The sequence below is a fragment of the Cricetulus griseus genome, chromosome 2 (assembly GCF_003668045.3).
Source record: "Cricetulus griseus strain 17A/GY chromosome 2, alternate assembly CriGri-PICRH-1.0, whole genome shotgun sequence".
Lineage (NCBI taxonomy): Eukaryota > Metazoa > Chordata > Mammalia > Rodentia > Cricetidae > Cricetulus > Cricetulus griseus.
The window spans coordinates 152,438,131-152,582,309 of record NC_048595.1 but is presented as its reverse complement, the minus strand read 5'-3'; the positions used below and the strand labels follow the sequence as shown (position 1 = coordinate 152,582,309).

The window sequence follows — 144,179 nt, the reverse complement described above, 5'->3', positions numbered from 1 at the left end:
TCTGCTGCAGCCCACATATCTCTGTTCAGATCCTTGTCCTGGGATAAAACTATTTGGAAATTCAGGTGTGTACCCACTGAACCCCAATATCTGCAAAGCATCTGGTGGGTAAAATCATGGCACCAGGAGAATTACATTTTTTCTTGGGAGTTTTGTTGGTTCTTTTGTTTATTTGCTTGTTTTGAGGGGGAGAAGGGATTCACTATTTTCCATATTCTAGAAGCTTCTCATATTCCTCTGTAGCCCTTTCCCCATGCTCAAGGTCAAAGTGGTGAATGGAGTAGGGGTGCCCCTCCATAGCTATACTGGAGATGGAATTTCCAGAGGGGCTTCCAAGTGCAAAGCTCATTCATTACCCACTTGTTAATCCTCTAACAAAACAGGGGAAAGAAGTGGTTTCTTCAGGTGTAAATATCAAAGGCATAACAAGGATAGACAATGACAAACACAATAAACAGTGGCAAATGGAGAACAAGTTCTGTACTTAGAATAGGAAAAAAGGATGTGACTGGGGGTTCCCAACTGCTATCAGGTCCAAAGGTCAGTGATAAATGAACACTGCCTTGCAAACATGATGAGTGGGAGTCCAGAAGGATGTAAGGAGAGCAGTATTCCTTCCTAGAGAGAAGGGATTTGTCCCTTCGCTACTGGCAGGGCTCAGTACCGAAAAGTGCTTGCTGCTCTTCCAGAGAGCCCGGGATACCACCCATGTCAGCAGCTGTAACTACTGTCCCAGGGACTCAACACATTGGAAAAAATATTTTATTTTTTAATTATGTAGATTTTAAGTTTTATTGTAATTTTAAGTGTATTAGTATCTTTCACATGTAGGCCTGTGCACCATGTGTTTGCCTGGTGCCCACGGAGGCCAGCAGAGGGCATCAAATCCCCTGGTATTGGAGTAACAGTTATGAGCTACCACATGAGTGCTAAGAAACCAACCCAGGTCCTCTGGAAAACCAGCCAGCGCTCTTAACCACTGAGCCATCAATCCACCCTTAATTTTTATATTTTGATTGAACCAACTGATTCAGACACCATACTATAACCTAAACAAATTGGTTAGAATCTCCCATAACTAATTTGGTATCATAATAATTTAGATAAAGTGCTCAAAGAATTCCAAGATTGTAGATTGCTTAACTTGTCAAACAGGCCAAATCAAAATCTCCTGGAGTCAAGACTAGCATACATGTGAGGTTCAGAACTAGTCCCTAGGTTCCTGAAATGTGGCTGCAGGTGCAATGCCATCAAAGTCTGTACTAGGTCTCCTGTAAGCAAAAAGCCCACAAGGCCATGGTGTCTAATAATTCCCTTGTCCAGCAAAGCTAAAGACAGATGACAGGATGGTGGGGGAATAAAGAAAAGACACACAGAAAAGCTGGGGCAGGTGACCTCAGTATCCTACAATTTCTGTTTGTTTATTAGAGTTAAAGAAAAAGGCCACACAACTGAACAAGAAGGTGGGATATGGCATACAGCTGGATCAAAGAGACAGGCATAGCTAACCTAGCAGGAACAGTCTCTGTAGGAAGCAGTCTTCTGGCCATGAATACCTAGAGGGAAGAAAGCTCTAGTCCCTCTCCAAAGTAAGCCAAAATATGATATATTTTGGTATATTCATGAAAAAACTGTATTATTTCTGCTTCTTCTATCTCTGCTTTATTTTTTTTGTTTCAACATAGAGCATCTTTAAGGAGAAAGCAATTTCATGAGCTACAGAGGTGGGAAATAGGAAGGAAGGTAATAGATTCAAAATAATTTTAATTCTTCCATGTAAATATATTATGCTTTCAAATCTAAAGTGTGAGTATGATTTTTGTGCCCTAAGGTGAAGAAGAAATATATCTGGTGATTCATTTACAAAGAGACAATATTTGCTCCTGTGTTTCAAAAGAAATGTATTTTAAGTAAGCTGATATGTATATTACTTGAGTAATGTTGTATTTTCAATTCTGGAAGCATTTGGGGGAAAACATTATAATTCAAAGTCTCATCTTCCCCAAAGGAACAATTTTATAATCAGATGGCTAACTAGAAAATGCTCATGCTAAGATGTACTAAAGCTGAAAAGGGAGTAAAATAGGATGGTAATCTGTCTAGAAATGGGAGGAAAGAGGAAAGAGGGATTCTCATGGCCTACTGAAAATTGGATTTCTCTTCTTATTGGAATGAATATCGAATTCAAGGAGGCACAATTATAAGTTCTTAGAAAAATACTATTATTTCTATGAATAGTGATTAATATACACATTTTAAAAGTAATTGTTAATATTTTTGTCACATCCAAGGCTCTCAGATCAGAAGGCAATCACAGAAGAGCTCCAGACAATGTCACTGCAGTCACTCACTGAATCTGTAAGATGCCAGCAATGTAACCAGGACAAATTACACAAAAAATTTGCATAGTTGTGCTTATGAAAAAGAATGTGCTGTTATTGTCCTGTAGTGGGATAAAGAGATGTACTTAGAACCACTTGAAAAGAAAACAAGTGTCATTTTTTAAATACAGGCATATGGACATACTGATTAATAAATTCTCAATTTCCAAGTCTTGAGACTTAAAATGTTAAAAATAGGCTTTAACATTTAATATGAAGCATAAAAAGAAAACAAAATATTTACTAAAGTCATTTTACTCAAATATTCAAAATCCAAAACTATAAATGCCTAGTCCAAAGGTAGCTATTAGATCAAGGTAGTTTCCTCAAATTAAAAAATTGAGTGATGTAAGTAAATAAATGTCACTCTATATGAACATATCTCCACAAAACAATTGGATCTCATTAATTTATCGCTCACCAATCATTTCAGACAAATACTATATAGTATCATTCAATTTACAAAGAACACTAAAATATTGAAGGGATGATTACACCAGCTATAATTTTCCTATGCAGTGAGGTGAGAGATCACCAAGTGCAGGGAAAATAAGAGTCCATGAATAAGTATCAGAAGAATGACAGAAAACAAAAATAAACTCACACAAACTCCACAGAATGAGGACTCCCACAGTAGACTGTGGAACAGCTCCAATTATTAATCTTGAAGTCAAAAATAAAGCTTCAAATCCTCATTAATAAAATGGGAAGTGCTAAAAAGTAATATTGGTGAGTTGGAGACTCTCCAAATGAAAGGTATGAAGCACAAAAATACAATAATTAAAATTAAAAGCTAAGTGGAAGAGTTTAGACTACAACCAGTCGAAAACCACAAGACAGCTCAGATAAGACTAGCCGAACGAAATGTGGAGAACCAAGAAGAGAGAATAATTTATTTTAATAAAAAGTATAGTCAGGCACATCATGATAAGAACACATGACACAGCAGAACCACAAACCTTATAACTAGCTAGAGGAAGACAGAAAGAGGAGGGGACAGTAGTCCCACAATCATCTCAAAAGCACAAATGCTCTCTCTCTCTCTCTCTCTCTCTCTCTCTCTCTCTCTCTCTCTCACACACACACACACACACACACAACACACACACACACACACACACACACACACACACACACACACACAGGCACACCCTCAGGCATATGTACATGCACACCCGTCCCCACCACCCACTGGAGCTTAAGGAACTCTCCGGTGGCTCCACCTCTTAACATCCCACTGCTTCTGACAGCACTTGTCTTGGAAAGCCTTGACATAATGGAGCAGTGGGAGACATTTACAATCTGTTCCAGAGCCACCGAAGTGGTTCCCACATGCTGCCTAGCACTCAGAGGCAGAGAGGATGATGCCAAGTTTGAGGCCAGCCTGGACTGCATACTTTCATTCAAAACAAACAATAATAGCAACAACATCTAAAACAATATCAGCATGACCTTCACACTACAGCATGTTTGTGAATACTAATTAATACAAACATCAAAATGTAAAAATAAATACACACCTGAAGTTACTGTTGTAAAAAGGCAAGAAATTTAAAAGTATTTGTAAAAGAACCCATGAATAAACTGTTAACTATAAATGACTCATTTGAGTGACATCTGAATAAATAAAAGTGATAAAGATAGTCTTTGTTGGTCTGAAAATGTCTTTATTTTTCTGTATATTTTAGCAGTTCATTGGTTATGGAATTTTGGCACCAATTCCCTAAACACTCCCGTGAGACCACGTAAGAACAGTGTCACTGAAATTTCTACCTGGCCATTCTACCTTCTTTCTTATGTTATTGAACCAATAGATTAAATCTTTTGAAATTTTAAGTCTATTGGCAGCAGTGATCAATTCCTGTGACCAAGGAAAGGCAATTTGTTGCTGTAAGATGGAGATAGAAGACTGTTTAGAATAGAACGCATACTCCAGGATGCCAGCTTCATGTTACTACAAGGAAATACCTGAGACTAGTAACATAAAAAGAAAGACTTGTTTAATTTACCATGTGGGGGATAAACCAAAGATTGACCAGGCTGCAGATGACAATGGCAGGAACACAAGGTAGGATGCCATGTCCCATCATAAGGGAGAAACAGAGACAGAAGACAGGTGGGGTCCCACAGTCCCCTTCAGGGGCACAATCACAAAGAATTAAAATCCCTCCACAAGGTCCCCTCTCTTATAGGTCCAGAGCACCTCTCAACACTGCCAATGGGAAAACCACACCTTTGCTGTAGACCTTTGGAACTTGTCATCTGTACCAACATAATGACTTTGAGTGTTCTGTAAGTAAGGGGATTTTAAATAGTAAGGGTATTTTAAAATGATAACAAGAACAAGAATGGCCTCAAACCATCTGGGAATAAATCAATATTTATTCTCCAAATAAAGAACTGGTGAGGTTCAGACTGAAAGCAAGAGAAAGACATAGTACGCAGTTGGAGAAAGTCATGAGCTTTTAACCACATGATCAGCCAGGGACTTGACTGAGGCTGCAGCAGCCTCAGTACTTCCTATTTGTGTGTGCCTATGCTTGTCTGTAAGCCTAGCCACCTTCTTCCCAAAACACATTATTAGAGGTTAACAACTTTTTACCTTCATGAAAAGACACCATGGAATACATTTAATTGGGGGCTTGCTTACAGCTTCAGAGGATCGTCCCTTACCATCATGGCAGGGAGTGAGGCAGCACACAGTCAATGGTTGAGAGCTATATCCTGGTCCACAGGCAGCAGGGAGGGAGGGAGGGAGAGAGAGAGAGAGAGAGAGAGAGAGAGAGAGAGAGAGAGAGAGAGAGAGAGAGAGAGAGAGAGAGAGAGAGAGAGACTCAGTCTGGATGGAGCTTCTGTAAACTCAAAGCCTTTCACTGACATACTTCCTCCACCAAGATCACACCTACTCCAAGAAGGCCACATTTCTACTCTTCCCCAACAGTTCTACTCCCTAGGAACCAAACATTCAAATATATGAGTCAAAGGGAGTCATTGTCTTTCAAACTACCACAGCCTTTAAGTAGCAAGCATCCAGTGTGTAAGCAGCCAGTAACTGAGCTTGGGGAGGAATAACTATGTTAATGGGTAAAATGATAACTGAGATGGTGTGTTGTTCTTTGGCAGAAAGAATTCGAGGTTTCCTTGAAACATGCATATCATGTTAAACACATGCTGTGCCACTGAGCACATTTAGCAGCTGAATTTTTATGTGGGGGACTTTTTAACCTAATCAAACGGTATGACAAAAAAAAAAAAAAAAAAAAAAAAAAAAAACTGTATCCAGGCCTTCCTCCTCCCTAGCCTATCACTGGCCTTTATTATCCCTTTGCCACTTCAGATATTTATGCAGCTCCTTGGCTACAATCTTACAATATTCAATGGTGAGGTCGAACCCACAATGGAATGAATCTGTCTGTCACCCCCATTTAGGAAATAATTATGCAGTCATGGATGACCAGGGGTTACCGATTGGCAATTTTTGCTCTCAAATGGCAATGCCTTACTTGTCACTTCTTGAACCTAAGCCATTCATATCTACCCTGGGAGTCGAGGGCATTTTAAAAAATAGATTTTCCCTGTGCTTTCTTCCTATGAGATTTGATTGTGTTATTTCTGAGGAAAGTGCCATGGGGAAGAAATATTGGCTGTGTAACTAGAACTCTCAGATGGAACATGATGCTCGCTGGGTGAACATTTAGAGGGTAACACAAGAAAGAGTGGTGATGACTGAAGGAAGGACAGAGGAAAAATGCAAAATGTGGCCAAACAAAACAGTACTAGGTATGCTAGAAGGCTGAAGAGAATGTGGGGGGGGGGTATCACTATCCCAGGAGGAACTACAGCTTCCAACATTGTATCAAAACTGCCTGGTCTACAAAACAAAGGTGGGTGTGTAACAAAAGTTCCAAGACAAGTTAAAAGATAGGGCCTGCCTGACATCTTCTAACAGAAGGAATCTCAGTGAGCATCAAACCAGAAATAAATAAAATGTAAACATAAAGTAGGATGGTGCATAAGTGGGAATCGTGTTGGGAGAAGAAAAAGAACAATCAAATGATCTGCACATGAAAATAAATGACAGAATAGAGACACACAAGCAGTAATACACAATCACCAATGGTACATTCCAGTGAACTGTAAAACAGCCCACTCCTCTCAAGAGCTGCCCCTGGGTAGTCAATTGCAGGCTTAACTGGGAATGCTGGTTAAAGGGCCTTCAGTTTTTGTTACAGCTCACTTCTTTAACAACGAGGTAAGAGATGTAACATTTTGTTTTATAGCTGTTATTCTTGATGGAAAAAAATGGGTGTTTTTAACTTTATCATTTGCACTTTCCATAAATTTTAAATTAATGAAAACTATTATTTAAAATGGTGATAAAATAAGAATACTCTCCAAAAACGAGTTAGCGCAATTTGCAGCATTTTGTTTGAACTGAGGTACTAAGAAGGAACGGTTAACCAGGCTGGTTGGCTGAGATGTACCTGCGTCTCAAGCTGGGTCTGAAGGGATTTCAGAGTGTTGTATAGCCTGGGCTGTGTGTGGGCAGACTAAATGTAAGAGATCCCTCAATGCCACAGCTCAGCAAATGAAGGCAGGCCCATAAGCAAAAGTCCCATAGCCAGGAGGCTATGGGACCTTAACCTACTGGCTGACTCTTCTGAGCTGGGGTTCTCAGCGCCCACACCCCTTCCTCCTGCCACACACAAAGCTCCACCCCTCAAGCAAAAAGCTAAACTACCTTAAGATTCTCACAGTAGGCTCACCATATAGACTGATAAAAAAAAATTGAAACAAAAAGCCATTCTTATCCCTGATATATCGTTATCAGGGTGGCTTCCATCACTCTTGGTGGTGAGAACTTAGCATATGGTCTCGGTAACACTTGGAAAAATAAAGCTGTGGGAGTGTACTCAAACCACCAACTTCAGAAGCATTTTGGACCAACCTGTACATTATTAGAATGTCCTTCCTTTACAGATGAGGAACGGGGCGATTTTTCTGTGTCTCTTGTATGTCCTGTGCTGTCCTCTAACCTCTTCTCAAACTCTAGCCTATGAAGATTCTGGATATGAGTTAGTGGAGAGATGAATGACTTGTGTCTGGGGGGGCGGGGGTTTAGAAAAAAAACCTTTAAATCTATCTTAACTTTTAAAATAAAAGTGAATTTTTGCTTTCCTTTCAGAGTGGGGGAAAAAAGAAATGAGAAAGGCACGAAGCACGGAATAGAGCATTTGTGTATATTCTCTGACAGTAGGATTTCCCCCAGCGTCAGCCAATGGAGAGTTTATATTCCAGCAGCCCGAGATTCTGCCCAGGCTCCAGGATTCCATCCGCCTCACTACAAAAGGGAAGGGAGGCCAGATCTTTTCTTATCATCTAGGATTCCTGGGGGAAGGTTGGGGCATCATTTCTGGCTTTGAGGAAAATGTGTGGCTTTCATTAACATTAATGGGAGACTTCACATAGAAAGAACACACTCCGGGTTTTTAAATGCTTGAATGATGATCTGCACAAAGCTGGAAGAACCTTTCTGATTTCCGCGGCTATGCCCGCGGTGGCCGCACTTGGATTACGAATCACAGTAGGCTGTCCTTTAAGACGCTTCATCCATTTAGTCACTTCAGAATGCTTGGGCAGAGAAAGGTTCTGGAAATGCAGCACCCAGCACGGCTGTCGCTCCAGCGTGGAGGGGGAAAGCTTTCAGGCGGCCTCTTGTTCCAACCTTTCTTGTGAAAAGAAAGACTCTGCTAATTGAAAAAAGCGACTTGAGGCTCTGTCTTTTTTACAGGTAGCTTCAAAGCAAAAGCAAAATAACAGTGCTGCTCTTATGTCTGTAAAGGCTGGAGAAAACCCGCCGCTGAAATATGTGGACACAACGAACTGGTCTGGGCAGACTTTTCTCCTGTATTTAATAACAACAAAAAAGAATTAGTCTCTCTCTCATCTCCCCCCCTCTCTGGTGTGTGTGTGCTTGCATATTTATGTGTGTGCACACATAAAAAGACCAAACCTTGACAGCCCGTGTCATTTGTCAGGTGCTATCCACCTTGGCTTCTGTGGAAGGGTCTCTCATGGGCCAGGGTCTAACAGATTGGGCTAAGATGGCTGAGCATCGAGCCCCATGGATTTGCCTGTCTGTACCTTCCCAGTGCAGTGCTGCCATTACTAGTGTCTTGTTCCAGAGCAGTGGTTCTCAATCTGTGAGTTGAACTACCCTTTCGCAGGGGTCACATATCAGATACCCTGCATATTAGATACTTACATTATGAAGTAGCAATGAAATAATTTTACTGTTGGTGTAAGGAACCTTGAAGTCAGCTCAAGACACCCCAAGACCAAATTCTCTGCACACAGATTTATTTGCCCCAGAGGGACAGAGGGCAGGGATAAGGGACAAAGACAGGAGATATAGGAAGAGGCAGAAGGGGGAAGGAACAAGAGAGGGCCAAAGGATTTTGTCCTAGGTTGGGTGTGGTGTGACTGCCTCTGGATAGAGGAGACTGACGTGGCACGGGGGCAAATGGCAGTTTATAAAGTCAAATGGGAACCCCTGTGTTATGATGAGGTGTTTTTAATTGAGCATGTTAATTAGGTGAGACAAAGGGAACTTTTGGTTGCTAGACTTCAATACTTTGATAGCTGCACCTTGGTAGTCAGCCTCAGGAGGAAGAAATGGCCAAATAAGGGGGCTAGCTTTGGGACTGTAATCCAACAGTTTTTAGCAAGGCAGAAAGAACCAGCAAGGCCTGCCAGAGCCATGTTTGCCAGTCCTGGGCCCTCTACAGTTGCTTCATGGTGGGGGGGGGGGTTCCCCACAACATGAGGAGTTATATTAAAGGGTCGAAGCACATTAGGAAGGTTAAGAACCACTGTTCTGGAGGGTTCTGGGAATCAGATTTAGCTCCTTAATGTTTGCAAGGCAAGCTCCTTACCCACTAGGCCATCTCTCCAGCCCCCGAATATCACCAGATGAAAGTGGAGGCCTGCAGGGCTGTGGGAAGCTAAGGCAGCATAAAGGAGGAAGTGGGTGTGTGACAGCTGATCCATACATCCTCTTAGGGAATGCTTTTAGAAACAAGAAACAAGGTCAGCCACAGGACAACCACTCTTAATCAAGAAGACACTCCCATCCTGACGGTTTTACGTGCTGTGGCCCTGTTGCACTGGCTGAAAAGGAAAGGAGCAGAGGATGTGGTTTTAAGACAGTCTTGAAGGCTATGAAATTGCTGCACATTTTCATATTACAAATATTCTTACCAGAAAAGCATGGGTTATTTATTAGAAGAGATGAGGAGTGGGGCTATCTGGACTCACATGAATGGACAAACATTGTCTTACATTCCCAACTGTAAGCTTGCACTTAGTTGTAACTGGAGTTTGTGTGTAGTAATAAAGTTGGACAGCAAAGGGTATGGAGGGAGAGTCTTCCCTGAGGACTGCCAGGGTGGAAAAGTAGTCCTTACCTTTGCAGAGCTTAAATGCTACCTGAAAAGGTCAAACATGAAGATTACTTTTGAAAATTAGCAAATAACTATCTCACACAAAGGAAGCCAGGGCCTGCACCTTCATCTACTCGTTGTGCAAGCCACTTACCAGGCTCAGGTGCCAGTTCCCCTGCGGTTGTGGGCTGGGCATTCACTCCATGTCCCCACATGGCTGAAAGTCAGGACTGTTCAATACTGGTTTCCTCCATTCTAATCCACCATGAATAAAATGCAGAACCCATCTCCAGATGATAGCCACTGTGTCAATATGGCAGGCCTTGCTGCTGCTATCTGGGGTCCATGGCTGTGTCTTATTAGGCCTCCAATGTCTCCACTGCCTGTTACTACTACTCAAGTGCTTCATTAACTTAAAAACTTCACTAACTTAATAACCTGATCCCTTATCTGTGTCGATAGATTTTTGGATTTAACAGATTAGCATTCAAAGTGCCCAGTCTTCCTTGTTCCCTAGTCTCTCCATCCTCTTCCTGAACATGATTGGATTCAGCTAACAAGGTTTGCTCAACCTCAGGGTCAAGCTGTCCACCTCCCCTGTCATATCTTTTCTCTTGATAGTCTAATACCTGGGTCCTTTCTCCTCATCTTTCACTGTATCTCTTTTCTTTAGCTTTTAAGTTGTAGGCTACTTCCTCCAAATGTCCATTTGCTTTCTTGAACATGAAGTTTGTTCTGTCCACGTGGCTGTAAGAAAACAATCTGGATTATACTGTAGTGTGCTTGGAACAAGGAGTGAGTGGTTTCTTGTGAGTGTGCTTGCACATGAGTGTGTGAGTGAGGAGTCTGCTCCTGTGGGGTCCTGTCTGTGAGGCCTAGACTTGATGCTGGATGTTCTCCTCAATTGCTCACCACCTTATGTTTTGACATAGGTTCTCTCACTGAAACTGAAGCTCACAGATTTGGCTAGACTGGCTTTCCAGCAGGCCCCCAGAGACCCCTCTGTCTCCCCAGCACTGTGATTACAGGAACATGCTCTTGGGTTTTATGTGAGTTCTATGAATCCAAAATCAGGACCTTAAGCGGGCACGTCATGTATTTATTGACTAAGCCATCTCCCTTTCCCCCAAGGACTGAGTTTCTTTAGCATCAACACAGCAATTGAAACATAGTCAGAGATTGATAAACATTTACTGAATAATAAATAGCATTGTATCCATGCCCCGCCCTTTCAAGGAGATGTCAGAACATTAACTGTAACATTTAATATACAGCAATAGAACAGGGTTTGACATTAGTAGCCTTTCTCATATCATGCATATTTACCAACTATATAGCCTGTCTGTCATCCAACAGACCCTACACTGGATGACACAAATCCACACACTAAAACTTAAACCCATGCCAGACTATGCACATGTTAAAGGCAATAGCGATGCATATGATAAGTGTTAGGTAAGACCATCATCAGTTTTTCTAACCCCACCATCATCCAGACCCAGTTTTATCCTGTTATCTGTTTTGATGAGATTGCAAAAGTGTCTCAGTGAACAGGAAGACCTCCCATCATTTACAGAACCCCATGCCTGGGTATCTTAGTGAACAGGAATAGTCCTGTCATTTACTGAGCCCCCCCCCCACCCTGGGCCTGCTATTCAGAAATCTCCACATCTCTAAAAATAGGAGAGTACATTGATCCCCTGCATCATTGTATAATAATACAGTATTGTCCGGAAGGGTGGGACTAATTAGGAATGCCAGGGGAAAGAATTGAAGGGACTATTGTGAGCTAACACTTATATTGTAGATCAGCTCTTACAAACCAACATCCTGTCCAAAGAGGAACCTGTCCTGTGTAAGGAAATGAGACTTTTGATCCCCAAGTGACCATTAAGTCTCCTTGTCATTTGGTTCGGTACTCCATGTGCTGCTGCAAAGAGCCCTACCCATTTCCTCACTCTGCAGCTCAGTCATCAAGTAATTGTTGAGTTTTTCTTCTTTTCAAAAGCAGGGAGAACACTGTCTAAAGTCTGGATAAAACAAAACTTGAACATTCAAAACTATCTCCAATCAGCTGTGTACATTCATATGCATCAAGATGCCATTTGCTTCATCTGCCCACATTCTCCTGCTATAGTATTATAGGAAAAATCTTTGAGAAGGTTTTTAGTGTTGTGTATTTGGTGACTGAAAAGCAACTGAAAAAACCTCCCTCTGTGGGGGTAGGGGGTGTTAAGCACTGTTCTACACACATGAAGGTGAAGCAGGTAGTCTATGGGTTGTACTTGCTTTAGTAGGTCAGTTAACATGAAGGTCTTAGAAATGAGGGCACTGACAAGACAGCACAGGAGGCCTGAATGTGCCTCTCCAATGGAATCAAACACAGCAGGTATTGGCATTTGGTGAGACCTAAAGTCCTGATAACCCAATCACAAAAAGACAAACATGATATGTACTCACTCATATGCAGTTCCCTGACAGTCACAGGCTTTGTCCTCCATTGTCTAAGTGTCTCATAAGAACAAAATCCTTTCTATTTCCTTTTGAGACAATAAAAGCTAGTGATTATGAACATAAAACTGAAAATTAACTGACTAAAAGACAACGGTATGGTGTGAGGAGACATGGGAGGCTACTCCAGTCATATCTATGTAGTAAATATTATTTTTCTCAGCATGTGGGTGATATGTGTTACTCTAGTATTCTATGGAGAATGGAGAGAAATAAGCCATCACAGTGAACATCGTGAAGTCTGCAGGTCACACACACACACACACACACACACACACACACACACACACACGGGGGGGGGGGGGGGCAGGAGGGGGGATCCTGTGAGGCATCAGCACAGTGGAGGAAGAGAGGAAAGAAACCTTGGAGAAATCCACTGGAAAAACTCAGTGAGTTTGAGGCCAGCTTGGTCCAGGATAGCCAGAGTCACGCAGAGAGACTTTGTCTCAAAACCTGAAGTCTGCACTTTGATCAAGTAGAAAAACAGCAGAAGCACAGAACAGCTGTCTTAGAAAGTTGCCTGGAGCTCAGTTAGCATGAAAAGGTCTAACTTCTCTGTGGAGATGAGCAAGGGTGGAACTTGGTGTCACTCACCTGGCCCTAAGAGATGCCTCGCAGATGGGGCACTGACAAGACAGCTCACAAGTTCCAGATGCTGCTTCTCTATTGGAATCAAAAGCAACAAGAGCTGACGTTTGACAAAGCACACAAAGTCACACAAAGTCTGCAGAGCCATACAAAGAAAGACCCGGAGAGAATCATGTGTGCTCCCTTGTCATAGTGGCTAGTGGAACTTCCTTTGTGAGAGAAAACTGAGATCTTTTCCATTATAAAAAGTTTCTTAGAAACTGGAAGCAGCCTAGATGCCCCTCAACTGAAGAATTGATAGAGAAAATGTGGTACATTTACACAATGGAGTACTATTCAGCGGAAAAAAAAACAATGGAATCTTGAAATTTGCAGGAAAATGGATAGAACTCAAAGAAACCATTCTGAGCAAGGTAATCCAATCACAAAAAGACAAACATGATATGTACTCACTCATATGTGGATTTTAGACATAGAGTAAGGGATTACTAGCCTACAATCCACACTGCCAGAGAAACTAGTAAACAAGGAAGACCCTAAAAGAGACAAACTTTGTCCCCTGGAGAAGGGGAAAGGGTCAGGATCCTCTGAGTAAATTGAGAGCATAAGAGGGCGGAGGGAGCTACGAGAATGAGAAGGGAAGAAGAGGAAGGATGCAGAGGTCATGAGGGAGCAGAAAGTTTGAGTCAGGGGAAGAATAGAAGAAAGGATATGTGATAGGTAGGGTTTTAGTTGGAGGGTGGTAGGGAAGGAAGGGAGGGAGAAGGGAACTGGGATTGTCATGTAAGTCAATCTTGTTTGTAATTCAAATAAAAAATGATAACAAAAATAAAAAGTTTCTTATGTGTAAATAATAGGTCTGACTTCATTTATGAGCTTGGCCAACAAAAATGACACATAACTCTCCTCTCTTTCTTTCTCTCTCATTTTAATATGTATTTCACCCCTTTCCTTATTTGTGGAAGTCTAAGAATCTCCAGGGTAGTCAGTCCCTCCACCTGAAGTTGTTCCAACATTCAAAGTTTAGTCCATAAGGAGTCAGGACCGTCACTTCAGTGTCCTTGCTCCCAGGTCATGGAGTGACACACATGTAGAACAGTCATATGAAGGAGGAAGGGTGCCCACGAACCCTGGTGGCATTCTATCCTAAACTGCCACACCAGTGTGACTCCATGACTTCCCAGGCTTTAGATTCACCAGGGCCACCAGTGCACTGGGTCCTGCCTGCATGGTGCATTGCTTTGTTGGTGCCCTTTCCAAATATTGAACCCTCATGGTTCTCCCAGGAGCCAGCAAACTTGATCAAGATTGTCAGCTCCCTCCTTGCAGATCTATGCAGGAGAATCAGGCACAGATAAGTTTCTAAACTGTCTGTGTCAATAGATAATAGTGCACAGAATAGCATAATAAATTCCATTTGCTTCTCACTTCCAGAGTGTGGTTTCACTCATCCTTTAGGAACTATTTCATTCTCTTTTCTTTAAGGTATTCATATCTAGGCACTTACTCTGGGTTCATCATCTAAGGGATATGGCTTCTCTTGGTGCCTAGTATGCATGAAGAAAAAAGTGGTGAAAAGCACTTAGGGACTGCTGCTGCCTTGGGGAAGGTGTTCCTCTCTCCTCCACACTCATGCACCTCCTAACATAGTATACACCACTGAGACAGACCCAATACACTACAACAAGAGGAGATGGGCCCTATGTGCCTGTTCTTCCAGGACTTGATTAGCAACCCAGATTCCTTGGGTCCCCTAACTACAGTGCCCCAATGTCAGCAGGAAGCAGCCAGAGAAAACATTGCCCACTTACCCAACATCCAGTGACCCAATAATAAAACAAAAGGGTGGGAATGAAGGGACACCAGCCCACTCAAGCATGTGGCTCTGGCAGGCCTTGCTCTTCTCCCCAATTCCTTCTGCCTTGCTAAAAACCATTCAGTTACATTCCTGAAACTAGGCACCAAGGCCCATTCTCTTATTTGGCCACTTCCTCCTCCTAAGACTGACTACTGAGGTTCAGCTATCAAAGTATTGAAGTCCAGCAATCAAATGTCCCCTTTGGATCACCTAATTAACATGCCCAATTAAAATTAAACAATTCATCCTAACACAGGGTTCCCCCTTTTACCTTTATAAATGGACATTTTCCTACAGACCAGGTGTGTCTGTTCTCTCCAGAAGAAGCCCTTTGTCCTAGGGACAAATACCTCTGCCCCCTTTCCATGGTTCTCCTCCCCTTTTGCTCTAGTTCTCTGTCTCCTATATTTGCGTCTTATCCTTGCCCTCTGTAACCTCTGGGGCAAATAAATCTTTTTTTTGTGCTGAGAACTTGGTCTTGTGGGTTCTGAACCTATACTTTTCCTTTCAGCATACACTGCTGAGACGCATCCTGGATACTATGGTGTGTGCTTGTTAGAGGAGATGGCCCCTAGAATGATTCCCCTAATGAGAACAGTGAGTGAGAAAGAAGAGAAGCAAGCCTATGGTTGTCAGCAGGACCTGGGTAATTAACCCCTGAAAGCCCAGCGTTGAGGCTACTGACACATGATGATGCTTCCTCTGTAAAGACAGAGGAGGTGTAGCATCCACCAGCAGAAGGGCACAGAATCCCGGAGCTCATTCCTCTGTCCTCCTAACAGAATTAATGCACAAGGAGTGGCAAGGTAAGTACTTGCTGGCCAGTTCTTCAGTCTATGACTATTCAGTGCCCGAGTCTTTCCACTTTGCTAATCATGACCGACTACTGTGAGTAGAAACAAAACACAATTTAGATGGAAAATGAAATCTCAGAAGATGAAAGAAATAAAAGCTTTTGTGGAAGTAGAAACTGGGGTGCCAAAAGGTTGCCACAAAGCTGTGCAGACACCAAGATACCAGAGAGAGTGTAGAGTGGGTGGGCCAATTAATGTCATCCAGGCAGTGCACCACGCTCTGTCTATTCCTCAGGCCTCAGGATTGGGTTATCTTCATTCATCTGTGCAAAATAAAAGTTTATTTATTTGTCTGAATGCATGTATGAGGCCTGGCAGACAAGGGTTGAGAGAGGCAGACACACTCCCAGATTCCAAATCCTTCTATTAGCCCTTTCAGTTTATCTCAAAGTAACAATAAATTGGAAATTGCTTTGTTCCTGAGAATCATACTTCTTACCTCAATTGTGTAAGTTGCCAATAAACATGCTGTTCTGTTTGTGTGTAGTAGTTCCATTGTAACAGCCAGAATGAGCTAACCTCCCACTTATTTGCTTTTGATTCTGTTTTATTTTTTCTTTCTTTCTAGGTTTTCTTGTTGTTGTTGTTGTTACACTATAAAACTAGAACCCCAACCTTATATATGAGCCACTTATTCAGGGCAGCTAGAATTTGTGCCTTCTTCCCAGGTGGTCATCTTCACTATGACTTGAAGAAGGCTTTGTTCTCATGCTCTGTGCACTCCAACTTGCCCTTTAGTGTGTTATTTGTCTCTCCACAGTGATTAGCAGCCTGGAGCTGCTAATCAGATCCAATACACAGTTGTTGAGACCATTGTAAACTACCAAACAGCAACTGCATGTCCAGGGCTCCCTTGATGATTTAGATGTCCCTGTGAATAGTGAAGTAAAACACCAAATACCTATTCAGATAGCCTTTTAACTACTAAATTAAAAAAAAAAAAAACAACTTAGTATTGATGCTTTGAGTTTAGAGATGCATAAACTGAGCCCCAGTGGGATTAAGTACAATGCCCAGAACCAGACCCTGCTAGCTGGAATCAGAGCCAGGTTTGGAATCAACATGTCTGGCTTTAGGGGCTGGGGAGATGGCTCAGTGGGTAAAATGCTTGCCATTCAATATAAGGACCACAGTTCGGATCCTCAGCACCCATGTAAAAGACAGGTGTGATGGTAGACTTCTGTAACCCTGGCAAATGGAAAATCTCAAGAGCTCACTGGCCAGCCAGCCAAACAGAAACAGAAAACTCCAAGTTCAATGAAAATACACTGTGTCAAGAATAACATGGAAAGTGATGAAGGAATACACCAATCTCTGAGTTTCACATCACACACACACACACACACACACACACACACCATGCTCACACCATGCACACTCACACATGCACATACACACACACTCTCTCTCTCCCTCTCACACACACACTCACACACACATACACACCACACATAATCACACCTCTCTCTCTCTCTCTCTCTCTCTCTCTCTCTCTCTCTCTCTCTCTCTCTCTCTCACGCCCACACACAGTCTGGCTCCTCTGTGTTTTGAATTTCTCTTATCTGTTATACTAGTTCTTCATTAATATAACAAAATATGTAAGAGATACAACCTGAGGCGAGACAGATTTGCTTTGGTTCATGGTTTCAGGTATTTTAGTTGATCACAAAGAACCTGGTGAAATGGCATTCACATCATGGCAGCCAGGAGGCATAGAGAGAAAATTCTGTGAAGTGGTTTCTCCTATCCCACTGTTATCCTACCCAAGTGCTGTCACTAAATTCAGCGTAGGCCTTCCCATCATTTGGCCTCTCTGGAAATGCCACTTTGTCTTCCTTCCTTCCTTCCTTCCTTCCTCCCTTCCTTCCTTCCTTCCTTTTCTTCTCTCTCTCTTTCTTTTCTTTTCTTTCTTGCTTGCTTGTCTGCCTGCTTGCTTGCTTGCTTTACTAAACTCTTGGCACTTCCCCACCAATCAAGCTGACAACAGAGGTTAACCACCATACCTGTCTCCATGACAAGGTTGAATACATGGCTATAGTAACTGATGTGAGTCACAGAGAAGTGTTACAAATGCCACCTCGATTCATCAACAGTGTGGACCATCCTCACTCCTTGCTCATCTGGGAATCAGGCTGTGTTGAAACCCTCTGCTACTTTTGCAACATCCTCAGAACATCTACACCAGGCACAAATTCTTATGACAGATTGTCTTCTGCTGAGGGTGCCTTTGGCTCTCCAGTAGGCAGTGCTGAGACAGAATGAATGATAAACTATGTATAGTATCAACTATTATAAAAAGTATTTCAACCAAATGTAGTTAATTATTTTGTTCAAACGAGTATTTGAAAGAATAACTACTAAATGTGAGTAAAGTTCAAGGGTCCAGTTTTGACCCAGACTCCTTCCAGGAGAAAGTAGTATTCCTGATCACCATGAAGAGGCCAACTTTATGATTTAAATAACACACTTTTTTCTATAACTTAGCTTGACACATTTTTTTTTAATTTCTTTGAGCCAAATTTGAATAGAATTTCATAGGAAAGTTTCCATTGAGGTTGGCTGAATTCCAATAGAATTTGAAAGCAATTAAATTTTATCCAAGAAATTGTTCAGTAGTTAGAAATAAGATGGGCCAAAAGAAGTGAGACATTCTTGTTTTTTTTTTGTTGTTGTTGTTTTTTTGTTTTTGTTTTTGTTTTGATTTTGGTTTTTTCGAGACAGAGTTTCTCTGTGTAGCTTTGGAGCCTATCCTGGCACTCGCTCTGGAGACCAGGCTGGCCTTGAACTCACAGAGATCCACCTGCCTCTGCCTCCCGAGTGCTGGGATTAAAGGCGTGTGCCACCAAGGTGTAGATTAGAAGAAAAGCTATGTGATAGGAAGGGTTTTAGTTGTGGGGTGGGGGTGGTAGGGGAAGAAGGGAGGGATAAGGGAACTGGGATTGTCATGTAATTCAAGCTTGTTTGTAATTCAAATAAAAAAGTAAAAAAAAAAAAAAAATTTGCTACACCAGGATACAGGAAATGGGGTTCAAAGCTGATTATGTGAAAGATGTCCTCAAAGGTCACCAACCTTTCTAATGTCTGACTACCTACTTAACAATCCCAGGCACTTGGTGATCTGAGGCAGGGGTATTGAAAGGCCAGCCTGGGCAACTTAGTAGGATAGAGGCTCGGATGTATCTCAGTTGGTGAAGTGCTTGCCTGAGTCCAATCTCTAGCACAGAATGAAAACCAGGCCTACAGGGGGATAAAATTAAAGTGGTTTTGGCTAACTAGCAAATGTGATGCCAGCCTGGAATAGTAAGACCCTGTCTCAAAAAGAGAGGTTGGGAGTGAACAGATGGTTCAGTTGTTAAAAGAACAGGTTGCTTTTCCATAGGACCCATGTTTGGTTCCCATCACCGTTAGGTGACTCACACCTGCCTAGAAGTCTAACACTTCCAGCCTCAAGAGCACATACTCACAAACAGATCAATGCAAAATAAAAATAAATTCACATGTCTTAGATTTTTTAAAAAAAGGAAGTGAGACAAGCATATTAAGTAGATGCAGGACTTTGGGACATCTCTAAGAACTTTCTTGAGTTCTACTGAATCACTGACTGCAATTTCAGTGGGTGGAAAATGTTTCGCCTTTCAGAAGTAGAATTTTCTTCCAACTCTAAAACACCATTTACAAATGGACTTGCCTGAGAGGTAGAGGCCCTAGGATGCTGTATTGAAGTGTCTACAAACAGGACACAAAATAAGATGTCCCACTAAAATCCTTTCTTCTTTTTTGTTTTTAGTCTTTCTAAAAAAAAAAAATGTTTGAAGGGTCGGTCAGCCACAACTCTACCTCACTACCTTGGTGAGTGACATGTGTAGTGCCATCCAAAACACCACAGGACATGATGCTAGACAGAAGGGATGACATAAAATTCAACAATAAAGAGACATGGTACACAGCCTTAGAGTTACATCTCACTCTTGCTAAGCAACACCTCCATAGTTCTCTGTCTTTTGAAACAATATAATATCTATTCAAGTAATGTAGGTTACTCTGTCATTTAAATATTTCCTATATTACTATATTCCAAGAGAAGTGTTTGTAGACAGAAGTTTCTGTCCCTCCCAATCCTGCAGCTGTTCCACCCCAAATAAACTCAGAGAGGCTTATGTTAATTATAAACTGTTTGGCTTATTGCTCAGGCCTATTACTAACAAACTCTTACAACTTAAATTAATTCGTAATTCTTATCTGTATGGCTTGGTACCTTTTTTCAGTATAGCATTCTCGTCTTGTTTCCTCTGCATCTGACTGGTGGCTATGTCTCTGCCTTTCCTCTTCCCAGAATTCTCCTAATCGAGTAGCACCACCTATACTTCTGCCTGGCTACTGGCCAGTCAGAATTTTATTAAACCAATTTGTGTGACAAATCTTTACAGTGAACAGAGCATTTTCCCACATCTAGGGTTTGCACAGAATTCTTAAGAAAATAGATTTTCAGAATGTCAATTTATATAAGTACCTTCCTGAGGTCATTGGTATAGTTAAAACTTAAAAATCACTAATCATTCCTTACCAATTAACCACCTCTAATTAATTACTTAAAATAGAGAAATAAGATTTCACAGTAATTGCTGCAATATGGTAATAGCATATTAAGCTACTCCAATTTTCTTTTCATTTTAATAAACATTCCCTTTTATTTTTATTAGTGATGTTAATTACACAGAATAATGAATTACATTCTGACAACATTGTGCCTGCAGAAAATGGATTTTGATCATGTTCACCCCTCTATTATCCTTTCTTCTCTCATTCTCCTTTTTCCCTTCCACATTCCCAAGAAGTTTCATTGACTCATGTCCTTCCTCTTGCCCCCAGATACCACATGTGAAAGAAATCATGGGACATTTTTCTTTAGAAGGTCAAGCTTATTTTGATTAACATGATGGTCTTCAGTTCTAGTCATTAACATGCAAATGAAAAAATTGTATTCTTTGTGGCTGAGTAAAACTTCAGTGTGCATATATGCCATATTTTTTCATGCATTCATTCATTGATGGCCACCTAGGCTGATCCTGTAGCTTAACACTGTCCATGGTGCCATGACAAACACAAGGATATAGGCATCTCTACAGTGTTCTTACTCAGATTCTTTGGGTATTTACTCAGAAGTGGTCTGGAAGTGGTATATGGTAACTCTATTTTAATTTTTTGAGAAGTCCCAAAGGTATTTCCATGGTGACTGAACTAATTCACATCTATGATGGATATCTGAACACTTGGTGGGGATGTTTAGAGGTTGTGGCCTTGCTGGAGAAAGTAAGTCCCTGGAGGCAGGCTTTGAGAGCTCATAGAATCACCCTACTTCTCTTTCTGCTTCACTCTGCATTTGAAGTGTGAGCATTCAGCCTCCTGGTTTGACTGCCATGCCACCCCACCATGGATGGACTCCTATTCTGCTAGCACTGTAAACCTAAGCAAATGCTTTCTTCTCTAAATTGCCATGGTTATTATGTTTTATCCCAGCAACAGAAAACTAATGTACCTTCCTGCCATCAGCATCTAAAGACTCTTTTCTTCTCAAAATACTTGTTGTGCTTTGTTTTCTTGGTAGCTGCTCTAACTAAAGTGATATGGAATCTAAATGTATTGGATTTGCAGTTTTATTTCTTCTTTTGAGAACTGTCTGTTCAGTTCACTTGTCCATTTAATTAAATTATTTGACCTCTTTGTGGGGCCTTTCTTTTTTCAGCTCTTCCATATTCCAGATATCAATCTCTTGTCAGATAAATAGACAGCAAAGGTTTCTTGCCATTCTTGGGCTGCCTCTTCACTCTTCACCACCATCCTTGAGGTGTCTCTTCACTCTTCACTACCATTGGTGAACTACCAGGGTGTCTTCACTTTGTTCACCACCATTCTTGGGGTGTCTCTTAACTCTGCCCATTGCTTCCTTTCATGTGCTTTGCCATTTCATGAAATCCCATTTTTCAATTCTACTATCTTCTGGAAATTTGGGATAAATTATTCCAAAATCTATTGTCTATATTTGCCCGTGTCTCATTGCAATTCTGATTATTTTGACTAGAGTTAGTGTAAATGGAATTATTTTCCCAACTTTCAGAAAACTTGATAGTAACATATAGAAAAGCTACATACTTTGTGAGTTGATTTTGTGACCCACTACATTATTGTGGGTGTTTGTTAGATCTCAGATTCTTTAGGCTGAGTCTTTCTCAGTCTTCTAAGTATAGAATCATATCACCCACCAACAGTTGCTATCTGACATCTTTCTTCCATGTTTGTGTCACTTTAATTTTTCTCTTTCATCATTACTGTGGCTATGAATACAAACATTACAGTGAATAAGACTGAAGAGACTAAAAAATATTTCCCATTCAACATAATATTATTAACATTCAATATAATGTTGATTATTGGTTTGTCACATATATTTTTTTTCTATTTGGGGTATGTTCCTTCCACTCCTAGTTTCTTCAGGGATATTATAGTGAACCAATATCCTCTTGGCTCAATTTTGATGTGTTGTATGTGACTTCTTTCAGGTTTTCTAATTATTTCAAATAATTTTCAAAACATGACTTAATGGCTATCTAGATTTCAGTGAAATCTGTTGTAATAGTCCTTTCTATTTTGAAATATATTAATTTGAATCATCTTTCCATTGCTTTTGGTCAATGTGGCTAAGAGTTTGTCAATCTTGTTTATCTTTCCCAAAAACAGACTGTATGTTTCTTTGAACTTGACATGGACATTTTATTCCCATTTCACTAGCTTCAGCTTTGTTATTACTCACTTCTACTGATTTCAGGTTTGGCTTATTCTTCTTTTTCTAAGAACTTGGACACATTTAAGTTATTTGAGAGCATTTTGATTTTTTGCTTTGTTTTTTTTTTTTTTTTTTTTTTTTTTTGAGACATGGTTTCTCTGTGGCTTTGGAGGCTGTCCTGAAACTAGCTCTTATAGACCAGGCTAGTCTCGAACTCACAGAGATCTTCCAGCCTCTGCCTCCCCAGTGCTAGGATTAAAGGCGTGTGCCGCCGCCACCACCACCCATTGAGAGCATTTTGATTTTTCTCCATTTTTTATTTAAATTAGAAGCAAGATTGTTTTACATGTCAATCCCAGTTCCCTCTCCCTTCTCTCCCTCCTGTCCCCCACTAACACCCTACCTGTCCCATACCATTTCTGCTCCCCAGGGAGAGTGAGGCCTTCCAAGGGGGGAGTCTTCAGAGTCTGTCATATCCTTTGGGATAGGGCCTAGACCCTATGTGTCTAGGCTGAGGAAGTATCCCACTGAGCATTTTGATTTTTAATGTGGACATTCATTCCTATAAATTTCCTTCTTAGGACTGCTTTTGTTTTATCACACAGATATAAGTTGTATTTTCATTTGACTATAAGAATGTAGCAAGTCTTTCTCTAACCTGCTAGCCAGCTCTCAAATAATGACATGGAGACTTATTATTAACTGTAAAGGCTTGGCCTATATATAGCTTAGGCTTATCCCTAACTAGTTCTTATAACTTAAATTAACCTATTTCTATTAATGTACGTTTTACCATGTGGCGTTTTACCTTTTTTTAAAATTTTGCATCTCCAACTCCCTCCATGTCTCCATGGCAACACCTGGATTATCTCCTCCTACTTCATCGATCAGCTGGAAGTCCCACCTATACCTCCTGCCTAGCTATTGGTCATTTAACTCTTTATTAAACCAATCACAGCAATATATCTTCACACAGTGTACAAATATCCCACAGCACAGGAATATTTAATTTTTGCCCCCTCTTGATTTTTTTCAGAGGTCAACTGACTATTTAAAAGCACCTGATTGCTCAATCTTCACGTAATTCTGTGTGTGGTCTATGGTTCTCTTGCTATGATTTCTGATGGTATCCCATGTGACAAGATAGAAGAAACTTTTTTTTTCCATTTAAGACACCCCCACTCCTTTGAACAGGGTCCTACATAGTTAGGCTTCATTGCTGATTTTGTAAACTTGAAAGAACCTAGAACCACCTTGTAAGAAAGTCTTGATGAGCAATTTTCTAGATTAGTTTGTCCTATGGGCAGGCCTGTTGGGTTTACTGAGTTAAATGAGGTGGGAAGACACACCCTAAACATCCTAAATCTCATGACTGTCCCTAGATTGAATGAAGAGGAGAAAATGCTCTGCCATGCATCCCCTCTTTGCTCTTGACAGTGGATGTCATGTGACTAGCTACTTTAGGTTGTTGCTGCCTTGACTCCCCTTCAATGATGGAGTGTGACCTGGAAGTGTCAGTCAAATAAACCTCTATCTCTTCAGCTGCTTTTGCCAGGCTATTTTATTACAGCAACCAAAAATGAAATTAAGACATCAGGCTAGTTCATACATGCTATACAAGGCTGGCCTTGAAGTCCTAATCATCCTGCTTGTACCTCCTGAGTGCTAGGATGAAAGGCATTCTGGGACCCTGTTAACACAATTTATGGGCAAAACATATCCATTTTAGAGAAAGTTGTATGGGATATTAAGAAGAATGTGTATCCCGTAATTATTAGATACAATATTCTGTAGAAGTCTGTTAAGTCCATTTGATCAATTGTACAGTTTATTCTGAAGTTCCTTTGCTAAGTCTTCATTGGAATAATCCATCAATAAAAGTGGGGTATTACCTGGACCTGTATGTGTAGGGGATGCTGTAGCCACACCTGCTTAGGGAGCTAGCTACAGGTGTGCCTGACCACGCCTGCGAGGGTGGTCAGGGTGACGCAGGGAAAATTTAAGAATGAGGGACGCTTACATGGGCCCTGCTTTCGCTTTCATCTTAGGCTTGCTGTACTTACTGCTGCCTGCCAGCTAGCTAGGTCGCTCTGTAAGTAAGACTTTTCCCTATTAAATTCCCTTGTATTTTTACCTGACTCTGTATTGGTAATTTCCCACATTATGTATGTTCCCTGATGTCTTAACAGTGTTTGTTTTATGAACTTGAATGTACCAACATTTGATATGTCCATATTTATATCACTTTATCTTCCTGATGGATTGTTCTCTAGATTAATTATACCATGACCTTTATCTCTCCTAGTTTGGGCTGTAAATATACTCTTAAGCTTGACTATAACTAATGCAATTTGCTTTCAGATTCTGTTTGTGTGATGTATGGTTTTCTATTCTCTCCTTGTAAATATTTGTATTTGTCAGTGAAGTCTTTGTAAAAACAACTTTGCTGTCATGGTGCTTTCCCTGAATGCATGCATGTGTACCACATGCAAACATAGTGTCTGAGGAGGCCAGAAGAGAGTTTCAGATACAGGGGGTTGTAAGCAGGTTCTGGAAACTGAACCCCAGTTCTCGACAAGAGCAGTCAGTGCTTTTAACCTCTGAGCCATCTCTCTTGCCTTGGAGTATGTTGCTTGGAAACACAGTAGACAAACCTGGTTTATTAATCCAAACACCCTCACTTTGCCTTTTTCAATGAAGAGATAAAACCATTTACATTTAAAGTTATTACATTGTGATATGTGCTGGCTGAGTCTTGTAATTTTTGTTATATTATTATTATTATTATTATTATTATTATTATTATTATTATCTGAAATACTATGTCTTTTTCTTTCCCTCTTATTCATTTTATGAGTTTGTTGGCTTACTAAGTTAAATGTTGGACTTTTACATGATTTCCCGATTCATGTGGGACATTTGTCCTTTCAAAAGCTCTCATCACCATGAATATCTCTCATTCTCATCCATGTGTAGGGTTTCTCTAACTACTCTTAGCAATTCTGCCTTGGTGATTATATGTTGCTCTAGTTTTTGCTTTTTAGGAGGTGTTTATTTCTTCATTGATTTTTAAATGATAACTATTGTGGATAAGATGATCTTGACTGGTAGTCATTTATTCTCAGGAAATACAAATGTCATGTTACACTCTACCACTGACCTCATTCCATTGGGCTTGCCTTCAGAAAGTGCTCATACTGCTCTCATGCAGCTTTGATATTGTTCCTTTGCTCTGGACTCTTGGCATTTTAAATAAAATGTGACACACAAGGAGTCTTTCTAATCACATTCATGTGGGGCTCTAAATCTTTCCTATACTTGCACATCCTATTTGTACCCTGTATTAAGAATAATTTCTGCTAGAATTTCATTAAATGAGTTTTGCTATGCTTTTAGTTTGGATCGTAATTCCTTCTGCCTCTTAGTTTCTAGGGTTTAGTCTCTTTATCACATCTCAAAGTTCTTGAAAGTTGTCACCATGATTGCCAAATTTTCTATCTGGATGTAACAATTCCTTAACCTTTGGCTTAGTTACTATTTTTATTACTGTAAAAGGAAACAACATGAACAAGTCACCTTATAAAAGAAAACATTTAATTTGGAACTTAGGGTTTCAGAGGGTGAGTCCATGAAAATCATGATGGGGAGCATGGCAGGAGACAGGCAGGGATAGCATTGTAGTAAAACCAGTTGAAAGTTTATATCTGATCCACATATAACAGGCATTGAGAGAAAGTTAACTGGTAATGGCAGTATTTTGAAGCCCCAAAGCCTGCCCCCAGTGACACACCTCCTTCAACAAGACCACACTCCTAATCCTTCCTTAATACTTTCACCATCTGCAGACCAAGGACTCAAATATATGAGACTATGGAGCCAGTCTCATTCAAAGCACCAAAACTATCTCTTCAAGTTCAGATATCATTTCTTTTGCTTATTTCATCTACCTGTGAATCTTCCATGAGAACTGTTTGTTTGTTTTAAGTTTTTCATTTCCATTTTTACCAGAATCTCAATCACTGCTGGATTTCTTGTTCACTTTTTAATTCACTCTCTTTCTTCATTAACTATTTATGTAAATTTTCGTTGAGAAACTGATCATTTTAAAAATGACATCTTTGAATTATTTTTCTGTCATTCTAAATCCATATGAATAAGGTGACAATAGAAGCTGGAAGAGGTGTTGGATCCCCTGGAACTGGAGTTATAAATGGTTGTTAGTCACTAAGTGAGTGCTAGAATTGAACCCAGGTCTTCTCCAAGAGCACCCAGTGCTAGTAAGTGCTGATCACCTCTCCATCCCCAAGAATCTCTCTGTACCACATATCTGGGGTTTTGATCCAAATGTGTGAAGATGCAAAAAAGTACCAGGTGCCTGTAATCTACCATTTCCTTCCCAGTAACCAACCTTCCCTTTTAAGTTATTAAAGAGCATAAGCCTACCTTCAATCATAATGATATTTGAAGGTTTTTTAAAAATATGCTTAGTCATATGAAAATTTCAAAGGGGAACTGCTCATCTAATATTTAAAATAATTTACTATATTATATCAGAGAAAACTATCTCCACAATAGCCATGTAAGACTTGTGAACCTAAAACAAAAACAAACAAACAAAAACCCAAACCCCAGAAAGTGTTTATTTTACCAATAAAGACTGGGGAGGCTAAGAGAGATATGCATGGTACCCTGGAGAAGGGGAAGGGAACAGGATCTCCTTAGTGGACTGGGGGCATGGGGGGAAGGGAGGGGGACCTGGGAGAAAAAGAGGAGGAGAGAGGAGGAAATGGGGGAGCAGGAAGGTTGTCAGGGGAAGAATAGAGGAGAACAGGATGAGAGATATCATAATAGAGGGAGCCATTATAGATTTGAAGAGAGATCTGGCACTAGGGAGATTTCCAGAGATCTACAAGGATGACACCAACTGGCAATCTAAGCAATAGTGGAGAGGCTACCTTAAATGCCCTCCCCAGATATTGAGATTGATGACTACCTTATATGCCATCCTAGAGCCTTCATCCAGGGGCTGATGTAAGCAGAGGAAGACACCCACAGCTAACCACTGAACTGAACTCCTGGAACACAGTTGCAAAGAGGGAGGAGTGAAGATCTGGCCTGAACAAGGGGGAGCTCATGGCCCCCAGACTAATGGCTGGGAGGCCAGCATGGGACTGATCCAGCCCCCCTGAATGTGGGAGTCAGTGAGGAGGCCTCGACAATCTATGGGGCCTCTGGTAGTAGATTAGTATTTATCCCTGGACTTTGGGAGCTCAATCCACGTGGAGGGATGCTCTCTCAGCCTGGACACATGGGGGGCGCTGGGTCCTGCCCCGGATATGACAGACTTTGGGGATCCCACATGGAGGGCCTCACCCTCCCTGGGGAGCAGAGGGGGGATGGAATGGAGGTTGGTGGGGAGCAGGGAGGAGGGGAGGGAGAGTGATCAGGGATCGACATGTAAAGCAGGCTTGTTTCTAATTTAAATAATAAAAAAGACATGGGAGGCAGATGCTGGGGTGAAAGCCTGCTAGCTCAGAGAGACAGAGAAAGCACCAGCTGACCTTCCTCCTCAGCCAGTATCTCTGAAGCCTGCCTTCCTCTTATGCATTCTCAAAAAAAAGAAAAATAGAAAAATACTCAAACTTCAGTTGGATATCCCTCCCTCATACTTCCTGTTCATCTCTCTATCCATTCTCCTGACCCCCTCTTATGTGCTCTTCTGTGCACATTTGGAAGCTGCCCAAAGAACACATATGAAATGAAGAAACATTTATTCCAGAATATTTCTATATTTTTCCAGTCTTTTTTGTTTTTTAATTAATTTTTTTTATATTCCAATCACAGTTCTCCCTCCCTCCCTTCTCTCCTCCTGCTCCTCTTACTCCCCCTCATCCCATTGCTCCATGGAGAGGGTAAGGCCTCCCCTAGAAAGTCTACTAAGTCTGTCCCGTCATCCCATTGAGGTATAACCAAGGCACCTCCCCACCCCCACACCTCTGTGTCTAGGCTGAGCAAGGTATCTCTCCATATAGAATGGGCTCCACAAAGTCAGTTTGTCCATTAGTGTTAGGTCTTGGACCCACTGCCAGTGGCCTCATATATTGACCCAGTCACACCATTGTCACCTATATTAAGGGAGTCTAGTTCAGTCTTATGCAGACTCCCCATTTGTCAGACCTGAGTCTGTGATCTCTCACTAGTTTGGGTCAGCTAATTCTGTGGGTTTTGACATCATGGTCTTCACTCCTTTGTTCATATTATCACTCCTCCCTCACTTTGATTGTACTCCAGGAGCTTGGGCCATTGGTTAGTTGTGGATTTCTGCATCTGCTTCCATCTGTTTTGGGAAGAGAGTTCTAGTTTCTCTGTGGTTGTAGACTATAGGCTGGGTATCTTTTGCTTTATGGCTGGTATCCACTTATGAGTGAGTACATACTTTCAGGTTTTGGGTTACCTCACATAGGATGTTTTTTTCTAGTTCTGTCCATTTGCCTGTGAATTTTAGGATGTCATTGTTTCTTACCGCTGAGTAGTACTCCATTGTGTAAATATACTGCATTTTCGTTATCCACTCTTCAGTTGAGGGGCATCTAGGGTGTTTCCAAGATCTGGCTATTACAAATAATGTTGCCATGAACATAGTTGAGCAAATGTCCTTGTGGTGTGAATGTGCTTCCTTTGGGTATATTCCCAACAGTGATATTGCAGGGTCTTGAGGTAGGTTGATCCCTAATTTTCTGAGAAATTGCCATACTGATTTCCACAGCGACTGTACAAGTTTGCATTCCCACCAACAGTGGAGGAGTGTTCCCCTTTCTCCACATCCTCTCCAGCATAAGCTGCCATTGGTGTTTTTGATCTTAGCTATTTGGATTGGTGTCAGATGGAATCTGAGTGGTTTTGATTTGTATTTCTCTGATGACTAAGGATGTTGACCATTTCCTTAAGTGTCTTTCTGCCATTTGAGATTGTTCTATTGGGAATTCTCTACTTAGATCTGTACCCCGTTTTTATTGGATTATTTGGTTGTTTGATTTCTAGTTTCTTGAGTTCTTTGTATATTTTGGAGATCAGCCCTCTATCAGATGTGGGGTTGGTGAAGATCTTTTCCCATTCTGTAGGGAGTCATTATGTCTTGTTGACCATGTTCTTTGCTTTATAGAAGCTTCTCAGTTTCAGGAGGTCCCATGTGCTATTAAGGTTCTATTTAGGAAGTAGTCTCCAGTGGCTGTGTGTTCAAATGTATTTCCCACTTTCTCTTCTATGAGGTTCAGTGTGGATAGATTTATATTGAGGTCTTTGATCCATTTCAACTTGAGTTTTGTGCATGGCAATAGATATGAATCCATTTGCATTCTTCTACATGTTGACAGCCAGTTATACCAACACCATTTGTTGAATATTTTTTTCAATTTTATATTGTTAGCTTCTTTATCAAAAATTAGGTGTTCATACGTGTGTGGGTTGATATCAGGGTCTTTGATTCAATTCATTTGGTCCACCTGTCTGTTTTTATGCCAATACCAAGCTATTTTCATTACTATAGCTGTATAGTAGAGCTTGAAGTTAGGGATAGTGATGCTCCTAGATGATCTTTTATTGTACAGGATGGTTTGTCTATCCTGGGTTTTTTGTTTTTCCATATGAAGTTGAGTATTGCTCTTTCAAGGTCTGTGAAGAATTGTGCTGGAATTTTGATTGGACTGCATTGACTCTGTAGATTACTTTTGGTAGGATTGCCATTTTTACTATGTTGATACTATCTAAGAGCATAAGAGATCTTTCCATTTTCTGATATCTTCCTTAATTTCTTTCTTCAAAGACTTGAAGTTCTTGTCATACCAGTCTTTCACTTGTTTGATTAGAGTTACCCCAAGATATTTTATGTTATTTGTGGGTATTGTGAAGGGTGATGATTCTCTGATTAACTTCTCAGCCCATTTGTCATCAGTATATAGGAAGGATACTGATTTTTTTTTTAGTTAATCTTCTATCCTTCTGGGTGAGTTTGCTTCTTTTTATTCTAGCTCTTTCAGTTATTCTGATAATTCACTAGTGTGTGATTTTTCTAGCGTCTTTATGTAGGCATTTAATGCTATGAACTTTGCTCTCAGCACTGCTTTCATTGTGTTCCATAAGTTTGGGTATATTGTGAGGTCATTTTCATTAAATTTTTAGCAAGTCTTTTATTTCTTTATTTCTTCCTTGACCCAGTGGTGGTTCAGTTGATCATTGTTCAATTTCCATGTGTTTGTGGGCTTTCTGAAATTAATGTTGCTGTTGAATTCTAACTTTAAGCTGTGGTGATCTGATAAGGTGCAGGGGTTTATTCCAATTTTTTGTACCTGTTGAGATTTGCTTTGTTACCAAGTATGTGGTCAATTTTTGAGAAGGTTCCATGAGGTGCTGGAAAGAAAGTATATTCTTTTGTGATTGGATGGAATGCTCTATAGATACCTGTAAGTCCATTTGAGTCATAACCTCTGTTAGTTTCCTTATTTCTCTGTTAAGCTTCTGTCTGGCAGATATGTACAGAGGTGAGAGTGGGGTGTTTAAGTCTCCCACTATTAGTGTGTGGGGCTTGATTTGTGATTTAAGCTTTAGTAATGTTTCTTTTAGAAAAGCAGAAACCCTTGTGTTTGGGCATAGATATTCAGAGTTGAGATTTCCTCTTGATGGATTTTTCCTGTGATGATTATGAAATGCCCTTCTTTATCTTTTACAATTGATTTTAGTTTGAAGTCTATTTTGTTAGATATTAGGATAGCTGCACCAGCTTGTTCCTTAGGTCCATTTGATTGGAAAATTTATTCTCAACCCTTTACTCTGAGGTAATGTCTGTCTGTAAGTCTGAGGTGTGTTTCTTGTATGCAGCAGAAGGATTGATTCTATTTTTATATCCAATCTGTTAGCCTGTGTCTTTTTATAGTTGAATTGAGACTATTTATATTAATGGATATTAATGACCAGTGGTTGCTAGTTCCTGTTATTTTTGTTTTGTTGTTGGAGATTGATGGTGTTCAATTAATGGGATTTGCTGGTGTAAGCTCATCTATTTCCTGTGTTCTTGTGGATGTAGGTGATTTTCTTGGGTTGTCGTTTTCCTTCTAGTAACTTTCCGTAGGGCTGGGTTTAGGGATAGGTTTATGGACAGGTATTGTTTAAATTTGGTTTAATCATGGAATATATTGTTTTCTCTATCTGTGGCTATTGAAAGCTTTGTTGGGTAAAGCAGTCTGGGCTGGCATCCATGGTCCCTTAGTGCCTACATAACCTCTGACCAGGACCTTTTGGTTTTCATTGTTTCTGTTGAGAAGTCAGGTGTAATTCTGATAGGTCTGCCTTTTTGCCTTCCTCCTTTGCAGCTCTTAGTATTCTTTCTTTATTCTATATGTTTACTGTTTGATTATTATGTGGTGAGGGAACTTTTTTTGGTCCAATCTCTTTGGTGTTCTATAAGCCTCTTGTGTTTTCATAGGCATGTCTTTCTTTAGGTTGGGGAAGTTTTCTTCTATGATTTTTTTGAATATATTTTCTGTGCCTTTGAGTTGGACTTCTCCTTCTTCTATCCCTATTATTCTTAGATTTGATCTTTTCATGATGTCCCAGATTTCCTGCATGTTTTGTGTTAAGGATTTGTTGGATTTAAAGTTTTCTTTGACTGATGAATCTATTTTCTCCAAGTTATCCTCAGTGCCTGAAATTCTCTCTTCCATCTCTTGCATTTTGTTCTTTATGCTTGCATTTGTGGTTCCCAATTGTTCACCCAGATTTTCCATTTCCACAATTCCCTCAGTTTGTGTTTTATTTCCTCTATTTCAGATTTCATGGCTTAAATCATTTCCTTTTTCTTGGTTATCTTTAAAGAGTGTGTTGATACATTCTATTTTTGTTTGTGTTTTCCTCCATTTCTTTCAGAATTTGTTTTTTCATTTCCTCTTTAAGGGCCTCATTAATCCATCCTCATAAAGTTATTTTTAGGTTGTTTTCTTCTACTTCATCTGTGTTGGGATGTTCAGGTCTTGCTGTTGTAGCACCACTAGTTTCTAGTGGTGCCAAATTGCTCTTTATATTGCTGAGTGTGTTCTTACCTTGTTGTCTATGCATCTCTTCCTCTGATCGGTATAGGTGGATCTTCTGCATCAGGGGTCTCTCTTTCTCCAATTGGTATAGTTGGGGGCTGTGGCTCTGTTGACTGCTCTTTCAGGCACAAGCAAACAGAGCCTCTGGGAATACTCCTCCTGGTAGAAGTGGGCCCAATGTTCAGGTGGCCACTTTTTAGGTGCAGATGGGGTTATAGCTCTGGTTGACACTCCTCCTGTTGGAGATGCAAATGGCGCTGAGTCGATGTAGTAGCAGGTGTCTCCCACTGAGAAATGGCAGTAGATGCTGGCTGGGACACAGTTGCTCTTTCCCAGAGGAACTTTGTGCAATAGTTTCTGGAAGCTACTGTTGGAAAGTGCTGCTATTGCTTCACCTGGTGATCACTCCTCGCTCCTGGGGCTGAGGCTAGGGCCTCCCTCTGACACTGCTCAGAGTTCTGAAGCTCATGGCTCCCTGGACACTGCTCCAGCCCTGAAGCTCCAGCCTTCCTCCGACGCTGCTTCTGGGCTGAGATTCGGGCATCTCACAGACACTGCTCTATCCTGAAGCTCCAGCCTCCCTCTGATGCTGCTTGGGGCCTGAAGCTCAACTCTACCTCTGACTCTGCTCCTGGGTCTGAGGCTCATGTCTCCCTTGATGCTGCTCTGGGCCTAAGCTCCTGCCTTCCTCTGATACTGCTTCCGGGCAGGGATTAGGGCCTTTCACTGATGCTGCTGGGGGCCTATACATCGAACCTACCTCTGACACTGCTCCAAAGACAAAAACACAAATTTAGACCACAAAACACCATGATAATAGTGCTGAATGGAGGAAACTCAGAAAGCCACAGACAAAAGCAACTTGTCATGCAGAAGTGAGTATAATTAATAACATCCTGCCAGAAACTGTAGATTCTAGAAGACAGGGGACCATCACTTGTTTGAAAAAGACATTAATGAAAAATCTTATAGCATGCAAAACCAAGTTTCACAGATAAAGGTGAAATGGAGAGTTTATGTCTAAACAAAAACCAAGAGGACTTCCTGTAGACTTGCCCCAAAGCAATGTTAAAGTAAGATCTTCAGTCTGAAGCCTGCAGACACTAATCTGAAACACTTCCAAAACAACACAACACCAGGGAATGTAATTAAGTCATTATAAAAGAGTGTGAGGTGGGCACTTCTTACTTATACTATCACTTTAAGTTCTTTAAAAAATAAGTAATACTCTTGCTAATACTATCACTTAAAAGACAACTATATAAAACTGTACTATATCATTAGACCTACAACACACACAAAGGCAGGCATCATTCTTGACAATGATAACATAAAGGCAGATAGCAACACAGCAGAACTAGATCAAGAACTGACACTTCTCAGCAACTTGAATCCCTGGAACCAAATGAACATAAGGAAGAGTGGCAAATAAGATTAAATAAGAAACTCTGAATAATTTCAATCTCCTTTATCTTCTACTACATATCTTTGATATGTAATCATATGGACTAATTATTCTAAAATATGTTCTTGAGGTTGATACATCTATAAATGTAAGAAAATATTTTTGGTTATATGACAAGGAATATATATATATATATATATATATAATGATAAAAGCACAAAAAAGTTAATTCATGGGGCTATTTTGGAATAACTGGTAAATCATAATAATCAAGTTGGTATAAGTCTAAAATCAATTTTCAGAAATTCAAATATATATATAAACATATACACACACATATATATAATCTTGGAACCACTATAAATATAAATTCAAAAAGCAAAAAATTTAAGTTATAAAATATGTATACCCTTAAAAACAGAGTACCAAAATACACAAAGAAAATACTGAAAGAATTTAACAGAGGCAATTTAACAATAGTAATTGGTGACTTCAATATCTACATCAATAATGAGCAGAAGTCGGCAGAAGGCTAACATGGAAATAGAAGACTTAACCAAAACTGTAAGTCAACTAGAATGAATAAGCATGCTGCACAAAAGAAGAAACAGCACCAATGTTCAGCATAACTATACATTTTCCATGAGACAAGAGAAAGCCTATGCAACTTATAAAGGATTCAGATCATACAAGTATGTTGCCTAATCTCTCTCTCTCTCTCTCTCTCTCTCTCTCTCTCTCTCTCTCTCACTCACTCACACACACACACACACACACACACACACACACACACACACACAGAGTGGGGGAATAATAAATGAATAAAAAAACTTAGCAACTCATAAATATGTCCAAATTAAGCAACATACTTCTAAACGACAATTAGGTTCAACATAAAAGTGCAAATTGGACAGAATACATTAATGTAGATGAAAATTTTAAAATATCATTTCACAATCTATAGGCTGCTGCTAAAAGTGCTCAAGGAAGACTTACTAAATGTCTTGATTTAAAACAGAAAAATCTCAAGTTAATAACCTGATCTTACCCCTTAAGATAATGGAAAAAGCAGTGCTTAAAACCACAGTAAGCATCAAGTAATGAAAGAAAGTGCAGATCACAACAGAGAAAAGCACACTAGAGAAAAACAACAAAATCAAGCTTCAGCTCTTTGGAAGGATTAACAATATTGGTAAGCCTATGGACAGACTGAACAACAACAAAAGGGAAAGACTCCTATTGAAAGGGTTCAATGATAGTGCCTGATGACCTCAGTTTGCTTCCATCCTCAGGGTTAACATAGCAGAAAGGGCCAACCCCTTAAAGCTGTTCTCTAACCTCCACATGCACACGGTGACATATGTGTGCCCACACACATACAAACACATGCATTTTTCCCAATTGGAAGACTGACACTATCTTGGCTGACAAACCTTCTGAGATCAATATTCCCTCACACCCCATCAGGTTCATTAACAACCACAAGTCAGATGTGCAAGCTAAATGGAAGGCACTTCAGTCTTTTGCCTTTGCTCTAAACCTCAGGATTGGTGAAATTCACCACACATTCCCAGTTGTTGCCCTCCTTCACTTCTGCTCCAGATGGCTCCTCCAACTTCAGGTCCCATTGCGTAACGTCTGATTTTCTTTCCCACTCACCATCAGAGTAATATAGACTCGAGAACATTTATTTACAGTTTTATTGATGAAGAAATTAGACTTTCAAATCCATTCATACCAACACACTCATGTTTTCAGTCTGAATCAGTGGCAGTGAACCCTTAAAGGGATTCTTCATACGTGAAAATATTGGTTGGGCTTAGTGGTACACACCTTTAAATCCAGCAGAGTCAGGTGGATCTCTGAGATGAAGGCCAGTCTGGTCACCACAGAGATAGATACCCAGGATAGTCAAGGCTAGACAGTGAGAACTTCTCTCAAAATAAGTAAAAAAAAAATAAGGATAGAAAGGAAGAATATAAAGAGTATTAAGCTTCACCATTCACTAATTCACTTCACCATTCACTAATCTTAAATGGTCATAAAAAATGCTCAGTAAATAAATTTGGTTGCTTTATCAAATTCTTATCTTAGACTAGAGGATAAACATGTGACAGCTAGCTATCACTCTGGAAGTCAATTATATTGGTTTTTGTAGTTACATTTTCCACTTCATACATTTTGGGGTCAGATGGGTAAAGGATGAAGGAAGTATGAGACATGAAAATCAAGAGCTCAAGTCCAGGTCCATCCTGTAGGACATGGATGTCTGTGCATGACTGTGTCCCAGGCACTGATCTACCAAAGAAGCACCAGGTGTGCCTGCCATTTGACTGGCTGAGCAGAAAGCTTGTAGTTCTAGTCCATTAATTTTAAACTATGACACGCCTGCAGCAATGGCTGAACACATGTCTCCTAGTGCTAGCCTGGATGATGCAAAGGTTTAGACTGCACAGTTGTTTTGCTTGTTCTTTTGTTTTTGATTTAACCTATACTTTGCCATTTCATTTTTTAGCAAATACTAAAAGCTACAAAAAGCAAGTATCCAGGGCTTCTCTGAGCCATTGGAGGCCCTTCCTGTGGCTGCTCTGTTGTGTTATGGGACTACTGATCCTTCTCATCTCCCACTTTGCTCAGGACCATGGCTCTCGTCTTCCTTCCTGCTCAGTACTCTACAATGAACCATATTTGCTTCTGTTTTCTGGAATGTCTCTTGTAATTTTTTTATTTGTATTGTTACCATTAATGCAGTCTCTACACAACAGATCTAAAATCTTCTAAACAGGTGCCTTTCTACCAACCACCACAAAATCCCTCCAAATTGAGATTGTTACTGAAGCTGTTTGTTTTTCAACAAGTATAACCACCTTTTATTCATTAAGTTCTTGTTTTTTGCCAGCATCTCTACTGCTTTACATCATTCTGTCACATTGAACTGTGACTAAAGATGTGCTTAATGGACAGTCACTCTTAAAATAAGGGTATGGTCAAGCCTGTCTTGCCACAACACAGAAGCTCAATCTATAGAATAAAGTATTTTGAAGTCTTACAAAGTGTACAACACTAAATTAATATAGTATATTATTGAATTCTATTTCTACTATGGAAAACAAAGCTGTCACGATTCCCCCTCTTTCTATTTATTTCTTAGTCTTTTCTTAACTTCGTAGAAGCCATAGTTTCAGATATGCTCTACCTATATTAGATTCAATTAAATTCTTTAAAATATAATATATAAAGCATTTTTCATTAATTCCAAAATCATTTTCTATAACAAACAAGCATTATATTAAATTTGATATGATTGTTAAAAAACACACAAGATAATTTTTATGACTTCTTTATGTTGTATTTTGAAGTTCTATGCTGTTATAGATCAAAACTCGTATTTTATTATCAAGAATTACACTAGGCTTGGATGAGCATAGTTTCTAATATAGACAGGAAATGAACAACTTGGCTCTGGAAGTGTGGAGGGTTTCATTTGTCTCATATTGATGTATGATACAGTCATATTAATAGGTCTGAAAACTACTTTCATTCTTTGTACACATAAGCAATAAGCAGTATGTGCAAAAGTCTGAATACCAGAAGCTGTGGTGTTGCACATACACTGAGTTTCTTTACAGTGAACAGCCACTTCTAATGTTTCATAACAGAATGTATGCAGACAGTGGTCACAGATATCCATCAAAGCTGGAGTAGCTGAAGATAATGCAGGCTCGAGGGTTAAAACGGAGCTGTCACTCAGGAGTGTCCACTCCTTATCCAAGGGCTCCAGGGGACCACTGTCTTCCTCCTTCAGGCAAGATAATGAAACAGTTAGATCATTGGCCCCCTAACACAGTAAGCAGCATTTCTAGAGTCTAACTAAAGACAGTAAAAGTTAAACATAAAAGAACATAGAAATTTAAAAGTATCTTCACAGATTTGCTATCTTTGTCATTTTCTTATAAGATCTACATAATTTTGCTTCTTTGTCAGGAAGAATTAGAGTAACTTGTCAAAGCCACAGGTACTTTCAACCAAGTTAATACTTGAGCTATATTATAAATGAAATACTTACATGTTTGGTCTTGCTCAGTTTCATGTATAATGGTCATATACATGACATTATACATGACATCCTGGTCCTAAAGCATCTTAAAGGCCCTACTAATTGCACATGGCACAGTACTTTGGGAGTATAACAATCCACAGGTTTCCCAATGTGGTGGTTTGAAAAGAATGGCCCTCACAGACTCATATGCTTGAATACCTGGTTCTCAGTTGGAGGAGCTATTTGGGAAGGATTAGGAAGTGGGTGGAGGTTTGTTACTGGGGGCAGGCTTTGAGGTCTTAATAGCCCAGGGCATTCCCCATTAGCTCTCTCTGCCTCATAGTTGGGTCTCAGGATGTAAGATCTTAGCTACTGCTCCAGGGTCACACCTGCCTGACTGCTGCCATGCTCCCCACCATGATGATGTAGGCCCAGAAGGCTGCCTGACACAAAGCAAATGCTCCAAAATAGTGCACATATGCATGTGTGTACACTGCACACACGTTTATGTACACATACAAAAAAGTGCAGCAAAATGACAGCAGCAGGTGTTCCTATTTTACATTTTTATTTCTCTCAAAATTATATTCAGGTCATTTAACCAATTAAATAAGTAAAAATGTTTGTTATGAAGACTACCCGTTTTCTCTCTCACATGCCAGCAACTTTCTAATTGATTCTTTCCGTGGATGATTTTGTGATCATAATGATCATGATCCTAAGCACACCATCCAATTTGCTTAAGTATTAGATGTTGACTGTCCCAATGGCAAGGGGAGATTTGAAGTTCTTGCCCTAGTCGGCCCCTCTTCCCTCCACATACACCACCCAAGACAAGTGCATCAGTACTCACCACCATCTCTGTAATATTTACCCTGTAATTTTGGTGAATCAATAATTTTATAGTATAGTAATGGTAAATAATATTCAAAATGAAACTACAGGTTTCACTTGATTTTTTTTCTTTCCTGCATGTTGCTTTCTCTAAATTGAATTAGCTTCTTAGATTTTTCATAATTAATTCAAGCCAATAATAGCTACCAATTGCCCTACTTGCTTCAAGAAGTTAAGGCATTATCTTGAGGCTGGGCAGAGTGGCATACTTTTCATCCCAGCACTAAGAGGCAGGGCGAGGGAGGTTTCCTTGAGTTCCAGGCCAGTCTGGTTTACACAACAACGAGCCCCTCTCTTTGCATTTGCATCTCTGCAGAAACCTCTTCTAGAAGCTCATCCCCAACTAAGCCAAATCTCTGCACTGACTGATGTCTGGGATCTCACTCCACAGCCTGCCATCCTGGGCATTCCCCCTTGTGAGTCAGCTGGGAAGTAGACTGTCTTTTTGACACTACACCAGTCACTGGATGGGGAGGAAGAAACCAGACACCACGAGTTCTCAAGAAACGGTGCCTCCACCCTATTGAAGTGAGGCAGCCTAAAGTCCCTATTATCAACACTTTTGAGTCCTCTCCACAAGGTAAGTACTTCCAGGCTTCTGTCAGGCCTTAGAAGGGGATTTTAAGGTATAACTGCTTTTTAAATGGTATCCAACCAACACAGCTAATACAAGCTTCTTTGCCTTCCAATGTCCGGAAACATCTGCTGCAAATTCCCAGGGCCCTGAGAGCCCATCATGGAAACATCTGCTACCCCCATCACCATGCTATCATGAGCTTCCCGATGCTAAGGTACTGCCACCTTTGTCTCTCCCCTTGCTTTCCCATCCCTGTGAGTTCGGACACTCAAAGAAGTTCTCTTTTCTATTATTTTAATGTGATTTGTGCTAAAAACAAAATTGTCAATGCTCAATCAGTGATCATTATTTATGACAAACATTCCTTTTGATGCATCTTGTGTATTTTCTAAACTCTTTCTGATAACCATGTCATCTGGTCATCAGAACATGAATTTGTTTGATAAAACAATCTAAAGAAATGACAAATAAACAGAGGTAATCAGGCTTGCATTCTCCTCTTTGGGATGGCTTCCAAATACCCATTTGTCTAAATATAAACAGAAAAGCTTAAATGGAGAGGGAATTTTCTGGTCTGCAATGATTATTATGCACAATAATAACCTTGAAGTATGACCACATTCTAGAGTCTGTTAAATCATCAATTCTTTCAATATAATTATAACAGATGTTATCTTTCATAGGCCTATTTTGAACCTTAATTTGTCTTAAATGAAGAGACCCCAGGGAAAGTGTGCAATTCAGATCCCTTTAGAGAATTTCCTGAAAAGCTATGAATAATACAGTGCACGTGTGCACACATCCTGCCCCTCTGAGGCTGCCAAAGGTCAGAGGCTGATGTCAGAACAAGAAGTCTGACTCAGCTGACTATCTACTAAAGTACCCCTTTTCAAAACAAGAGCATGGCCCACAGAATCAACTAAACAGAGCTCACAGAGGCTAACCCGACAACCAGGGAGCCTATAGGAGTCTGAGCTCTGCATATACATTATAGTTGTATAGCTTGATGCCCTTGTAGAACTAATAGTGGGAGCTGTCTCTGACTCTTTTGTCTGCTTTTGGGACCCTTTTCCTTCTACTGGGTTGTCTCATCCAGCCTTCAGACATGTGTCTAGCCTTATTTTAACTTGTTATGACATGTTTGGTTGCTTTCCCTGGAAGGCCTGCTCTTTGCTGAAGGGAAACAGAGGAGGCATATATCTAGGGAGGAGGGAAAGTGTGAATGTGTGTGAGGGGGAGCTAGCAGGAGAGGAGGGAGGGGAAACTGTGGTCAGGATGCAATATATGAGTGAAGAATAAATACACAAACAATAATGGTGACACAGGGCTAGTTATGACTCAGCAGTTAAAAGCACATTTGTTCTTACAGAAGACCAGGGTTTGGTTCTAGCACTCAGAAAATGGCTCACAATTCCAACTTCAGTTCAGTGAATTCAAACTCCTTTTCTAGCATCAAAAGCACCAGACACACACATAGTACATATATAGACATGCAGGCAAAACACTCATACACATACAATAAATAAATCTTAAAAATTAACTTAAAAAAAAAGAAATGGTGACATGCTAAGAATGAGAACTCTTTTAACTGGCCATTTTCCTGGCACTAGTGGCACATCCTTGGGGTGGGCTGCAAAAGTTCCTCTGGCCAGGCGTTGGTGGTGTACAACTTCAATCCCAGCACTCGGGAGGCAGAGGCAGGTAGATCTCTGTGAGTTCGAGGCCAGCCTGGTGTCCAGAGCAAGTGCCAGGATAGGCTCCAAAGCTACACAGAGGAACCCTGTCTCAAAAAACCAAAAACAACAAAAAGAAGTTCCTCTGACTTGGACTTAGCTATGAACACCTGCCTCAGCCCTAGGCTGAAAGCTATTGCAGGCAGCTCAGAACAGCCACACACAAAAGGAAGAGGTTGAAATTCAGTGTGCTTCTATTATAACCAAGGGGATATGGCTACCTGCTTTTCCCATACAGTCACCAATCATAGAAAGGAAAACAAAGAAACACCAAAGAAGAGAAAGGAAGAGACCAGGAGCTGTGGTTGTTGAATACTCCAATGAAAGATATGGGGAACAAGCCTCTGGGCTTAGAGATCCAAGCATGAGAAATAAGGACAGAAGACACCACAGTTAATTATTTAAAATTGGTAGAAGTACCCATTGATGCAAAGGAGTAAGAATTATTCAAATTAGAAATACATAAAATTGTTACTGTTGACAAATACTACTATAGTTTAGGCAGAAAACTGAAAAATAAGCAACTGAAAGTCATTAGGAACTATATGAAAGGATTATTAAAAAAGCAGGGACCGGCCTAACAAATTATGTTTTCCACAAAATATTAGTTAATATAAAAATAAAATGGGGAAAGATAGTAGTCAATACGGACCATCACAAGCATCATGGTGACAGTGAGTGTTCATGCTTCAGGAATGCTAATCTGCTGCTTAACATGACCTCACAAGGAACTTAAAACACCTGCTGTCTCCACTTCATTTATGAGGAAGCAAAGGCTGATAATTGTCCCAAATGAGGGAGCCAGTGGAGGGTCTACATTCCCCGTCACTGTGCTCACTGTCCAGCCACACCCCAGTTGACTCTGCCCAAATATGCCACCCAGAGAAACTTCAATGAAGGGACAAGGTACATAAAATATAGCCTTTAAATATATGAATGACAAAAGATTATAGCAATTGTACTAAACAAATATCTACCCTTAGCCCCTCAATACTATAAAGAAATATAAACTCCCTTAAGTGATATGCAATACAAATCACATATTCTGGTGGCATTCTTTCCTTCCTTTTTCTCACTGTATTTTGTTACTCTCTTGTGTTACTTCTGTCCTTCTGATAAAATGACTGTCTAGTTTATCTAGAAATCTTACACATGTGAGAACAGCCAGAGTAAATCGGTAAGGGCCTGTCCACACTAAAGTCACAAGCACTGTGCTCAGTGACATCCCTAGACAAAACAAGGGAACAGAACAGGGCGTCAGAAATGAGATCACAGGACTTGCTGTGAGGCAAAAAGCCATCCTTGTGCAAATTGCAATGATTAGAATTCCTGAAGGACTCTGGTAAAAGTAAAGAGGGCCACAGCTGGACACCTTGGGTTGTGAATTGTCACAGCTCTTGAGGACAGTAATTTTTCTTGGAGCTAAAATAAAACTCTGATAATTACATAACTAAGAGATTTTAAAAAAAAATCCATCACTAACTAGGCCACAATATAATTGATTATAGAACATGTTCTGAATTACCCAAGTATAAACAAATTTCAGAACATGTTTAAAAGTAACATACTAGAGATTCAGAGATTGCTTGATGGTAAAGAGCACTTACTGCTCTCCCAAAGGATCTGGGTTCAGTTCCAAGTACCCACCAGGCTGTTCACAAATAGCCCTGACTCCAGTTCCAGGGGAATCCAATGATGAACACCAGGCATGCACCTGGTACACACACATACATGCAGATAAAACACTCACACACTTAAATAAATCTTTAAATTAAAAAAAAATAACCTGTACTTAACAAACACTTAAAAGTATGACATGCAGCTACTCAATGACAACAAAACATAGCATCAAGTCAGCAGACAGACAGCGTGCACAGAATACCCCATATGAATCATTACATGCATATACACACAGATGCACGCATAGATCAAATTCACACAAGTGATATTCCATACATTCCTTACAGGCAGAACAAATGATGTTCAACATGTGGATTTCATTTTCTCTTTGTAGCCTCCCCTCCACCTTTCTTTAAGGGAGGGAAAAGCAGTGTCCATAACCCTATCATGGGCACAGTAATGGACTCATGCTGCCCTCACATACATGCTGCAGGGCCTCCACCCATGCCAGGATACCTGGGGATGGCGATGGCTGTCACTGTCAGCAGAGTTGCAGAGACATGTGCCACTGTTTAATTAAGTGCTGTGTTGTAAATATTTCCCAATTATATTTGGAGTCATGGAAACTAAGAGCAAACAAATGTCAGGTTAACTTGTTACAGCCTAGACTGGAGCAGGAAAGGGGATGAACCGAAGGTGGGAGATGGACTGGACAACAGAACCTCACGCCAAACATTACTCACATGGTGGGCATATCTGACTTAGTGAACCCTCAGAGGAATTAGTAAAGTAGCCCACACAGTGAAGACACACATTCTCCCTGCCTGCTCCGACAATCTCATTCCCAGGGAATTATCTGAAGGGGGTGAGGTAGCAGCCATCCACTAGGTGCCTTTAAATGGCTCACAGCCAGGAGTTAACCCCACCAGATCTGAATGGCTTTACTGGCTGTGACCTCAGCAAGCTACTCAGCACTTCTCTGCCTCAGTTTCTTTATCCCTGAAATAAAAGCAAGATCACAGACCTCTCCACCACTCACAAGCATCTGTACAGAAACGTTTACCCACTCTGTAAGATTAAAAATCTCCACATTATTCTGCACTGGAGTTAGGAAGCACTCAAGTTAGCTTTTAAAATTATTCAGAAGTAAACCTATGTCATATTGTGACACTTTCTCAATCTCAATTAGCACTAAACTAATTAACAAAACCATTTTATACACTACAGTGAGTCACATTTTTCTTCCCTCTTCCTCACTCCCTGGTGTGTTGTAAGGGTGATTGAGTGTCTAATTACTTCTTAATTGAAAGCACATATTCTTCATTTTTCAACAGTTCGGGCTTAATTCTTTCAGCCCAGAAATCAAAGTCAATAAAATTAAGCTGAATTGGGATTTGAGCAGCTATACAGGGAAACTCTGTCTCAAAAAAAGGAGGGGGTTGTTTGTACTGTATGTCATTATAAGTAAAGGTAGGTTTTCACCTTATTTCCTATGTAAATATTTCAGGTATCAAAATGTGCCATAAATTATGAATTTTGATTATTAGCAATGTTGTAATTTAAAAAGTGGCACTAGAAGAAAGACACCATGTGACAGAGCTCATGTGCAAGGGTTTTTTATTAAGGAAAAGAGAATGGGAAAATGGGGAGGGGAGGGGAAGACCAGCCTCTGGGGACAGCAACAGCAGAATAGGAAAGAGAGTCAGGCATCGGGCAGGGGGAGGCAAAGAAGCACCAGAGGGGAGGGAAGAAGGAAGGGAGGGAGGGGGACAGAGAAAGAGAAAGAAAGGAACAGACAGAGAAAGGGAGAGAAAGACAGAGAATGATGGGAGGTAGGCAGGGCCCTTTTAAAAGGGATCATAGTGAATGTGCACAGGTGGTGCTCTTAGTGGCTGCAGCTGAGGATGTATCCTGCCAAAATCCCAAGGGCAGGCCAGTAGAGATGCCTGAATACTAACAAGCAACACTCTTATTCTTATTTCTTTTCCTTAGCTTTACAGCAATTTTGTTGCTATGATCCATTTTTTAAAGACAAAACATGGTGGGCTCTTAGAAAATCAGAATGAACTTTTAGGCCTGCAAAAAAAAAAAAAAAAAAAAAAGTCACTGCTGATTTTCTGCAGCACACAGGTGTAGAATGGGAGGATGATATGATTCTGAGAACACTTAAAATACAACCATTTATGTTGATCAGAAATCTATGTTTACTGAGAATAAAAGTACCCCCATCGAGACAGCATCCCGGCAGTGAGCGGTAGGCACGTATTTCATGAAGGTGATGGGCTGTAGCTGTAAAGGCTAAAAGAGGTATTCCCAGGGAGCAAAGCCTCAACTTTTTTTCTAAGCATAGTGAATAACAACCTGAAATGATTTAGTTGAGGACCTCTCAGGCAAAGACTAAGAGTGTCCTGAGATCCAGCTCAGTGTTGTGCTCCTCAGAAGTCTCTGAAACCTTCCTTTCTTCTGTAAACAAGCACCGATGACCTTACGTTCCTCATCAAACCCATCCCAGAATAAATGATGGGAACTCAGAGAGAGAACAGCAAGGGCACAGACTACTTGCAGGGTTTGTGTTAATAAGCAGGGGAATGAATAAATGTATCTGAAGGTGTCACGGCTTTACAGTTTTAACAATTTATTTTGAGGCGCTGTTATCTTTTGGCATATTTCTTAACTGAGGAAATCTCTATATAATCTTAATAAATATTTCAGAGTCTGTCAAAAGTACTAGGCAGAGAGTATTGTAGCTGTTATGAAAACAATTAACTGGGATATTTAGGTAAAATTAAAATAGCTAGAGAGTTATGCAGATCTAAGTGTATATACCATTTAAAACATTTTTCTAAAACTTATAGTTAAAAGCAATCATTTGTGTCTGGCTATATTCCCATTAAAAATATTTTCAGGTAGATGGCTGCTTAGCCTCGGGAAGCTCATATTAGCATCCAATTTCCTCTTACAAGATTTCTCCTATGCATACTTGAACAGTTTAAATGTTTATGTCTTCCCACTCTGCCCAGTTCTAATAGGGTTGATATTAAGAAGTTGAGCCTTGGAAGGGAGGGTGGACCATGGAGACAGAGCCCATGTGACTGGGACTAGATTAGATCACAGAGGCAGAGTCCTTATGACCAGCATTAGGTTAGTTTATGGAGACAGAGCCCACATGACTGGCATTAGGTTAGTTTATGAAGGCAGGGCCCACATGGCTGTGATGAGTGAGCTCATGAAGGGGACCCCTCAAACCTAGGGAGTATCTTGTGTGTGTAAAAAAAAGGACTGTTCTGTGTTCAGGAAATTAGCCCCTCCAGGCACTTTTCCATCTCCTCATCCTGAGATGGGCTTTGAAGTCTCCAAATCTGAGAAAGCCATTTCTGTTGTTGAGAAGCTAATCCCACCCCTGGGATTTTGTCCCTGAGGATGAAATAGAAGGTACTTAACTAAGCCTTTCCCATTCTCAAGAAAGGAATTCTCTCCCACACAGTAGGATGAGAACAAAACCCTCTGCCCTGCCAGGCTATTGTGCTTTCCTCACTGATAACTATGGCACCTTTTTTACCCTGAGACTAGATGGCTCTGGAAGTTATCAGAAGGATAACATACAGAAACAGGTAACAAATTAGAAATGTGGGGTAAGGTGAGGCAGCCAGGGTGTACACAGCCCACCTTTGAACTTTAGCAAGCAGAGAGCCTGGTTGGTATAAAGGGACTGTGAATACAATTGGTGAGTTCAGGAAGCCTTGGACACTCCCAAACAAAAAGAACACACCCTAGAGCTGCCTTTCCTTTCCTAGAGAGGAAACAAGGGATCTCTGGTCCCCACATCTGCTAGCTCTGTGTATCCTCCCCACTTCAGGTCTTCCAGAACCACAAAAAATGCTTTGAGTTCCCACATAATCCTGTTGCTGCTAACCCTTTCCTACACCAGACTGTCTTGACATAGTAAAGATTCTCGGACATCTTAAAGAGAGAAAACTAGCCTAATGAAGTACTTTATGAACAGACTTAATTCCAGTACATAGGAATTCCTACTTCAGTGGACTAAGTGGAGAATAACACTTACTCCTAACCACATCATTAGAAGACCGAAATTAACCAGAAGCTAAATGAATGAGGATCTAAACTCCAGTAACTACAGAAAGTCTAGTAAGGTCAGTTTACTTGGGAAAGACTTGATGGAGGAAAACTGTAGTCCCTCAAATATAAACTATATTTAAATAGTCAGTAGCCAGTAGAATACTCAGAACTTCCCAGTGATAAATTCCTGGGGTGGGGGTGGGAGTGGGGGGTGAAGGAAGCCTAACAATTCCTATAGCCATCTAACCTTACCCAGGAGCAGGCTAAATTGTAAATAGCCAATCTGACAACCTAGGAAGTTCTCAGAGATTTTCTAATTGAGAAAATTGTTAGACAAATTACTGATCCTACTTTGATTGTGTTGTGAAATATTAACTTAACCATGTAAAGATGTGTTACATTTGTTTATGTTGTGGGATATTTGTGTTGCTGTTTTACCTTGCCTGCCTAAGGCACCTGATTGGTCTAATAAAATGCTGAAATGACAACAGTTAGGCAGGGGAGGTATAGGTGGAGCTAGCAGACAGAGAATAAGTAGGAAGAAGAATCTAGGCTTGGGGCAGACACCAGAGAGATGCCAGAATCCAGAGAGCCAGATAGCCACTGAAGAAGCAGGAAAGCAGGACATACAGAATGAAAGGCAAAAAGCCCTGAGGCAAAATGCAGTTAACTAGAAACAGGCTAGCTTTCCTTATAAGAGGTAGTGGGACAAGTATAACCTGAAGGCTGAGCTTTCATAATTAATAAGAAGCCTCTGTGTCATTATTTGGAAGCTGGCTGGTAAAACAGAGAAAGAGTTGGACTACAGATTATATTTTCCCTTTAAAGCTTTCAATCAAAATAGAACACTAGTGTGGGAGTTGCTTTCTATGTGGTTGTGCTTCTACCGTGTACTCTGTTAAAAGGAGCAGAATACAGACTCCTCCAGTCCCCAAGAGAAAATGTCTTTTTAAGATCCTGATTGAAAAGCATGTTATTTCTGGGGATTTCTGCACTCATTTTAGCATTTTTGGCAATTTCCCCAAATTCTATTTTTAGCTTTTACCTTTCTAGATGGAGACTTACTATAAAACCTTATTCACTTCGACCACTGCTCACTTTCCTGCTGCCTGTCCTCTCATTTGCTTTTGCCATGATAAAGTTAGTCGAGACAGAAACAGGCAAGCCCACCACACAAACCCAGAAGTCCAAGGTACTCAAGAGGTCTGGTGGGATAAGCTTATCCAGCCAGGTTTCCAGCATACACAGGAACCGAGAAAGTTCCATCCCATGGTATCCCAAAAGCCTAGTCTAAGATCTGATCTACATATCTATAGGAAAAGTCTGCCTTACCGCTCCTAGAAGGAATTCTTCCCTTAGCTGATGTAAGTCCTCGTAGCTCCTATTTAAAGCCATTTTTATGTCAACATACATTCCTTGAGCAAAGAGCAACAGACAAACAGAACATATTTAGACCACATATAGTGGTCACAACCATGATGGTTTTCATCTGAAAACATTCTTTGGCATTAAAAAAATCATGAAATTGGCTGTATTTCAGGGATCAAAGCATAAAAGTGATGCCAGGTCCCACAGCCACCTTTCAGCCCCAAATAAACACACAGGCAATATATTAATTATAAAACTTTTGGCCAACGGCTAGGGCTTCTTACTGGCTAGCTCTGTCTTAAATATTAACTCATTTCTATAAATCTATGTATTTCCGTGTGGTCTTGACTTACCAGAGAATGCCCAGACCTGTTATTCCTCTGGCGTCTACATGGCATCTCTTTGCAGCCTCTCTCTGCCTCTCTCCCATGCATCCTCCTCATCTCCTAGTCCCAACTATCTTCCTGCCTCTTTTGGCCAACCAGTATTTTATTCATCAACCAATAAGAGAATGATATATACAGAAGGACATCCCCCATCATAACAGTTAATAATACATTGGTTATTGCTACAAAATCTTTGTTTACTTCTCAAACTGTCTCATAAATTCTCAAGTGAGAAAAAATAAATCACTTAAGAATTTTTTACATAATAAATTATTAACATTTCTAAAACATAAAAAGGAAAAGGGCAGATTTCAAGGCAGAAATTACTTGCATAACGCAGTCACCCTGAAAAGAGCCTATGCGGTTCTGATATTTTTCACTCTCAAGCCAATAATAATTTTATATTACATAATCAAAACTGAAGAGATGGGTTAGGCATCCCTGGTGTTTAGGCATTTTCCTGAAATAATTCTGTAAACTTTGGGCAATCTATTTCATTCTGAGGGAATTCTATAGGATCCAGTAAATAGAAAACAGCCCTATCTGTGGAGCCTTGATACTTTTGCCAATGTTGGACACCATGTTAAGGGATTCAAGCTCAAGTGCTGATGACTGAAAATCTGCCTCTGAGCTTTCCATTTATCCTGGAGAGATAATGGGTAGGCTTCAACAGTAAGACACAACTCACCTTCCTCACACAAAACTTCCTTTCCCATAATCCCTGTGTTTTTCTGGCCTAAAATTCTTTCTAGAAACCTGAAATTAAAGTGATGCTAGCTGTTGCCTCATCAAAGCTAAGAAGACAAAATCATTAACTCCTAAAGCACACATTGGAAAAAGTACAACACAGTCAAGGATAGCCTCAAAGATTCAGAAAGAAAAATGGCAGCAATTCTGTTTATTGTTGTTTTTATTTTTAAGGAAGTGAAAGAAAGTTATTTTAGGAAACATGAATAACTGGTGCTTGCAGAAAGTAAATCATTGATTAATTACAGTTAGTGAAAAGCCGAGCATGGAGTAATGTTGTTTGAGTCTTGGGTGAGCTACTCTGTGGCCAGTCCTAATAGCTTGTAAATTCAGCTAACACTTAGTAAAGTATGCAAATTAATACTTTCCAAAAGATCAGTACCAATATTATGATACCAGGCATCCTGTGTGAACTGGACCCCAAACCTAGTCTTCTTATTTATTGCTGCTACTAAGATCTGGTTTTTGTGAATCCCATTTTTAAAAATTCAAAGATTAATTAAGATTGGAGATATGGTTCATCAATTAACTTTCTGATCTTGCAGAGGACCCGTGTTTGGTTTCCACCACCTATATCAGAATGCTCACACCCTCCTATAACACCAGTTCCTGGGACTCTGACTCCATCTTCTGGCCTTCATGGGCATCTGCACATATGTGGTATGCACTCAGACATACACATAAATAAAAATAAATATTCTTTAAAACTTCAATAAATAATGGATCTTGTAATAGCAATTGTCTCCCTAAAATGTGAGCCATCTCATTCTAGCACCTTGATGAGTTACATGCTAATTCTATAGATAACTACCGAATCCTAATTCACACTTCTTAAATGCTAATATAAAAAGGTCTCAGATTCCTCCTGGGAACAATAATTCTTCTTATCAAAGCCCTCCAGATGTCCAGAAATGTCACATTTTAAAAACCTGTCATTTTAATTCTGAAACTAAAGTTATTTCAAAAAGCACAGCTGAAATAAATCTGAATTATTTTAAATATTCTTAAAGGAACAACTACCATGGAATCTCCCCCTCTTTAGTTCCAAGAGCTTAAATGAAACATTCATGCATTAAATTCAAAGGCTGACTGTCAAATAACTTCACTTTAATAAAAATTTGAATTATGTGCCTTAGGGCATTATTAAATATCAAATAAAAAGAACACATCCATAAATCTGATTTCCCAATATAATTTTATGTAGAACTATGAATACATTTGTATTATACATATCAAGACAAAAGGATAAAAATACATTCATAAAAGAACAAAATAAGAATTAGAAATTTTGAAGGATTTCCCCCTTTGAAAAAAGACAACTCAATTGTAATTAGTTAAAAACGTAGAAAAAGTAAATGTCACTTTTCGTTAAATAATTAAGGACCTGGAATATATATGCTCTCATAAGCAGTATGAGATTTCTATCCCTGTGTGAGGAAAGACAGAGGGACAAAGGACACACAGAGAATTGTGATGGTTGTTTAGATACTCAGGAGCAACTCTGGTCTAGACTAGCTATAAATCAAGCACACAAGGCAATAATATCATGCTATTAAAAGTGTTATTTACAGTTAATTATATTCACAAGAGCGTGCCAACTACGGCCTGGAAAACTGCTCACCATCCCCTCTCTATGACCCTCCTCTGTGGTCCTCCCCTCTCCTCCATGGGGGTCTCTTCCTAGCTTCACTGACTCTTACACCCTTCTGGTTACTACCCTAATCCTCATTTAAAAATGAAAGCAAGGCACAAACAGGTCCAGTCTATAAATCCGGACTTCTTTCTTTCTTCCTCTTGGAATATACAAACACCTTCTCTTAACAAAACCAGTTTCCATGTGTGTTCAGAGCTGCAGTCTTACAAGTTTTAAAGTCTTCAGTACCAAGATCTGTCCCCAAGAGCAAACTGGTCAGCTGCACGCTCTGCTCTCTCCCTGTACACGAAGACAAGTTCTGGTATTTCTTGTGATCGAAATAAAATCTATCCCAGCATTCTGCCTCATCTGACATAGCTGATCATAAGGTACAGATGGGTAAAATGCCACAATGAATACTGTTAATCTGTGTGCTAGATGTGTTGATAACATTTTTAGGAAGACCAATAAAGCCAGACAGTGCTAGTGCATGAAGGAACGGCAGCTTCCCCTTCTGATGGGGCTGGAAGCAAATTGAGAAGCCACTGGGTGGCCATTTCTAAAGTTAAACACCCTTTTGAAAAGTGTCCAGGGTGTGGTACCTGTAGCACTACCCCTCTATTAATTTAGTCATGGCAGCATGCACCTTTCATTGCCAAGCCACTAACAGCACCAGGGTGGAGACCTCAGCCCAGGCACTAGGAGAAAGAAGTCTCCCAGTCAAGCTGTGTACATTAACCTTTCAGCTTCACTGTTCAAGAAAGCAACGACTTTAGGCAACGAATAGTCCGACTTTCCTGTCTTTTGATTAACTATACTGTAAAGGCCCATATAAGATTTCATAAATACTTAGCGAAATAATGCCTCTGATCCATCTGAATGCCATATATATTTTTTCCTCTATGCCAAATACTTCCGTATTTTACACAGACAAATTTTCTGATTCCTAGTTTCGATTTTCAACTTCATGAATTAAGAAATTTCTAGGAGCTTAATAAAGCTTACCACTGGGTGTGCATGGGAAAGTGTTTGCAGATCACGAGACCATGGGGGCTCAGACCTATCCAATGGACTAATCCTTTGATAGATCCATAATATGATGGCATTGATGGAGAAGGTGAGAGATAGGGGCAATGCCTTGTTGGAGGAAGCAGATGACCAGAGAATGTCCTTTGGTCTCTATCCTGTGCTTGCCTCTTTCTGTGTCTTCTTTCTGTGTCCATCCTGTCTCCCATGAAGATACTGTATCATCACAAGGCTCTAGAACACTGTCTCCATAAAGGTCCTCTATCATCACAAGACTGTAGTACCATCATGTTATATCCAGATAGAGAGAAACAACCATGAACTGAACTCTTTGAAATTCTAAGCTAAAATAACTCCTTTCCCCATAAGTTGTTCCCAACAGATACTTGTTCTGAGAAGTGTGAACATTAACCAGTTCAACCTTCCTATCAGCCCACTATTATGTTAGATGACTATCTCTTTATCAACATGCTCCAACTCCTACTCTTTATCTTTCTGATCCCAAAACGACCTCCTCCAGATTTCTTGCTGTTAGTCAGTAGAATCCTACCCATGGTTTCCTAAGACCCAAACATCAGCTTTTAACCTGACAATTCCATCTCCTGCCACCCTTACCCAGTTCATCACTGGATATCATCTACAATTTCTATTTCCAATGCATTACCTACTCTCTACCACCACTGCTTCTAATCTAAGGTCCAGGCTTCCATGTCTATCCAACATATTTCTAAAATCTTTCTACTCTGTCTCTGGTTCACTTTAATTCAATCTATTCAATTTCTTCTTAGAGTGTTCTATTAAAAAGAGACATGAAATAAAGTTAGTCCCCGGAGTCAAAGTCTTTACAGGTTCATGATATGTCCACAATATTGTACAGACATCTTAGTGCAACTGACATCTGCCATTTGCATCTTACCTACTTCACCCTGTATTTCTATGCTCTAAACACACCAGGCTTTCCTTCAGGGACTCAGTGCTCCCATACCTTCTCCACAGCCAGCATGCCTTGAAGCATTTGCAGAAAGTTATTTCTCTTCCTATAAGTTCTTTTGGCACTTCCTTAGTCCTCTTCATTCACATAATGCATTGCCATTTGCAACTGTGGATGTTTGAGTGCTATTCCTCTACTGTCAAGACTTCTTACCCCAGACTCTAGCATCTATTAGTCTTTCCCTGGGTACACCCACAATCAGTGAGAAAATGTTCTCAATAGTTATTTTGGACTTAGTTCATTTTAGCTCTTCAGCTCATCTACTTTGAGGTTGGGCCTAAAGCACCCTTGGACTTTCTCTTTTTAACATCTGAACTACTATATACTTCTTCCCACTCCTAACAATGGTGCATTTGCTGGACCTTCATCATCTCAAGTTAGAGAAAGTTGAATATGAACTACACTGACCAACTGAGAAAGGAGAAGAAATGTGGCTGACTGCTTCATATGTGCAGTTCTGAAAAACTTCAATTGGCCTGACATCAAGCCAGGTATAATACTTGATGTGTTATAGTGTGTTAGTGAAACAAAACAATTTCAACCCTTATAGGTTTGAAATACAATAGAAAAATCAGAAAACATAAATAGCAATAGAAAAGGGGATCATGAAATGAAGTCTACTTTAAGAGAAAAGAAGAGAGTACCTATTGAAACCAGTGTTTGACTGAGCTCAGGGCAGTTAAATAGGAAAAAGGAAGGGTGTACTGTACAGAGTGAGCAAAGCATACTCCAGAAAATAAGACTCTATTGTATAGAGTAATAATAGAGACAAGAAAAGAAGGTTGAAGAACGCATGACAAGACCATCACCTTTTTGAAATCACCATCAACAGTTGCCAGGCCATGAGACTATGAGCTCCTCATGGCCTGAAATATCTACTCAGCTGTGACTTCCTAGTCCCTCGTACAACTCATATATCATGCCACAGTTCATCACCAGTCCCAGCTATGTCCTGCTTCTCCAGGCACTGTGCTAGCAGATGTGTCCCCCTTATGGGAAGCCACTGTCTGCTACAATGTCTCTGATCTATGCACACTTAGGTGGCTTACATGGCAAAGAAAGATTCCAATACATAGTAATCTTTGCATATTTTTATCTTTCCCATGTTTGTGAGCTCCCTAAGGTTAAGTAATAAATATGTTGAATTCAATATGTCAATCAATTAAAAAATGTAGAACATTAAAATAGCTAACATATTTCTTGACTATGCAAATAAAAAGTATTTCTAAGAAACAAACACAAGAGAATAATGGGACAGAAGTGATGTGGCCAAAGTATATCATATGTATGAAAACATCACACACAAACCAATTACTCTGTACAAGTAGCATATGCTAATAGAAAACATTTCTACAGGACACAGGTCTTTCACTCCTGCCAGAAGAGCCCACTATAACCAGTGAGCAAGATGAGCCTACAAAGTGATAAGCAGGAAGGCTCATTCTTTTAAGCTTCTTTCCATTCATGTTCCTTGATCGCAGAAAGATCCTTGATTGCATCTTCAGGAGATGAAAAGGTGAATACTAAAGAAAGAGACCGCTGAAAATCCCTGCCTATGCACACTACATACCTTTCCTTATGAAAGCTACCACTAAAGCAGAAAGTGGGATTAGGGATGTACAAGTGGAAAATAAGTGAGCCATAGATTTTTTTTTAATATAACATGAAACGAAAAGGACCACCTGACTTGCCATTAGTGGGGTGTGAGAATGCATCATAAACATATTAAAATGATGCATATTCCAGCAGTCAGGGTACAGAGTGATTTCTGGATGCTTGGGTTAAGGTCATTCGTTTCCTTGTCTAATCTCACATACCCTGATACAGATGAGCTTGATCACAGTGTCTCTGCCTACTGAAATGCGGCTCGAATGACTCTGTCACTCAGGGGCTGGGTAGGTCGGAAATTGTCTCCCAAAATCCCATCACAGCCTTCTACAAGTTCTGCCCCCTTAACATGTGTCCTCAGCCTTCGAAATTCTTCTATCTGAAAAGAAAAGCAGAATAAAAGGGATTAGTCATTTGCCACACACTAGCAAGTTCAGTTTTCATAAACAACTTAAAATATGCATAGATGACCATGTAAAAGAGAAAATGAAAGGCATACTTCAAAAAGAGAAAAGCAGAGCTGGAGAGAGCTCAGTGGTTAAGAAAGAATCTTCCCCTTGCTGAGGGCTGAGTTCAGCACCCAGGACTCATATCAGGCAGCTCACAGCTGCCTGGAACTCCAGCTCCAGTGATATGTCACCCACTTCTGGCCTCCAGAGGTACTGTACTTGTGAGGAGCCGCACTCACATTCGCCATTACAAGATGGCGCTGACATCCGCTGCCGGATCAAGTAAATAACGTTGGTATACATGTGCCCAGTGTTTTTCCACTGCCTAGCCCCGCCTACTCCATGGCGTCATATAGGGTGACGAGTCATGCACCTATCCCAGCTGTACACGCATCGCTCAGAGTTTGTGAGCCTTTATAAGGGGACGGGATTCTTGGCTGGGGTCTCCGCTCTGGTAAGCTTATGCTCTCCTCTCAAGACGCATTAAAGCTTTACTGCAGAAGGATCCGAATGTCCTGTGTGGTTCTTGCCGGCAAGACTATCGCGCGGGACATGTACTCATAGTGTGTGTGTGCGCGCGCACATACACACACACACACACACACACACACACACACACACACTTTAAAATAATAATAAATCAAAAAAATTAGACTAAGAAAACAGATTGGTTGTTCCAGACCTAAGGATATGAGACAAGGCCTTTAAAGGAAGACAGTAGGAATCCAGGTAACTCCAAATCAGTAGAAAACTACTGGGTTTGTTAATGTGAAAATCCTAACATACAAAATTTTTGTGTCAGCTTAAAACACACAGAGAGAGAAAAGGGTAAGGGAAGGAGTAAATGCTGTTAAAAATTTCCCAGTACATTCCTAGATTTCACTATGGGTCAGCACTAGTTATTTGCTAGAATTGTTACAAGAATTCATGGACTCCTGGAATATCTTTGCCAGATAGTTATCTGACAGAGGATTATAGTGCCTAAAATACATAAAGAACCCCCTAAAATACTAAACATTAAGAAAATAAACAACCTGCCAGATGGTTGTTTATTAATAAACTCAAGAGGCAGAGGCAGGCAGATCTCTGTGAGTTGGAGGCCAGCCTGGTCTACAGAGTTAATTCCAGGATAGCCAGGGCTACACAGAGAAACCCTGTCTCAAAAAAAAAAAAAAAAAAAAAACCAAAAAAGACAAGAGAAAAGAAAAACCTAAGATGAAAACAGCCTATGGGAACTAGAAAGACTGCTCAGCAGTTAAGAGTGCAAACTGCTCTTAGATAGGCTCTAGTTTAGTTCCCAACACCCACAGCAGTAGCCTCAAAACCATCAGTAACTATACCTCTAGAAGAACTGATTCCCTCTTATGTACTCTGAGCGCACCTGCCCTCACATGCACATATCCACACAAAGATACATAAACATAATTTAAAAATAAATTTAAATCATTTTTAAGATGGGCTACGAACTTAACAGAGAATTGGGGTGTGTGTGTGTGTGTGTGTGTGTGTAAGAAACAACTTAAGAAGCAACCCTTAAGACTCAGCATCCTCTGTGGAGAAAGGGGAACACTTCTCCACTGCTGGTGGGAGTGCCAACTTGTACAGCCACTTTGGAAATCAGTATGGCAGACTTCTCAAGAAAATGGGAATCAGTCTACCACAAGATCCAGCCATTCCACTCCTAGGCATATATATACCCAAAAGAAGCACATTCATACAACAAGGACATCTGTTCAACGATGTTCATAGCAGCACTATTTGTAATAGTCAGAACCTGGAAGCAGCCTAGATGCCCCTCAACCGAAGAATGGATAGAGAAAATGTGGTACATTTACACAATGGAGTACTACTCAGCGGGGAGAAAAAAACAATGGAATCTTGAAATTTGCAGGAAAATGGATGGAACTAGAAGAAACCATTCTGAGTGAGGTAACCCAATCACAAAAAGACAAACATGATATGTACTCACTCATATGTGGATTTTAGACATAGAGTAAAGGATTACCAGCCTACAATCCACACTGCCAGAGAAACTAGTAAACAAGGAGGACCCTAAAAGAGACAATCATTGTCCCCTAGAGAAGGGAAAAGGGTCATGATCCCCTGAGCAAATTGAGAGCATGGGAAGAGGAGGGAGGGAGCTAGGAGAATGAGAAGGGAAGAAGAGGAAGGATGCAGAGGTCATGAGGGAGCAGAAAGGTTAAATCAGGTGAAGATTAGAAGAAAGGATATGTGATAGGTAGGGTTTTAGTTGGGGGGGTTGGTAGGGGAGGAAGGGAGGCAGAAGGGAACTGGGATTGTCATGTAATTCAATCTTGTTCCTAATTCAAATAAAAAAAAAAAAAGACTCAACATCCTCAGCCATCACGGAAATGCACGCTAAAGCCACTTTAAGATTCCATTGCTCCCAAGTTGGAATGGTCATACTGCCAGCATCAATAATACAAACAATTAGCAAATATTAATGTGGACATGTGCACTGCCGGTGGGTGACGAGATGTGAGTAGTGATGGAGGGGATCTATATGACTCTATTCCATTATATGCATGTATGAAACATTAGATAAAGAAATAAATTCATGGTTTCCCTCATTAAAAGACTGCCCCTGCCTCTCATCTAGCCCACTGGGACACGAGTGCAAAGGATACCTGTGGCTCTCCAAAAGTCTAAGCCTGCTTCTTCTCTTATTTTACAGCCCATCTCCCATCTCCAGTAATCTCTTGCTTCTGACATGTGTAGAGGTTTCCAGGTTTCTGAGGACCTTGTTCTGACCTGTCAGGTTTGAGCCTCCTAAGCATCTGTAGTCTGCCACAAGTGAATGTGATAAGAACTTAGGTAGCAAGCAGAAAGGATCATGTGCATTCCCCAAGCCCGCTCTACCTGAGAAACCCACAGCATCTGTTCTGCCACTAAAACACTACACATCAATACGAAACCGGCATGCCTCATTCTTTTCATAGAGAAACTGGGGCTAGAAAAGCCAAAAAAAAAAAAAATCTCCAAATAGTTATTGCCCCAAATCTTTTTTTCCTTTATTTAAATTACAAACAAGCTTGTTTTAAATGTCAATCCCAATCCCCTCTCTCTCCCCTCCTCCTCTGGGCCCCACCAACCCTCTCTCCCATCCCCTTTCTGTTCCCCAGGGAGGATGAGGCCTTCCATGGGGATCTTCAAATGTCAAATGTCATATCATTTGGAGCAGGGCCTACGCCCTCCCCTGTGTGTCTATGCTGAGAGAGTATCCCTCTAAGTGGAATGGACTTCAAAAGTCCATTCATATACTAGGGATAAATACTGAACCACTAATAGAGGCCCCATAGATTTCCCAGACCTCCTAACTGACACGCTTGTTCAGGGGGTCTGGGTAAGTCCTATGCTGGTTCCCAGCTATCAGACTGGGGTCCATGAGCAACCCCTTGTTCAGGTAAGATGTTTCTGTGGGTTTCTCCAGCCTGGTCTAAGACCCCTTTACTCATCACTCCTCCCTCTCCACAACTGGATTCCAGGAGTTCAGCTTAGTGTTTAGCGATGGGTGTCTGCTTATGCTTCTGTCAGCTACTGGATGAAGGCACTAGGATGGCATATAAGATAGTCATCAATCTCATTATCAGGGTCAGGCATTTAAGGCAGCCTCTCCACTATTGCTTATATTGTTAGTTGGCATCATCCTTATAGATCTCTGGACATTTCCCTAATGCCAGATTTCTCTTTAAACCTATAATGGCTCCCTCTATTATGGTATTTCTTTTCTTGCTCTCCTCTATTCTTCCCCCAACTCAATCTTCCTGCTCTCTCATGTCCTCCTCTGCTCTGCTCTTCTCCCCTTCTCTTTCTCCTAACTCTTTCTCCCCTCTCCCCATGCTCCCAATTTGCTCAGGAGATCTTGTCCCTTTCCCCTTCTCCAAAGGACCACATATGTCTCTCTAAGGGTCCTCCTTGTTTCCTAGCTTCTCTGGTGGTGTGGACTGTAGGTTGGTATTCCTTTGCTCTATGTATGATATCCATATATGAATGAGTACACACCATGTTTGTCTTTTTGTGACTGGGTTACCTCACTCAGGAGGGTTTCTTCTAGATCCATCCATTTGCCTGCAAATTTCAATATTCCATTGTTTTTTTCTCCCCGCTGAGTAGTACTCCATTGTGTAAATGTGCCACATTTTCTCCATCCATTCTTAGGTTGAGGGGCATCTAGGTTGCTTCCAGGTTCTGGCTGTTACAAATAATGCTGCTATGAACATAGCTGAACAGATGTCCTTGTGTATGAATGTGAATCTTTTGGGTATATGCCTAAGAGTGAAATTGCTGGATCTTGTGGTAGACTGATTCCCATTTTCCTGAGGAACCGCCATACTGATTTCCAAAGTGGCTGTACAAGTTTGCACTCCCACCAACAGTGGAGGAGTGTTCCCCTTTCTCCACATCCTCTCCAGCATAAACTGTCATTGGTGTTTTTTATTTTAGCCACTCTGGCAGGTGTAAGATGGTATCTTAGAGTTGTTTTCAATTGCATTTCTCTGATGGCTAAGGATGTTGAATACTTTAAGTGTCTTTCGGCCATTTTAGATTACTCTATTGAGAATTCTCTAGTTAGTTCTGTACCCCACTTTTAATTGGATTATTTGGTGTTTTGGTGACTAGCTTCTTGAGTTCTTTGTATATATTGGAAACCAGCCCTCTGTCAAATGTGGGGTTGGTGAAGATCTTTTTTCCATTTTGTGGGCTGCAATTTTGTCTTGTTAACTATGTCCTTTGCCTTACGGAAGCTTCTCAGTTTCAGGAGGTCCCACTTATTAATTGTCGATCTCATTGTCTGTGCTACTGGTGTTATGTTCAGGAATCTGTCTCCTGTACCAATTCATTCAAGGGTACCTCCCACTTTCAATATGGCTGGATTTATGTTGAGGTTTTAGATCCATTTGGACTTAAGTTTTGTGCCTGGTGATAGATAAGGATCTATCTGCATCTTCTACATTCCACCATCCAGTTATGCCAGCACCATTTGTTGAGGGTGCTTTCTTTTTTCCATTGTATAATTTTAGCTTCTTTGTAAAAAACAATCAGGTGTTTGTAAGTGTATGAGTCCGTATCAGGGTTTTCAATTGGATTCCATTGGTCTACCTGTCTATTTTTGTACCAATACCAAGCTGTTTTCAGGACTATGCCTCTATAATAGAGCTTGAAGTCAGGGATGGTGATGCCTCCAGAAGCTCCTTTATTGTACAAGGTTGTTTGGCTATACTGGGTCTTTATTATTCTTTCAAGGTCTGTGAAGAATTGTGTTTGGATTTTGATGGGGATTGCATTGAATCTGTAGATTGCTTTAGGCAAGATTGCCATTTTTACTATGTTGATCCTACCTATCCAAGAGCATGGGAGATCTTTCCATTTTCTGGTATCTTCCTTAATTTCTTTCTTTAAAGTCTCAAAGTTCTTACTGTACAGGTCTTTCACTTGTTTGGTTAGCGTTACCCCAAGATATTTTATGTTATTTGTGGCTATTGTAAAGGGTGATATTTCTCTGATTCCTTTACTGTTCCAATGCACCTGATTCTTCCCAGTGCCACAACAACCATATTAGACATTCTGGTCAGATTGATACAACTGTGCCCTGTACGGCCCAGGTACAGAGCACTGTGGTCTGAACAACCACCCAGTCAACATTTATATACCAGAAGCCTGTGGCTACACTATAATTCTGTTTACCATAAAGAGAAGCAGTTCAGGAGATTAACTAACTCGGGGCTTCACACAAAAAGCCCAAACTTACAAAGGGCCAGGAAATCTCTAAATGACAGCAAAGCCTACGAATGTGTTCTCCTAAGTTCCCCAGCATTCCAATTCAGTCTACTCCCATAAGTGTTGGAACACAGAGCTGGGGAGAGTTAAATGACAGGTTAGACTAGCAGCCTGATTACAAAGATGACTTGTAATGTTTTATTTTTTCTGTGTCTCCAAATACTGATTGATTTTTTAAAGTGAGGAAATCTGGCCCAACTGAACTGCCCTGTTGGTTTGCTTTTTCACTATACTTACATACTGTGTTTACATAGCAGTGCCAGTCAGGTAAGCAAGGCACTATTAAATCAACATTGTTTTTTCACTAGACCTTCTTGCGGTCTTACACAGACAGAGCCCTCTGCTTACGGCAACTGAATGCTTTCTAGAACTGAGGCTTCAGAGAATCCGCTGTCAGTGTTTGCTTTTCCCTTAATGTTTGTTCCTACGGACTGAAATGGAAAGACCCTGGGCAGCCCAGAATCCTACACTATTTCAAAGAGAATACAGCGATGAGGGAGCGGGCTTGCATCCAAATGACTGCCATGGTCTCTTGCCTCTGCTACCTGGGACCTAAACAACCAAATGACATCACCTCTTCATGGCCCAGTTTCCCCTGTGCAACAGAGATGTCAATGATGGCAATAATACCAAGGTGACATAACGGTAAAGAAGAACCCATGCACAATCACTCTACATAGTTCCAGCAGTGCCCCACAAATACTAATTACTAACAAGCCCCCCAATGGGCAACTTCTTTATATGTTAAACCTTTAGCACTGGAGATAAACCTTTAGCTGAAGTTGACAGTAAATCAATCCTATAGGAAAGTTTCAAGTCTGCCTCACAGCATTCCCTTTAAACTAGATGAAGAAACTGCGAAGTTCATGACCCATGTGGAAGGCCAGTGAGAAGCAGTGTGGACTAGAAACTTAACTGCCCAAGCACATCATAGGAACGCTGCCATTTTTCACTGACTTTGAAGCTTATTTTAAAACTCCATTAATTTTATAGTTTCTTTTCCTAAGCTTAAGGTGCATCCTTCAAGGCCGGGGCCTCAGACTGGAGCACGTTCTGTGAAAACAACTACTTGAGAGATGTCACCAAATGCCAGCCTCAATCATTGCACTCTGCAGACTACTTCACTTCATGAGAATGATTTCCCCTGATCACAGTGACACTTTGAAGAATTCAAACATCAGTTGAGATGGAAGGGAATTTCGTCTTGCTAAAATGTCATTTTTCTGAAATAACCACCCCTCAAAATCTTTATCGGTTTAAATGGTTTCCAGTGCATGTGGAATCAGCCCATGGCAAAACAAGAGGCTACGATGAATAAGTAATGTTTCAAGATAAAAATCTTCAATAAACCCAGAAAGCAGGCATCAGACAGTTAATACTGCAGGGAAACAAATATGTTGGATAGGTCACCATACGGATGTGTAAGGCTACTCCACTGAAACATGCTATTCATTTTAAAATAACTTGAAGTGGAGAAGAAGATGATGGAGAGGACCAGAGACATGAGTGGACACCCTGCACCCTGGATGAAGTCCCACCTCCTAAGAGTGGGCTTAGCTGAACAGCTGCTATTGTGTGAGCCAGAGAGGCAACCCAACTGCTCTGAGGCACCTATTCAACCTCACAGACTCACAAACCAAACTACTTACTAAAGCTCAACTCTAAAACTGTTTCTTTCTAAGTGAATTCAAGGGGCTAATTTCCATGGTTTGCAGTTTGAGGCAAATTATCTTACAGGAGATCCCAAGTTCCTATGGCCATCCAATCTAACCAACTTATTTTGAATTCTATTTCCTGTGTCACCCTGCTAAAAAGGAAACACAAATCATTGAAATCAGTGTCTCATACTAACTCTTCCACCATGGACATTTTGGTGTTTCTGTGTGTACTGGCTGGTTTTGTGTCAACCAGACACAAGCTAGAGAAGAAGGAACCTCAGTTGAGGACATGCCTCCACGAGATCCAGGCATTTTCTCAACTGATGATCAGTGGGGGGAGGACCCAGCCTATTGTGGGGGGTGCAATCCCTGGGCTGGTGTTCCTGGGTTCTGTAAGAAAGCAGATTGAGCAAGCCATGGGAAACAAGTCAGTAAACAGCTCCCCTCCATGGCCTCTGTATCAGCTCCTGCTTCCAGGTTCCAACCCTGCTTGAGTTCCTGTTCTGACTTCCTCCAATGATGGACTATGATCTGTAAGTGTAAACCAAATAAACCCTTTTCTCCCCAATTTGCTTTATGGTCATGCTCTTTCATTGCAGCAATAGAAACCCTAACTAAGACATCAGGCATGGGCCACACATAACATTTAAGAGTAGGTACCTCTGCAAGGTACTGATTTCAGTTCTTGTGGTTCCATACACAAATAGGGAGAGAATTCAGACACAGGAAGACAAATACTGTTTGATCTCACTTAAAAGTGATGTAAAATAGAGGTCACAGAAGCATTGAGTAGAATAGTAGTTACCAAAAGCTTGTGGCAAGTAGAAATGGGGTCAAGATGGCCAAAGACCCAAAGCCTCAGTTTTATAAAGATAAAGGGGTTCTGGGGATACACTATATATAGCACATCACTTACTGCTAACAACATCATGTTTTGACTTACAAGTATTAATGAACTAGATCTTGAATTATGTGTTCCCACAAAGAATGCATAATACTAATACAGGCCACGAGAGGAAATGTTGGAGGCTTGTCTTAGTTACTTTCCTATCACTTTGAAGACACCATGACCAAGGCAACTTATAGAAGACTTTGTCTGGAGCTGTGGTGGCTTGAATGAGAATGGCCCAAATATATTCACATGTTTGAATACTTGATTCCCAGTTCATGGAACTGTTTGGAAAGGATTAGGAGGTGTGGCCTTGTTGGAGAAGGTGTGTCACTGGGGGCAAGTTCTTTCTCTCTTCCCCTTACTTACGGATAAGGACATATGTAGTATATATTATTATTATTTATGATTTATTAAAGCTTGCCTGAGGGTACAGAAAGCAAAGCTAGCCACAAGCCATACAGTCAGGCAATGGTGATACACACCTTTAATCATGTAGTTCAGTATGGCCTTGAACTAACAGAGATGCATCTGCTTGTCCCTTGAGTCCTAGGGTTAAAGGTGTGTGCCACCACCACCTGGCTCTATGGCTAGCCACAATGGCTGCTGGGATTAAAGGGCCCCAAAAAAGATTTATTTGGTTCAAATCTACCTTTTTGTTTTGTTTTTTACATGTATGTATGTATGTATGTATGTATGTATGTATGTATGTATGGCTGTGTCCGCTAGGCAGGGCCTGGGGCTGCCCATCACCCTCACACTCACTTTCAGAACCTCACTGTTTTGGAATTAGAATACATATCTACTACATGGTTGAGGGATGAGTGCAGGGTGGGGTACATAGTAGTTCTTAAAGTGACTCTGAAAAATAGAAATGAGAACCGCCAGCTCCTACACTACACCTACTCAGTCTGCATCTTAGGTAAAACCCAGAGATGCCCTGTGGTTGTTTATGCACATTCAGTTCTGAGACCTACAAGTAGCTTAGTCTTTTTTTTTGTACTGTGACTACAGATTACCTAAGGCTGGGTTGTAGGGAGACACCCTAGCCCCGCCCAATAGTCCTGGGACAGGTAGCAGGTGGACCCAGGACTCGCCCATAAGGGCGTGGTGAAGGAAAGCCGGGGTGACGTAAGAGAGCTTCTTAAGGGGCTGCACGTGGGGACCCTGGCCCCTTTTGTTCTGGCCGCGCTGGCTGGGTTCTATAACCTAGCTCTGGCCTGTGTTTTACCTTGGTGTCTTCTGGAATAAAGAGACCTTAATCCTACACTGGGTAATTTAAAAGAAATCTTTTTCTCACAGCTCTGGAGATTGGAAATTGTAAGATCAAGGGGCAGGCACATGGCAGGGTCTTCACACAGCAGAAAGTGGAAGACAAAACAAACAAGTGAAGTGAAGAGTGAAGCCTGTTCTGCAGGAGACTCATTAACATGGCCATGGTCTTAGTTACTTTTATATTGCTATAACAAGACACAATGAAGAAAGCATTTAATTTGGGGCTCACAGTTCCAGAGAGTTAGAGCACTTGACCATCGTGACTGACAGCATGGCAGCAATCGGACAGGCTTAGTGATGGAGCAGTAGCTAAGAGCTACTTACATCCCAAGACACAGCCATGAAGCATAGAAAGCTAACTAGAAATGGTTTTGGCATGAGTTTCAATGAGGAAACCTCAGAAATCTACGGGACCTGTAGTTGTTCAGTACTTATCCCTAGCATAGGTGTGGACTTTGGGAGTCCATTCCACATAGCGGGATACTCCCTGAGCCAAGAAACACAGGGGTGGGCCTAGGCCCTATCCCAAAGGATATGATAGACTCTGATGACACCCTATGGAAGGCCTCACCCTCCAGGGGAAGCAGAAAGGATATGTGATAGGTAGGGTTTTAGTTAGGAGGAGTGGTAGGAGATGAGGGGAGGGAGAGGGAACTGGGATTGACATGATAATTAATTCAAATAAAAATAAAAGAAATGGTATTGGCTTTTGAAACCTCAGACCACCTCCAGTGACACACCTCCTCTATCAAGGTCACACCTACTAATCCTTCCCAAACAGTTCTACCAATTGAGGACCAAGTATTTAAACATATTAGCACATGCGCAGGAAGGAAGGGTTATTCTCATTCAAACCAGCACATTCCACTCCCTGACCTCCCTGTTTCTAATTATATATCATAATGCATTTAGTCCAATTTCAGAAGTATCCATAGTCTTTCACAGTCTCAACATAGTTTTAATGTCGAAAGACTCATTTGATACTTAAGGCAATCTCTTAATTGTAACCCAATAGAAAATCAACATCAAAAAGCAAATTACATACTACTGAAAAACAATAGCAGACTATATATTACCATTCCAGAAAGAAGGGAATACTGGACCAAAACCTAGTAGGACAAACTCTAAATTCTGTAACTCCATTTCTGATGTCAAAGGGCTTAGGTGGATCCATCCTTCCAACTTTGCTGACTGAAACACACTTGTTTCTTTTAGGTTGATTCTACACCCTGTATACAGCTCACCCAGGCAGATATCCCACAACTTTGGCATCTCCAACATGCTGGGGTCTGCAATTCAATCCAGGCTTCACTTTCACTGCTTCATACAATGGACTCTCAGGGCCTCCATGTAGGGCCTCCTCTGATAACAGCTGGCTTCAGCAACTTTCCTTAACTGAGGAGGCAGATTCCACAACCACTTTACTCCTCTGTCCTTCATGATCTAAAGCCAGAACCACATGGCAGATGCTGCCAAGCTGGGCTGCTTGCTTCGGGTGAAGCCTGATGCCTTCCTTGAATTAATATTTGCATAAGCTTTGCTTTGTTTTTCTTTTTAGGTGGAGAACATTCTTTGTTGAGGGATTGGCTGTGTGGAGTTGTGCACTAAGGCCATTGTTCCCTTTATTCCACTCTGCATCAGGATCCTCCTTATCTCCTTCAGCATAAGCCATGGCATCAACATAAAATTTCCTAGTGCTCTTTTTCTCCTCAAACTGTAAACTTTGCATTTCTTTTCTCCCTGCTTGCCCTTTTCAGTGATCTGCATAAGAGTTATTAGTAATAACTTCTAACAGAGTCAATATTGTGACAGTAAATATTAACTTGTCTTAAAATCTCCTTTGCCAATAAAACAAGTCCGACGACACTCTCCTTACACCTTTATCCTATAAACAAGGAAGAAACCTTCATGATAGACCCTGCCTTTTAATACTGTCACATTGCCAACACCTAAAGTTTGTAAGTGACCCATTAAAATCATAGCCATGTCATTGTTTTTTGTTTTGTTTTGTTTTCCTTCCATTTAGCCTCATTCAGATTTTTAGGACACAGACAAAGGGCAGCCACATTCTTTGCCAAAATATGACAAGAATTATCTCTAGCCAAGCTGTTAATATTGTTCCAACTGAAACCTCTTGAGCTGGGCCTCCATAGCCCACATTTTTCTCAGCACTATTGCCCTCTAAGTTTGTACTAGGATGATCCATTAAACCTTGCTTACAGATTTCAACCACTTTCCTAGTCCAAAGTCCCAAAGTCCTCTATACTCCTCTAAAGAAATGTAGTCAGGGCTGTCAGAGCAATAGCCCATTCTCTGCAACTAGCTTCTGTGTTAGTTACGTTTCTATTGCTGTAACAAAGTACCATGACCAAAGCAACTTAGAAAGCAATTGATTTCAGGCTCATAGTTTCAGAGGGTTAGAGTCCATGACTGTCATGATGGTGAGCATGGCAGCAAGGAGAAATGGGCTGTCACTGGAGCATCTGCTGAGAGCTCATAGCATGATCGGTAAGTAGAAGGCAAATAGAGCTAACTGGGAATGGTGTTGATTTCGGAAACCTCAAAGTATGTCCCTAGTGATATACCTCCTCTAACAAGGCCACACCTCCTAATCCTTCCCAAACAGTTTCATTAACTGGCCAACTTCTTCATCAACTGGGGGCCAAGTTCTTCATCAACTGGGGGCCAAGTTCTTAAACACATGAACATAACAGGGTCAACTTCATTCAAACCACCACATTTATGGATGTAGATGAAAAGCTACCATTGGCATTCCAAATCATCTGAATTCTTTTCATGTATGGCCATGGTACGGACCAAGTCTCCAGGGCAACAGCCCTCTCATTCCCATGTGGAGCAATAAAACCCTCTAGACAGCCAGCTGTGTTCCTAGTTTATCAGATTTCCTCATCTGTATATAACAGCAGGTGCATCTTAGGGAAGAATATGTACTGAGCCCCTGCAAGGCCCTGAGCTTGATACCAAGTGCCCAACACAGACATGACCTTGATCCTATGGACCATATATACATCACACTCTAACTCAGGCTGTCATCTCAAGGTCTGTCCTTATATAGGATGGAAAAGGGATAGAGAGAAGACAAGACTAAGAAGAAAATGCACAGCCATCCCCCTTTGCTCATACAACTTGGGGTACTGTTTTAGGCTAAAAGGAAAAGGAAGAATGAGATAATTTATATAATAAGAGAATAGAGATAAACTAAGAAATGTATATAGATGGGAGGGAAGAACAGGCAGAAAAGACAGGGTGGGGTAAGAAAAGAGTAGCAATGACCAACCCACTTCTCTTGATATATGTTCATATCTCTTAATGGATGTATGACCATTGTTCCATCAGCATATTCTAGCAATGCTATATGGTTCTTGTTTCCATTTTAATAACCACCACAATAGGAGATATTTTAAAAATTTCTATCATAATTGATGATGTTTGGCATTTTATTCTGTTTTGTAAATCTCATTTCTAAGCAACAATTCAGGTAAAAAAATGTTTTTGTTGTTTCTTGGTTTCAAATAATTACAGCACTTCTTATATTTATGGTTATAGATCATAAAAAGGATAAAATTACTCTCACTTAAATCTGCCAAATAATCTTTTTCACTTGAACAAACAGTACATTGGCCAGAAGTTGTATGAAAAAGTTATCTCCACAGAGGCTTCCAGCCTACCCCTATTTCTCTGTAAAGCTGCTGTGGATTTGGTAGGCATGCAGTGTGATTTAGTGCACTTTTCTCAGTGTTGCTAGTGAAGATGAGGCATTTTGAGACACCAACAGCTTGTGTGAGTCTGGACATCAGCTCAGTTACAAACACTGACCACCTGAGGCAGATGCAGCTGCCTGTCTTCCCAATTGTGCAGCATGAGACTGCCTGCTATTTACCTCTTACTGGTGTTTTATGTGCCAGTATTTCTTTCTGCCTCTCCCTGTCTCCCCCCCCCATCCCTCTCTCCTTTACATCTTGATTTTTCTTGGTTATAACCTCATTCTTTGGACTTCTAATTTTTACTGCCCTCTTGGGACTACTTTTATTTTTCTTTACTTTCTTTGAAATTCTATGGGGAGCAGTGGGTGAAATCTTCAAGTCAAAAACAGCCCTCTCCTAAGATCTTATTTTAGTAAACCAACGTAACGTGCATTTTCATAGATACAAACACACGCTGTATATATGTGAATCTTCACTTACACTGTGCAGTGGTTTGAAAGAAAATGGCCACACGGAGTGGCACTATTAGGAGGCATGGCTATGTTGGAGGAAGTGTGTCTCTGTGGAAGTGGGCTTTGAGGTCTCCTGTGTTCAAGCTACTCCCAGTGAGACAGCTCACTTCCTGCTGCCTGCAAGAGATAAAACTCTCAGCTACTTTTCCAGCACCATGTCTGCATGCATGCTGCCATGCCCCACCATGGCCATAATGGATTCAACCTATGAATTATCAGGAAGTCATCCCAATTAAAAGTTTTCATTTATAAGAGTTGCCATGGTCATGCTGCCTTTTCACAGCAACAGAAACTCTAACCTAAGACACACTGCTTGCTTCTCAGGAAATGTCATGGTGCCCTGTGCTAAATAGACCTACACCTTTAGCCATTCTCATGAGAAGGGGAGATATTTTCTCCAAACATACATGGAGTTGGCACAGTTTATCTTTAGCATGAATTGGTGAAGGGGTTAGACTTGATCTCTAGCTTTAACAGAGGGCAACACAAAGCCAGGTTCCCTTTGAAGCCAGAGAGCGTTGTAAAGCAATGGCTTCACACTGTGTCGTAGAACATACTTGGACAGTGAACCAGCATATCATCTCTATAGCACAACTGGAAGTGTTCACAATGGCACTCAGCTTTCACATGCCAAGAGCCAGGCTGATGAGGGATTCCCTATGCAATTTCAGATAGATCATAAATCTGACACACTGAACTTAAACAAACTCATATAAAATAGTTATTTACTCTAGGCCAACAAAACTAGAGGTTTATCTATTACAAAAGATACTAATTCACTGTTCAATCTCAAAATTAGAGACCATTAGCCCAAGACTCTATTTTTAATATTTAGAGAAATTTTTCTAACTTCTTCATTCCCACCGAAGAAGCCTCTACTTTTCTGAAGTCATTCCTCAGGCCTTCGAGCCTGTACTCTCTGGGACACATTACTACAACTGTAACTACCTATACAGTCACTTTGCTTCTCAACTGACTGCCACACTTATGAGAGCAAAGGTTGTGTTTCACTTTCTTTGTCCCTTGTGCCCAGGTGACACTCAGAGTTTCTTATAAGAACAAATAGATGATGAAGAAGACTGGAATTAGCATTTGTCTTGTGGAAAATAAGAGCTGAAAGGGACACAGTAAAAGTTCAAAAACAGGGAAAGGGATGGAGAAGAGGGTGAATTGGAACTTTAATGTGTTCCCTAGACAAGCAGAAATAAAGATTGAAAATGCTAAGTATAAGATTTTAAAGAATTAATGCTAAGCCAAGGAATGCTGAGAGTGAGAGAAATAGTCTTCTCCAGGGAATGGAATATCAACTGGTTATAAAACACCAAATGGTCAGCCCTGGAGAAGTACATACAAGGAACATTATGCTGACTCAGCAGGTTATGTTTATTTATTTATGAATATACATGTATTTATATATACATATACTTATGTGACAACAATTAATGAAAAAAGAGGCCATAAACTTGAAAGCGGGGGGGGGGGGTTTCAGAGAGAGGAAATTATGTAATTTTAATCTCAAAAACTAAAAATAATTTTAAAATAAAAATAATGCAAGGAATCAATCTAGAAGTTAGTGAACTTGAGTCTCTTAACTTGAAGAAATGATGAGCTATAAAACTAATCATAAAACTTTACTGAAGAAAACTTCATGTGTTCTATTTCTTAAGCATTTGGGGTTTGGTGATGAAGGGAAAATACAGCTTTTGAGACTATGACCCTTAGATCTCTAAAAGACAGAAACCATTCAGACATCTTTGTTATGATACTATAACCATTTTACTCATATATCTATATATAGATATATGAGTATATATGAGTATATATGAGTATATATATATATATATAGATATATGAATATATGAGTATATACTCATATGAATATATGGTCCTATAGGTCAAGCCAGGGCCAGGACACTAGAACACAGCCAGAACACACTAGGCAAGTTCTCCAGAGTTATAACCCGAGCCCCTTCAAATCAATAAGCACACACTAGAGGTGCTGACTCATTTTTTCCCAGCTAACATACAGCCAAAACTTACTGGGTGTTTCTGCTCCCTGGGAATTAGCATTTACCTTTTTTTCTTCTTTTGTAGTGTGCCTCTTGCTACAGTACTTAGCTGAGTCTTAACCTCCTAGACTCAAATGAGATTACCACCTTAGCGTTCCTGTGGATATGGGTCTCCACAGATGGCTTTTGTTAGCATTTAGAGTATCTATGTGGAATCCAATGACAGCAAGAGTAAAGCCAGGAAGCAATCCAGAATTTCCAAGGGCTTTCTTTCTGGCTCTTACATACCCTCATACATCACAGTGTCTTGAATGCCAAGAGAGAACCATTATATGCCTGGAAAATGCTGTCTCTTTCCCACCTCTAGAAAAATCCACATAAAGATAAACTAGTCGAAAGTTTGGTGTTTCAGTGATTTCTATTTGCTCTGTAAAAACTAACTTTTAAAAAAGAGATCATTGGTTTGCTTCATCCTTGATCTTCCCATTGCTTTCCCTGGCTCACACAGTCAACTTTTATCTAAAAGCTGTAACTTATCTAACAGGAACTAAAGCATAAAACAGACATTTTCCCTTTACAGAAAGAACATTTGACCTCAGGACTTCACTCTGAAACATTCAAAGTACATACTCACCTGCAGCTGGGATATGGTTAAGGGGTAGCGGAATAATATCCAGGTAACTCCTTCACTGCAAGGTGGGATGGTGAGAGAGCCTTCGTAGACCCAGTAATCCCGAAGAAGAGGGTCTGTGCAAACACATGGACGTGTTATGAAAGGGCAAGCTGATGGACTTACAACTCGAGCAATGATTTCCAAAATGCAGTCTGTCACTTCTCAGATGGATGGCATTTTTAAGTTAGAGTCTCATATACAAAGCCTTAAACTAACATTTGTGAAGAAAATAACGAAAAACATTATTAATTCCCTTTATATTTACAGAGATCTCTATCAATGGCTCACTAGACATATCTATCAAGTTTAACATACTTAGGAAACTATTGCCCATTTTTTATCAGCTGAATCATAGCTGATACCTATTGAACTATGTGTTGAGTACTATTTAGAGTAGTATAAATCAATTATTGAATCTTCCCAACAAAGAAATGAGACAGGCAAACAGTTTCAGGATGTTAGTAATTTCCTACCTACACAATTTCCAAGATCACACAAAATTGTCAAAGGATTTGAACCCAAGCAGTCTGCTTTCAAAGACTGCGTTTTAAAACATTCTGTTCAAGCCATCTCTACATTGCTTCTTCAGCAGCACATCACTAAAATCCTAATGTGATAAGAAAAATCAAGTCATGGATTTTAACTCCTTAGCACTGCCTAAGAGGATTAAATATACCAAAGTGAGTGTTCAATACGTAAGGGAAATTAGTTCGTGATAGAGCAGTTAAGTGTAGAAAGAGGATACAAATGGATCAATCTATTTGGTGTTGTTTGAAACACTATGGAACAGCACACAATTTAAGCAGGGAAACGTGGAGACCAAAACTTTTTATTAAAAACCACCTTGAACTCCAAGTTATATTCAGAGTGTTTTGTGTATAATTATTACCTGTGCACAAATACAATTAAGATATTTAAATCATGATGCTGTAAGGAAATGATCTTATAAAATTAGATATAAAGTTTATTTCATTCTAGAAACAGTCTCATAAGCTTAGAGGTGTGTCATTATGTGATGGTTGTGGGGACTTCACACTGAGGTGGCAATTTTCCATTTTACAAATGATGTCACTGAGAATGTTCTTTCTGGAATAAGGAAGCAGTGGCGAGGGTTTCCTAACATTCAAAAGGTTTCCTGCCTTATCAACAGTGATCGGAAACTGCACCTGCTATAGAGAACAGAACTGCAAAGCAACCCTGCTAACGAATCATGTATGATATCATTATGGCTATGAGCACTCTAAGGAAAGCAGTGTGGTGACACATGGTTCATGTTCATTGCAGGCCACCAGATACATGCTTACCTGGTAATAAAGTGTTAGGATTAAAGCAGGGTATTGTTTTGGATTTTCCCTGGAGAAGGAAAAGTAATTCAGGACATGTGAATAGAAAACATAAATATTTGAGTAAAACTTATTAAAAACTAAAGATCTATGCCAGGTCCCAACACTAGTGAGTGGACACTCTTCTCATTGGCGTGAGATCAACTGGATCCAATAAAATACACCTGTTCCGAGTCTACAGCTATTTGCTTTGAATTTAAATTTCTCTTATAATGCCTGGTGTAGAATGTATAACTGATGCCAGCCAGCCACACAGAAACATTTTTACTAAAGCAGATGCCATAGGATAAGTTGCCAGAGGAAGTGTGTTCCTCACTTGCTGGACTCAGCAGGGCAGGGCTTCTTGAAGCCTCCACATTCTAACTTCAGAACTACCCCTTGGTTGCCTTCTGGAAGATGGCTTCTGAGCCTTTGGAGTACCCCCACACTTGGTAAGATGTTTGCCTATACCTGAAGCTTGGGCTATACCATATTTAAGGTGAGCTCCTGGGGTTTTCAACTCGGCCCTTGGGTCTGGCCCTCAAAGCCTGCTATACTAGTGTGAGTCAATGTGTTTATCCTGGAAATGTATGGATGCCTTGTTTGTGAGAGAAACAACAGCAGGATTTAAGATTCCAGGGGAAATTAATTGGGGAATTCCCCTAGTTCACATCTTGCTGGGACTTCTGGGGCCCCAGAAAAAACCTCAGTAAGCTTGCTCCAGGTGCCCCTAGAATTCAACCCAAGTCCCTTTCCCAGTATCACACTATAATAAACCATAACTGTTAACTCTAGCAGCTATTTAGAGTCCCATAAGTCCTTTCTAGAGAATTATCAAGCCTAGAGACAACTGCTGGGAACTCATATAGAACTTCTTTAAAATGATTTACCTTATACTGGATATCCTGGAGTATCTCAGTCACAGCCTTCAAGCCAACATGCTCCTTCCCTATCTGAAATACATAAAACACAAACCACAAATACACACTTTTAACGCTTAGCTTTTATCTAAAATAACTACCAGAAACAGGGGTCCAGTCCACCTGAATGGCCTTTTTGAGAACTAATGACTTTTCTAATTATGGCCAGGTCAATAACTAAAGGTAAATAATATAATATATGTAGGGGGAAATGTTAGCCATGGGTTCAGAATAAAAATCCCACTTCTGACACCAAATAAAGCGAGACGCAATAAATGCAGATCGCTATGGAGTCAGAGCAAGTTTGATGAGCAGATGTTTATTAGAAAAAGTACTCACATGATGGAGTCAGTCTTATACCACCAGGCATCTCAGGGAACAGAGAGAGCCGCCTGCATGCAACCCTCATTTTTAAGGTCTTGCTATGTCACTCTGACCACGCCCCGGTGTGCACGGTCTGTATCACCTGTGCCAGCCCCCAAGAGGGCATGCTAACATTTCCTCTACAAATATATATAAAGGTGTATAATATAATAATAAATAATAATATACAATATAATACCAAACTCATCTTGCTACAGATATGTATTTATTACTCATTGTGTCATATGAAATATATAAAGCCATAAAAGGTTGCTATAGAAAATGTCATAAAGTAGTTCTGAATTAAGGTGATGCAATATGTGTCTAAACTCTTGCTGTTTCTTTGTTTGCTTATTTGTTTCTTTAAGACAGGCTCGCTCTAACTAGCCCTGGCTTGAAACTTGGTATGTAGGACAGGCTGGCCTCAGAAATTAGCCTGCCTCTGCTTCTGCCTCCTGGATGCTAGGATTACAGACATGCACCAGCATGCCCAGATTTTTCAATTTTATTTATTTACATATTTTGCACTGTATTGTTGCCTTTGACATTTAGAGAATGATGTCATAAATTTCATCAAAGTTGAAAATTTTCATTAACTCAGATGTGCATCTGATATTTCATATGTCAAAGTTATCAATTTTTTTGTTTTTTTGAGACAGGGTTTCTCTGTGTAACTTTGGAGCCTATCCTGGCACTCACTCTGGAGACCAGGCTAGCCTCAAACTCACAGAGATTCACCTGCGTCTGCCTCCCAAGTGCTGGGATTAAAGGTGTGCGCCACCAATGCCCAGCATAAATTATCAAAATTAAAACATCTCTGGATTACTACTGATATATACTTTAAATATACTTTAATATATACTTTAAATGTATATATTTTTACTTTAAATATCTATATATTTATATATATGATTTTTATTTTATGTACACATAAGTACAAATAATTATATTTTATATGTGTTATAGCATATCATATATGACTATATATTAAAATATATGGTATAATTATATATTTTATGTGTGTTGTACATAATTACATATAATAAATGTACATTATATATATTTAAATGGTCTTAAAAACTGTATTTGAAATATATTTTCTGGCACTTAGTGTTCTTGCCTTTGTAAATGTTGAGTGCCATCTGGTTGTTACATTCAGCCTACTTCCCATGGGACTGTAACAATGGAGAAGAAGAGCAGGAATTATCTCTGGTAGACAGGCACTGCTATGCTAGGCTTTTTCTATGTACATATATGTCTGCAGAATGACCTGTAAGAAGCTAGAGTAGCTGTCAACTCACACCTTTGTTTCTCATAATATCAACTATAAAATATGCAAGAGAAAGAAACAATGAACCTAAGAATGGCCAATCAGCTCAACATAATTTTAAAAAAAAAATCCTGAGACAGGCTGGAAAAACAGAAAATAAAAAGCATCTTTTGTAAATATATGAATAAATGCAAAAGCCAACATCTCAACCAGAAGCCTTCCCTGGTCTTCAGGAGAAGTGGACCCTCCTCACTTTCACGGTTTCACCGGGAGGTAGCTCTTGGAGGGATGACTTCCTAGTTGGGATCAATTTTCCAGTCATGAATCTCCTGTCAGACAGTAAGCACTGAGAGGAGTCCACTTCAGAACAAAGTAACGCACACAACTTAGTGGTCCAGCCGTGAGCTCTCGACACTGCACTGACTAGCTCAGCTTCTATCTCTGATGCTAACACATTTTAGCTTCATGATCTGACTGGTTTCTTTAACCTCTGTTCCTCCTTCCTGTCATTTTGAAACTTTCAGCTTCAAGACGCTACTCTTTCTGATCAAGCTTTTACATCCACCCAGCCCTCTGTCCTCTGCTCTCTCCTTTTACTGCGTGTTAGCAGCCAACACACTCAGCCCCTTGATTCATCCTTTCTCATTAAATTGAATGACATCTTTTCCACCACTCTCTGGTCTTCCATCCCTTTATCCTCCTGAATCACCTGCTCTTCATTTGATCATCACAATAACTTGATAGAATGTTCTTTGCTCCTATGTGGATGGAGAATAATCTCTCATGTGCTATTCCACCTAACCCGTGCCATCCAGTCTTCAGTGGATTTGTCTCATAGACTGTCTATTTAATCTCTCTATCTGTTTCAAAACCAAAACCTGCATTCAGGTCCCTCTTACTCTATAACATGCTTTACATGTCTCAGAAGAATGAGGAGCACCAAAAATGAGTGTCCCCAACTCCCTGCCCTCTCTTCACCAAAGAAAGTGGATGCTCTGTATGAGGCTTTATGTCCAAGTCTCCAAGACAGATGTCCTCTGCTCCACACCTGCCCTTCTCCTTTAATGTGATAGCATATGAACCATCCATCTCTTTTCTGTAGTTTTTAAACTGTGTCTGTGCTAGCTCATGTTGCTCAGAAGCAAAGCACAAGACCTCAGACCTCAAACCTGCCACTAGCATTTGCTCCATTGACCCTTCCTTGTTTGAGTCAAGCTTTTAGAATCAAGTCAGAGCTCAGCACCCCACTTTCTCCTCTGGTGTTCCATTACTGTGGCCAGGGCACCAGCCTGGGACATGGACACTCAGTCCCTTTCTTCGCTGCTTCACCTAACACTCATCAACCACTCCTTCCTTAGTGAGAGCTCACTCTCACGGATAACTCTTTCCTGAAAAAAACCATATTACACAGCCACCTGAGTTTTTCCTCAAAGAAAGTCCATGGAGGCTCACCATGTCCTGGGGCTTTCCATGACCACAAGTTTATTCCTGAAAACACAGGTGATCGGGAAGGTCCTTATGTGTATATGTTTGTCTTATTGGTTGATAAATAAAGCATTGTAGGCCAATAAGGAAGCAATAGGTGGTACTAGGAGTTGAGGAGGATTCTGGGAAATGTAGTAAAGAGTTGCCATGTGATCCCAGGAAGAGAAGACACATGCCACTGGTGTCCTGGATTAGGTAAGTCTTTATAAAACATATAGATTGATAGTTATGATTGATACTTAAGACAGAGCTAGCAAATAAAAAAATCCTAGTCACAGCAGCATTGTAACTAATATAAGACTCTGTGTGTTAATTGGGGGCCCTAACATGGCAGCAAAATTCAGGCGGCTAGCAGAAAGAGTTATTGTTACACATGGGGGCTAGCCCCAGGAGGCTAGGTTTACAACTCAGGCCCCACTTAGTCCACAGACCATAACACATGGAGGATCAGACAGTGGAAACATTAAACAATCATACATAATTCAATTCACTGTGTACCAAGTCTAAAAATGAAGCTCACTTATCCCCATCTCCCCACATATGATGACTTGTTAGTGTTCCTATGCTTATTATCCTTATCCCTGCTCCTAAATGATGACATAATGCCTTCCACTGCTCAACTCTGGCAGCCTGATGCTCCACTCACTTTTCCAGGTTATAGAAAAAGGTCTTTTTTAAGTTAATTCTTCAATACAGTAAAAATTAAAAGCATTCTTCCAGTAATTTATGTATCTTTCTACCTATATACTCCTTTGCAAAGCTAAAGGAGTATACATCTATGCTTGTGTAGACATGAAATAAACATCAGGAAGAGAATTCAATTTAAAATGCAAGGATTTGCTTTAATTCTGTCCATAGGCCTCGGATGAACTTCTGAGACCCAAGGGCTGCCAAAATTGATGGGGGAATGTCCTTCTGTATGCTGTTAATATATGTTTTTCTTACTAGTTGATGAACAAAACACCAATTGGCCAATAACCGGGCAGGAAGTATAGGTGGGTCTATGAGATTAGGAGAATTCTGGGGAAAGAATGCAGAGAGGAGCCACCAGGGAGTTGCCATGCAGCCGCTGAAGGAGGAGCAGGTCTGGGCATTCTCCAGTGTGCGGGAATACTTAGATTAATAGAAATAGGTTAATAATTAAGAGACAGCTAGTCAATAAGAAGCCTGAGCCATCGGCCAAACAGTTTCTAATTAATATATGTCTCGGTGTGTTTATTTGGAACTGAATGTCTACAGGACCAGGTGGGACAAGAAACACTGTCTACATAAAATTCCTAAGGACCCTTTCACCTCTAAGAAGTCTTTATCACACCATGTAGCTGAGGATTTTTAACTCACCTTACGATATCTTTAAACTTCTACTTCACTGCACATAGTTCCATTTTATGTGTGTGCTAAACCATGTAACATTCTCTGGTATCACAGAGCTCAATGCCCATCTTAGACTGCCGGTCTGCCATGGCCTTTGCCATGGCATTTTATCATTGTTTTCTATAAACAATTTCAAATCATCTCTGAGTGAAAATTACTAACAACAAGAAGGCAAAGTGATTTACTACATGATTATATTATTGATTTTTCTTAGATATTTTAGTAAGCCTGGGTCTAAAAAATTTTTTTGAATATTTTTTCCTAAGTAAAATCAAGTCTGATTTCAGGAGACATTTACTAAATTGTTTCTCCAAAGGCCCCAGATTAAAATTCTGAAGAAAAAGTCTAATAAACAAGTGAACGATTTTATATAAGAAATAAAGCTCAAATCTCGTGGACTGTTAAATGATCTGTGTTCATGTGAGTTTAATTGACCTCCAAGTAATAAAATATGAATTTAAAAAATAACTTGGCAGCCAGGCAGTGGTGGCACTCGGGAGTGAGGCAGGCGGATCTCTGTGAGTTCTAGGCCAGCCTTGTCTACAGAGCGAGTTCCAGGATAGGCTCCAAAGCTACACAGAGAAACCCTGTCTCGAAAAACAAACAAATAAACAAACAAATAAATAAATAAATAAATAAATAAATAAATAAATAAATAAATTCCTTGAAAAAATGACTTAGAGAAAACATCTCTAAACGATGTATTCCAACTTACCTGGACAAACAATGCAATGATGGCAATGCCATGGGGCTTCCCAACTGCCTCATCAATGCTGCCAAACAGTGTGGAATTCCAGTGGATCAGATGGAGCTGAGGGAAAAACACAGACAGTGTCCCTTAACACACTACCCAGAAAAACAGACAGCCTATTCTCAGAATCTCCATGGTATCAAGTATAAAAAGGGGTCGAAACGAGGCATTAGCAGACGACTGCCCCAAGTGAAGTTCTCTTTAGAGTCCTCCCTATTTCTGTTCAGCTCAGGGCAACTCAAAGATTTCACATGGGATGAGCTGTCTTTCTCTAACTCCAGGCCCTGTGGATTACAAGGGAACAAAACTACAGTCTAGACAAACTATGATTCATTGAAGGATGGAGGCAGGCTGTGCGGGCTCGGTGGTAGAGTGGTATGCTTAAGGCCCCAAATGTGAACCCTACTGCCAACAAAGAGTGGAGACTGGATTATGACCTGGATAATTGCCCAGTATTTCCAGTAAGAACCATTCAAAAGCCATTCTCAAAATCTGGTAAATTATTTTAGTTCTCTGAGACTATCCAGAAACAGCATACTGTTTGGGGAGGGGGGTATTTTTAGAAAAAGATCATTTTTTAATTATTTATTTTTATTTTATGTTCATTGGTGTTTTGCCTGCATGTATGTCTGGATGAGGGTATTGGATCCACTGGAACTGGAGTTACAGACAGTTGTGAGCTGCCATGTGGGTGCTGGGGATTGAACCTGGTTCCTCTGGAAGAACAGCTGGTACTCTTAACCTCTTAGCCATCTCTCCAGCCCCTAAAGATCATTTTTTTTTTACTACAGATAAAACTATACCTGTGAAGCAATGACAAACAATGCCTGCTCCACTCGCCTTGCAAAGCTGTATGGCTTTCAGGCCTCTCTAGAATAGGCACTTGCTCCTACAGCATCCATACACACTGTAAGCAGACAAATAAGGTCCCCCACATGACCTCCACATGCACCCCACCCCACCCCTCACACCACTCACACAAAATAAATATAGGAAAACTGAAACACTCTCTCCTTTAAAAAACAGTTTCTCAAAAATAAAGGCATACCTAAAACTTGATTGCTATGCAGTTAAACATTTTAAAATTTTCCCAAAGACTATCATAAGGACAGCCTAAAATTTTGTTTTCAATTGTTGAATTTGCCCACAAGCTTTTAGCTGTGAGAATGAGTGGATCTCGGATTCTTGTGCCTGCTCTTGGGACTCTTTTCCTCCTGTTGGGTTGCCATGTCCAGCTTCGATATGACAGTTTTTGTTTCATCTTATTACATTTTGCTTTGTCCTGTTTTGTGGTTATCTCTTAGAAGCCTGTTCTTTTCTAATGAGAGACAGAAAGGGAGGTTCATAGGGGAAGGGAGGTGGGAAGGAAGTAAAGGGAGGGGAAACTATAATCGGGATATGTTGTATGAGAAAAAATCTAGTTTCAATAAAAGAAAAAATATTAAAAATAGAACTGACCACTAGAGGGTGGTAACAAAATTATTAATGGAATCAGCAACCTGAGGCCAGGCTGTGAAACCTCAGCAGGATGTACCTGTCCAGTGGTAACTATTGAGGCACTGACTTTCTGAACACAGCCTCCTATCACTTCTCAATTAATAGTAATGTGCTAAACAATTGCAATCATTCTTCTGTGGCTGCACCAATGGTTTTCAAAAGCCCAGTGATACAGATAGATCAACAAAGGTCTGAGCACTCCCTCTGGCAGAAGGTACTTTTATTCATCATATCACAGAGTTTAAAGGACATTTGCTTCTCATAACAATATTATGGGGCACTTTTTCCAGAAATAAAACCTTAATACCCCTTTTTAAAACATGGCTTTTTGTGTTCTGTTTGTTTTGGGCTGTGAAGTCCAGTTTGGTTGGCTACTCTTCCCAACTCAGTATGTACACATTCTTTTTAAACACTGTAAAGCCTTGAGGGTCCCCACTCTCTCTGTGTGCACAGTGCATGGTGACTATTTCAAAGAGTACTGTACATCAAGGGGGCAAAAGGGGGACTTTTTCTAATAATGGAGCCTAATCAAACCACATGATTAAGATCAGCCTACCACCTGTCACACTGACAGTAGGCTGACAGTCTTGATATGTAATGGAGATGGTATGTGCCTCTGTGTTCCTTCCAGTAACCCTTAACTACAATGCAATCATGATTAAAATGACAGGCAAAACGGCTGGCCAGGACATCTCAGAACTACCAAGATCATCAAGAAGAAAGTAAAAAAATGGCACAGACAAGAGGAGGCAAAGAACACCAGAGCAACAACAGTACTAAGGTATCATAAATGGGATTTTGAGACAAAAGAAAATTCCATAAAAATTAAGGAAATCTGAATGAAATATAGACTTAATAATGTATCAGTGTTAGCCCACTAATTCTAACAAATGAATGTTGATAGGAGAAAATTGCTATGGGGCACAGAGAAATTTTTGTAGTACCTTCACAATTTTTCTGCAAAGCTCAAACTGTTGTAAATAAAAATGGGGATTTTTTTTCTCTCACTTAAAGAAAAATGAGGGAAACACTAGCATTCCAACCATCCCAAGATAAACAGGATAGCAGCTGTCTGTGGTCCCCACATGTCTAGCACAATTTTTCAAAATAAAAGTAGCAAGAGAGTCTCTACAACATCTTCTCCTGAGACTTGGTCAGGACCAAGAAGACTCCATCTCAAAGTCAACAAGCAGCCCCGACTCTGACACCAAAGGACCATCATGGTCCTCAGAATTTATCTTCTCCTGAAGACAAGAGGGAGACTCCATCTCCATGTGAAAAGCGATTAGATGGCCAACTCAAGTTCCCGGCCAGTTTCCAATGCTCACAGATGCACGGTCTGAGGCACAGTGCACTACATTTTTGCTGCTTCTCAGCTTTGGGCTTGCTTTGCTCTTCGAGGGCTTTCTATCCATACTCCTATGAGAGACACTGTCATAGCATGCTACAGACTAGCAGTGGCAGCAACAGGAATTCATTTTCTCATACTTCTGGAGGCTGTAAGTACGGGGATGAGGTGCTGGCAGAGTCGCCTCCATGTGAGGTTTCTGTCCCTGGCTTACAGGTGGCCTTCTCCATGTCATCACATGATCTCCCCTGAATGTGTGTCTATGCACTAATCATTGCTTCTAACAAGTACACAGTTATATTGGATAAGGATCTGTGCATAAGAGTCCTTCCCTAATTACCTTTATAAGGAATTGATTTCTAAATACACTCAATTGTATAAACTGGAATTTGTAGGGGACATGATTCTGTTCATAACCTCATCCATCTGTCTCACCTAAGGTAAGCAAGCTTGACCTAGCTGCAACCATTTTGAGTTGCAACCACCATGCCTGCCCAGAGCGGCCACCATGTGTTTTCCTGCAGCACTATACTATTTCCAGATTACAGGCGTGTGGAATTCTACAACCAAGACCCTGGCACTGCCACCACCAGGAAAGTGCCTGACAGCTTTACTGCCACTTGAGATAAACCAAGTAACAGCAACTTAGGTGAAGCCAGTTTTCATGACCACTCTCTAAGCCCTTCACCCTCACCCAAATCATTCGGATCCACTGTTTGCCTGCCCACCTTTGGCCACACTTCCTTCTGTGAGCCCTCCATGGTGCTTTATAATACTCCATCTGCCTGATTCTTCAGTCTCTGGGCACCTTCCGCCTCTGGCAGCCAGGTTTTCTCATGGGTTTTTCCCAGAACACTCCCCTTTCCTGTCTTGCAATCCTAGCGTGGTTTGTTTACATCTCAAACACTTGATTTATTCAGATTATGTCTGTTCTCCACAGCCCCTCCTTTACGCCTATCATTTTAGCAGTTCTTCCTTAGATGAATGTTGGTTCAATTCCATAAATCAAAGCCACAGAAAGAAGGAAATCATCAAGGCATATGAAGAACTAGAATGCCTTTGTGGGGACCTAAGTCTGGCAATAATAAGAGAGGACTGGAAGGCAAGGTCTGACTGCAAGGTGCTTTAGATTTTGTCATAGTTCTATTATGGAAACACCAAAGTAGCATATGATTACAATGATAATATTATGCTACTTAGAAACAATCAAACTTCCCCAACAACTTCTTTCTTCCAAGGCCTTTTCTGGCAGTAGGGAGAATGCACCAGAGGCTGGAATACAAGCCAGGTGAGGCATAGGAGCTTCAGCTGAAAAACTACCATAGGGATATCTCTGGAAGCTTTGGGTGGGAAGAGGTGTAGGGCTGTGAGTCAAGGCTTTGCTATGTAAGCCAGGCTAGCATAATACTTACTGCATGGCCCAGGCTAGCCCCAAACTCATAGCAATTGTCCTTCCTCAGCCCGGAGGCTGAGATTACAGTCATGCACCACCATGCCTAGCTTTTAGTATAACTACTTTTATGTATTGTTACAGAGCTAAGCTATGGAGCTCAATTTGGTCAAATGCCAGTCCAGATGTTGTTGTGAAGGTATTCTATATCTGTGATTACTATTTAAATTAACAGGCATCCAGAAAACCTAGTTGTCCTCCATAGCATTGGTAAGCCTTATCCTTGAGAAAACCTATTCACCCTCTGTAGCATTGGTAAGCCTTATCCACTGAGTTGAGTGCCTTGAGAACAATACTCAAGTCCCTAAAAAAGAAAAGAACCCTGCCTCCAGGACAAGATCAAATCCTACATTAGTTTCTCACTAAACTCTAACTACAATACCAATTTCTGAAAACTATTTTCCACCTCCAGTCTGACCTGGGGATTTGGGTCTTGGAAACCCTCAATCACAGAGACCAACTCCGTAATTTAAATCCTTGCCTTCTTTCTTCTCTCTTCCTCCTCCCTTCCCCCTCACCCCACCTTTTCCTAGTCTTTACCTTTGCCTGAAGAAAAGAGTAATACAGGTTGTATAAACAAACAAACAAAAAAGAGTAGAGACCAATGGGGGTTTACACCTGAAGAAGGAGCAGGGAGGATGAGGAAAATGGGGCCTGGTGGCTAAATGAGCAGCACATCCAACCTACTCCTCTAGGACTGAACAGAGGATGGGGGAGGGGCAAACAAGGTCCTGTCCCATGTCCCCCCACCCCGCCCAGTGATAGATAGCAGTTACAGCCTCTGTTCCTGCTACATGCCTTTTCAGTTCATGTATGCTACACATCACAAAATACATAAAACACAGTACTCTTCCTTATCCGTGGTGTCTTTTCCATGTTTACACTTACCTGTGGCTAAAAAACTAAGCAGAAATAATGTTTTAAATAGCTTTTACCATAGTCATTGCTATAATTTAACTCTTTAATTATTAGTTATTGGTACTTTGTACTGTGTCTAATTCATAAATCACTCTACCATTGGTATTTACTCGTATGAAAAACAGTTCATACATATGGGGTTAGAAAGATCCAGTTTGAGTCATCTACTAGAGTCTTGGAACAAATACCCTCAGACAGAGACTTTGTTAATAGGAAAATGTATGAATACATTATTTAATAGACTGTGCATTTTTCTGGTTTGTTCTGATGGAGGTAGTTCAACAAAGGACTCTGGAGACAACTGGATTTGACTTGAAATCCACATACTAAGATTGTGGTTGGCAGATTGATGCAGCAGCTGGAAAGGGAGGTGAAGCCATATTTCCCTCATCGTCTTATGAACTGTCTTCTGAGAGGCCCAAGTAGACAGCTATTGTACGAGTGGAAGGGCCTTGGCAGATAAACTTCAAAGGCAGCCATGGAGACAAGTGCAGACTTGCTGGGGGCGTGTCTGACTACTCCAAGGGCAAAGGGAAAGACAGCAACCTGAGTGCCTACAACTCTGGACTCTCAGAAGCAATGCGCTCTCACAGACCTCAGCCGGGCATCACAGGCTAAGATTCTTCTTTCAGCCCTGCACTGAAGCCCTGGGAACTTCACAAGTCACTGCCTCCTTTGAGTACCAAGCAGGCTCTCTGTAACCTAAGGAGCACTGTACTTCATAGCTCGGTTATTCGCGCCTCTCTGTCTCCCCACGGGCTCACTCCTCCTGTATGCCCATCCTATCTTGCTGTCATTAGCATTGGTTATCTGTATCCAGCACTGGCACAGAAGCAGGGAGGTGAAGTTTGGGGGTGGACAGCAGCGTTCCCTGTTTACAGTGCAGACCAAACATAGCAATGCTGCTTGCTACTTAAGGAATAGATGGCATTGTCACTGTATCTGCTGCCAGGGCTTCAGATAGCCCACTGTGCATAGTCACTTAACTCCTTCAAAGGACACTGGAATAAAGCTGACCCCCAGCCCAGGACCCAGCTGATGCTAGTCTATGAGGAACTCGTATAGTCTTTGCCTTAAAAATACATGTACAGCAGGTAGTCAAGGACTACTTTGTACAGACTGAACCCAAACTTACTGTGGCTACCAAACACTTTCAGCAGGTCAAAGGTTTTCCTTCTTTCGTATTTGGTGTGGTGTGTCAGAGCAGCAGAAAGTGGTTTTCTCTAACAATCAAACCCAGCCTTCCTTAACAACTATTTTCCCACCCACAAGGCCTCAGTAAGAGGCATATGTTACAATAATGCACCTATCAGAAGTGCTGGATGACCAGGCCACAGTCCCAAGACATCAGACCACAGGCTGAGTTACAGCCTGCTGCAGCTAACCCTCTTCTAGCTGCAGAGAAAATCTTGGCTGAGTTTTCACTCTAAGGCCCACAGACTCTAATTTCCTGTAATTGATTGCATGGCTTTGTCATTAGTCCCTGGAAAAAGTCAATCTTAATAATATACTTAATTCACAGCAGCAGATAAAGTGTCCAAAGTCGTGAAACTCTGATATGCCATAGTCATATGGTCATTTGTTTGTCACTGAGAAAAGTAAGTTTCAAGATTCCATGGAAGCTTAACAGAAATCTATCTTCAAGATAAATGAGGTTTATTATTAACTGAAATAACAAGACAGCATTAAAGCACAAAAGGATGAATCACAAGAATGGAAAAAGTTGTAAAATCTGAAAAGGACCCTGTGACTCACCAGTCTCCCGAGGCACTCCCGTGGGTTTTCTGGAGCCTCCTATCTGCAAACGCTACATGGCATTTCCTTTCAGAGGTTTTCTTGTCACCATAAGGAAACAGTTCTAGAAGTGACACCAATTCTTTTCAAAGGTGCACTCTGGCTGACTCTAGCAGGATGCTGCATCTCCCAGGCTTCAGGCACCAGCCCTTATCTGCACTCACCGCCTTTCCTGCCCCTACATTGCATTACAGAGTTGCACTAATCTCTCTGGAGCCCAGCTTTCACATTTCCTCTGTTCAAAATCTCTAATTTCCCTTATTTCCTACTCCAATCAGACTTACATGTCCCTGATCCTTTCCTTTCCCACTTAACAATCTAATGCTCAAGGCAGAGTGACCCCTACTGCTCAGAGTGTCTCTGCTCTAGTTACATTCCTCCTGCCTCGCCTTTCCCAACCCTATGAATCTTCTCTATCCTCTGACCTCACCTGGCATGATAGAAAAAGACTGCAGGAGGAGGTGAGCTGTGAGATAGAGAGACAGAGACAGCTGAGAATCTAAACCAACAGATACAAGAGATAAGGAAGAAAGCATGGAGAGCTAAGAGCCCCACCAACATGCCATCAAAGGTAAGAGGAATTCCATTTTAGGATGTGCTGCCCTGTTCTAGACCTCTGAGGTAAAACTAGAGCTGCCCTGAGAATGCAGACTGCAGGTAGGGAGACACACCTGTGATGGTCTGGAAATGTCTCAAAAAGCTCACATGCTGAGTGCCTGGTCCCCAGTGGGTAGTGCTATTTTAAGAAGTGGTTAGAAATTCAGGGGGTGGAACCTAGCTGATAGAAGTGGATCACAAGGATGTGCCCATGAGGGTTGTACCTACACACACACACACACACACACACACACACACACACACACACACACACACACACACACACAAAGTTCTTGGCCACCACAGGGTAAAGAACTTTCTCTCACAAGCTCCTGCTGCCTGGTGTCCTGCTCATGTGTACACAATCAGACCTCTGTTAGCACAAATGAGAAAACATTTTTCCAGAAGAAAGTGGCCATGTATCACGTAAAGGCTTCAAGAGCTGCAAAGAACAAGGTGGCAGGGTATGGGGAGCACACATGCTTTTTTTTTTTTTTTAACATTCTGTAGAAGCAGTTCAGAGACAAAGGCATATGAAGGTATCCACCAAAGTGAGACAAGGCCATTCATCCTAGGAGGTGGGCAGGGATGTGAGCAGACAGCTGCTAAAAAGAAGCCGCCGACTATAACAAAAATAAGGAGAAGCAGCGCTCCTGACTTTCAGTCTTCTCATCTACTCCTTTAATAGTCTAGAGTAAAGCTGAAGGGCATCACACAGGTTGTGGGAAGTTTTAATAATCGTGAGCATTCACATGACCTGTGAACTCAGATGTAACTAAATCTGGAAAGGAGCTCCCTCCTCATCTGTGGTCATGAGCCCCCTGCCTCTGAGCTAGGCTACCACAGCCAACTTCCAGAGGACTCCAGCACCAGGCCCTGCTGTGTGGCCTGGGTATGTTCAGCTGCTTTCCTTGATGCCAAAAGAAGACAGGCATGGCCCATGAGGTGGTATCAAGGAGGTAGCATGTCAGTCTTGGAAGATGAGTGTCTCACTCTCCTGTTCTTTACTAAGGAGATATTTTAGAAACACACACTTGCAAAGTATCTGGAGGAGCCAGGCGCTGTATTTGTTTATTTATTTTTTGTTTTGTTTTGCTTTCATGGTGCCAGGGATCAAACCCAAGGCCTCATACACACTAGTCATACAGAGTTATAATTGTTTTAGAAGGAAAAAGATATCCTTATGATATCAGAGATTGAAAGACATAAAGGTATTTAAGTATTAAAATGTAAAGAAAAATAAAATCACAAGTGATGAGTGTCAGTTTGGAGGATTAAATAGCAGTGTTTCTCGAGTCACTCTCCGTCCCTGAGCTCATCGGCAGCACTCTGAGACTCTCTCTCAATACATGATGTGGCTGCTATCTGAGAGTTCATCTCAAGACGTAGGCAGATGTGACTGTGATGCTTGGAGCAGGGAATGAGTTACTGGAAATTCTCTCTCAACCTGACAGCAGCCACTTGCCTAAACTTGATTAGGAATCATGTCATTTTAGTAAAAGAGAAGCAGGACTCTATGTTCACCACTGACAATAACAAAATGGTATTTGTAGTATTCCTCAGGTAAGAACCTACCAGTTCAAAGACACTCAATGTTTCTATGTGATTTGTAAAACTTTTCTATGTAATTTATACAAACAACTTTTCCTTTGGAATAGCGTGTTTTCCTCTCTGAATACCGGCTTCCTTTTGTTTCCTTGCATATTGCTGCCCTGTTAGATACTTGACACCGTGACAACAGTAGGCTCCTTCCCAAAATGAAGATTCCTGTAGGAAATTCACCATGAGAGGTGCAGAAAATCTTATAGGAACTGTCATGTGAGTCAAGACAATGAAAAACTGTGACATTTAAAAATATGTTATACTCACTAAAAACCCAAAACTGATTTTATACGAAAAAAATGATGAAGAGCAATGCTAGCTAAATTGTTGCATAAGCTGGACATGGTGGCACACACCTTTACTCCCAGCACTCAGGCAGATGTCTATGAATTCAAGCCTAGTCTGGTCTACACAAGTTCCAAAGCAGCCAGAGCTGTTTGAGACCCTGTCTCAAAAGAAAAAAAAGCACATAAATATACAAGAAATTTTAATTACATGTTGTTCTCCTTTTTCCTCATATGTCAAACTACTTTTTTGGCATTGGTTTCCTGGTTCCCCAGAAAATAGCTTTATACAGATCTGAATTGTGGGTTATGGATGCAATTAAATAATTTAATCTATACTGCATTTATTATTTTGTATAATAAAGAAAGCAAAGAGACTGTCAAAGGGTGTTGGTATTGAATGTCACATAAATTAGGTCTGTTCATTTGGTATAGTGAACCATGGTGACAACCCACTTTCTCATAGGGATGCATGCCTCACTTGAGGAAGGAGTTCTAAAACAATGACTGTGCTCCTCTAAGCAGTTACTGACCATCCATACTATCTATGGTTTAATGTACACAGCTTTTTCCATCACAAACACAAAGACCTCAAATCTTTTTATTAAAAGACCCAATGTGTGTACAAATAAAAGTATGAATTTTACAGCCTAATGGAAGAAAATGAGTGAAGGATTAGTGCACAGTGAAACACCAGGATGTCACAGTCTCTGCGAGATCCTGCTCTCTGTATTGCATCACTCATCATTAGAATGGGAGATGCTATCATGATCATGGCTATGACTTGTCTCCTATGAGGCACATGCAGTAGTTTAACACCCAAGGTGGCAGCTGTTGGATGGTGAGACCTCTGAAAGAGGAGTAAGTCTTCAAGAGGCCTGCCTGTCCTTGCAGACTAAGCTTACTCTTACTGTGGTATTGCCTGTTTCCTGTGCTTTGGCTTTTGAGCTTAAGTACTTGCCCTCCTGACTTCTGTTACAGTGTAATAGCAGAAAGCAGTTACTAACAGGGAACAGTATCCAGTGCTGTGCTCTTAGGACTTCCCAGGTCTAGTGCTGGGAGCTAGATGAACTTGCTTTGATAGTCAACCTCTAGATCAATGGTTCTCAAACTGTTACAATGCAATTCCTAACAGTGGCAATTGCATATCAGATATTTGCATTACAGTTCATTGCAGTTATGAAGTAGCAACAAAATCATTTTATGGCTGGGGTTCACCACAACCTGAGGAACTGTGTTAAAGGGTGACAGCATTAGGAAGGTGAGAACCTCTGCTAGGTAGACACATGTCATTGTCTTTACCATTAAGAGTCAATACAATTGGTTTTCTGTTACAGTCTCTATCTGATGCAAAGAGAAATTTCTTTAATGAGGGGTAAGTACTACACTTATTTGTGAGTATAAAAAGTAAGTATTTAGAATACAGTTAAAGATTATGGTGATTCAGTAAGGTGGCAATAGTAACTTCCCCTCTAAGATCCATGATGTCACCAGCCCCAGGTAATTAGCTAGGCTTCACTGTGAGGCATGGTTTCCTTCCTGTTGAGCAGACCTTAAATACAATTGCCACCAAGATATGGATACCTCTATTGCACCCTTAGGATTATAGTATCACACTAGGTGTTGTGGTGGTTCATTAAGTGTCACAGCTAGGTAGGGCTTTTAAAAAACAAGTAACTGTGGATTACAGAGTTCCAACAGATACATCTATAATACAACATCTTGGAAGACAGGACAGAAATATTTTAAGAGCCAGAGAACCAGGAAATCTGCTCTAGGTTGTCTCCTGGAAATATTAAGAAAGCTAACCCATGAAGTCTCATCAACTTGGCTGACTAACTATGACCTGAACAAGAACAACCCAATAGCCATGCCAATATGGAAGTGGGAAAGCTCACAAGCCTCAACCCTAAAACAAGAACTACAGGCAACTAAGGAATGCTAAGAACAGGCTAAATCATCTGCCTTAGAAATAAGTCCCTAATTGTATACCCAATACCATGTGGTCAGCTCCAAAGTCATGACCATATACATGCAAACAACAACAAGCAGAATGAATGGGTTGTGTGTGTACTTATAGACACATAGGCAGTAAGGAAAAAGAGGCCATGATTTTGAGAGAATAGGAGAGAACATGTAAGAGGGGTGGAAGGCGGAATGAGAAAGAGAAAATGATATTTTACTTTTTTAATTAATAAAAGTTAATACCTTGGCAGGTCAATCGCTTGACCACCTCTCAGTAAGGCGGATCTACTTAGCTATGTGCTCAAGGTTAAAAGATTAACTATTCCTTTAATGAGATAATGTGTTTTTCCTTCCTCGAATTCCCAGCCCCCAGTGTAGTCCCTGTGAGCCAGCAAAAGGGCCAGCTGGATCATTGCTTACACCCTTTCTGGCATAACTTTTATTTGCGTTTTTCTTTCAGGTGCTGGCCAGAGCCTGAGTCTGCATCCTCTGGTATTCAGGACTCCTTATTCTTTCTCTGAGGCTCCCAACACCATAATGTGGCTGCCTGTCCACCATGTGGTTGACAGCCACACTGGCTTAACTCAGTAACTAGGCTTGTTTTCCCTTCTCTTCCCCATTCTCCTTTAGGCAGGTGCTAAGGTTTACAGCTTGCCTCCCCTGGGGTTTTCTTTTGAACTCTAGTAAAACTGTCCTCAAACTTTCATTTGAATCTGTTCTTAAATTCTTTAACTAAGGAGATAAAGAACCCCAAGAGGAACCCCCAACATCACTGTTATCACCTGTTTTCTTTGTAAATTACCCAGTCTTGGGTATTTTATTTTAGCAACAGAAAATAGATAGAAGTAACCATCAATACAGACTTCTGCAAAAATAAACAATGGTAAAAAATGTAAAACAACCTTTCAAGGGTCACACAGTCAATAAGTGACAACAGAGCTAAGGCTTGTGCCCTTATGCTAGCTTATTCCAAAGATGGGGGATCAAGGAAGTATGAATGGAGTGTAATTCAAAGAATTAATGTTCATGCAAAGACTAGACAAATATAAAGTTTTCTGTAGAGACAAAATAACCAGAAGACACAGACTGAGCAACCCAAAGAGGACCAGAGATTCCTGGGAGACTACACCAGAAACAACAACACATTGGCTGAACAAACCATCTTGCTACCAGCAGCAGAGGCACCACCTGAGCTGAGTCTTCACCACAGAAGACACCATTTGAGCCATTTTCTAAGATACTTAGAGGACCAAAACTGTCCTTTGGAAGGTTCAACTATTCAGAGCAAACAGATACTGGCTAGACCCCAGATGGAGTGAAGAGAAACAGGAGGGAGGTGACAACAGACGGGAAATGTCACAGCTCACTTTCTGTTGCAGCTGTAAAACAATGACAAAATGAGAAGAAATGGATTCTTTGGCTTCTGGGCTACAGTCCTTCATTGTAGGAAGCCAGGGCAGGAACTGAGCAGAGGAGGAACATGCTTCCCAGCTTGTTCCCAGGCTCCCATCTTGCTCCAAATTTTCTACAGCCTACACCACAGAGGGTGGTACAACCCTCAGTGGATTGGGATCTCCTCCATCCATTAGCAGTTAAGAAAATGACCCCACAGACATGCTCACAGGCCACTCTAGTGGTAGAGATTCCTCAACTGAGATCGCCTCTTCCCGAGTGTTTCTAGGTTTTGTATCAAGTTGACACGGACAGTAATTATGACAATACAAGGCCACTCCAGATTATATTCCCCATGACACCATTTAAACTCGTTTATTTCCTTAAAATTCAAAGATAATTAATGACACTTTCCACTATAGAAATCCAGGCCACCATTATCTCTCATAATTTCAATTACTTCCCAAACTTTACAAAGCACATGCTTGCTGGAGCCAGCCTTCAAACCAACCCCAAAGGCCCATCTACTAGGGTCAAGCACTTGTGGGTACTCTAGTAACAAGGTCACTCATTTCTGGGAGAGAAAAAAAACAAAACAAACAAAAAAACAAAACAAACAAACAAAAAAAAAAAACCCTGTCCTTTTCCTGATAGAAACACTTGCTCATCTTTTCTCCTAAACACCTGCCCACACCCTGGTCCATTCTATCACTACCCTTAAAAGGATCTTTGGTCCATCTCCACCTCTGCCCTCCTCTGTAAGGAACTTCCCTCTTACCATCATTTGAACCAGAGTATCTTCTTCTCATCTTAAACTAAAGCAGCAAACTTCCTGAACCCCAAGTACCTTCCCGCTGCTTTATCTGCCCAGCAGACTCCTTTTTTCTTAAATGTATCTCTGTTCACCATCCGCATCCCTCCCTGACCATTTCCTCCATGATACACCACAATCTACTTCTTATTGATCCACTGGCTCACCCAAGGACCATCCTTCTTCCGTGTCACACAGTCTGGCCTTGGTATCCTTGCTCATTTTGCAGCATTAGCTCCCCCATCCATAGTCACATCGTCCCTGCCTGTGGGCTACATGACATGACATGTACTCCTTGGCTCCCTCCTACATCTCCCCACCTCTAGCTCCTCTAATCCCTTTCTTCTCACTTGGCTCCTCTGGTTCTGTCCAGGTTCCATCTTGCAGCCTCTTTTCTTTCCTTCCCTTCACACATTGTTGGTAGGTGATATTGTCCATTCCCATATCTTAACTATCACCTAGATGCCTATGACTCCAAAAATCCACATCTTTAACCCAAACAGCCTCTTGACACTAAGTCTCTGTGTTAAAGTGCCTAGTAAAAGCCTTCCTGTGAGATACTTTAATGTTGGCGTGTCACAGTCCTCACTACCCCATAGCTTGTGTCACTTCTTGGTTTCTCAGCACTAATGATGGGACCCAACCAGAAATCTGCCCCAACATTTCTTCCTCACACACAATTGAGAGTTACATCTCTCATTCTACCTCCACAAAGCTCCCAAACTCACCCTCATAGCCAAACTCACCCATCCCTTTGTTTAGGTCATACTTTTTTTTTCCGAGACAGGGTTTCTCTGTGGCTTTGGAGGATGTCCTGGAACTAGCTCTTGTAGACCAGGTTGGTCTTGAACTCACAGATATCCGCCTGCCTCTGCCTCCCGAGTGCTGGGATTAAAGGCGTGAGACACCACTGCCCGGCATGTTTAGGTCATATTTATGACCCAAATCTAACTGGAGTCAATGCCTCCAATGCTAGTGTCTCACCTCCCTCTTTATCTTGTACTGGTTGCTCAGAGGCCATCACTGCCCACAGGGTGCAATTGGAATCCGTAGCCTACAGTATCTAAACAAAAAATCTTGCCTTGTGACAAACGATTTATATTTGCCATTTCAAGTATGTTGATAAGAACATTATAGCTGTACACTCTCTTTAGTTCCAGGAACACATAGAAAGCAATTTTAATGGGATTTCAAAATCTAAAATGATTTTGTTTCCCTTGAAACACTACAGTCAGCTTTTGACCCAACTCCAAGTTTATACACTCACATTTGGCCTAATAATCTCATTATTCAGAAGAATACTTTAGACCCGATTACAATATGCAAACAATGTACAGTGAAATGAATTTATCTGGTAATGTTAAGAGAGACAACACTTCACTTTAATTCTCACTTTATCTCCAAGGGACTATCTGTTAATACAGTATTCTTGGAGCTTTTTCAATCAGAATTATCCAAAACAAAAATCAGAGTCATTTTATTAGAAACGAGAAAGGCATACCCTGCAGGGGACAGAGAATGATAGTCCTCGTCTCAGCCATGACCTTAGCTTTGGGCAACTTATTTAATGCTTCTTGACCTGATTATTCAGTTGAAAAATATACTTAAAAATTACACATAAAATGGAGCAAATAAGATGTGGCATGTGTCTGGCTCATACACAGTCTTCACAAGCATTAACAGGACCCTCACTGTCCCCTCGGAATCACAGTGGAATGCAATTTGCATTAACCTCATGCTCACAAGACAATGCATGGACACAAAACTGTCCAACAATATGAACCTCTATCTTCAGAATATTGTGAGAGGAGTGAACTTTGACAGGTTAAACAAACACATGTATACATGGCAACACATGTAATCCCCTGAGTAGTTGGCTTTCTTTTTCTCCAACCACATGACAATGAAGAAGGAGGCCCTAATCTGAAGACAAATGGCTCTGGATAAACACACATGTATGCTTTTCTCAAAGTACTTCCTTATTTATGTAAGTTTTGTAACTCACTTTAAAATCAAAACATGCTAATCCAACTCAAGAGAGTTGCTCAAGAGAGTAGCATAAAGAACTATTCTTCAGCAAACTCACTGTGAACCGCAGTACAGGTGCTCTACCTGGAATTAAAGGGGACTGCACACCTCAGATCTGCTAAGACTCCTATGGTACTAACCATGCAATTCTATAAAATGTTTGTAAAGGATATCCCATATATGTACTCACTCATATGCGGATTTTAGACATAGAGTAAGGATTATCAGCCTACAATCCACACTGCCAGAGAAGCTAGTAAACAAGGAGGACCCTAAGAGAGACATACATGGTCCCCTGGAGAAGGGGAAAAGGACAAGATCTCCTGAGCAAATTGGGACACTGGAAGAGGGGGAAGGGAGCTATAAGAATGAGAAGGGGAGAAGAGGAGGGGTGAGGAGGACATGAGGGAGCAGAAAGGTTGAGTCAGGGGAAGAATAGAAGAAAACAAGAATGGAGATACCATAATAGAGGGAGATATTTTAGGTTTACAGAGAAATCAGGCACTAGGGAAATGTCTGGAGATCTACAAAGATAACACCAGCTAACAATCTAAGCAACAGAGGAGAGGCTACCTTAAATGCCCTCCCCTGATAATGAGATTGATGACTGACTTATATGCCACCTGATAGCCCTCATCCAGCAGCTGGTGGAAGTAGAAGCAGACACCCACAACTAATCACTGAACTGAACTGGAATCCAGTTGCAGAGAAAGATGAGTGATGAGCAAAGGGGTCCAGACCAGGCTGGTGAAACCCACAGAAACAGCTGACCTGAACATCGGGGAGCTCTTGGTCCCCAGACTGATAGCTGGGATACCAGCATGGGACTGACCCAGACTCCAGGAACCTGGGTTTCAGTGAGGAAGCCTTGGAAATCTACAGGACCTCCTGTAGTAGTTCAGTACTTATCCCTAGCATAGGTGTGGACTTTGGGAGCCCATTCCACATAGAGGGATACTCCCTAAGCCAAGACAAACGGGGGTGGGCCTAGGCCCTATCAAAAGGATATGATAGACTCTGATGACAACCTATGGAAGGCCTCACCCTCCAGGGGGAGCAAAAAAGATATGTGATAGGTAGGGTTTTTGTTGGGGGGATGGTAGGGGAGGAGGGGAGGGAGAGGGAACTGGGATTGATATGTAAAACAATCTTGTTTCTAATTCAAATTAAAAAAAATCTGCAAAGAAAAAAGATATCCCATAAAGCTGTGGCTTTAAGAAACTACTGAACCAAAGCTCAAAGACCAGCTCCTTTCTGATACTTTGAGAAGCTACAATATCAGGTTGCTTGGCTAAAGCGAAATTGGAACAGAAACATTTAGTGTTTAAAATAAAATGGTCAACTGGAAATAGGAAAGAGATTGATTGGTATGAACCTGAATTCAGATAAGAAGTTTTACCTCATTGTCTAGAACTACACTTAAATTTTGTGCAGATTATAGTGACATAGGGAAACATCTTTAGATATTATACCTGATTCATAACCAAAGACTTGTCATCAGGGTGGAAATGTAGCTGAGCCACAGAATGCTTACCTAGCAGGTAAGAGGCCCTGCCAGCATCCCCCCCCCAAAAAAAGAGAATAGAAAAATAAATAAGTAAATAAATTTGGTGGGTGTGATAATAAATTCCTACAATACTATAGTCCCAGCACTATATAGACAGAGTCCCAACAAAGCAAACAGCAAGCATGATAACTATCATCAATGACCAAAGAACTTAAAGTGTCCCTAGGGCTTGTCTGAGTCTAAATAGAGTCTCCCCATGTCATCACAGTTGTTTTGTGGTGCATAAATGTTACTTGACAACATCTTTATCATCTTAGCCATGCAGATCATTCTCATAAAATCTACATCAACTTTAATAACAAATGAAATAGAAAGAACATGTGATTCCGTTTATAAGATAACAAAGAAATTGAAAATGTCCTACCTCCTAGTGACATCATAGCTATTGTAGAAGAACCCATCATTCCTGTATTTACAGCAATACTAGCTTTAAAAAATAAACTGAAATGTCAATCATATAAAGGTATATGCAGCATTATAATATGAGATGCTTGATCAGGATAATAAGCCATTACTGATTTGTGCTATTCTAAACCTTTTTTGTGGGGTTTGGTTTTTATTTTTGTTTTTGTGTTTGGTTTGTGTAGTGCTAAGGTTTGGAGTCAAGACCTTGCACATGGAGCCAGATATGCAGTCCCTCATTGTTATTGTAGACAGAGGTTCTTCTACCAAGGTTTTTCGAAGTTTCCTGTGAAACACCACGCTGTGTTTGGCCAGTTGAAGGCTCCTGGTGTTCACCAAGTCTCAACTATGTGTCCACGACTAGCTTAGACCATCAGGGTTGGTGAGCATACATTCCAAAGTTCCCACAGTAACAGAGTGGCCTACCAATGTGCTTCTCACATGTCCCTGGTGCTAAGGAAAGTATGCCTTTATTATTTTATTGCAGATTTCATTTTAATTTTAGACAAATGAAGTCAGTGAAAAGTCCGAACTGTGTATGTGTATCTATGCATTGCGATGGACCCCTTAGGAAAGGAAGGGCCTCCCTTTCTCTACAGTAATGAAACACAACAGAAAATGCTGCTATTGAGAATTATAACAGAAAGCTAAGTATAGTGACACATGCCTGTAACCACGGCACTTGGGAGGCTGGGACAGAAGGATAAAGATTTGAGGTAAGTCTGGGCCACAGAATGAGAAACTGTCTCAGAAAATGTAAGATGATTTTTAAAAAGAGGTGTACAGTTATTTAATCTTTGCTCTTGTATGAGGCAGCATCAGATATTTTTAATCAATAGGCCATTAAGTCTTTGGCAGTGCTGAAAGCTAATTGAAACATTATTTGAGTAGATAAATGTACAGTTACCACTTCAAGATGTGGTGAGGTATGACGAAGCAGATATTCTGCTTATAACAGAAGGCTTAAGGAAAATACAATTAGAAAAGCAAAGGATAAAAAATGTCTACTAGATTTAGTTGGGGGGTGGTAGGGGAGGAAGGGAGGGAGAAGGGAACTGGGATTGTCATGTAGTTCAATCTTGTTTCTAATTCAAATAAAAAAATGATAAAAAAAAATGTCTACTAGAAAACATCCATTGAGTACATAACTAGCTAGTGGGGCTAGAAATAAAGAATAACACTGTATGAAAGGAAGTGGATTACACACTCATGTGGTAGTTTTAAAGTAATTGGCCCCCATAATCTCACAGGGAGCAGCACCATTAGGAGGTGTGGCTTTGTTAACTAGGTATGACTTTGTTAAAGGAAGTGTGTGTCTCTGTAGGAGTGGAGGGTGGGCTTTGAGGTCTCCTATGCTCAAGCCACACCCAATGTCTCAGACCACTTCCTGCAGCCTGCAGATCAAGATGGATTAACTCTCAGCTCCTTTTCCAGTACCATCCCTGCCTGCATGCTGCTGTGGATGACATTAGACTAAACCTCTGAAACTGTAAGCCACCCAATTAAATGTTTTCTTTTATAAAGGTTGCTGTGGTTATTGTGTCCCTTCACAGCAATAGAAACCCTAACTAAGACATTCATGTTTTGGAGACTTTCTGTTTCTGTCATCTAAATATAAAACATTTACCCTAAAAGATAAAGACTAATTAAGCACAGGGGTACATAGCTGTTATGCTTAGGAAAGTCAAGAAGGAGAACGTTAGAAGTTTAAAATCTGTCCGGGATTACATAGACAATACCCAGTGGTAGAAGGCAACAATAAATAAATAAAATGAATAATAAAAACACAACCAATAAGAAAAAAAGGTAATTTGGCTTATATGAAGCACTGCAAATAATACCACCAAGAAAGTAAAAATTTAACCTATGAGAGAAAACATTTGTGAATCATTTGTCTGATAAAGTTTTACAACTCAACAATAAAACAAATTACCTATTTTTCTCTTCTTTTTGTTTTTGTGGTACTGAGGTTATCCCCAGGCCTCACACATTAGGCAAATGTCTTACAGCAAGGTTCATCAAGCCTAGTTCAATGTTCTAAAGTGTACAAGGGCTTTGAACTGAAAGGAATATATATGACCAGCAAATACATGAAAAGTTGTTCAGTATAATATAACTATCAAAAAACATTACTCAAAGCCATGATTCTTTATTACTTCATACATGCTAGAATGCTCTAGTCAAAAATCTAATGACATGTTGGTCTGGGTGAGGAGAAATCAGTACCTATACACACTACTAGTAGGACTGTAAATGGAATAGCCACCAGTCGTCTTGGGAAGGAGAGGAACAATTTCTAAAATGTAAACATGGAGTTAGCATATGACCCAGCAACTCCTCTCCCAGGTATATAAACCCAAAAGAAATAAAAACATGTACAGAGAGAAAGACAACATTCATAAACCACATTATTCAGGAGAGCTACAAAATAGAAACTACCCAAATACCCAACAGCTAATAAGTAGAACAAAACATATCTGCCCAACAGAACACCGTGAAATACCAAGGAACAGTGTGGTAGGTGCTGCCACATCCTTATGCTAAGTGACAGGATGAAGAAAAGTCCACAGAGGCACAATCCTCAAGGGAAATGTCTAAACAGGCAACAGTGTAGGAGACAGAAACAGGATTTCTGGAGCTTGCCAGCCACCAGGGCTTGCTGATCAATCACAAGCCTACCTACCTTCAGGTCCAGTGAGACTCTGGCTCAAGAGAATAAATCAGAGAGTGACAGCATAGGATGTGTATTAGATAGTGTCTTCCAGCCTCCACATACATGCATAAATGCACACATACATGCATATATCATACATGTATCCCACACTCATACACATATACCCAACAAACAAAAGAGAAAAAATTATCGTCAAAGGCCAGTTTAAGGTCATACAGCTAAATATAAAATCTTTTACATTTACATCAATATTTCCTAAATATCTATGTATGGATTATATCAGAAATAATTTGTTTTTCAGAGGTGCTTAATACATTTCAAAAATGAGTTGACTGGAATGTGAATAAGAATAACATATGCTACTGTTGTAGCTCTGCCCATACTATGACAGCTAGGGCCATGAAACAGTCATTACCTAGGATCAAGACTTTTCATTTCCTTCTGGCAAACTCTTGCATGGTTAGGCTTGCTAAGCAACATTCCATATGCCTGTGATAACAATAAGCAATGGTAACAGGACACCAACTTAAAATTGTAAATGTTACCTATGACAGTGGGTAAAGAAAAGACACTGTGTGACCCTGGAGTTATCATTTCCATAGAACCAGATTGAAAAGGATAAATGAGTGAAAAATCAGCACTGCCACAAATCCAGTCTGCTCTGTTCTGAGTTACAGATCTATAATAATAGCCTCTTTCTGGGCATTTTACAAAATGAATGGCAACTGTCAAGTTCAAACATGTCAGACTCCATCTGACCACCAAACAAACTCTGAAGCCATCAAGGACTCTGAAGGTCCTTTGCTCCCCCACCTTTGCTCATTCCCAAGGCCACCATTCCATTAGAGGTCCCATGAACAATACACCCGGATTTTAACAATGATCCCCTAAAGTGAGTCACATCTCTCAACCAAGGAAATCTCACTAGAGGCAAAGTTTTCTTGGCATAGTGATGTCTAACTTGTCTATGAAATGTTGCCAGTACTGGAAACTGTCTGGACCATATGTAGCAGGCATCCAATAAATGTTTAGTGGGCAAATCAAAAACTGATAGCTGAAATACTGCACAGCAACACCCCACATTAGTCAGACATCACTTAGGTACCAAATATCTGCCCACAGCTGTTTCTCAGTGAAAACCTAAGAGGCAAGCTTCCAGTTTCAGTCCCTAACCAGCCATTCATCTCCAGCTACCTAATTTCCACATCTGCTAAAGCAGACTATTATGAACTATCTGTATTCATGCATTTATACCTACATAGCAATATATAACTACATGGCTGCATATATTTTATACATATAGTTATAATTATATTTATATCCATAAATTTTTATGAAAGGCTATAGTGAAAAAGTAGCTAGAGAAGGAACATTGGGGCTTGCCTCCCTGTTTATGTGACATGTGAATACAGGCCCAAAGACACTGAAGTAGAAAGCCATGCAGCTCTCTGAGTGGAAAGTACCCGAGAGAGAAAACAGGACTTCTCTAAAGTGGGAGGATGACAGGGTGACCTCCCTGTCACCTTTGTGGCCTCAGTTCCTGGCATGATGCCTAGAACTCCCTCTTCTATTCTTTGCTCTTTTACCTGCTTCTTTTATTTACTTAAAAGACACTACCTGCCAAGAATTGCTATTCTGTGAGTTGTCAAGACAAAGTGCTAAGTCTGAAAATTCTTAGAATCGAGCTGAGTTTAATGCTATTTTAAACTTAACACCAATCACAACATCAACATGACTATTTGGCCTTGAAAACTTTCTTCCAATTTTCTTGGCCTCCTTGTAGCTGCATCATTAATAACATCATTTCCCCAGGGCACCACACTCAAAACTCAATGCATGAAAAGTATCACATACATGCTTACTGGGCATCGTGCCAAAAAATGACTCAGAATATTTGGTCAGCCTTTACACTATCTTTTTCTAACTTCTCCAAAACAGAAGGTTTGCAGAGAAGGGAGATGTCATTTGCCATTCTCTTGAAACTCAGAATCCCAGGAGCTCAGCGCTCAATCAGAGGCAGGACCTGCATACTCTGAAGTCGGAATCCGCCCTCTAAGGAGGAATCTGCTGGGATCAAAAGCAAACCCTAGTTCCCCAAAAGTTTTAGCTCTCCCTGAATGAGGACCACCAATACAACAAAGTCTAATGATTTTAAGTAAAACTCTATTGATTGACACAGAACTGGCTTTCACTTCTAAGTCAAAATTACATTTCTATTAAAATTTTGATATAGGCATATGTAAGAAACTCAGGAAAGCCCATGCTTCCGAGATTGCTGCTTTCAGCCTACAGTCTTTATGTTCTCCCCTTTTTTATATATGAAAATCTGGAAGTTCTGAGACCTCCCTCTTCTGAAACATGACAAATACAGATATCTATGTTGGAAAATACCATAGGTAATGGAAGCCGATAAAGAAATAGAGACTCTGGAAGCAGCAGTCAACAACTGCAAGTACTGGTGATTTTAGGGAACAAAGATATCAAAATAAATCCCTTCAAAACAACATCACCAGTTAAGAGAGAGTGTGGTAGACATTGCCTTTTAAACCAAAGGAGAAATACACATTCTCTTGTGGAGATCAATAAATGAAGACACTTGTACTAAAAAAGGCATGGAACATTCTAAAGTTGAATTCCCCCCTTGACAATATATATCAAATGTAATTAACAATAAATAAGGAATGCAATTAGCCGGGTGTTGGTGGCACACGACTTTAATCCCAGCACTTCTTGGGAGGCAGAGGCAGGTGGATCTTTGTGGGTTCGAGGCCAACCTGGTCTCCAGGGCGAGTGTCAGGATAGGCTCCAAAGCTACACAGAGAAACCCTGTCTCAAAAAACCAAAAAAAAAAAAAAAAAAGAACAATAAATAAGAAATGCAATTAATAATAAATAAAATCAATAGTGTTATTGAATTAACACTGTTACATGGAGAGGTTATCATTCTACTTAAGACTCCAATTATACACAGCTTAGCATGGTTTCATACATGTTCATGTCTTCACCTTATAGGTAGCCAAGGGCAGCTTTACCAACATACCAAGAGGCTAGAACCTCCTACCATTATTATCTGTGCAATTTGAAAGTGGGTAGAACTAAAGTACTGTGGACAGTTAAAAGATAAAAATGACTCATTAAAGCCTACTGACTCAATCATTAGCTTCACAAACCATATCCCTACTGCAGTACCTCACATTTTTCTATCACACAACAAAGTGACCTAATCCCAAAACCTGAACTCCAAGATGCTACAAAATCTAAAACTTTTTCAAAGCTAAAATGGCATCACAAGTAGAAAATTCCAAACTGTGAACCTTTGTTTCATGTATATTAAAATTCACCTTTAAGCTATGTATGTAAGGTTTATATGAAATATTATGAATCTCCTGTTTAGACTTGTGTCCAACCTCATCATGTCTCACTATTAGCAGTATACATTCCAAAACTACGAATCAGAAGCACTTCTGGTGCCCAGAGTTCTGGATTAGGGACATTCAGTCTGTAAGGATTTCATTATTCCCTTACTCATTTCACTAATAGCGCATATTCACGTCCCATTTCTCAGCATCCCAGTGGCTTCCCTGGGCACTTCCCTTTCTAATCTGCCTTGTCTATATATGTCTTCTTCCACATCAACCACACCCCCTTCTTCCCTCCTCTTTGCCCCATTCCCCTTTTGCCACCTTAGTCTCACCCTGGCAATCTCCCTCCTTAGATGTGTCTATACCTCCTGGTCTCCTCAAGAGACTAGAGTCTAGTTCTCAGGCTAGAGTCAGGCTCTTCCAAAGCCAACTCCAGAATATTTTCCCTTCCCACCCTGGAAGGAGCCCAGAATTTCTGCCCAAAATAATGCTACTCCTTGGCCCAGAAACAGCCTTCGCAGCCTTACTTATCCAGCAAACTCCAACTCCATTATCAAGGCCCAATCCCTAAATCTGTTATTTTCTAGTTTGCTTGGAGCCTAGCAGAAACCCGTTATTCCATGATCTGTATTCTCTTTACCACCAACATCCTAAAAGCCTTCACCACATAAGCAATCGTTTTAGCTAGGTCTGTCACCCTGTGGACAATGAGCACTTGCATCCTAGACATTTGTCATCCATGTCAATGCCAAGCACAGTGGACTCGGGAGTCACTGGGAACAAATACTGTCTTCTTATGCTTCATATTTATCCTGGGGTGCTGCTTTGAACACAGACACAAACTTGTTCACTGAATACATCATGACTTCACCATCTTCCTTCCTAATAGATCCACGCATCAGAAACACTGTTCTTCTCTTGCCACTCTAGTTTGACTCTGCTGTTCTGCCAGTCACTCTGGAGACAAGACTGGCCTAGAATTCAAAGATCCGCCTGCCATGTCTCCAGAGTGCTGGGATTAAAGTCATGTGTCACCGCTGCCAGGCCCAAGAATCTTTTAAAGGGGATGAGAGCGGTCACAGATGGTTAGGATGAGCCAGTCTGCAATAAAGGAAATGGGATTGCCTTTGCGGAGTCCCAGATTCGATGCCTTCTTCCTAGTATTTAGTGTCATGGAGCCTTACAGGATGAGTGGGTGACATGGGGCCTTACAGGGCAAGTGGATGACATGGAACCTTACAGGGTGAGTGGGTGACATGGAACCTTAGAGGGTGAGTGGGTGGCATGGAACCTTACAGGATGAGTGAGTGACATGGAGTTTTACAGGATGAGTGGAGAAATCTGAGGAATTGGTGTCATTAACAGGAAATGTCTCTTCCCTGTTCCTGGTTTCTATAGTGAGAGATTTTTTTCCCTAGACAAAGCCAGGCCTCTTCTTTACTCCTCCACTACAAATAGCTCCTTCCTCCTCCTCCTCCTTTTTTTTAAGCTTGTGTGAAACTGGAGCTACTCTTAGCAAGTTAACTAATTAGCCATATCTGGGCTATCCGCCTCCCTTCTGCCTATAAACTAGCTGCACAGGTACAATTGTCTAATCCCCTCGACTCCCTCTCCTGCTTCACATGTGCTGACTCCAGTGTGCTTCCATCCATGGCAAAAGTGATGTCTTACAGTCCATCTGAAGATCTTCATAGTGCCCAATCTCTTAACAGTTCAGAGAACAGCCTGGGAGACTGGACCTCTCCACAGGGTCTCCTCACTGAAATTCGCCAATGTAGAGTTCTCAGGAATATTCCAGGAAAAATACACTAATTCTGGAGCCTATAAAACAGTTCCACTGAATAGTTCATTTCATCTAGAAGACTTGTTAGGTGGGGTTCAGAGAATTTACTTGCTGTGGGATCTCCAAAAACAGACATTAATGAAAGGGAAAGGCCTCCTGATAGATGACCTTAAATATCTTCCATTTGTAGTTAATGTTTATATTTAACTTCAAACTTGAGTTTCTATGTTTTTAATCTTTTGGGGCTTCTAAATTACAGAGTAACTCCATAGCCCTACATGACAACCTTTATATCAAATACAGATAACTATGGTTGTGGAATGTTTTCAGAAAACAGAATAAATACCAGGCCATACTTAATAACAACATATTCTACCATCATAGGAGAAACTGAGGAGATGGTATTCTTAATGCTTTCACTATTGTCTATATTTAGTTGGGGATATGCACGATCCTGTTTACACACATGTGTGTATGACCTGTGCATGTGCCTACGGAGGCCAGAGGTCAACACTGGGTACCTTCATCAATCACTCTCCACCGTATTTTTTTAAGGCAAGTCTTTGCACTGAATCAGTGAGCTCCAGGAATCCACTTATTCCTGTGGCCCTGCACTGAGGTTAAGGATACAGGCTACCACTGTGTGCCATGTGTGGCTTGTCCCTGTATACAAGGATTGTATACAGCTTGAATTCATGAGACCTTTACTCATGTGACCTTTCTTAACTATCAGTGTATAAAGTGTCTGAGGCTCTGAATAAAGTTGGCTATTGCATGAGACTTTAGTCCACCTCATTTATCAGCTCCATTCTCCCAGGCCCTACTGCCTCTAGATTAGTGACAGCTAATGATGGAAATTCTATTTCTTATGTATGCTTAATAATCATAATCAAAAAGAGGGAAAGAGGGCCTTTCCTACATAATCAGGAAAGAGGGCCTTAGGATGAATACTGATTAAGCCTAGTCATTGAATTATAAATGTCAATATATTCAACTGAAGAAGAAGTTACTACTTTTTCCCCCCTCCATATATTCTGTATGTCTTACTTGCAGTAACTACAAAGATTTTATCATCACAACTCTGAGGTCCATCACCCCTGATATTCCCCATCTCTTTCGAGTCATTGGATTAAAGAAGGGCTGAATCTGCTAACTTTTGAGCTAAATTCCTGCCTATTACACAGGAACACGGAACTTGGAAACAGCTCAGTTCACTAGCTTATCCAAGACTGAAGAACTTAGATGAAACCAAGAGCCTCTCATTCCTGTCAGACTGCCCATGGTTCCCAGACGAATCTCCCTTCTTTACTCTTCCCTTTATGGCTTTCCATCCTAAATCTCACTGGTTCTAACTTCATTGGGTGACTGAGATTAATTTAGCCCACAGCAGTCTGCGCCCGCGTTATGCCAGGCGGCACAGTGTCTTTCCTTCACTAGTTGATATTCTGTGTGGTTAGCAAACATCTGTATCTCGAATGATGTTCACATTCTCATGTATGTCTTTAAGGAGTACTACTATCATTAGCTTCTAATGGTCAGAATTCGAATATTGTATGAACAGGTTAAAGGGTGAGTCCTTTCTAAATCACAGAAATAGTTATATTTTTATATATAGCTAAATATTTATATATAAATACTCCTTTTTAGGACAAAAGTGGGAAGGATTCACATTACAAAACATTGCATTAAGACACCCCCATTATATGATGAACTACAAGCTTCAGATTGCATCAATCATCATCTCTCCACTATTTAGTCAAAGGCCTAAATAGTAGGTTTTGGAACATATTTTCAGATGGATGGATGAATAGAGGATGGATGGATGATTGAATGGATGGATGGATGGATGGATGGATAAAAGGTATGCATGAAGTGATGTAAGCTGAGAGACAGCTGCTCTGTTACACACTAAATACTGAAATCAATATTTATTATCTGCAAACATACTGAGATGAGACATAATTCACTACAGACCATTAGTCTGCTAGAACTTAAGTTTATAACGACCCATGAATATTATTGATCTACAATGATTTGCTTTGTATCAGCCAGAAATAGAAATGCTTCTTATGAATTTAGCTTGACAAAACAACCCTCTGTGTGTCTTCAAACAGTGATGAAGAAGGAATTGCTTACATATGAAAAATCAAAGGAAACTTCCAAGTGGAAGGTCAGATTGGGAGGAAGGGTGGGCTCCTCATAGTGCAGTGCCGCTGCAAGAACACTTCTGTTTGCTCAACATCATAACTGTATCATCTATTCAGTAATCTGGTAGCTTTCTGCACAAACAAAAATATTTTAAATGAAAAGGTAAACCACCAAAGCAGAGACCATTGTTTTCACTGGAGTAAGAAAGGTAAGTGTTTGGTAAAATTCTGGAAACATAACATTTTTTGTTGCTGGAATGAGAGGGAGTTTCTACAGCTGTGACCACTGGAGAGGCAGTGGTCACTTTAGCTCAATATGCAAGCCTCATGGGGGATGCCAGAATACCAAATAATAATTATTATATTCAGAGGAAAGATGTTATTTCTCTTTGAAACATAATAAAACTTCATTGGAAATAATAAAGCTGGTCAGGGAAGGTGAATGTTCAGATTGCAGAATTTCTCTAAGCAGCAATCTTAATCCCTCTGAATGGCAGAATTTTTCACCCATAGCTACCTCAGTTCAAAAGAATCAGAATGGTTGGGGAGGCATTCTCCTTGAAGGAGACATTAATTCTTGGATATTTCTGAGAGTTCTGACCTGGGATCTAGCTGCCTCTGTCTTCAAATATAGGAGAGGCAAAGAAGGCAGAGCCAGGCATCTATTAAGTAACCCATTCTCCAGGTACAGCAAATGTTCCACTTTAGCAACACCACAGCCCTTACCTTCACTAATCCACTGTGGATTCTGGTTTCATAGCCTGCTTTAAGTGCCACAACCTCCATCCAATTCCCCATTGTCTCTGCATTTGAGATGGATTTAGAAACAATGACCCTTCACAGGGTAGCCTTCAGGAATGACCTGTGTATTCTGTATCCATATGATACACTATTAAGAAGAGCCTTTAGGAGGACAACATTCCCTTAAGTGGACTAACCAGCCTCCATGCCTCGTCAACACCAAATATTGGGTTTCCAACAGACATTTGGTGATACTAGACCCTTTCCAGCCCTCGGAGCTTTGTTGTGCGTTAGGCATTTGGAGAGCTGATCTCAGGAGTACCTTTAAAATCTTCAATGCTTTAATTATTGAGTCTCTATGTCTAATTCTCACCATATTCTGCCATAAAGTCTCCATATTACATTTCCTTGAAAGTCAGTGGACAGTCCTCTTAGGAAACATTCACAGATCTGAAGCTCTATGTGAGCAGCAAAATACTCACCCATAATTTCTCTGTTAACCAGGCAAGCTGTTCCTGGGATCTCTTCAGAGCAATAAAAAACAGTGATGATGAAAAGAAGTATGTCCTTTTTCAGGGAAATACAAAAATTGCCTGGAAGCAGTGACTATAAAAAACAGGTCATTTGTACCAAGGCTGCATTTCAATGGTAGACAGCCCACTTCCCTGGAGGGAAAGGGGAATGAAGGACATCATAGAGCTAGCACATGTCTGAGGGTGGAGGGGGCAGGAGGGCAAGGACTCTTGAGAAGTAAAGGTCTCTATTCTGCAAGAGAATGTCCTTTCTTACTGCACTCAACATCCCATAAACAGCAGGTATGCAACTCATCATCATCATCACTTAGCCCTCTCAGAGTACATGGAGTAAGAGCAACTTCTTAAATATAGCCTAAATAAAGATAAGGGCCTGTACTATACCACCACTGGCCTGCCACCAAAGACATTCTTAAACCAGAGACTTTCCAGCCAGAGTGCTAATCTTTGCAGAATCAGTGCCCATCCCCAACGACACTCCTGCAACTGGAGTGCAATGAGAGAAACAAAAAGAGTATAGTGAGGTTTTGAAATGCTTGACCTAAACCCACCATGGTTTGTACTCTCAGAGTTCAGGCAGCTGAGACAGGATGCCCCTGAACTTAAGTTCAAAGTCAGACTAGGCTATAGCCTTGCCTCAAAGGGAAAAAAAAGTTGTAGGATGTGGAGAAACCAGGTTGGAACTGAGATAGTGAGCTTGTAAAGTTCCAGAAGGCGTTACACAGGCACCTAGGGGAGGAACCCTACAAATTACAATATTAACCAGCCAGACAGGATGTACCGTCCTGTGTGACAAAGGCACAACTGTTATGGAGGAAACCAAATAAGCTGACTGGATTTGAGGCCTGCCCCACAGGCAGAAATCCATGCCTAATACCACAAGCACCTGGTCAAAACCCCATGCCTAATGAGATATAGAGCTAGGGAATAACTTACTAACGGTGCATAGCCAAGTGCACACACTGTCTCCTAAATATGTTTAAACCCAGACAAATGGTGCTCTCAGTCCTAATCAGAGAAGCCTCTCTTGGAAGAGAATGGTGGTGAATGCAGACACTCATGACTGCCCTAGATGTTGAAAATAAGCGACAGGAGAGGTTCAGCCCTAAATAAGCATTTAAAGCACCCCCCTCTAATGCTCATAGAACATCAAAGAGGATGAAGAAAGAATGTAGAAGCAGAATAATGATAGGGAGAAAGGTTATGAAATGTCATCTAGCCAACTGTAATATGAACTCACCACACCATCTGAGGTTGTCCACACAAGTTCTGCCCAAGACTAGCCCTGCCAACAGTCAGCCATGGATGAGGGAGGACCTTATGGGCCTTACCCATTACTGAAAAGCTATTGTCTACTGACCTTCTGGGAAGGGGAAGACATTGTCTTCCCTTGCATATCCACTAGTGAGCCCACAAGCCAATGGATAATTCTAAACCAGAGTGACACATGTTGCCCTGGTTAAACACAATGAATAAGAAAATGAAACAAGAAGTCATAAGTTTGGTAAAGAGATCTATAGGACAGAGGTGGGAGGGAAATAAGCCAGAATGAGGGGAGAATAATTAGGATGCATTATATACATGTATGAAATAAAGAGCAAAATTAATTAATGATAAAGAAGAATTGACACATTCAGATAATTCTAAGAGCTAGTCACAGGACTGATATAATAAAAGATATTCTAGAAATTAAAAAAAACAAGATCTGGGAGGAGATGGGGGAAGGCAAATATAATCCAAATATTCTGTATGAAATTTTCAAAGAAAATGTTTAATAATATTCAGGAGAGACTTCCACTTAAAAGCCTTATCCATAGCCTTGATTTTATTTTAAGATTGTTAATTTGTATTCTTAATTGTGTGTGTGTGTGTGTGTGAGAGAGAGAGAGAGAGAGAGAGAGAGAGAGAGAGAGAGAGAGAGAGGAGGGAGGAGATGAGAGAAAGATAGAGAATACACATGAAGGCAGTGGTGATGGAGGTCAGAAGAGGGTGAAGCTGGAGTTACAAGGAGCTGAAAGTCAGATGACATGGGTGCTTGGGAACCAAACTTGGGTCCTCTGTGAGATTAGTGGGTGCTTTTAAGCACAGAGCTATCTCTCTAGGCCCAATATCCTTTATTTTTAAGAGCTGTGGTGCAGCAATATTCCTCTAAATCCTGCAAAGCCACAGCACTTACACACAAATAGAATACAGTCCAAGCAAATGACAGATGACTGATATAAGTATTTTCCCTCAGATCACATCCAAGATAATCTAGGATAACAAAGAATACAAGAATCACTCCTTAACGACTTTGGAAAAATAAAGCCAGTAATTCCATTATCCCAAATATAAATATCCCTTCAGAAGCAAAGCCTCACTGCGGAATTTAATCTTCACTCAAAATAAACCGTTTCCTGTGCTAAATGGGATGGAGCAGTTCAAACACCACCAAGTGACTAAACATTGGGTCAGGAAATTCTATCTGACTGCCCAGAGAGGGCACAGACCGCTGACCCCAAAATATAATGAAACCTCCCCAAGGCTGTGAACTGTGTCGAGCAGAGACACGGAATCCTGTCTGTGGTTCGAGCTGCTCCATTGTGCAATCTCCCCCTGTACCTCTACCTTTGAGGACTGATGAGAACAAAATGATGACAAGGACTTTCGAACCCCAACAGGAGATCAGCACTAGTCCTGTCCCCACCTCTGACCTGCCCCCTGTATCCTGCTGCTAGGCATGAGGTCTTCACTTCCTCTTTGGTGTTGGATGGGCAACTCTTCTTTCTCAGGTACTCCGAGGGCATGACAGGAGCCAGGGTAATATGAAACGTTTTTTAAAGCAGCAGAAATGAGAGGATGTCTCTACATCTTGGAGGGGAAAAAAGAAAAGAGCAAAGAGCAAGGAGGCACATGGAACCTTTCTCAACAGAATCATGAGGCCGTCCTCTCTTCCTGAATTCCTGAGGCACACGTCACGTGCTCTTCAATACACTGCCATTCAGGTTTTTCCTCCATCCTTGAAGCATGTCATATTTCACTTTTAAAGCTTGGGTTTCTTTTTAGTGAAATGGATATCTTGAGCTTCTGAGGGGATTTGTAAGCAATTATTAAAATAACGCTGAGAAATATTCCAATGTGATCCTGTCCAGTCCACATATGGTGGATATAAAATTATCCAGTAGTGATTTCAAATTATGGAGGCATATCTACACACGGCGTCTGGCCAGGAGTGGGTACATACTTAATATGATGCACACCTACAGTGTGGATGACAGAGAAAGGAGCCTAGTAATGCAGCAAGCCTCACAATAGTTCTTTCTCAAAAGGTGTTAGATAATCTTTATTCTGTAATATCTGCCAGGTATCAAATCAGAAAATCCACTAGATGTTTGTCTATGTGATTCTGCATAGAGGTGAAGTTGAGCCTGTAATAGTTAGGGTGTAAGGCCTTGGAAAATAATTAAAACAACAAGCATGGAAGGGAGGGAGGAAGGGAGAGGCAGAGAGAGGAAGGGATGGAAGGAAGGAAGGAGGGATGGAGGGACGGAGGGAGGCCCTTAGATCCCAGTGAACATCTGCTTCTTGGGGAGAACTAAGATTTCTTATGGAAAGAAATACAAACAAGTCGGGCACCAACAGGGACATTCACTCATGCACTTTGTGATGAGCCTGGCAGTAGGTACATGACAAGGGTCAGCATTGGAATGAATAGTAGACCTTGTCCTCAAAATACCACAGCCAAAGAAGTCAGTGGACTCCACATGTGTCCATCCATGGGATGAGCACATGACAGGAAACTATCAAGGCCACTGGAAGATTAGAAAGGGATTGATGAATTCCACCTAGGCAAGGAACCCAGAAAAAGTACAATAGGAAACATGAAACTTCAACTGGGAATTAAAGAATGTATATGAATTCACGAAGAAAGAATTGCTGTAGGGAATACTACAGTCAGGAGTGTGTGTGTGTGTGTGTGTGTGTGTGTGTGTGTGTGTGTGTGTGTGTGTGTGTGTGTGTGTTCTCTATGACCTGAGGAGGCATGAGTGCTCATCATTCTGTGGCCCATCCCCCTGTGTACTTTGGGCCCAGGAAATAGGCAGGTAACCTCATTAGCTGCCCCAAGCTGATATTCACGAGGCACTCTTCTCTTAGCACAAACATAAAATTCAAGAGTTACACAGCTACTTTCAAAACAAGCATTTTCAGTAAATTATTGAATTCTTTAGTAAGTAATGAGATGTTTACAAGATTATTATTCTTACCTCCATGGGAAAAGCTTTGAAATTCACCGTGTGTTCAGAACCACGCTGGTTTTCTCTCCCCCAGTGAAATCTAACTTCATACAGTTCAAACTCATGTCCCTGAGGCAATGGTCCTCCTGACAGAACTGGAAAGAAAAAAATGATAGTGCTGAATGATGACACAGCTTTATACACAAGAGGCATCTTGAGGGTGCTGTTGTTGTTGACCCAAGAAGCTGCCCTGAGCTCTAAAGACTGAATCTGCAAAGTCAAAATGAAAAAAAAAATTACAACTGAGGTAAATTCTGTCCAGATTTCACTAAAACTCCTATGCTTGCTTCTCAGGTGGGACCTTGGTAATACTATGTATGAAGAAGATGGAGAAGGTTTATAGATTCAAAACACCTTTATTCAGATAAATACCAGCCAAGCGCAAGCCAGAGCATGTCCAGAGGCAGCAAGGCAGGGAGGCCAGAGAGAAGGGGTCCCCATGTGTCTGTAGCCCTTTAAGAACCTATCCTGACCTCCCCTTGACCACACCCTGACAGGCGTGGCCAAGCACACCTGTAGCCCGCCCTTAGGAGGCGTGCTTACGGTGTCTCCCTACACTATGTATATTTTAAATTGTTTTGTCTTTTTAAGTCCAGGAATAAATAAGGAAAATACTTCTGAGACTCTTTCAAAAAAAAATTCTGAATTATGTGCAGGTGCTCATGGGGCAAGAATGGGGTGTCACATTCCCTAGAGCTAGAGTTGCAGTCAGTTACTAGCTCCCTCATGTGGGTGCTGGCAACCAAGTTTGGGTCCTCTGCAAGAGTAGTACTGCCTCTTAATCAATGAGTCATCTCTCTGGTCCCCTTACTGTGACTTTTAAGCTGGGCACTGATCAAGAAACAAGAATGTGGTCATGGGACTAATCAGTACTCTGCCAAAGAGCTATCAGTGAACTAAGCCCCATCTTTAGGTCACCCACTGGCATTAGCAGATTTTCAATCAGAGGAAAGGTATAAGCTGATAAAATTTTCCAAGAAGAATTAATATTAATATAACCAATGGAGGCTGGAGAGGTAGCTCAGTGGTTAGGAACACTTGCTGCTCTGCAGAGGACCCCAGTTTGGTTTCCAGCTCCCTCATGGGGTGGCCCACAACCTTCAGTAACTCCTGCTCCAGGGGATTCAACATACTTTTGGCCTCCTCAGCCCCTACACCATGTAACATGTGTCCTTTCTCTCTCTCTCTCTCTCTCTCTCTCTCTCTCTCTCTCTCTCTCTCAAATAAAATAAAATAATGCCAGGCAGTGGCAGCACACATCTTTAATCCCAACATGTGGGAAGCAGAGGCAGGAAGATTTCTGTGAGTTTGAGGCCAGCCTGGTTGATAGAGCTAGTTCCATGACAGCCAGGGCTACACAGAGAAACCCTGTCTCAAAAAATAAAATTAGAAAATAAATACAACCTATTATTAAATCATAGTTTTAAAAACCAACGACCATTCAGCACGTCACATGTACTGCCCTGCCTACTCCTGGACTGAAACTGTGCTACAAATATTAGCATCAGTCCTATCAGGTCCCATTAGTGCACACAATTCTGAGTATGATTCAGGACACAAACAAGGACACACCAAAGTATGGAGAAAAACACATCTTCATGACAAACTGCACTTAAGCAACTTCATCACTGTTGTAATAGCCCCTAGAAAGAGCCTATGTAAAATACTGAAATAAAGTGTATTACAAAGCAATGGCTAATTTCAATGAAAATAAAGATTAATTCAATGCTTGTGTTTCTCCTTTAGGAACTCCTAATTCAAAAACAACACCAGTTACGAATTTTCAGGGTCTTTTACACAATAGCTGACAACCTTCATGGCCAACACCCTAGAAGAAGGGTCAATGAACAGAGTGCTATTCACTTGAGACCCTGCGACCTGTCTGGGATCAGCTTCATCATCACTCTCAAATGCAACAGATATGAAAGTGAACTGGGGCAGCAGTGTCTTTCGTTTGGTTAATTCTTACCTAAGAACCTGCTCTAACTGGGTTTATGTTGATCTGCCTGCAATACCGCCAGAATATAAATTAGAAAGAGAACATGAAGAAACAACATGACAGGAAACAGAGGCAAGATGAAGCTGTCTCACACATCATGTGTTAGGGTCCTCAAGCTGGCCCACAAAGACCACCAGACACATATGCAAGCAGCAAGAGGGTTTATTTACTATACCAGTATATGTAGGGTCTTTCACCTGTACAAAATGGCAACAACCCTGAGAGGAGCATGTAGACTCCCTTTAAGCACAGCCAAGGGGAGTTTCAGGAATAGTTAGGTCATTCTGTCTATGATTGGCTTAGCAAGTGGCAGTTACATAATAATTTCTGATTGGCTGGGGCTGGCAGGGGCTAGCTAGAGCTACAATTCTTTCATCTTTGGGCCTGTATGGTCAAGTTCCAAGGGTATACGTTAGAGGATTTTTCCCTATTTGGTCATTGCCTTGAGATACTGCAGGAGACTAACTCAGGCCTTGTTCCAGTTTTCACCCTTGGCCCTGAATGTAATTTGTTGAAAATTGGCCCTTTGTTGGGAGAGACAACTGTTTGTCCCTCTCAGAGGACTGAACCTAAATTAGTTGTAAAAGTGGGAGACTCTAACCCCTTCATCATCCAGTCCTAGAGAGTGGCTTACAAGTTTGGTTCTCATCTTTCAACCAACTCTGGAGGAAAGAGTATCCAGGAAAGATTGCATTTCTGCAAGTGGACATGAAAAATATAATGTACAGTGGCAGAATGTATGGCCAGCCGAATAAGAGTATGGCATGGGAACTCAGAGTCCTTCCATCACAACATATTCCTAGGGTTACTGTTCTTATGCCTATGGACAGAGGGAAAAGGTGAGCTTGAGGGACCAATGCAGTCTGTCACAGTCACCCTGTTAGAAAGCCCAGACAAAGCCCAGGGTCAGAGTCTAACCCACCATGGGGTTGAGTTAGGAACAGAGACCTAAATTTTACTGCCTTATGAGAATGATCTCATATATACATACATACATACATACATACATACATACACACACACACACACACACACACACACACACACACACACATTCTCTAAGCCTAGATTTCTAAAGTCTAGGCTCTCCTTTGAGAACTAAATTCTACCAGACTTTTCAAACCACAATGAAAACAAACGTAAATGCATGAATCGAAAGGTTTACAGGCACTCAGAGCTCTGTAGACTTGCTCTGCCTTTCTCCTCTGTAAGGACAAGTTGAAGGCTGTGTTCAAGGCTTTCATTTCAAGAAGGGGGTCTTAGATTCTGGATAGGCACTCCCACTTGGTCCCTTCCACTGATGGTCCAAATTCCATCTTGAAAAAAACAAGGAAGGAAATCAGAAGTCTACCTTCTATATACTCTGTCACCCAAACCAGAGAGAAAATGAGGGGTCTCTCACAGCACCTCAGCCAACATCATCTGAAGAAAACACATCCCCATCACCGCCACCATGCACAGCACAGACCTGACTCCAGTCTTCAGAGAAAATTCTGGAACTCTCCATCCTTAAAGGAAAGCAATAAAAGTATCTTGGAAGAGGCTGAGATCTATGTTGCTATGGAAAAAAAAGGAGTATCATAAAACTAGGCATAAAAGGGCTGGGCAGTGGTGGTCATGCTTTTAATCCCAGCACTTAGGAGGTAGAGGCAGGCAGATCTCTGTGAGTTCAGGGCCAGCCTTGTCTACAGAGTGAGTGCCAGGACAGGCTCCAAAGCTACACAGAGAAACCATGTCTCAAAAAAAAAAAAACAAAACAAAACTAGGCATAAAAAAGAAATAAGAAAAGCAATTAAACTATTTACCTGAACCCCTTTCCTAGGATACACATGGGCACACATTTAGAAAACTACTATAGAAAATACTATTTATCATGGAAAAGAGTAATACAACTGACTTTGATGTGGATTTCAGTGCAACAAACAAATCCACCTTTCAAAACTATAAGATCAAAATGACCAATACTGAGGGTCTTGCAAATTATTATTTTATGTTGTATGGCAGAATACAGAATCAACTTGCAAAAAAACAATAGCTTTTCTTTACATGAACAATAAATATACAGAGAAAGAGGTCATGGACACATTCCTGTTCAAAACAGCCTCCAAGAAAATAAAATATCTAGAAATAAACCTAAATAAGGAAGTCAACAGCCTCTGCAATGAAAACTTTAAATCTCTGAAGAAAAGGACAGAGAAAGACACCATACCATAGAGAGACATCCCAAACTCATGGATTGGTAAAATTATTACTGTAAAGATGACCATTCTGTCAAAAGCCATCTACATATTCAATGCAATCTCAATCAAAATCCATGTCTCATTCTTCACCGAAATAGAAAAAAACAATCCTAAAATTTTTATGGAATAACAAAATAACTCAGGTTACAAAACAATCCTGAGCAAAATGAGCAATGCTGGAGGGGCTACCATTCCAGATCTCCAGATATATCACAGAGTCATTGTAATAAAAATGACATGGTACTGGCACAAAACAGACATGTAAACCAACAGAACAAAGTCAAAGACATAAACATGAACACATTAATAACAGCCATCAGCTCCAAGTCTTCCAATGTGATTATATAACCTTGAGTAACTGCATTAACCAGGAAAGAACAGGGACACCATTGATGGGGCGGAAGGAGCAGACAGGGGAATAGCAGGGTCCAAATAATTTAAAGGGGAAATATGAAAATGGAATGTAATTTTAACTAGGGGAAGAATGGAGATAAATAAATAATAGAGGGGGTAAAACAACAGTAAGGATGTCTGGAAAGCTCATAAGAAATCATGATGTTCACTATTTTCCCAAAATTACATATAATGCATATAAACTTGTGTATAGTATACAGATTAAATAAAAAAATCCCCAAAAGAGCCACACACTATCTAACAAAAGCCTCAACACCAAACATGAGATGCCCTTTCTGAGTCAAGGTTGTCCAGGAGACTCTTCCAAAACCTACACTGTTGTTGTTGCCCTTGGTTGGCTCCCAGAGGTGGGAGGTAAGTCCCAATTGCTAAAGATACCATGTACTTTGAACACAGGGCCCAGAGGACCTGAGATGAATCTGACCTGAAAGCCCCTCCCTGAGGACTAGTCTTCATGGTACCAAAAGGCACCATGCAAGCTTCAAAGGGACAGAAGCAACCAATACTCCAATGCAACTATGATGCCTATAAATTGCAACAATGACCAACATGAAACAAAAACCTTAAGGGTTTAATACCTTGGCAGTAACCAACCACTCTCTAACTAGCCTTAAGGCCCACTCAACAAGCTTGTAATCATTCCTGGAACTGGAAATCTAGTCAACTACCAGGGCCTAGTGTGGTCAGATCTTGGAGGAATACCAAACACTACCACTCTACTGAACCAGAATACCTCCTAACTACATGATAAGTATTTATTCTTGTACCACAGATAGATGTAGTTCTAAGCCCTCATCAATGAAACTGACCTTTACAACAGACAAAATCACTAGCTTCCTGGACCTCACATCCACTTAGATGGAAATTGAACTTGTCTACTCATGGAGATCAAACACTGCCGAGAAATACTTGGCCATTGTGTGGCAGTTTTTATTAGTTGCAGTTAATTGTATTCCATGAAATTATAATGAAGCAACAGGATCCTCATGGACGGCACATGCTGGGAAGGTATGGGGGTACACAGGAGGGGGTACACAGGGGGTACTAATACTAGGTCAGTCCTCATGAAGAGGAGGCACAGAGGTCCTTGTCCAGGTGCCAGGGTCTGGGTATTTTTCACTTTTGCTGCTGGTTAGCAACCCAAAAGTAAGCCATACTAATACCATGTGGCCACACACCGCCATTAAAAGAAAAAAAGACAAAGCATTGAATTTAGTTTGAGGTGCCAAGTAAATTTGTTTCCTATCCATCCGTCAAGATTGACTGTTTACATCAAAATAAACTGTCACTCTGACCCCTTCCAGGGAAATCCTCTAAAGATACTACACTCCCTTGCTGCAGATGTTGTTTATAAGGAAAACCATCAACCCAGCAGGGTGCTTTCCCACTTCACTGCTCTGGACAGTGATGCTTGGACACTGCTTGGCAGATTCCTTGTTGAGATGACATCAATTTTAATGAAATTACAATGAAATAACAGAGATGCCTCTGATGACACGCTGCATTTCCTTACAGAGACAAAGGAAATGGAGAAGGAAATGATAAAGTGAGAGAAAAATCTGCAACTAGTTGATGTCATTGCTACTGGTCCCCCATTTCTTATTTGTCCTTAATGGACCCCAGTATGATGCTTAAGAGACACCGTAAGAGTTCCCAAATGAATGCTCTATAAAATCTGAGAATCGTGACAACTTGATGAACAAACATTTACCTAAACCTGTTCTAAGCCTCATAATCCTTTGATGAAAACAAATTTACCATGTAATTCAAAAGCAGTGGCTGGAGAATTCCTTCACATTTCATTTAAACTGAACACCCATTTTGAGTGGGATGATCACAGGGTAGATAAAGCAAAAGAATCCAACCTCAGCAGCAGTCTGGCACCCCAGTGCAGCCAGGCCTCCCCAATGCAGACAGGCATCTGCAGTGCAGACAGGCCTCCCCAGTGCAGACTGCAGTACAGACAGGAACCCCAGTGCAGACAGGCATCTCTAGTAAAGCCTGGCATCCCCAGTACCTGAACACTGTTCCCAACAAGATGTATCAGAGACAGTGAAGAGAATATTTGGACAGTTGGAGGACACCCAGCTAGGGCCAAACAAAAACCAGGTAGCATGCACAGATTCATTGAAGACTTCTTAGAATATCAACAAAGCTGTCTTGAAGAATATGCTAATATTATTCTGTATTCTGATAGAAAACAGCAGCCAATGCAGGAAGAAGAGCCTGGGAAAGATTCAAGATACCAAGTAGTACACATGTGTTCTAAGAAGAAAACCATAAGTCAGCAGTGGGCAGAGTCTCTATACCAAGGAGATAGGGTTAGAAATGATGGCGTAGCCTAAAATTAGACTGAGAATTATAAAAGACCCAGAAGTAAACATTTCTAGTTAAAGTTGGTATACAAAGTTACAGTGGGTAGCACAAATGATCTAGAGTGATTAGAAGTTTCTCATATGCTGATGACCAATTAAAAAATGTCTTTACTGCCACAAAGGGTGCACACCTGAAATCCCAGCATTCAGAGACTGAGGCAGGAGGATGAAGAACTGGAGTCCAGCCTGGGCTAATTGCAAGACCATGTTTCATAAAAACCAAGTGTTTACCCTTTGTAATCAGATGGAGTAATGTGCTATTACATGGGCTTGGGCAGTGTAACACACCCTCAGGTGTTCCCATCAGAAACCTATCCTCATCTGTAGTCACCTTCTATGGTTTCCATTTCCTTCATTCAACCACAAACTGAAAGTACTGAATCAGGAATTTCAAACATATAGTCTTCATCCACATAATTTTTATTCCAGTATGTGCTTATAACTTTTTATAATTACTACATAGTGCTGCTAATTTTGTACTATAACTATTTTATAAGGTAAACCTTATCATAAGTATATATAACAAGAAAAACAGTATATAGAGAGATTAGCACAATCTATGGGATCTGAGAACATATCCACTGACAATAAATGTCATTATATTTTAATATGTATGCTATTTTTCATATAAATATATTAAATTTTCTTTAGTCTGCATATCTCATAAGTGAAGGTTCCTGCCATTCATCAGTCCTGATAAGAAATCAAACTACGTATGTGACAGCTTTAGACAACTTCTTCAGCCCCAGGGATGATGGTGCAAGTGGCCTGGTCAAGTCATCACTGGTAGGTCATGAAAATGGGCCAGACTCCTGGCACAGTGGAACTCTGCCACTTTTGAGCAGGCCTAGCAAAGACAGATGGTGAGAGGACCCTGTCTCAAGGTCTCCACTCCTGTCCATCTCTATGCCTTCCCTTCTCTCCCCTACTGCTTACACTCACTAATCACCAGAACTCTGCAGATTACACCTCAATAAAGCCCCGTGTCAGCACTACTTTTCCACTGGGTACCGAAATTTAAGTATATCCTAGTCTCTCCTACATCCCAACTCAGCCTGTGCTGCCATGTTAATTTCCCTAGGTCAATCTGTTACTTACGACTCCTATGGGGGAGAAGTCCTGTTCTTTAGACCCTGTTCATGGTACCTCTGTTCACACCCTCACCCTTGTATTTCCCATTAAGCCCCTGACCACAAATACACCTTTCAGGTGTGCTAAAAGACTTGCCTTTCCTTATACCATCATCTCTACATTGTCCCCACATCCTTGTCCTTTTTGCAGCTATCTTCTCCTTGTCTCACCAATTCTCAAGCATATTCACCCTTCAAGATCCTACTTCCTCCCCCAAATCCTTCTCTAATTATTTCCCCTGAACAATCTCCCTTCCATAGCTTTGTCTCTAACTTATATTTACCATACCCATAGCATGCAACTCTCTGCATAAGATAAAAATATAATGTTGCCAACTGCATTCTGCCAAACAGAGGAAGCCAAAGAACAAGTATGTTTGCTGCACAAATGCACCTCCAGCCTCTCTTGACACGTTGGACATCTGGTAGACCAGGCATGCCCCATCCAGGCCCTCCACTCCCAACACCACAGGTAAATCACACAGCCAGTAGCTATTTCCAGTCTTTTGTTCTCCTAGCTGAGAGTGTCTGCTTAGCCCTTACAGACAGGAGAGTTTATACTGCTGTGGTAAACAATCAGTAAGTTTTGAGAGATGAACAACAGGATTTACCTGGAGTTGAAGAAACGTGTGTCATGTTGTAGAATATTAGTTGAAGATGTGTTACATTTGTTTATGTTGTGGAACATTTGTTTAATGACGCAAAGAAGTGTTGCTTTCTTTTATGTTGCATTTTAACTCTGCTAAGGTGTGTTACTGTGCCTGCCTAAAACACCTGATTGGGCTAATAAAAATCTGAACAGCCAATAGCTAGGCATGAGAAATGGCTGGCAGGCACAGAAAATAAATAGAAGGAAAAATCTGGGAAGAAGAGATGGAGGAGTGAGAAAAGAAGGAAAGAGGATATCAGGGGACAGCCCACCCAGTTACACAGCAACTAACAGAATAATAAGTAAAGAAAGGTATACAGAGAAAGATAAAAGCCCACCGTCAAAAGGTAGATGGGCTAATTTAAATTAATAAAAGCTGGCTAGAAAGAAGTCAGGCTAAGGACAAGAATTCATAAATGAGAAACAGCAACAAGGTCAGAAAGGAAAAATGCCACCTGCCTGATGGAATGACAGTGATGTTCCAAAGGATGCCTGTGAAAACCTGATACATATGCTCTAAATTAGACACCATGGGGAAGCCATAGAACTTTCTGACTTGTGGAATTGCTCAAGTGCAGAATGTGTCTCTCGGAGAGGACTGACTTTCCTTCCCTTGGCAGTTCAAGCAGAGGCTGTCCCAACCTGCAGAGGGGTACGTACGCAATGTAGAGCCAGTCCATTGACAGAAATAACACAAAACGAAGCAGCAGTCTCTAGACTGTAATGCCTGTGTGAGAGGAGCCTCGAGAAGGAAGCTAGACAGTATGCTAAGGCTGATATGAAGAACTGGCAGGGAGAAAGAAGTCAAAACTAAAACAACCCTCAAGTGACTGTGTCGGAGACCAGCTAGACTGTTTCCACACTGCTCATTTCAAAGACAGCACAGCGCGAGTCTGATAGGTTTTCCCAGTTCCCACTGGGGAGAGCATGAGGGAGATGATCAGTGGCCCCAGCCTGAGAAAGTCTCAGAAGAGCTACACGGTAGAGAGGCTGGGATCAAAAATGCTCCAGTTCACCGTAAGGCAGAGTTTCCAGATGTAACTATACGCAGGAACTGCATCACTAGGATGACACTAACATTTTTGGTTTATGAAGCATAAACACTGCAATCATACTATAAAAATTGTGTCATCATTTGGGGTAATTCTTTGTGAGTTTTTGTTTTGTTTTGTTATGTTTTGTTTTTAATAATAAACACAGGAAAAAAATAAAAAGGAAAGAAAAATGACTGTTTACCACCACAAATATCCTCAAAGAAACTAAGTTCTCAACAGTAAGTAATAAAAAGTCAGATTTAATTCCTAAAAGAGAAAGTTGTGCTTATGATATTAATATTATTTTTTACTTTAAAAAGATAATTTGTGGACCTGAAAAAAATGACTCTTCGGGTGAAAGCACTTTCTGTGAAGCCTGATAACCTGAATTTGATCCCAAGAACCCATGTAAAGGTAGAGGGAGATATAGAATCATAAAATTGTCCTCTGACCTCCTCATGCACAAACCATCAAGACACACACACACACACACACACACACACACACACACACACACACACGAGCGCGCGTGCGGTGCATGTGCGTGCACTAATAAAAAATAATAATTAAAACAATGTTTTTTAAAGCATGTGAGTATAATCCTAGCATGTGAGAGAGGCAGGAGGATTGCTAGGACTTCAAAACCATCTCCAGTACATAGTGATTTTCAGGCTAGACTGGATAACTTACTGAGATCCTATCTCAAAAACAAAATAACCAACAAATAAATAAATGAATGAAGTTTAAAAGACATCACATCGTTACCAGGGAACACCTCCAATTAGACAAGAAGTGCTCCCCTCCCTCCTCAAGCCTCACTACACAAAAGAAGAGAATGTGCAAGGGCAGAATGACCAAGGGTAGAATTTAAAAGCAGCATAAAAATGCTTGGTTTCCAAAGAAACTAAGGAAGCTGCTAGTTGCCTGAAATTCTGATTTAGTAAAACGGAAATTACAGCAGAGATGCCCCCTGGAGGCACACCCACCATAGGACATGGCTTCCTGAAGCTAGCTCCCCAGTGCAGTCATGTTAGAGATGCTTAGGTGAATAGCTTCCTGCCCTGGAGAATGGCAAGAGTGTTCCCTTTGCCCTCTGCAACTTGAGGACACAGCAATGAGGTGATGTCTATGCAGCAGAGCAGGTTCTCCTCCGATGCTGCATCTGCACACACCCCAAGCTGAGAAGTCCCAGATTCCAGAACTGGAAAACAGAAACTCCTTGTAGTGGTTTGAAAGAAACTGGTCCCCAGAGGGTGTGGTATTAGTGGAAGCTGTGACCATGTTAGAATAGGTATGGCCTTGTTCAAGGAAGTATGTCACTGTTAAGGGTGGGCTTTGAGGTCTCCTATGCTCAAGCTACACCAAGTGAGATAGACTACTTCCTGTTGCCTTTGGATCAAGATGTAGAACTCTCAGTTACCTCTCTCTACCATGTGTATCTATATGCTGCCATGTCCCACTTTCAATGGACTGAATCTCTGAACCATAAGCCACCCAATTAAATGTTTCCTTTGTAATAGTTGCAGTGGTCATGGTGTCTCTTCATAGCAATAAGAACTAACTAAAACACTCATATTATTTATCAATCAAATAGTCTAATGTATTTTGTCATAGCAGCCAAAAGGAAAAAGACATCAGGACAGACTCAGAACTGAGGGGCATTGGGTATGCCTGGATATGGGTGGAAGCACAGAGTGGGAAACTGCAAGCAGGAAATGAAGGTCTCTAAAAAGAGTCGTTCACTCTACACCACATTCTCCATAGTCAAATAGCTGCCTTTACTGTCCCTGGCAGAGGAATAGAGAATAGGAACATAGCATGTGGTGATACTCTCTTGGCTGTTAACAACAGCCCAAATGCAAATGTCCACATGTAGGCCAGCCCTCCCTTCCCCCAAAAAGCAGAAACAACAAGCAGGTAAATTCCAAGAACACTGAGCCAACCTCCAGAACTACCTCTCCAGCACAGCCAGGTCACTGTCTGCTTCCATCACTGACCACATTACCAGAGCACAGCCTCTGCCTCTGTTCACTGAACTTCTAGAGCACACTTTAGAGTCATTCTTAGGTAGCAGTGGAGAGCCAGATCATTGTTTGACAAGAACCTCCAAAATGAAAAGTTAGAACTGAACTGAGGAGAAAGAACCCAGAACAAGCAAAATCCAGGCAGAAGGCAACAGAAAAGAACGAAGCAAGGGCTTGTTTCCATGAAACACTGATAGTGAAATTCAAAAGGAAATTAATGCAAACTATCAGCACCAAGTTTTAGAAACTAAAAATGTGAGAGCAAAAATGAAAAGTGGGTATGTGTTAACTTTTCAGCATCAGTCCAGACAGAGAGGAACAACTCCAAGGGGCAGGAAAAAGGACAGGAGGGAAGGAAGGACGATTCGGTGCCTTTGAATGTCCTGAGACAGGACCTATCATGTGTCAGAGTTAAAAGTGAATTCCTGTTAGGTAACTTTAAAAATAAATACCCAAAAATACAGTAACTCCAGGAGAAAACATTGTTCTATAAAGGAAACAGAATATAGTCTTGAGCAGAAATGGCAGGTGCAAGGTCATAGCAATAATGTTTTGAGTATTAATTTTACTAACTGCATAATTTAGGCATGTGGGGCAAAACCAGGACAGGAGAGGCTTTTAAGACCGCCTCCCCTTCCACAGCAGGGAGCCCGGAGAGCTCTTAAACATCAGAATAACATACACATGTTATTAGGAAATAAAGAGAAGCCATTTAAAAAGGTTCAGCCCCAAAAACAAACATCTAAGTACATACAGACTGAGAAGATTGTACTTATATATTTAGGAATATATATGTACATAAATTTACATATATGTATATAACAGCAATTAATGAAAAGTGGTCATGAGTTTGAAAAAGAGCAAGAAAAGGTATATGTGAGGGTTTGGAGAAAGGAAAGGGAAATGATGAAATTATATTATGACTTCAGCAAACAAAAAATAATTCTTAGAGATTCAAAGTAGTTGTTGCTAGAGAAAAACAAGTTGTAGGAGGAGTGAGATAGGCTGTAGCTAGAGGTAGAGAAAATAAAGAAATAGCCAACTATTCAAATTATGTCTGTATTCCATTTTGATAAAGAAAATACTTCCTTAAATAAATAATGGTGTTCAGAGTTTACAGAAGCTGAAATATCCTAAAAAAGGTAATAAACTACTCAAGACATTGTTTTTTTCAGTTACTTGTCTTTTTTAGATAAGTGTCCACTATGTAGATCAGACTAGCCTGTACTCACAGAGATCAACCTTCCTCTGCTTCTGGAGGGCTGGAATTAAAGGTGTGTGCCACCATGCACACCACCAATTAACTTTTAAGTTTGCTGAAATATTGAAAAGGAGAAATTACTGCAGTGACAGAAAGAGAACAGAGCATGTGAGGGAGGAAAGTCCCAGAGGACTGGAGGACAAAACCTGGAGCAGGACAGAAATACAGGTGGTTCTTCCTACCACTCAGGAGTGGAAGTCAGAGGAGGAAAAGGACAAAGGAGTATACCAAGTATATGGTAATGTAAAATATACCATAGCCAGAGGTAAACATCTCCAAGACATAGGAGGAACTTAGGAAGAAATATACTAACTCTATACAAAACACAGACTGTGCTTCAGGAGCCATCACAACCTTGATTAAACTTACAACAGCCTCAAAGAATACATGTTCTATCTCACAGATTTCAAATAAAGTGCCGAAACATGATAAGTTAAAGGAAGAAATCCGTACCTTCCTTGCCTAATGTCAGACCTAAAGGTTTTATGATTTAAAATACCTACCCTATCAATCTGAAGTTAACGTAAGCACAGCCTATTAAAGCTCACATCAACATCCAACATACTCTAATGTTCCATTCTTTCCAGGAGGAAAACGGTCATTATCCCCCTGAAAAACACAATGTTAATGCTTGTTTTTTTAATCTGCTTTCATCTCTCCTACAATTAAGCTGAAAACCAATTTCCCTGGAAATTTAATTTTTCCACAAACCATTTCAGATCCATTTCAACTAGGTTCACGAAGAAGGGTGTGTAAAACTAAACAAAACCAAGAGCTAGGTTTCCATTTAAATATCTGGCTAAGCTTCCATTTAAATATCCAGCTAGGTTTCCATTTAAATATCTGGCTGGGTTGAACTGTTATTAAAATCATTCTTGACATTAATAGAGAAGGGAAATTTAATTTGAAAAGTTTATCTTGAACATGAACAACATCAATAAATTCTGATCTTTGGTTTCACAAACCAGAAAAACGAAGAATTATAATTAAATGATTTCAGCTAATCAATAATTTTGAACAAGATGCACAGAAAAAAAAAAAACTCAAATAAACATGCCTGTGTATGTACTGCTTTCCCCACAGTTCGGTAAATGTTTGTTCAAGCAACAGAGGCGGCTCCAGGCACAGCTTTGGGAGAACAGCCAGCTGAGACAGCCATCACTTCACCCTCTTAGCCCTTCACAGCTATTTCAGAATATAATTCCCAGAAAATGCATCTTGTAAAGAACTATGAAGATAGAAATTGCATCGGTGCCCCCTTTAAGACCCTGTAAGTTAAATCAGAGATTGTCCACTTGCTCACAAAAGCGCAGAAACACACTTTCCAAAATACCTGATTTTGACTTTAGGATAACTTGAATGGTGTGTCCATCGTTGGTGACTTCACAGTCCCTGCAGACCACGTAATTCGGAGACAGACGGACATCCAGCAGCGACGGATCGTACCTAGCTTCTCTGGAATTTAGGTTGATAGGAGACTGGTACTCCCCGTTGGCATCGGGAAACACCAAGCCCCACTCAACACCTGAGGAGAAAATAACAAAAATTGAGAATAGGTTTTGTTTAAGTTAGCAACAATAAAATATAACATAAAAACTCATAATCCTTGATATTATAGCTATGACTACCATCTATATATAAATGAAATATGAGAAATGTGTATGGGTTTTTACATTCATTATGTGAGTGATCTGTTTATATTTATAATACCACACACGAAATTCTTTACTGTGTGTTTATATCTGTGCACACAGATGCCTTGATTTTAGGGATTTGGGAAACGTAAGTCATTTTTAAGTGATCAGAAAAAACGCCACAAGAATTTCCTCTGCTCATCAGTTCAATTACATGCAATACTTAGAAAATATCTGCAATGTTCAACATGCTCAGAGACAGCAGAAACCCTGTGGTGCTGAGTAGCAACACTTGTTTAAAAAGCAAATACAGTATCCCATGCACATGTTTATGGACTCCTTTGCGCTTTTTTCCCTCTGTATACAGTAAACATGGGCACTAATGTCTATTAGGAGTCCTGGGCTTCCGGGACAGATTTAGGAAACTCCTTTTAAAGTCTCCAAGAACACTGACCCAGCTTGAATTCGGGACGCATTTGGCGCATTTGGTTGTACTTCTCAAGACTAGGAAGCAACTAGGTTTGCTCCGGGCTGGGCTGCCTGAGAGCAGCAGGTGCGAACTGCGGACGGGCAGCCTCGGAGAGGAAGGCGCCGGACCGCGCCGGGCAGAGAAGCAGCGACAGCAGCCCCAGGAACCTACCTTCCTCGTAGCCCCACTCCACGCCCTCCTCCTCCTCCTCCTCGTCTTCCTCCTTCTCGGGGAAGGCAACTGCATCCTCGATGAAGCTCAGGTCAGCCATGGGCAGCTGTGCGGCACGGGTGCGGCAGGCGCGGGGCTGGGGGCCGCGCGGAGCGTGGCAGTCCCCGCGAGCGCGAGCAGCGGCGGCTTGGACTCAGGCTGGCGCGTTTTAAGGCCGGTGGGGGCGTGTCTGGCCTGAAGACCCGCCCCCTACTAACACCCTCCCTCCTCCCCCCCCCAACAGAGCCGCCAGCAGAAAGCCGAGCTGGGGTGGCTGCACCCCAGGAAGCCTGCTGCGCCCAAGCGCGACCCCAGGACCCGCCTGGCCCGGGCGCCTCACCTTGCTCCAGGCAATGTCCTGAAATGAGCGGATGGGTGGCCTTGGCATGGGAAGGGCATTGAAGACCGAGAACTCAATAAGACTGTGGTCAAAGGGTTTATTCCCCATCATTTACCCGTTAGTTTTGTTGGGGCTTGATTTTGTAAGACAGGGTCTCAAGGAGACCAGGCTGGCTTCAAACTCCTCCCTGTGGAGAAAGGAATGACCTTGAACTTCGTAAACACTGGGGTTGCAAGAATGCACCACCACAGCCTGGGTCGCTGTCCTGTGAGCTGGTTTTACTTTTTAATTCGTCCTTAGAGCACAGTGAAAATGTGCATAGCATTTTTTCCCTCAAGAAACTCCTACAAACATTTCAGGAAAAGAAAAGGACGAATTTAGCATCAAGAAGTAGGTATACTTTGGGAGGTCTTTACTAAATGTATTTCAAAGACAAGGAAACAGGGTGTTTGATTCCACTTTCTAAGTCCGGGGTGCTGCTTCAGACTCACCTTACTGCGTACACTGCTCCCAAGCAACTCGTGAAATCGTGCAAATAATGAAATGCACACATTACGAAACAAACAGGAACTTTCCCTGATCCAAAGAGGTCAAGTCGTTACCTCTGGAACATGTTTCCCAACCCCAGGCTAATGCTTCATCTCTGTGTTCCAGCCCTGTTCAGTAACCCCTAAGCTTCTGTTCTCCACATTTTAGGAGATATATTTGTATGATAAGCTCGGCTGCAGGCCTGGCGTACAATTTACCTTTTATATATCCTGTGCACACTCCAAAATGTCTGTGAGCAGATTAATGGACTGTGGTTCCTAGATCGTTACATCTTTATGCATGCTAGTTCCTCAAACAGGATGGAGATGATTAATTGGGGGACTTTGAGATGCTGGATTCCTATCCTTCACTGCCTGCTGGAACCTTAACTTTAAAAATCACATCACCATCTGTTAGATACGTCTTCAGAAAGTGGATGGAGGCTAAGGAGAAAAAAAATCAGGAGTTGGCCTACTTGACACTTTCTGAAAAGTGAAAATTGTTGACCAACTTCAGCACCAACAAAACCTATGGATTTCAAGCATATGCCATTTCTTTTCTCTATTACAGAGGCTGCAAACTGACTTCCCCATCCAGAAGAAAAAAATAATCAGACACTAAATTCACCCTGAATTCTCAGCCTTTCCACATATTTAGTGGCATTTTATCTGCTACTTAATAAGCCCCAGAGCCCACTCACCCATAAGCACTGACAAAAAGCATCCACCATTTTCTACTGTTGTTCATCTAAAAGGAATTTTGCATTTCTTTTTCACTTTACTTTCAAATCTTTTCACAAGACTGGATTTGTTTAGAGTTTCTTGTATATACTTTCACATTAATGAAATGCCATAGCTTATGAAGTCCACACAAAGACTATATAGGATGTCTATAACAAAATCCCTGGTCCATTCCAAACTCATCATTGATATTCCCCTGTGCCTCCCAAATGGGCATAGATGTGACATTGTGGCCCATTGTGTGACCACTAATTACATTTAAAGTACAAAATCAAATGACAGCCGACTCTCCTTGGCAGGTAAGTTTGTCATAAGTAAATAGTGTGCATATTTACAAGAGATAGGCTGAAAGTTTGTGTTGTTAATATTAAAGTTTGCAGCTAATAGGTACTGCTATTCAAAAAATGGGGCTGCTTATGAGACAGGCACTTGTTTGGCCCATATTTGTTCTTTCCGGATTTTCAACCTCTTTTGTATAATGTAACTCCTGTAAGCAAGTAAGCAGTACCTCCAGCTACATATGAGCTGTTCTGCTCTGCAACCAAATTTTCAATTACCATCCTTAATTGCTTTGAGACTGTGCACTTCACACACTGCTAATTACCAACACCTTAAGACCTCTGCACAGGTCCCCTGCTATATTACCACCAAAGATGGCATTTCTAGTTCTAGTTATTATAAAATTCTGTCATCAGAAAATCTAAACACAGATCAAAGATGTAGGCCAATTCTTTAGTTGACAAAATAGAACAAGCACTACCAAATCCAATGTCAGAATCTAAAAATATCCATGCTTTATATTATGATTGGAAGTATCTACTGGCTTGGGGTCCCTTTTGAGCTAATATCATATTGGAGTTTTTAAATTGAGTTTTCAAATTGCTCACACAGTGTTTGCATAACTGAGGTCAAACTATATCATCAAAACAATTTTGTAAAACTAAGATCTATAGAACTAGTTGCCATTTGATATAAGCAGAGATCCTGAAAGGGACAGTCTCCACTAGAGGTCAGAGGAGCAGAGAAAGTAGGATCGCTTCTCAGAACTTCTGGATTTTCCCATCCTCCCAACCGATCTTTCTCATCCTTATCTACCCTACTGAGACTTGCTTAGTGCATCTGTGAGTTTGGGTCCCAGCTGTCACCTTCCTCACCTTGCTTGTCCTTATCCTCTGGGAGCTCCTTGACAGGAGAGCTAGCTTGTGCATGACAAATGTTCGTTACGCAGATCTTCATTCCAGATCTGCAACAGTAGAGTCAGTGGATAACCCCAAAGGAATAAAACCTACTTCTGCCCACAAGGAAGTTACAGCTTCACGGCTAAAATGTCATGTGTGCATTCCATTTCACTTTTACTCAGCTGCCCCATTGCTCTTCCCTATTGCTCCTCCCCTTCCCTTGATAGTTCCCTTCCACCTCACTGTCTCTCCTGCATCTGTGCACATGTATTCCGTTACACTCCCTGTGCCTCCTGCTCCCTGCCCTTAAGACTCTTCCGGTCTCTAAGATCCCCCTTTGTACTCCTCTCTCTCTCTCTCTCTCTCTCTCTGTCTCTCTCTCTCTCTCTCTCTCTCTCTCTCTCTCTCGTCTCTGTGTGTGTGTGTGTGTGTGTGTGTGTGTGTGTGTGTGTGTGTGTGTGTGTGTAAATTGTGTTTCACATATAAGGGAGAGTGGTTATATTTCTGAGTCTGGCTTATGAGGCATAACATAATGAGCTTGAATTTTGTCCATATTTAGTGCAGGTGTCATAATTTCATTCTTACTTACAGCTGACTAAAGTTCCATTATTCGAATGTACATTTTCTCTTTCCCTTCATTTGTTGGTGGACATCAATTCTGGTCTGTTTCCTGGGTGTTGTGAATAGAGCAGCAATAACCATTCAGGTACAAGAATCTCTGTGGTGTGCTGGCTTAGAATCCTTCTGGTGTGTACCCAGGACTGGTACAGCTGTATCCTATGATAGTTCTATTTTTAGATTTTCCTGAAGACCATCCATACTGACTTTCCTAGTTGGTGTACTATTCCCACCAACAGTGCATAAGTGTTCCTCACTACAATGGGCATAGACACAATGGTGTGTGCATTTGTATCACAGCACTGGGGAGGCAGAGGCGGGCAGATCCCTGGGGCTGCTGCCCAGTCAGCCTAGCCTACTTCACAAGCTCTAGGCCAGGGACAGACCTTATGTCAGAAACAACATAGATAACACCAGAGGAATGACACCGCAAGTTACCTCTGGCTTCCCGCATGTGCTACACACACACATACACACACACACACACACACACACACACACACACAGAGAGAGAGAGAGAGAGAGACGAGAGAGAGAGAGAGAGAGAGAGAGAGAGAGATGGGGAAAGGCACAGAAAGGTCATCTTTCCCTACTCCCCACCTACATTTGTTATTTCCATCTCTAACAGTGAGATGGAATTTTCAAAAAGTTTAATTTGTGTTTCCCTGGTGGCTAAGGAGGTTGAATACTTTCTCAAATTTTTATTTGGCCATTTGTATTTCTTACAAATGAGCTTTCTAGTCATTTCGTTAATGCATTAATGACAGTGTTTAATTTTTAGAGTCTTTTGTGTCCTTGGCTATCTAGATATCAGTCCTCTGTGAAACGTATAGTTGGAAAAGTTTCCTCCCATCCTGCAGGGAGTCTCTTCTCTCTGGGGACTGTCACACAGAGGCTTCATGCTCTCACACACTCATGCACTCTTGTTTGTTAATTCATGGGATTATTTCCTAAACTTTTAGAGAAACTATTCAGAAAGTTCTTGCCCATTCCTATCTCTTGAAATATTTTCTGTGTTTTCTTCTAGCAGTTTTAGAGTTTTAGGTTTCGCACTAAGATCTTTGACATATTTGGAACTGGATTTTGTGCCTGGTGAGAGATGGGAAGCTAGTTTCATTCTTCTACTTGGGGCTTATCAGTTAATATCAAATTAATATGGCTACAAGAGATAGGACGCCTTTTTAATTTTTAAATTATGTTATTTTATGTGTATGGATATTTTGCCTGTATGATTTTGCCTGGGGCCTGCAGAAGACAAAAGAGAGTGTCATTCCCCCTGAAACTGGAGTTATATACTCAGTTGTGAGTGCTAAGGATTGAGCCTGGGTCCTCTGAAAGAGCATCCAATATTCTTAACTGCTGAGCCATATCTCCAACTTCATGTGCTGCTTTCTTTAGGAGAAAGTCTGGGAACTTATTATGTGGTTCCACCATCATTTTTGTTCTACATACTAACCAAACCAAGAAAGGCATTGCTTCATCCCAGGACCCTGAAGTGAAGACAACCCAGGAATCACCTCTTTTCTGAGCCCACAGCAGTTATGCTAAGGCCCCCTCAACCACTTTGGCACCAAGATGATTCCTATTGGAGTTGAGCTGTTAAAGATCATCTATCTGATGAAGTACACTGTTACAACAACCAAACCTTCTCTAGGGAGCCCAAAGAAACTCTCCACTGCAGGGGCGGGGTGCTCTTCTCCTGGGCTCCTGTAATACACATGTGATGGTTAATCTTTATTGACAACTCAAATGAATTAATAAGAACCTGGGAGATCAATAAAGCACACCTTCAGCTGTGCCTGTGACAATGCTATAGTTACACAGACTATTAGACCATGAGGGCTTTGACCAAATGGATGGGTTAATCCTTGGATGAATTCATAATATGGTAGCATCTTTGAGGAATTTTTGAAAGGTAGAAGGTAGAGGCTCACTGGAAGAAGTAATGGTTGGAGCAATGTTCTTGGGGACTATGTGCTTCTCTGGCCTCTGCCTGCACTCTTTTGTAGCGTTTTCCCTTCCATAGTGATGTGACCTATTCTGCCTTCCCTGCCATGGTGGGTGACAGTTTTAAAGGTGCTCTTGTCAGATATTTGGTCATAGCAACAAGAAAAATCACTCCCAAAACCCTATAGAGATCTCTAACCCTGAAATAGTCTATGTTAAACATACAGTGAGTTTCCCAAGCCTTAGTCCTCTGTGTAGCCCGCACATAGCACATGGCATGTGCTTAGAAATTAGTTTCCTTATGTCACTGGACATAGAATGTCCTGATTGACCTTTATATTAGGGTAATAAACTTATAATTATTAAGGTGGGGGCTTTCAGATTGCAGAAAGGCCTAAAGCAAAAAAGGGTGTAATCAAGTTTACCTGATGGCAGGTGTGTCAACAGGGGCTTCATCAAGGAAGTGACATGTGACCTCTCTTGAAAGATAAATAAGAGCTCTTTCACCCACAGAAAAGATTCAAGGAACCTCAAGAGAACATGTCAGTTCCAATTCAACACACACACACACACACACACACACACACACACACACACACACCAAAAACCATTCTGGGTCAAGTTTATTTTTCCTATGGTTCTAAAAATGGGGGTGGTGATTACCTATTTAACTAGTTTTTCTATGTTTTAATTCTTTTAGATGCCTCAAAACAAGTTTATGACTTGGCTGACAGAACTATTGGACTCGAAATTCACGGAGACCTCTTGAATCTAGAGTGAAAATGCCATCGCCACGTGAGAATGTCCCCTCACTGCACCTTCAGTTCCTATAGTGACTTGGAAACTGTTCTGCCCTCAAGGTGAAGCCATGACTATTATTAAAAAGCAATGAGCCAGATCAAAGGGGAATCATTCAAGTACTATAGCCAACTTCAGAGATGGCAACTCCTGCCCTCCTATAGGCACACGTCAATATGACCTACTTTCAGAATTGTTTAATCTGATAGTCTGTGGTAGAATGACCTTCCACAGCTTCAAGCTGGCCGTTTCCTACCATTCTGAGTCCAGTCAAGTCTGAGGGAACCCCAGCCAGCCATAGGGAAAGAGAAGACAGAGGCACAGCTGGAGTAGAGCTGAAAGTGGCTGAGCTAACAACATGAGCAGGAACTTGTCCATCTCCGTCCTGCCCACCTACATTCCCAGCCCATGCACTCATAAGCCACTTCACTTTGGTTTATATCCAGCATAGGTTAAAACAACATCAATGGATGCTTTGCACAAAGTTGTTAGGGAGAGAAAAGATGCTTTAAGACTTCTTCGGACTGGTCAAGGAAAAGCAAGACCTGGTGTTTAGAGAAGTGCACTGTTGGACTAATCATTTGGTGCAATTCCAGCAGTGCCTAAATAAAAGATAGAACAGGAAACACTTCTTAACCATGTCTCATGTGATTATTTTTTTGTCAGATTGAGACACGAGAAACAGGCCTATAATGAAGCAAGAAAGAGAAGTTTACAGAAAAAGAAAAACAAACTCTCCAAGCAAAGTTCCCGCTCTCTCTGAAGGCTGGAAGTCAGGTTTTATCTGAGATAAGATCCAGAAGTCCCAGTTTCATTGTTCTTGAGCACTGTCTGTGTCCTAATATGAATATATCTGCTAAGCAGTTTATAAAGAAATGTGCTTATTCACACACACACACACACACACACACACACACACACACACACACACACACACACTACCATCACCACCAACAGTAACAACAACAACCAAAAACATAGCAGTCCATTATGTACCACACACCATGCCAACCACCTTCCTTAGAGTGTTTTCTGTCATTCTTGTAAAAGGCTCAGAAATATGGTTCTGTTTTCTGATGAGAAAATAATGGTTCACCCTTGGCCACCAGCAGAGACACTGACCATGAACAATCTAAGGTGGAATAGGAGCATAACGAGGAATGTCAGGCCAAAACAAGACTAAACCTAACTCAGCAAATGCAAATCCCACAGCTGCATATTCAGCATCTGGAGCTCTTAATGATACCAACTGGGATCCCTAGTCTTACATAGCCCTCACCCTTCAGCTCTATTATGTTCAGGACACAGCTTCTCTTTCAGGCTGGCTCCATTCCATGCCTATCCTGTTACTAAGTTAATGTCCTGTATTCTGGCATCTACAGCATCCCATGGGCTCCATTACAGCTTGGGCTTCACCGACAGAGCTTCAAGCAGTTGGGCTCTCAGAGTTCCTTACAAGGAATCCAATGCAGCTACCCATTGCCTGGCCTTAGTGGTTTTCTGTGACCTTGGCACAAAGCCTCCATGACCCTCACTCTTGCCTGCAAAGCCAGTGCTGTTGCCAATTGAGATGAAGTCTGGCCCCCTCTGCCACAGCTGTAGAGTCCTCTGTGTGTCAGGACAGCTGAGCCTGAGGAAACACTTCCCTGGGCAGTTGTTTTAGAGCAGAGAATGACACCAGCAATATTCTCAGTCATCCCATCCCCTTTCAAGTGAATTTGCATTTTTAGAGGCTGGAGCATTCCATAGGTGGGCTCTTAGGTTCAAAGTACCTTTCCCACTTTCCCAGTGCAGAATGAGAGGTTTCTCTTTCTTTGTGCTAAGCCCTTTAACAGTTGCAGCATCACCCTCTGTGCTCTCCTCAACCACAACTTTGTTTGCTCACTCGTTTCTCACCCAACTGAACACCCCATGTTTTTCTACTGCACTATAAACCTAGATAAACACAGAAAGCCATATTGTACCTGAGTGCCATGTTTCTGTCTTAGGCTTGAAATTTTCTCCACAGTGCAAACTAGTTCATTACTTTTAAATCCAGTTTCACTCCAGTTGTCAGGACACTAGCAGAACGCTGCAGGTTATCTGCCAGATGTAGCTTGCCTTTTAATTTGGGACTCACTGTCCACACTCAGTCAGCATTCCAACATTCTGGTTTTCTATACTCTCACCAACATGGCCCAATGAGCTATACTTGTAAAGTTTTAGGTCTTCTCTAGCCCACAGTTCCAAACTTTTCCAGAGTCTTATGAACTAGTTCCAATTGCCCACAGACCACATGGCCAGAATCATCACAGCAACAGCCCCCCTCTATTCAGTAACAGTTTTCCAAGTGGGGTGATTATAAATCCTATCAAGTTGGTAATGAAGATTAACCAGCACACTATATATTATTTGAAGATTCTGCTTATGTGCAGAAAAAGGAACCAGTGGCTAGAATCCTCTCATAATGAGAGAATCTCCCAACCCAACCTTTCTCTGTAAGCATGTCTATGAATCTCTGCTTGATCCAGATCTGCCTTCTTCAGTGTCTTCTGGGCCTGCTTGTTTTAGTCAATTCTCTAAATCTGATATCTCAAAAACAGCAAAACCTGAAGCACTTTACAGTAGTTAGCATGAAGAAGGTTGTCTTGCTCAGAGCAGCAACACAGAGTTCCATCTTTTGGTAGATTTCAATGTCCTTTTTCATTGGCAGGTAACTTGCCAATTACTTATTATAGATTCTGTGTGCAATATGATTGAGCCATTATTTCATAGCAATATGAAACAGAAGTTCCTTTTTAATAGCTGCAGAAATGAAACCTGAAGGATTATATGCTTTGGCCATGTTCACACAGCTAACATAGGGAGGAACTGAAACATGAGCATAGTTCTAACCAGCTCAAAATCAGAACTCATTCCACACCCTCTCCTTACTTCTCAACTCAAAGTAAGGAGGTGTCAATCACTATTGTACAAAAAGATGATTCATAGAGCCATTTGTTACTCATCCATTCACATTTGCTACCAGCTTTCAATGAGATATCAATTGCCTCTTTAGCAATCGAAAATGCTTCTCCTCCAAAACAGAAAGCACTCAAGATGTCTTGTGTTAAATATGCCTATTCTATAAAGAGGTTGTGTAATGAGGAGGAACCAAGGACACTAACAAAATACAAAAAGCAGTAAGCATTTGGAATGCTGATGGGGCTCATCGTGTTTACACTGATTGGAAGCCCTTGATTAGGCTTTACTGGGTATTATCAGCATCATTATCAGTGATGGAAGAGAAAGTCAAGCATGCTGCTGAGCCTGTTTGCAGCACCAGAAAGACTGACATCATTGTTTTTAGCTAGGCTCAATAAACATATGACATGATAGCCTGCTGTTCCCTGACCTTTGCAGAGAAGAAAACTGAAAAAAAAAAAGACTAAAACTAGAACATGAAAGAATTAACACAAAATAATTGTCAAGTACTAAAAATTATTTAAAGAGGAATTCCCCAAAATAAATCACACTTCAAAAATCAGACGGAACCACATCTATTTTTTGCAGATTTTTTTATTTGAATTAGAAACAAGATTGTTTTACATGAAAATCCCAGTTCCCTTCTCCCTCCCGTCCTCCCCTACCACCCTCCCCAACTAAAACCCTACCTATCACATCTCTTTTCTGCTCCCCATGTATGGTGAGGCCTTCCATAGGGTGTCATCAGAGTCTATCATATCCTTTGGGATAGAGCCTAGGCCCACTCCCATGTGTCTTGGCTCAGGGAGTATTCCTCTATGTGGAATGGGCTCCCAAAGTCCACATGTATGCTAGGGATAAGTGCTGAACTACTACAGGAGGTCCCATATATTTCCGAGGTCTCCTCACTGAAACCCATGTTCCTGGGGTCTGGATCAGTCCCATGCTGGTATCCCAGCTATCAGTCTGGGGACCAAGAGCTCCCTGATGTTCAGATCAACTGTTTCTGTGTTTTACTAGCCTGGTCTAGACCCCTTTGCTCTTTACTCCTCCTTCTCTGCATCTGGATTCCAGTTCAGTTCAGTGATTAGTTGTGGGTGTCTGTTTCTACTTCCCCCAACTGCTGGATGAAGGCTATAGGATAACATAAAGTCAGTCATCAATCTCATTATCAGGAGAGGGCATTTAAGGTAGCCTCTCCTCTGTTGCTTAGATTGTTAGCTGGTGTCATCTTTGTAGATTGCCAGACATTTCCCTAGTGCCTGATTTCTCTGTAAACCTAGAAATGTCTCCCTCTATTATGGTATCTCCATTCTTGTTATCTTTTATTCTTCCCCTGACTCAACCTTTCTGCTCCCTCATGTCTTCTGCATCCCTCCTCTTCTCCCCTTCTCATTTTCCTAGCTCCCTCCCCCCTCTTTAGGAAGTTTTATCTTCATCAAGTTATTTAACCCAGTAAGAGAAGGCAGTGGTTGCACCAAATCACATGGGCTATTGGGGAAGATTAAAGAAGGTAACATAAGCAAATCACTTCAACTAAAACATCCAGGCCTACTAGAATTTTTGTTTTGAACATGTAAATTCTGGGCAGTGGTGGTACACTCCTTTAATCCCAGCACTTGGGAGACAGATGCAGGTAGATCTATGAGTTCCAAGCCAGCCTGATCTACAGAGTGAGTTCCAGGACAGCCAGGGATGCACAGAGAAACCCTGTCTTGAACAAAAAAAAAAAAGGAGGAAGGAAGGAAGGAAGAAAATTCAAATTCATGTCAGTAAAATTATAATTAGGGGGCAATTACAATTGCTACACAATTTTAACATTTTTTCTCTTACCTTCTCCCATGGAAAATACTGGAGAAACACAGAAACAGTATCCAGTAGAATTCAGGTTGTGGGGAATACACAAAATTCACAGCTGTGCACACTCCACATGTGCTCTGACTACCCAGCCTATTATGTGCTACCAGCCACCCCATCCTCATCCACTGCTGCAGCTGACCATCAAACACCAGGCTGCCTCTAGCCTCCCCTTCACACTTGCCAACCTTCAGCCTGACACTCACTTACACAACACACGTAATCTCTTTCCAAACTTAAAAACGCCATACTTATTTTATCATTTGTGCATGCTTTACCATTGCACAGGTGTTAAAAAAAACTGTTGTTGGTTTATTAAATTCATTTTTGTTGGCATGCATGAGCATGTGCATGTGTTGACTGTGTAATTGTTCAGATATTTTTTAGAATACTGTTTTCTCCATTTCTCTAAGTTTATTCTTGAATGTTGGTTTTTACACATGTACATACTGTGTTACAGCAAAGCTTACCATACTCAGCATAGAGTATTCTTTATTATTATTGTGATCATTCTAAGAAACCAACAGTCTATATATGCACTTTCTTAAATCATCTTCTATTGGAATTAACTTTATTGTTAGTTTAAATCATGACCATGTTACTCTTATCATGGCATTCATATTCAGGAATGTCTTTATGATTCTTATATTTACAAGGTTTTCCCAAGTGTATAAAATACAAGAACCATCATTGCTAAAAATCTCAAACATGGTGAATGGCCCAGTAACTTAACCTTTATGCCTATGAGACCTCAGATCAAAATAGAATCTGCTAGAAGTCTAGGTGACAAGTTATTTGATATCAAGAAACTCCAAATTTAGACCCAAACATGTATTCTGGATTAGTTACACACCTGCCTCCACCCATGAACACGTAAGTAGGAAACTTGCGATTACATTTCAGGTGAGGTAGGCAATAAACTTATCCATCAAGAAGCTGAGGTCCTGGAAAGAAGGCAGGAAAGTCATTTGAGATGTGAACTTTCTGCAATTCCTGGATCAATAAAACTACAAATATAAACATCAGTGTCTTTTTAAAAATATTTATTTTATGTATATGAGTTACCCATCTTCATCCACACCAGAAGAGGGAATCAGATCCCATTACAGATGGTTGTAGTTGTTGGGAATTGAACTCCAGACCTCTGGAAGAGGAGCCAGTGCTCTTAACTGCTGAGCCATTTCTCCAGCCCTCATCAGTGTCTTAATAGGGACACATTCTAAGAAATGCATCACTTAATGATGTCATTGTTATATAAACATATGATGATCCTCCACAGGCTAGGATGGACACATTGTCACTAGACAACATATGTAGTTCATCATTGATTAAACCATGGTCATACAGTATATTGCTGTAGCAAAATTCTAACGTTCTTTCATGTAGTCCATCTCTCCTACAACCACATGTGAATGCGCTCATTCATCCATTCATTTACCCAGGAATATTTATTGATTAGCTATTTTCAGTCTTGCTTTCTGTTGTTATGATTCACCCATTCATTTACCAGGAATATTTATTGATTAGCTATTTTCAGTCTTGCTTTCTGTTGTTATGATAAACACCATGACCAAAAACAATGTGGGGGAGGAAAGGGTTTAATCTCAGTTTATATATTACAATCCAGCATGAAGGGAAGTCAGAACAGGAATTCAAGACATGAAAATGGAAGCAGAAAATGAAGCAGAGGCAGTAGAGAAATTCTGCTTACTCTCCATGGCTTGTTTGCTTATATCACCCAGGCATGCCAGGAACAGAAACCAGGAATAGTACCTCCTACAGTGGGCTATCAGTCATTGATCAAGAAAATGGCATCTAGGCATGCCACAGGCTAGTCTAATAGAAGTAATTTCCCAATTGTGATTATCTCTTCACAATGACTCTATTTTGTGTCAAGTTGACAAAAACTAACTAACACAGATACTCATAGAAGATATCATCCAAACATTTGGGATTCCATGAGGAGTAGGATTCATCTTTGTTCTTGAGGAGTCACAGCCATGAAAATAGCATGCCGACACCCAGAATGTCTCAAGGGCCAAGAAATCAGCTTTGGAGACAGTGGTATGGCCAATAGGAAGCATCCCAAAGCTGGGAGGCTTCAGGGTTTCACACAGATCCTCCTTCAAGGACTGCCTGCTGTGTAGAAACTCTGACTATAACAGAAAAGGCAACTCTTCATTTTAAAAGAATCATACCCCACTCCACATTAGTATATTAAGAGAGACAGCACTTCCTTCTATGTGAAAAACATGATTTAATGTAATGACAACTCATAATCATAAAAACAAATATATATATATATATATATTTGTAAACAATAGTACATATTTAAACTGGCCTTCTAATCTTCCTTGTTTAATTGCCTCTCAAGTTTCATGTCTAAAATTAAATTCACTGGCAGCCTTCCCAGATTGCATTTTCCCCATGAATTGTGTTTCTAACTGCATCTAAAGAAGCCCCCATTTATCTGGTGTGGAAAGTTTGGGATCAATCTGTATTATTTGCCTTCTCATAAACTGAATGTTCATCTCTAATTCAGTATTGTGAATTCCACCTCAAAGCCTTCAGTTCTCACCTAGGTGAAACTACCCTAATGCTTTTCCATTAGCTGATCATTGTCCAGATCAATGGATGGGAAATGCTGTCTCTTTCTTACTTTGCAGTCTTTGCTAACATCCTAATGCATGCACTGTGTATCATCATTTCCCAGAATTTTAGCCACCTATACATCTGACAGGGGATCAGTGTCTAGAATACACAAAGAACTCAGAAAACTAAACACCAAGAAGACAACCCAAATAAAAAGTAGACTGTGGAACTGAGAGTTCTCAGAAGAAAGAACACAAATGGCTAAATAGGGGTGAATGTGGAAGGAGATAGGGAAAGAACTGGAGGTGAATATGATCAAAATATACCATATGAAATTCTCAATGAATTCATAAAGTATTATAGTAATAAAAATAGAGCTAAGAAATCAAGGTCCATTTCCCTTAGTATGGAGCAAAGCAGCCTTAAGCTGGCCGGATCTTAGCTTCTAGCTTCACTGAATTCATTAAAATTAACCCTATCTTCAACTATAACTCTATGATACTTACCACCAATAAAAAATATCCAACTTCCTTTCTTAAACAAAGCCCCCAATTCCTGGGTGAGTCTGAAGAAGAGAGGAGAGCAGGGGTACAACAGAAGACGCAGCATCATTGGTACCTGTGACGAGGGAACTGACCAAACTCCTATTTCATCTACCTTTACATTTCCAGCATCCTAGCCTTGAGACACCACCCAATCAATCTACAACATAACAACTTGAAGGTCCTTTTTTGTGATGGCTAATCTTGCCAACTTCTTGAGATCTAGAATAACCATGGAAACAAACCTCTGGACATATATGTGTGGGGAGTTTTCTAGAGTAGATTAATTGGGATGAGAAGACCTACCCTAAATGTGCTCTGGGATCTTGGACCACATAAAAAGAAGAAAGGGAGCTGGGCAGCAGCATTCATCTCTCTCTTTCTCTGTCTCTGTCTCTGTCTCTCTCTCTCTCTCTCTCTCTCTCTCTCTCTCTCTCTCTCTCTCTCTCTCCTACTCAAGCTCCTGCTGCCCTCTCTGCCATTGTGAACTGTACTCCCAAACTCTGAGACAAAATAACTACCTGTCTTGAAGTTGAATTTGTTAGGTATTTTATTGTAGCAACAAGAAAAGTAACTAGTATAATTTCTACTGATCTTCACAATAGAGCACTCAAACACAGTTAAAGTCTCATAGTTCCCAGAAAGTGAGACCATCCTGGAAGAGTTCCACAGACAATGTCCAGCTTTCTCCTGAAAGAATACTGAATCTCTCCCCCCATTTCCAGTAACTTTTCTTGACAGAGATCCTGAAGATACTTTTTAAAAGAACACGTGTACCGTGTATGCACACACACATTTTCACATGTGTGGGGGGATGTCTGTGCATGTGTATGAGCATACATGTAGACCCCAGAGGTTGATATAAAGTGTCTTCCTCAAACTCACCTAGTTGAATTTAGATTTATATGTGCAGATGGACAACAGCATGCATGGAGAGGTCAGAGGACAACTCCCAGCATTTTGTTGCAAGCATCTTTACCTACTGAACCATCTTGATGGCCCTACCTTACTTTGTGAGACAAGTTCTCTCACTGATCCCAAAGTACACTAATTTGCTAGACCACTAGCCAGTGAGCTCTAATAATCCTCCTGTCTCTGCCTGTTAATGTTTGAAAAAAAAATGGCCCCCAAAGGGATTGGCACTATTAGGATGTGTGGCTTTGTTGGAGTAGGTGTAACCTTGGGGGGGGGGTTGGACTTTGAGATCTCCTTTGCTCAATCTACACTCAGTGTGGTACACAGTTCAGGTCTGAGAGTCAAGATATAGAACTCTCAGTGCCTTCTCCAGCACCATATCTGCCTGCATGCCACCTGCTATGATGATAATGGACTAAACCTCTGAACTGTAAGCCACCAAAATTAAATGTTTTCATTTATGAGTTGCCCTGGTCACAGTGTCTCTTCACAGCAATAGAACACTAAGACACTGCCCATATCCCCCTGCCAGCATTAGTGTTACAGAAATGTACAACTGCTGGCAATTTTTTGTGTGGATGCTGGGGATCTGAACTCAGGTCCCTGTGCTTACATGGAAATCATCTTATATCCCTCAAGGCCCTAGTCCTTCTACTTTAAAGGTAATGCTCAGAGTAGGCATGAGATACCCAAACTTGCAGTTTTGGTTTATGGACATCCAATGGCTGAACAAATTTCAAGTCTATTTTTTGTTTGTTTGCTTTATGTTTTGGGTTTTTTTCTGGACTTATTCCCAGTTTACACATTTTTTTTCTGGTAGTATTGTTCACCCTAGGATTTTGGCAAAGTTCTTTCTCTTCTTGTTGATGCTGGTGGTTTCAACTTCCAATGCATTTTTTCTTTGTTACCAGATGAAGCTCCACAACAGGTCTTTATAGCTGTACTTGCCCCAGGTATCCATAACCCAATGAAAACACCAAGCATTTCCAGTAATGACCTATTTTGCCATCTGTTTTCTATAAGCCTGATGTTTTGTTAACACATTTAACTACCTATACAACAGAGTCATGTCCTGCAATGAAGAAACTTCTAAGGTAGACTAATTTTTAAAGTCATCACAACTAGGAAAAAAATCGAAATGTTATTTCTGTCTGGAAAATAATTCTAGTTCATTGTGTGACCCAGAAAAGAAATGCATGATATTAATTTAGGCAAATGTTATTGGGAAAGAAGTCTTTGGGTGATATAAATACTGTCCTAAATGATCACTGTATTAGTCAGGGTTCTGTAGAGTAACAAAACTTATAAAATAAATCTCCCTCTATATACAGAAAGGGGATTTATTAGAATGATTTATAGGCTGTGGTACAGCTGCCAATGGGCAGAAGGTTTAAGAATCCAGTAGTTACTCAGTCCCAAGGTTGGATGTCTCATGGGTTCTTCAGTGTACACCAGAATACCAAAGAAGTAGTCTCTAATGCCAGTAAAGGAATGGACAG

At 40.8% G+C, this 144,179-nt stretch overlaps 1 protein-coding gene across 1 annotated transcript; it reads right to left on the bottom strand.

Moving 5' to 3' along the window:
* Positions 1-37,274: 37,274 nt before the first annotated feature.
* Positions 37,275-127,743, bottom strand: Ca8 (carbonic anhydrase 8). Its single transcript, XM_027398894.2, has 9 exons — positions 127,644-127,743; positions 126,703-126,894; positions 112,214-112,338; positions 79,040-79,135; positions 73,803-73,865; positions 72,895-72,943; positions 71,552-71,664; positions 54,811-54,980; positions 37,275-37,701 (listed from the first exon to the last, which is right to left on the bottom strand). Exons 1-8 carry the CDS (start codon positions 127,741-127,743, stop codon positions 54,846-54,848), a joined length of 873 nt encoding a protein of 290 aa, XP_027254695.1. The 3' UTR covers positions 37,275-37,701; positions 54,811-54,845.
* Positions 127,744-144,179: the final 16,436 nt, after the last annotated feature.

Excerpts from the sequence above, each read along its gene's own strand:
- Ca8 (XM_027398894.2), bottom strand. The coding sequence starts at position 127,743 with ATGGCTGACCTGAGCTTCATCGAGGATGCAGTTGCCTTCCCCGAGAAG. Across the intron at positions 126,895-127,643 it reads GGAGTGGGGCTACGAGGAAG|GTGTTGAGTGGGGCTTGGTG; the intron begins GTAGGTTCCTGG and ends TTTTCTCCTCAG. Across the intron at positions 54,981-71,551 it reads TAACCATATCCCAGCTGCAG|ATAGAAGAATTTCGAAGGCT; the intron begins GTGAGTATGTAC and ends TTTTCTTTTCAG.